Source organism: Talpa occidentalis, unplaced genomic scaffold, assembly GCF_014898055.3.
Source record: "Talpa occidentalis isolate TD23 unplaced genomic scaffold, MPIMG_talOcc4v2.1 talOcc4.13, whole genome shotgun sequence".
Taxonomy (NCBI): Eukaryota; Metazoa; Chordata; class Mammalia; order Eulipotyphla; family Talpidae; genus Talpa; species Talpa occidentalis.
The window spans coordinates 65,779,468-65,923,646 of NW_023601322.1; the positions used below are offsets into that span (position 1 = coordinate 65,779,468).

The 144,179-nt window shown below is 42.2% G+C and overlaps 1 protein-coding gene and 1 non-coding gene across 5 annotated transcripts; both read left to right on the forward strand.

Annotated features, from left to right (window-relative positions):
• Positions 1-1,898: 1,898 nt before the first annotated feature.
• Positions 1,899-97,259, forward strand: FGF1 (fibroblast growth factor 1). Of its 4 annotated transcripts, XM_037509046.2 has the most exons (5): positions 1,899-2,326; positions 11,560-11,718; positions 76,356-76,558; positions 91,521-91,624; positions 96,673-97,259. In XM_037509046.2, exons 3-5 carry the CDS (start codon positions 76,390-76,392, stop codon positions 96,865-96,867), a joined length of 468 nt encoding a protein of 155 aa, XP_037364943.1. In that variant the 5' UTR covers positions 1,899-2,326; positions 11,560-11,718; positions 76,356-76,389; the 3' UTR covers positions 96,868-97,259. The 4 variants fall into 4 exon arrangements, with proteins under 4 accessions (XP_037364943.1, XP_037364942.1, XP_037364947.1 ...); XM_037509045.2 differs by lacking the exon at positions 11,560-11,718; XM_037509047.2 differs by lacking the exons at positions 1,899-2,326; positions 11,560-11,718 and adding an exon at positions 36,434-36,565.
• On the forward strand, positions 64,259-64,376 carry LOC119243857 (small nucleolar RNA SNORA36 family). Its single transcript, XR_005124859.1, has one exon. It is a non-coding gene; the product is annotated as a small nucleolar RNA SNORA36 family (small nucleolar RNA).
• Positions 97,260-144,179: the final 46,920 nt, after the last annotated feature.

Sequence of the window (144,179 nt, forward strand, 5' to 3'; positions counted from 1 at the left end):
CATAAGTGAGTGGGCGGATGGGTGGAGGAGTGGATGGTTGGATGGATGGAGGAATGGATGGGTGGATCAATGGATGACTGCTTGTTGTCTGTCAGCAATAGCCAGCCTTAGGACATAGCAGTCTTCACTCATTTTTGCTCCTGTTCTTTCTAAAATGATTTTTAAAAGCCATTTTAATACACTCACATTTAAAAATAGATGTTAAATATTCTTCATTAAATTTATATGGCATCAAGATAACTGTAACTCCCAGCATATTGTAAGTATTGCAATTTAAAAATGAGACCATGACATCACTTTTTACATGTACCTATAAATCTGTTGATACTTATAAATTATTTCTAATCTGCTCTTGAATTTCCTCACAGTATTATTCCTTAAATTCAAGGAATGGGAAAAAATAAAATCCTTAAATTAAAAAAATCCTTAATTAAGGAAAGCTGAATTTAAAGTATTAAAGGAAACTTCCACTTTGGGATTTTTACATTTGGGGCAATGGGCCTCAGTAAGTCTGGGCTTTCTTGTAAGGGAAAGATTATTATGAACACATACACGGTTTCAGGCAAATCGGTTTCTGGAAAGAGTATCCACAGAAATTAAGAACCTGAAGATTTATTCTCAAGAAATAATCATTAGTGTGCCCTTGGAAAGTTCTGAAGATCACCATTTTGGGGGTAATGCAGCCTAGTAGCCTGCAGAGGGCAGTGTTGGACAATTTGTTAAACTCATGGTCTGTTTCCCTGCAGGGAAGCAGAAAGGCAGATTAGTTTAGACACAGTTGGGAGCCAGCCTGGGCTGCCCAGCCCAGTCGTCTCTGGTGTGTGCTGTTTGCACCAGCTTGTATTATTAAGTAGAAAACTAGCTCCAGGGTGAATGGAGACCAGAGACTCTGCCCTATACCTAGAATTAGACCTGGAACCATAAATAGATAAAAACCTCATTCTTTCTCGCCTTAAAGAACTGAAGTTGGGAAAGAAATCAAGGAATGAGATCACGGGTCTGAATCAACAGTAACGCTTAACTTTACCGCGTATGAAATGAAAACAATTCTGAAATCTCAATAATTTATAGCTTTAGGAGACAGTGAGGAAAGCAGTGGAAAGTTCCTTCTTTGGAGTCAGAGGGACTATACTCTCCTATCCCATCCTCAGCCTCCTGGCGGTCCATCAGAACAAGATCACCTTCCTCCTGGGCTGCTGCGAGGATAAATGAGACAGCACAGGAAAAATACTCAGCACATGAATGACATTTAGCAAGAACTCACTAAGTATCTGTGGTGCTAGTGAATTGGCCATGATGCTGAATTGGCATTTTGTCAGGCATGAGTGTTTGAAAATGCATTCGAAGAGGAAGAATTAGAGGTGAAATACCAAGCTATTGCAGTGTTTTACGTTTTACAAGCCTAAGAGTTAGAAGCAGAAACAGCCAGGAGAGGCAGGCAGAATCAGTGCGATTCAGGGTTAGGGCCTCACTCCGGGACATGGTTCAGGGTGCCTGCCAGGTCTGTTCCTCCCAATGCTGAGAAGAGGGTCTCTGTGCCTAAAATAGTGCATATGTGACAGTCATGTGGATGTCAACTCTATGACACGACCACCAGCCTCAGACATAAAAGCAAAGACTTTCCTCATCACATTTATCTTTTGTGAGACCTCAAAAGGGATGAGGACTGGTTGGAAAAATGTTAGTAATCTGGGTAAATGGCTCCATGTCCTCAAAGTAAGGTTCAGAGCAAGACTCCCAGCCTTCTGCCTTACACGGGGAAAGGTAGCAGGAACTAGTTGAGAAAGAGGAATGGAGTCAACTTGGATGAGATAACTGTCCTTTCACCTGGCAGCTGTCCAGCCCCCAAATAGCTTTTGTGTCCAGTCCAAAAACAAGATCACATGAGAAGGGGAGAAGTAAATACACAAGTGCTTGTCCTTGCACCATCCGTGGGTACACCAGCATCAGACACACTGCTGGGGGCCCCAGGGGGGCTGCACTTCACTGCCTCCCTCCCTGGGTTCCATGAGGCTGAGACCACCTGCATCAGGGCCAGTGCGCTGTGTGGTTTACGTGCAGCCTTTCTCGTAAGGTTCCCTCAACTCCACTCACACCAAAGGGGGAGCAGAAGAGAAAGGTCAAGCAGATCCAGGAGCCTGGACTCCAGGGGAAAAGCGCATCGCCTCCTTTTGCTGAAGGACACTCCCTTCTGATGGAGAATGGGAACTCCCTTCCTCCTGCAGCAGCCTGTCTGCAGCGGTCCTGGTAGGTCAGCGTGGAAGCTGTAGGCTATTGCAGCTGCCGAAACCCCAGAGAGAAAGTGCCTCAGAGCCAAAGCCAAGAGGTGAGTGCTTCCATTTCTTAAAGGGGCTCAGATTGCTGTGGACTTTCTATGTGGCTTCATGCTTGTACCCCTTCCCCCTCCCGCCCCTTCTTCCTTTTCTCCTCCCTGATCTGGTCTGTGGCAGGCTTGAGTGTATGTGATGGATGCTAGAGTAAATACTCCTGTATTCCCTTCTCTCATTCAGAGGCCAATCTGCTTCCAGAAAGAACTAGTTAGCTCTAGTTCTTAGCAGGGAAGCAGAAAGCCATTCCTACCAAGTGAATTAGTCTTTCTTGAGATTCAAGATGACCTTTTCCATGTCTTCATCAGACAAATCCTATTACAGTAGAGTTAATGCTTAGTTTTAAAAAGCACTGCTGCATGAAATAGGAAATAAACAAAAGGATGCCAGCCAATTCTTTGTCATTGGACAAAAGGAAAAAAAACAGAAATGGGCTAAGCAGAGTCTCCTTCCCTCACCCCCTTTTCAATCTTTTCTGGATTTCTTGGAGTCCTGCAAAATATACTCAACAGATTAAAGGACTCCGCTCTTAGGTTGAGAACAAGAGGAGTAAAGGAAAGAGGGATAAAATCAAAGGTTTGGGGAAGGACTGCTCTATCAGCAGAGGGCTAGAGAAGAGAAACACATTTTGCAGAGACTTGTTTGCCCAGAAGTGCACACGCCCAGGCCCTTGGTGTGCACCTGGGCTGATTTAGGGACAGGTGGCCATGTCACCATCATTTGCACACACACACCATTACTCCCTGACATACACTGAGCATAAATTATAGACTGCAAATATCTATGCTAAAAAGAAAATGCTGGTGGGAACAAGATAATAACTTGGTAAGTCAAGATTCTTTTATTGACAATAAACTGAAGCCCAGTTTGAAGAGACTTAGGGAAAAAAATTTATAAAAGGAAATTTGTTTGCTCTTGAAACTGAAAAGGCCAGGGTGGGATCTAGATGCCAGATGATGGCATCCTGACTCTCCCTCTTTCTGTTCCTTGGTTTTGCCCCTCTATGTTGTTCTAGTCCCAGGAAAGGCATCTTCAGGCTGACACCCACTGGCATAATCACCCTGTAAGAACAGGTGCTCCCCTTACCCAATAGTGCTAGCTAAAGCATCAAGGTCACATCTCACTGAACCAATGTGGTCATTGTGTCCATCCCTGCCATGGAGGTGTGACTCACTCCCATTCCCAAATCACAAGGACTGAAAACAATGAAGGGGTAACCCCCCACAGACAAACAAGGTGCAAGTCCTAAGAGAAGGGGACTGCATGAGGGATGGCCAAGGTCAAGGGTTGCCACTCCGTGATGCTATTTCTGCAATGATTTAGATTAGGAGTCAAAACACCTCCAACATCACCTTCCTTTGTCCTCTCTATGTCTCTTCCCTCCACAAAAATTTATTGGTGACAGGCCCCACAGTAAGAGGAACTATTAATAGAATAAGAAACTAAAGACCCCATGGTACGCCCTTCCTAGAGACCCCTGACAATGGGAAAGACACAGGAGGCTTATTTCGGCTGATTCCCCAGAACACCCACCAACCTGGGCCCCCAGCCTGCTGGTGCTCACATGGGTCTCCCCTTCCCCTCACCACCCTTGCCCACTTCTGTCCCCCTCTGCTCTGCTGATGTAAACCCATCTTGCCTTTCATTGGTCAGCCTCAGTGCTGACTACCCACAAGGCCTTCTCTGCCCAGTACAGCCTTTTCCACTACCTCCCTCTCCAAACCTGATGGTCACTCACTCTCAGTATTATAGTTCACTGCTTACCTGTTCCTTGAGAACTTGTTTTTGTTCCTCTCTCGCCCTGATTTTCATTCAAGGCTACTGATAGGAGGGATAAACTTCATCCCAGCCCTCTCGTGGTGAGAGTACATAGTAAGTGACGAGAAAGTAATTTCCATTAATGGACCAACAGAAGGCTAGACTCCTAAGTATCTTAGAAGGGATGGCTAGCTTACTCGAGGTCCTTTATTCTGATTTTGAAATACAGTAACATGGATTGAGCACTAAATATATGCTGAAGCCCATACAGGCATCAGTTCAGGTAATCCTTACAGTGATCCTATATGCCAAATACTGCCATTACCCCATTTATTACATGAGGAAGCTGAGTCTGAGTGCTAAGCCGTTTGTCCTAGATCATAGAGCTAGTAAGAGGGGATATGGGAGTTAGAACTCGGGCAAGGCTGCCATCTCATTTCCCATTATATTCCTCATTTATAAGCTTATGGGGGGTGTTTCCTGCTGCCTTTAAAAAGCAAGGAATACAGGTGATTGGTCAGGGAGCACGAGGAAGCTAAGATATTTTGGACACCTCTTTGGGTTCACCTGAGTTTTCAGTAGGGGCACTTGTTACATTGCACCTAGGAATAAGAGGTGACACCCCTTTCTAAGAGCAAACAGGAAGGTCAGGGCATAGGGGATTCACAAACGAGGTATCCCTGGGGCTCAAAAGAATGAAGTGGTTTTTGATGAAATGAGGGTACAAGGGTCTTTGGAGAAACCCTGGAGTGTGGGCTGTAGAATACAAGCTTGCCCCTCTGACTGCCCATCATGACAGTGACCTTCCTCCTGCCACCTGACCAGGGTGAGCAGGTGACTCAGGTCCTTCCTCAGAGGGTAGCCTGTAGGATTCGGAAAGCAACCAATTTTGAGCTCAAAGGAAACCAAACTCTTGGAAAAAAATGATGAGTATTTTTTATACTGTCCGTGCCCACTGGTTTTCTGCTGATGTGGTCACATGTGGTACAGGTGGCGCTCATGGTCTGGAGCCCCTTTCTCTGCTGCACACTAACCTACACACGCACGTTAGTAGCTTCTCAAGAGCAGATGCTATTTGGTTTTGTCATCTATGCTCACAGTATCCCGTGAGAGGATCAGAGAGCTCGTGTCCTCACAACCACAGCACAGTGAGGTGAGATATGTCTCAGACTGGAGAGCAGAGAAGGGCCCGGAGTGGGGATGGTGGACCTGTGAGGTCTTTGGGATCTAAGCTTACTTGATACTCATGAGGTGACAATTAAAAATACCCAAAAGAATTTTATAGGCTAAGGAAAATTATTTGAGTAAATGTTTAAGAGAAAAACTGCGAGTAGACCTAGAGAAGTGAAAATATACATTTACACAAAAACTTGTAGACAAATGTCCACACCAGCATTATTTGTAACAGCCAAACAGGGGAAACAAGGCAAATGTCTATTAACTGAAGAGTGGATATATAAAAAGAGGCACAGTCATACAATGGACTATTATTCAGAAATAAAAGGGAATGGAATTCTGATGCATGCCACAACACGGATAAAACTCAAAAACATGAAGCTTCTTAAGGGAAAGAAGTCCGTAACTGTGATTCATTTACATGAAATGGCCAGCACAGGCAAAGCTGTAGAGACAGAAAGTAGATTCGTGGTTGCTTGGGCCTGGTGGCAAGGAGGAATGAAAGTAACTGTTGAAGTGTATGGGGTTTCTTTGGAGATGATAAAAATGTTCTAAAATTAGACAGCGGTGATAGTTGCACAACTTTGTGAATATACTAAAACCACTTAATTGTACACTTGAAATGTGAATTACATCTCAATAAAGTTGTTTGAAAACCCAGACCATGGCTAATGAAAGAATTATCCCAGTGACAGGGCTTCACTGAAGGATGTGGTCTCACCCTGTCTGTTGCGATAAGCTTAGGTCTTGACCCACAGAGCTTGGCCACAGGCCACCCAGACAATCCAAGTGGAAAAGAGAGAGATGCAAAAGATAGGAGCCTTAGATTTCTCCCCAGAGTCTAAATCAGATTATTTCCCCACTTTCTTGCATCGATCATTATAAATTTTATGGAATCAATTTCACAATTCTATGTTCATTTCTGAGTTTTAAATCATGCTTTAGAAAGCACTCCCTATTCTAAGATTATAAATCTTGAGATAGATTTTATTTATATTTTTATTGAGATATAATTGACATATAATAGTTTCATGTGTACAACATAAAGACTTGATATTTGGATATTATTATTATAAATCTTATTAACTAATGCTTTCTTCTAAGGTTTGTCTTCTTACATTTAAATGTAATTCATCAGGAATTTAAATAACTGGAGATCCATCCAGCTCATTTTGATTTTATGTTGCCAAATAACAAGTCAACAATTAGATCAGAAATCTTAAATTTGGGGTTGAAATGGACTTGGTTTATTCTGTAACTTCCTGAAATTAAATGTAAAAATGTGTGTGTGTGTGCATGTGTGTGTGCACATTTATTTTTCTAAAGAACAGGACTGTAGATATTATCAGATCCTCAAGGGGGTTTGTGACTCTCTCAGAAAACCTGCCGAACCCTCTACATTTCTTAAAGAGGGATCCAGGCAGACTGATTCCGATGTTTCAACACACTGGGGCTGAACCTGAGTGACAGGGCAGTTATTAAACAACTCCAGGAGAGGTGAGAGATGACTCCCAGGGGAAAGTTCTCTGTCACATGTCAGTGAGAATTGCACCACCTTTTGGTTTGATATTTTGCTGACATGATTCTCACTGGCTCCCCTTGGGTCCATAAAACTTCAGGTTTTGAATCATCTGTTGACAAATCAATGGAGCTGATAAGTCATTTTAGCTGACACAACTTGTGGTCCTCCTGTCGCAAAGAATCTGAGAAGGCTTATAGTTCAACAAATATAAATAAGTAAGTAAAACAATCAAGTGAAAATAGAACTGCCATTATATGGAAGGCAGCAAACCCTTCTGTGCAGATTAATGGAATAAATATACATGCAACTCCCACCATGTGCCGGACACTGTCTAGACGCCTGTTTCTCAAAGTGTGGTTCCTGGACCAATACCATCAGCATCATCTGGGAACTTGTTACACATGAAACTGCCGAGGTTAGACATACTGAGTTAGGGTCCAGAAAATCAGGAATCCGGCAATCTGTGCTTTAACAAACCCTCCACGAGTTAGATGCTAGAAGTATAATAATAATAAAAAGACACATTAAATACCTGCTCTCCTCATGGAATTTACCTTCCAGTGTGTGTCTCAGGGTGACAGAAAACAAGAAAGTAAAAAGTAACAGAAAATGTAAATTTTCAGATACAATAAGATGTATGAGGAGAGACAAGCAGGGGGTGTAAAGGGTAGTGATGCAGAAGAGGTGTCAGGAAGGAGTTGGTCTGATATGAGACCAGCATGATAAGAAAGAGCAACTGTGCAAAGAATTGAAAGACAGAGAGGAGGCAGCCATGCAAAGGCTCTTCAGTCTACCCACACTGTCCTGTAGGAGAAGCAGTGGGATGCGTGCACAGTGATTAAGGAGGAATATGTGGGGGATGGACTTGGGAAGACAGGTGGTAGTAGCAAGTTTGGCCTTCGTTCTTAGTGCAAGGACAGTTTTGAGCAAATAGAGACATGATCTGTTTTACTTTGTGGCAGCATCCCTCTGGAATGAACTTCCGGTGGAAGCAGGGAAGGTGGAAGCAGGGAAGTCAGAAAGATTTTGCATTATCTAGACAAGGAATATTGGTGCTTAGATGAACTAGACCGATGTGCAAAGATCTATTACTATGTGGAAAATAAGCAACAATGTAGGACGTGGCACACAGGAGACTGTTTTGAAGCACACACACATCCAGGTGTACGGAGGCATTTTCCCCTGAATGGCTCCACATGAAAAAGTTAAGAGTGGTTAACTTCAAGGAGAAGGGGATCAGGGAGGGTCATTTTTTACATTTCTTCATATTGTGCATTTTTCACATACACAAAGCATTACTTTTATTTATATAATATTTTAAAACAGAAGATAAATGATCGGTTATCAACATCACAGAGAGGAAGCACACCTCTCACAACCTTTTCTAAACATCCTCCCCTGAAGTTACTGGAGAGCCAGGCTAACAAAGTGGGGTGAGCTCCCATGCTTGGGAGACAGTGAGGTCAGGGAAAGACACCTTCCCAACTGGGAACAACTGCCCCCATTTCTGTCCCGCAGCTATGGTGACATTTGTGGTTGTCAGGTCTCCCTGGGCAACTAATACAATTTCCCCTGAACATCTACTGCATCTCCCTAAGCTCAGCTTGTCCAATAGTCCCCTCTGTCATCTTGGCAGCTGGTCCAGCATGAGACTAGCAGGCCCATCATTTAACTGCATGATTGAGCACAAACAGAAACAAATAGTTTTCTGGGGAGAGAGAGTAACATGCAGCTTCTGATTTCTCCTGTCAGCTGATTAGGATTTGTTGTGTCCAAACAAGGTCAAATGAGATTAGAAAGAAAATGCAGTGTGCCTGGTGTGTGTTTCACATAACTGCATCACTTAAGTAAACAGGATGAAGGAAGGGGAAATTTTCAAGCAAATATTGAATGTCAGCCTTAAGATTCAAGGACAAGAAGCCAGGGCTTCTATGTTATGCTGGGAGAGAAAAATTGTCCTAATTGGGGACATTCTGAATGAACCCTGCTGATGCAATCATCCTCGGGTTCTTCTTTCATGCTGGTGTAGTTAAAAAGTAATAGTTTTATGTGTGAGCACAGAATAAGTAAAACCTTGAGATACCACTTTCAACCTTTATCGCCTTTCTAAAACTCTAAGAGGCTGAGAGCCATTTTCTGCAGGAGCAACCACAAAGTGCCAAGGAGTGAGTCCAGCTCCTAGGTCTCAGAAGGAAAAATCTTCCTCCAGGAGCAGCTACATTTTAGCTACATTTAGTCACATCAGTAACTCTGGCCCTGGCTTCACCTCTGTGGATAAGCTGACCAGGTATCTACTAGGATTTCTGTCCTCCAAATCTGCCATTTTCTTCCTTTCTCAGATCCACCCCTCTGCAGTGCTAGTAAGCCACACAGATGGTTTTTACACCACAAGAATGGCTTTCAAAATGGTCTAAGGGCTCTGAGGGAAGTTAGGGTTTCTGTTACATCCTCTAGATGGGGTCCAGTGTATTGTGGATGCTTAATAAGAGGCTTCGACAGCTATTATTTCCACGGACTACTTCCTGGCCCAGTGCTGAAGGGCTATTCTAAGGGCAGACTTTTAGACGAGGCAACGTCTACGTCGCCTCCCACGCTAAATGACGGTGGGGTCAAAAGGCATGAACATTATCATGCCTCATGACTCAAAACATTTGTATGGATATAATTTAAAAGACAAATCTAAATACCTACACGGAAGTTGAAATAAATAGGGAATTTGAGGGCTGTTAAGGTGAAATCTAAAAACATTTCAAGGTGGGGTGGGGAGTTGTATTACAAAAAATATCTTGAGAAACTGAGGATTCATTATTTCCCAGTACTTGAACAGTACATTACCAAACACCCGAATAAGTACTAAAGAAATCAGTTTATATCAGCAGCTAGGGATTGTATTTGTTAAGAGCTGTGTATGTGCTTGTGTTTTTTAAAACAGCATTTCACAACTAGTTATAATGGAGAAATAAAAATAATGACCTGCATTTGCACTGACAGTTTTCAAGGTGCCTTCACACACTTTGACATATTTGATGATGATGATAACCCCAACAGCTTGCAAGGAAGATGTGGTTAGGAAAGCCTCATTTAGCTCCTTCAGGAGAGGGGGATCAGGAGCCAGAGGAGCTGACTTGCCCAGGAATGCCTGACAACACAGTGGGCAGGTTAAAGTGTGCTCACCTGAGGCAGGAGACCTGTCTTGAGTCACAAGTAGGTACTTTAACTAGGGGTGCAACCTGGGTGGGGCTTTGAGCCACATCACTGTCCTGAGGAGTTAGGATGTTTCCTAACTTTAAAAACTATCATTTCGTGTGGTTAAAATGAATAATATGCATACTCTATGTAGCACAATTATTTTCCAAGATTTAGAAGTAAGCTGTTCATAATATTTTTATCTTTTTGTGATAGAAGGCCCTTTGGATACTCAGGAAGATGATTAGTTTTTAAAGCAAATTATCGCTATCTTTTGAATACTTAGAAGTGGTAGTTCATGGAGATTCCAATTAATATAATTAGGAGAAATCAACTTTTTTGAATTTTGGAGCGCCTTTTAGGAGAACTGCCACTCTGAGACCTTCAGAAGGCTCCCTGAGGGACCCTGGGTGTGGGGGGCGGGGGTCACTGGGGAGAATGGCTCCCCTGGGGGCTCCATGATGACTTTGGAGAACAAGCTCCACCTCTACCTTCCCAAGGGAGGGAGAGACCAGAAAACATTTCTAGTTCTGACAGGTCATTCTCTACTCTATCTGAATCATGAGGTGGGTGGGCCTGTGCACGCACACACACACTCACTCACTCACACTCCCAGGCACAAATGCCTGCCTAAGGAGGAGGGACGATTCATCAATTATAGGAAACTATTAATCATGTTTCTATTTGCTCTTCTCAGAGACACCTCCTGATCTGCATCCTTTCAGTCCAGCTTCATTTCCCACCTTCTAGCCAAAGAGTTATTTGTACAGGCAGCTTCCTCCCTTCCTTAACCCATCCTGGCAATGGCATCAAGATGCAGCCATTAAAAAGAACCCCTTCCCTGAAACTGTACTCACCTGAGGGGTTACCTAATTCCACAGGGACAGGTTTGACCACTGGTGAGAAACCGCAGAAATATTCTCTCAGCAGCCCCTCCCCAGACCGAACCTGGAGGGCTGTTGCCTTGACCGGCTTTGCAAAATGCCCTTTGCAAGGCTTGGCTCTGGGAATGGCACAGACAGACACATACACACACTCTGCCACACACAGACACCCTGTACAAGTATGCCAGATGACAGAACAGAAAAGGACTCCCTTTCATCCAGCAGCCTTCTGATTCCAGAGGAGCCACAACCTGCTGTTTCCCCGGTGACTGAGGTCTCAAAATAAACAGGATTCCACTCAGACGGGCCAGTAGTCCATTCGACTCAGCCATTTGCCCCAAGACAAACCACGCTAAAATAACACCCAGGATAGTTGCCACTGCTGTCTGCTGTCTCTGCCTCCTTCCCTACCGGCCAATAGCTGTGTTCCTGGACCTAACGCTGGCTATGCAGAGCTGGGGGTACTTAGAGCCCTGTGTACATCCCAGTCGGTAGGGTCTGTACGGGTAGCTGTTAAAGGGCAGGTGCCTTCTGCTGACAAACAAGGCCAGTGCAAGACTAAGAGGCTGACATTCTCAGCCCCCAGCCTGCCTCCCTGCTTCCCACACAGCCCTGAGGGACTGGTAGCCGGCTCAGTGGCACAGAGTCTGGAGGCGGACCAGCAACCTGATGTGCATGCCACGGCCCGTCCCCTCTCCCCACACAGAGCTGCAGGACTTGTGAGGTTCAGAGCCAGCTTGGGGCTGCTGGGAAAGCAGCTGCAGTGTGGTGACAGTGACAAACGCACAGCAGAGCACTCCGAGTGGATACCCTTTCCCCTCACACAACCAGAAAGACGCAGCCCTCAGCCTACAAGCTTCTTCAGGTAAGAATCAGGGAGTCTGTCCTAGGGAACAGAAAGCATGTTATATTCAGTACTGGGGGAGTGGAGTAGTAATGGTGGGGGTGGGGGTGGTGATATGTGTCTATCCAAGTGCAAGTATAAGGCTACTTAGAGAGGAAAACAATTGGGGAAAGTTAAGGCAGTAAAATGTTTTAAGCAGATAATAATGGAACCTGCTCTCTTGCAAGTGAGCAACAGAAGCTCACCCCTGCCTGAGCTAAAGCTGCGCGGCCACAGACTGCCCTGGGGGGAGGGTTTGTTAGTGACACAGGCATGTAAAAGTCACACCTGGGCCTTAGAGATTGTACAAATAATCATGCACTACTACCCCTTATCTTCACTGCCCCATTGCCAGGCTGCTGAGAACTGGAGGGGGCGGGACATTCTCATTCCCAATGTACAAGTATGCAGACTTTGCAGTTTGACAGAAGCCAAAAGCTATGGCCTTGGTGACCCTGGCAGGCAGTATCCTGCTGTGTCACACTCACCCACCTGGGTAGCCAGGAAATCCAGCAGCCTCCAAAGACCTGTTTGCTGGGTGGGCACTTTAGATTTATCAACCATTGATGGAGGACTTTTGGAGTGGGATCAATAAGGTGGTATTCCTACAGCCCCATTGATTGCCAGCATGATCTATCTTGCCTTCTGGTCTTTGAAAATTACATCATCATTCCAGGACCCCTCCAGGTAAGTACCAGCAGAGGATTAGTGGGAATGGCTAGCCACTGGGCACATTCTCTGGCACTTCTGCTAGCCACACCCACATCACCATTCCATGCCTAAAGTATGCCAGGCTTCTAGAAGGAGCATTTGAAAAACTCAGGCCTCCAGATGCTGGAGTGAAAATTCCAGGCATTTAATCAAGTACCCATTTTTCAGAGACCCAAGAGAAAGCCACCTTATCTCACCTCTCAGGTTCAGCAGAACACAAACACGGTATTTTCTCCAACTATTTAAATCCACCCCCATTTTCTGCCTTCTTTCTGCTCTGGTGACCAGCACTTTCCCTTTCATTCAGTACAGGGATGCAATTGTTTGTGATTTTGCTCTGCAAACACCAGTGGGAGGACGCTCACGAGCATCCTGGCACAGTGCGAGCCAAGGGCTACAAAGAAATAGGCTTGGTTTTTGCAAAGTGCTGCCCTGCGAAGTGCCGGCCAGCTGTTTACTGGGCCTGTTTACTGGGCTGTGAATGAGTGCAGATTTTGGTGAGGTCTGTGATTCACAGTCACAAATTCCCTCTTCCTTTGTTTTTTTTTTTCTGTGTTGGTTCCTGAGGGTTTCTGAGGAAATTCCCTGGGCAAAGTTGTATATCTGAGGGCAAGATGACCAAATCTGCTGCTGAGAGCAGCTGGCAGATGCAGACACTCTCCTACTGACCCTGCCTTTTTAAGGATGAATCCATGGCTTTGCACATGGAGTGCTTAGTCAAAAGCAAAGCTAATTCACCTAACACTCAGTTTCTTACAAAGCTCTCCACCACCATGCCCAAGTTGGGAGTGCCCATATATATGGCTTCCATAAGCAGCTTTCTGTTTCCAAGAAGGCTATAAGGAAGCAGTGACAAGTTCACTAAGTGATTTGGCTTTATAGGCCATAGCACCAACAATGCTGTTTCCATGGTGACAGTAAATGGACATCCATGTGCTCCACCAGCACCTGGCAAAGGAATGTCTGATACCAGGACAGAGTGGATTTGCTCACTCTGTTGACAGGCACTCTGGGGACCTTGACTAAACTGTTAAGGATTGTGGAGCTACTGGTCCTGCTGTTGTTAGTTCCCATGAACCAAGATCACACTGAGTGAAAGGCACAACTCCCATCACACCAAAGAGGTGTTGCTTGGCAAATGCAACACACCTTGACTAAGACTACTGGAAAAATGATCTGTAGTGATCTGTGCCACAGACATACCATTGACAAGTACTAGGGAAATCCTTATGCAGGACACATAAGTTGTAGGTGAGTATTTTTCCTTTCGTATAGATTCATTAATTAACACATGTTCATGCAGTACTGACAAGGTGTCCTTTCTTGGGATGTGACTGGATCCAGCCAGCTCAACCACAGAGAAGGGAGGGGACCAGCCTGGGTGGGGAGGTCACAGAGAATGGGCCTAGGCTTGCAAGGATGTCCAACTCAACATAGAGAAAGGCACCCAAGGTATAGGAACAAGCATCTGGGCCAAAGAGAGGAAAGGGAAGGGATAGGCATTATTTTGATTCCTAAAATTCACTACTTAAGTGAATTTAAGACAGTATAACATACTGGCTAAGTGCACAGATTCTGCAGTCAGGCAGAATCTGGGGTTTGAATTTAGACTCTGCTACTCATTAGTCCTGTGACCTTGTGCCTCAGTGTCCTCATCTATAAAATGAGGCAACCAACCTTGTTACTGAAAGGATCAAAGGAGTAACACTTTTAGCACAGTGCCTGGTGTTTAGTGAATACTATGTAAAATTTACTGCTATTATTACTATTATTATTATTGAAAGGTGAGTTCTGAAAAGGCTATCTGAGTCCATTTCTCCAAAGTTTAGAGGCACTCTAAGAGTGACCCTCAGTGCCACCCTTTGGGCAGCATGGAGGTTCTTTTGCACTGGCATTGGGTTCTGCTTGTATCTGAGTCTTCAGAAATAGAAGAGCTTCGATGTCAGTCCCCAGTGTTTCTTGAGCCCTTATGTATGCCAGGTACTTGTTTGACTTTACATGTATGACCTTGCTGAACTCTCATAATCACCCTGTGAAATGGGGGCTACCCTAGTTGTACTAATTGAGGTTCGGGTGGGTCAGGTGGTTTGTGAAGGTCACATAGTTGCCAAGTGGCAGAGCCAAGCTTCACAGTCAGACTGTGCTCCTAACTAATATGCTGAATATTGGGGGATGGGGGGGAATTGTGACACTGGGGGTGTCCTAAGGGGCAGGTAGAATTTGGTGACAGGAATTCAGCAATAAGTGGTATCTGAAGACCCTAAAAGCTAGGCTGTGGTATGAAAACACTTTTTGGACCCATGGCCTTTGGGAACAAGTACAGGCACTGGGGACAAGGTGAGTCCCAGGTTTTCCTGAGCCAAGAAAAGAGGAAATGGCCCTTACAATAAGGACAGAGGCACAGGGAGGGTATTGGGCCTGAATCCTTATATCCCTTAGGCCTTAAGCTTAAGGTCAGAGCATCTTGAGCTGAGCCAAGATGCGTCAAGACTGGTGCCTCCAATCATGGATAGGAGGAATGACGATGCAAAATTTAGTGTCTGGGTATAGTGATGTTTACAATGATGTAAAACTTATTTGCCAAATGCAATATCTCTAAATGGCATATTTAAAACTTAGAGAGATTTGTTTTATGCAAATCTTTGGGACTTTGTCCCAGAATTGCTGGTGATAGGAACAGGTGTGGAGAAGAGAGGGAGAAGGGGGGTTACTGTGCACCAGGGCTGTGCAGATGTGGGGGTTACTGATGGACAAGTCATCTCTCTGCCCCTCCAGCACCTGGGGTCTTGTCCGGGGATATTCAAACTTTAAATAATGTACATAAGAACCACAGAACTTGTTAAAAAATCAAGTTCCTTGATCCTACCCACAGTGGTCCTACTTTAGTAGGGTTTCAGGGACCCAGGAATCTCCATTTCCTGAGTGGGGCCTAGGTGATTCTGCTGCCTCTGACCGCCCCCCCTCCCCCACAGTGAAGAAGCCTCCAGAACTGTGAGACACAGCATTTCTGTTGTTCAAACCTTCCTATCCGTGCTACTTCTAATGGCAGTGCTAGAAAACTATTAGAGCAGGCACCAGATTCCTAGTGCCCCTCGAGGCTCTGTGTGTGATCTTGCTGAAGGTCAACACATTACACCAAGTATGGCAACTTTTCCTTTTCTTTAATTCTGAGAGATTTCCTGTTGGCTCAAACAGTGTTCATGATAGTTCATAGGGAGGCCTAAGGCCCAGAAAATAAAAAGGAATGAATGAAAGGATGAAGAGGGAAGAAAGAAAACTAGGGAAAGAAAAAGAAGAGAGTGGGGACCAGGAGGGGTATGCGTGAGGGTGATGTCTGACCACTTCAGACTTAATTAGTTCATCCCTGGGTGCCAAGGAGCACGCCAAACACAGAAGCCACAACAGAACCTGGAGCTAGCAGACCCTACACTCATAAAAGCTAGGAGGCTCATGGCAAAGGGACCAACCCAGTAGGGGTTTGAAAAGCTCAGGGGAAGGCTGGCACTTGGGTTATGACCTGGAGGATCTTCAGGCATCAACTTGGTGAGGGTTGAGCATATATGATGGAGGAAGGAACATGTCACACAGTGTGAGGAATCACGGTGTCACCAACAGCAGAGGGAAGGCCAATGTGGCTGGATACAGGGGAAAAGGAAGGGGGACACATAAGACCGAAGAGCAGGCAGGGGCCAAACATGAGGGCCATGTTGAGGATTTAGGTCCTTAAACTGAGAGCTATAGAGAACAAGAGAAGAAGGTGAGTCTATAAAGGGCAAACTCTCATAGCAACAAAGGAAATCTGGGACAGAGAGGGTGAAGGCACTGTTCAGCAAAGGCTTATCCCTGAAGCAAGACCTCAGGTTTCTTGAGCTCACAAATCTCGAATTGGCTGCATTACTTTAAGGGAGTGAAGGTCCAGGCCACTCCCCAAATAGTGTCCTTGCTATGATCCTCTAAACAGAGCATGCTCTAGGTGGTTGTCATGGTCCCATTGGGAAGGGTGTGAATAGGGACAGCTCTGGGCCTCCCCTGGTGCCACAGCGGTTGAGCGCTGGGTTGCGAGGCTGCCCGCAGCCTCTGCAGCACCAGTTCGATCCCCAGCCACCGGCGAGGGTCCCACAAAAAAAAAAAAAAAAAATAGGGTCAGCCTTGTTCCGTTGGTGAGGCTAATTAATTAGCAAGCTTGTCAGCCAGGCCAAACTCAGACTAGGATGATCAGGCAGCCTTCTTTGGCATCATTTGAAGGAAACAGGCCTGGTGAATAACCTCTCCTTTGCCTGTTACACTTTGCCTGAAGCTGCAGGAGGCTATTTGGTTGGGCTGTGGTACAGGTGGAGATTCAAGTTGTGAAGGGGAAAGAGGTGGGCGCAGAAAGTCCAGGTCAACCCCCTTAGGGTGCCAGGGGTGAAAGTAGGCAGAGACAAGTCTGAAAGAGGGCAGAGAGTAATGAAAGGGGAAGCAAAAAGAATCTGAAGTCAAACGTTGCCTTATTTGTAATTTTATGCAAGAAGCAACAAGATGGGCACACAGCCCGGGGGGAATTCCAGCTTGGTGTCTGCAGCCCTCCCAAGGAGACTGGATGTTTTGGCTACAGAGACACAGGCACACACTCAGAGATACAGACAGATACAGCCACACACACACACACACGCACACGCACACACACACACACACCATTCCCATCACTGAACTCCATATAATGCCTTTGACATACACCCCACCTGCCACAAAGAGAATTCCATTTGAGCAGAGGTGCTAGAGTTGACTAAGCAATGATAAGTTTTTAGGGCAAGTAGCACATGCTTTGGAGAAGCAAGGTGATTTTTTGAAAGGTGAAAAACAGCCAAGAGGACTTTGCAGAGCAAGCTACCCCTTCCAAATACACCTCTCAGGTCTCCCGACCCACTCAAGCCCCACTGGCCCCTTTTCTATTCAGTACCCTTTCCTGCCTCTCAGACATTGCAATAGTTGCTCCATCTGCCTGGACTGCTTCACCCAGTTCTCCACAAAGCAGACCTCTTTTCAACCTTCAGGCCTCATCTCTCTGGTCAACTTAAAGAAGTTTTCTTTCCTGTTACTCCTTATCTTACCTCTCTTTGCTTCATGGCACTTCACACAGTCTGTAGTCAACTTTTCAAGCTTTTAGAACTTGCTATTGCCCATATTCCCCACTAGAACATGAGACACATGAGGGCAGATGTCATCTGTCTTGTTCTCCACTGTATCCGCAGTGCCTAGGACAGCCTGGTCATGCAGAAGATGCTCAGTAAATATTGATCCAAAGACAAATGAGTGAATCATTCAATCTTAGGAGTGGGAAAGTTAAGGCCAAGGACAGTGGGACAGCACCCCCTGATGCTCCTCAGAGCTCTGGAAAGGCCTCTGAACCTGACTTGGGAGATCAGGGGTCAGGTTCTCATAGTTCCCAAGACCCCATGTTTCCAGTCAACTACTCAGGTTTAGCTCGCTTGACTTCATCTCTTCAGAGAACTCATGTTGGAAGCTTGGAAAAATCTAGCCTAGTTGTATTATTCATGCTTAGAGATGAATAATTTCTTTTGGTTGATGGGCATCAAAGGCAAACAAGTGGATGTCAGGGCCCCAGAAGGGAGACATCCATCTGGTGTGTTCCAACCCTTGCACCCATAGAGAGAAAGGAGCAACTCAGCTCCCCCTTTGCTGGTGGTCTGATGGGAGCAGTAAAAGCAGCTACATTGATTAATCAATGTGTACAAAGTGCTGCACCAATACCTGTGGGGACATAAAGAGCTTCTAAAAGATGAGACTCTCCTCATCCTTCCTCAGATTCCTTGTCAGAATTTAGAAACAGCAAGTAGGGGAAAGTTGAGAATAGATGCTCCAAAGTCTCTCCCAAGAAGTCAACACAGCAAGTCCACAGAGAACACTTCCCTGGTTCAGAGTCGGGGCAGGGCTGGCTAGGGCTTCCTGGCCTTTAGTGATCAGTGATGTTTAAGTTATAGGAGCACAATCCTCCTTTAGCCTCCATCAGTTTTTCAAGCTAGGAGTGATAATGAAGATGTTTGTAGAAGCAGAGATGCAGGCCAGTTTCAGAAAGATTTCCTCCAAAGGATAAAATATCCATTTGGTCACACAAAACTTATTACACTCTCCAAGTCTTTGCTGAGGGCTTGGGAAGTAGAGTCTGAAGTTTCTGAGAAAAACCACTGACATGGGAGACCAGGAATTCTGATGGTTGCAATTCTGACCCATCTCTCTCACTATCCTTTCATTGCTTCAGGGTTGCAATCTGAAGCAGAACAGCTGTGGGGGGACTGGGGATGGAGGTCGACAGCACGAACTCTGGGGTAAGACTGAGTATGAATTCTAGCTCTGACACTCCCCAGTTACATGCCCTGGCCAAATTTCATAATCTCTCCATTTCTGTAAGGTAGAGATAATAATGGGACATATCGCCTAGGATTGTTGACAGGAATATGTGAATTAATAGTCCATAGTGCATTCAAGTGTTACGTGATTAGCATTAGTTGTTGCTATTTAATAGGGTTGGTTTAAGAATTAAGACAGTGCATGTAAAGCCCTCAAAATGTTTAAGTACATAATGCATACATAGCACATGGTATTTGCTCAATAAAATATTATCACTGCCACTCACAAGCTTTGCAGTTTGGCTATGGTGTTTTATTGTTTGTTTTTTTAAAAAACTTTCATTAGAATCTATTTCAACTAAAAAAACTATCTGTGTTCATGAAGGTCACCCTGATGTTCAACAGTCTTCCTTGTTCCAAGGGACGACTGTTACCCTTTGCTTTTTCAGCACTTAAAATCCTCATGTTAGGAATCTAGAGCTAGCCAAGAAAGTCCCTTAAAGATTGTAAGTGTGGAACAGGCAAAGGCTACTCCATCAGCAGTTTTCAGCTACAGGCACTTCCAACCAACAAAGAAGAGATGACAAAAGCAGGTTTCTTCTGCTCAAATTACAAAAAGGTTTTAGGATTCCCTCCCATCCAGAGGCATGTAGTTCCTCCATGGCATGGACAGACCCCCTGAAAATTCTGTTCCATGTTTCCTGAATCTAGGATTTGAGTTTAAATCGTCTCAAAGTTGACTGCACAGATGAAAGGGACAGCCTGCTGTCAGCTGTAAACCAAATGGCCACATTGCTATTAGGCTGCCCAATGCTCGCCCTCCCTCCCTGGGTAACCTTGGGAATAGACCTAGTCCTTATACTTTGTTTTCTTTCTCTGCAGGAGGATGGTTGTAGAGTTATTAAGGGTGGTGTGGAAAGTTCCAGCTGTCTCTTTCCACACTTGCTAATTCCCTTCCCTCCTTCTGGCCATCCTGACCATCACCTAGCTGTAGCTATGGAAAACCTGCTCATGATCCTCATGGTTCAGTGGTTTGCAGGTAGTCCCTGCACTGTTAGCATAAAGGCAGTCTTCTGAAAGCAGCCCTGAAAGATGGATAGTGGTAGGGGTCCCGGTCATGGTCTAGAGTTGGGGATGCCAGTAGTCCCCACTCTCACTGAAGTCCCTCCTTGCACTGTGGGGGCCAGACCCAGAATATGGATTTTTGAGCCTGCTTCTTTATTGGGTTGTCAGACCTCCCTACTGAGGCCTGATGACTGATGGTCTCTCATTAAGGAGGCAGAACCCTTCCTGTCCCACTTTGACCCAGATGCCTCCACCTCTCATACAGCTGGTTCAGGGTGGATACAAATCTAGGCAGTGCAAGTTGGGGTAGAGTGTTTCCAAGGTGATGTCCGAATTGTTTCTAGTGACCCATTGACCTGACCCTCCCTGCCTCTTGCTGCCCCAGAACTGAGCCAAGATTTGGGAGGGCGGCTACACCTCGGGATGTCTGGCTGGGGCCCTCCTATGGTGGGAGGCTCAGATCCCACGCTGGGATGGGCCCTGGGGAAGGTCAGGGGAGGATGAGCCAAAGCAATCCTCATCGCCTCTGTTACCTCCCTGCCTTTCCCTCTTCTCCTGACAGCATGGCAGGCAGATGTGGGGTGTGGAGGCTCCTGTTTTAGGAATTCTTAAGAACATCTTTTTTTTAAATGCTAAGCATATCTTGCTATAAGATGGATGCATATCTTGAATTGACTACTTTAAATTCTTTCCATATGCTTTAGATCAAGAGAAAGAGCTCTGGTGACTAAGTAGGAACCCCAAAGAGCTCCTAAGTCAGTGTTTTCTTAGAGTCAAGGTCCCTTTCTCTTTCTGGCCAGTCCCACATCCTGCTGGGCCTGCGCTGGTCTACTCATGTTTCTCATTATCTCTCCCCCATCCTCTTTAAAGCCTCACTCCACCCAGGGGTTTTATTTTTAAACTTGCACACTAATGCTAGGGCTGAGTAGGACATACTGCCCACATTCGTGGGAAACTGGGCTGCCTGGAAAAGTATCCCCCTTTTCAGAGACTTCCTTTCTCTCCCCCTCCCTCCTTTTGATATCTAGTGGGCACCTTCTCCATGAGGGTCCCGCCCCAAGAATACAGCAAAAAAGGGAGAGATAGAGTGCCTGCAATTGAGGAAGGGAGCCAGGGAGTTGAGGACAGACAGACAGACAGAGAGACAGACACACACACACACACACACACACACAGGAAGCCACAAATAAAGAAAAAAGCAGAAAAATGGTAGTGATAAGATATACTTTATAAAGGGAACAAGTAAGATCATGAAATAAGAGAAGTTGTGACAAATTAGGTAGAGAAGGAAAGTTTCTCTAAGGAGGTGACATAGAAGTAAGGCCAGGAGAAGGAGGAGCACAAGGGGTGAAGACTATTCTTAGTGGAGGGAGGAACATGGTATAAGACCCTGAAGAGGGCAAGATCTTAATATGATGTAAAACCTAACAGAAGCCCAGTCCACCTCAAGTAGAACAGGCAAGGTGACAAAGTGGTCAAAACGAGTCTGGGGAGGCATGCAGAGGCCAGAACAGGAGAGCCTAGAGTCTTGAGTGGAAAACTTGACTACAGGGGCAGGAAGAAAGGCAGGTTCATGAGGCAGGAGGCAGCAATGTCGTGCAAAAAGGAGAGAATGGTGGCAGAGGCTGGAGTGAGGCAGCACCACAGCCAGAAACATAGTAGTAGTGGTGGTCAGACAAACGGAAATGGTGGGTAGACAAAAATATACATGTGAAATAAACTCAGTTATTTAATAAAGTAAAAAAAAAAAAATAGGCTGGCTCTTCCAGGAGTTTCCTTCCAAGGAGCTCATATAACATGATCCCACACTCATAAGACAGAAAAAAACACCAAGGCCCAAGGTCATAGAGTTGGTGAGTAAAAGCAACAGAGTGTGGCTATCAATCACCTGTAACTGGCTAAGTTAATTAGGTCTCCGAACACAATTAAGTAAGATCTTTCTCCAACCCTGGCTCGCAAGATTTTCTGAAATGTGTATAAATACTCCAGTCTTTCTTTCAACCATGGCAGTTCTCTCCTTTGGTTGGGATAGGAGGCCAAATGGCTTTGACTGAGTGATCTCATCTATGTACAAAATTCAAAGGCGACTTTATGTGCCTGTGTGACCTCTCCCAGAGAAACACAACTGTGTTATTGCTCTTCAGAAGAAAGTAGATGGAAAATGAAACAGAGCAGCCATTCTACACAGAGTAAAAATAACAATAATCACTATTACTTGCGTACCTCAAAACACCTTACTTGCAGTAACTCATTTAATTCTCACAAAAGGCTGTGTAGGTACCACACAATCCTTTCTACTGGAGATGGAGCTGGAGCTGAGAGGAAAGAGAAGGGAAATGATGTTGGGGTGGGAGTGGCAGAGCAGGACCCAGAGGCGTGTGGACTCCTGACAACATGCCCGGTCCAGCTGCTGTTTGCTTTGGTCGCTACTGTGTTTGCAAAACTGCACAGAAAAAGCATCCAAAATGTTAGTAGCACAGGGATATGGGTATATTTGTTTTTAATTTTTTTAAATATTTTGACTACATAGTGTCTGGTACATAGAGAATAGTCTAAAAGAGTTTAATGACATTGTTGCGTTAATGAGTATATGTTACTTAAAAATTATTTTTATATAGTTCACTAATATATTTCAGTATATGAAACATAAGTAATAAATAATACCAGATAAAAAAAACTTTAAAAAAGATATAAGAAACTTTAAGAAAATAAAAATTTTCTTATGTACCTATGGGGTACAGGCCATAGGTGCAGGAGGGTAAGAGAATTCACCAGAGACAGAGTGGGGAGCAGAACAGGTGGATCTACTGAAATACACTGCTGAGGGGAGCAGCGGGTGAGACAGGAGAGGTCTGCTGCGCCATGTGGATAGCTTCCTGGGTGGCGGGGAATCAAACCCATGCTGCAGAGGCTACGAACAGCTTCACAGTGCTGCGCTCAACCTGCTGCGCCACTGGGGAGGCCCTCTCTACCTTTCTTTCCATCTATGCATATATGTATGTTTAAAAAAGGAATCAGATTGTATTTATAGACTTAACTTTTTCATTCTCCATTCCTATTCTTCTAAAATAGAACTTTTAATGGTTGTGGAGCATTCCTCTATAATTTATTTAATGAGTCCTCTATTATTGGATATTCAGTTTGTAGCTACTATTATTAACAATGCTATGTTGAACATCCTCCTACAAAAACATTTATGCCTATTCTATTACTATTAACAAGGAAAGGGCATCACATATTGAAATACAATAGTGAGAGACTTATTTTTAGGGCTCTTTTGGCTAGGTCAAATAACATGTTCCTTGCATTTGTCCTTCAAAATCATTTGATGCTGAAGAAACGTCATCTAGAATACTCTCCATTTTCCCAATCCTGGTCATTACTCACTTCTCAAGTATGTTTTTGGGGTAATTATTTGACAGGGGAGGGGGAGGAAGAAATACCCCAGTTGTGGATAAAATGTGGGTCATGAAGTTAGACAACTGAGTTTGAATTCTGAACCTAACCCTAACCAGCTCTGTGACCCCAGGCGAGTTCATTGTTCTGAGCCTCAGTTTCCCCATGTATAAAAGGCCCTTATTTCAGAGGATATAATGAAGTAAAACAGTAAAGTTCTTCTAGCATTTGCCTGGCATGGAACAAAAATAGAAAATAGTGGTTATCATTATTATAAAGATGGAAGAGTTTCTTCCCAAGTTCAGTGCTTTGGAAAACTCTCTCCTATCTTACACTGTATGACCAAAAGAAAAATGGATTTAAAAATCACTCAACATACCCACTGGCCATGTTACCCTTTTGCCATTTTGTGTGTGTGTTAAAGTCTAAAGTACTCAAAACCAACTAGCTCTTTTTTCTTTCCTCACCAAAAACCAGGTTTGCTAGATTATAGATATATTTAAATTTCGTTGTTCACAGCTGCATCAGGAATGTAGCCTTCCTTCCCATTTGGCCAGCTGTGTTTTATAACTGTCTATTCTAAAATAAAAACAAAGAGGGGGAAAAAAAAAAGGACTGCCTACATCAATCCTAAATTGCTCTGTTTTCTGTAACAAAAGAGAAAATTTCTAACTCCTAAACCAGACCACAGAAAGAACTAATCTGACTCATATCCTATATCAATTGTTAACACAGACACGCTACTGGCACGTAGTAGATGCTCAGTAATCCATGTTGCATATATGTTTCCTGTACAAGCAGCAAGCTGTTGAGAAATCTATTGATATATTCATTTCATCTAAATAATGTCAGTGACCGCTCAGAGGGTCAGACGATGATGACAGATGATTACATAAACAGATGGTTTTTTAATTTATAAGTTGAGTCTTGGGGAACTTTTTCCTCCTAATTCATGACTCTTGAAATATGTTTACAATGCTGGTAGAACTGTGTAGGGACTTCTCTATACTGCCATCAGTGGGAGCCCATGTGATAAAGTACTTCAATGGTCAGTCCAAGATTTTCCTATTTTGTCTAGCTATGGGAAATGTTCAGAAAAATCACATCATATGTGTAATAGTGTATCCTCAATAGTCTATGGCTCTAGAGATCCAGAGAACACCTTTGATTGTGATGCAACCCAAAGTTGGGCCAAGAAATTAATTTCAGGGCAAACCTCTGAGTCAAAGAACTATAAGGCACCCCATCACTATCAAATAAAAGGCTGGTAGTGGTAGAGCTGCCAGCAGCTACTACTCTTAGGTGTTTCTTCTTCATACAATTTGGTGGTTTTGGTTGACTGCCTTCTGTGCATAAGAGATCATGATGCAGAATATTCAAAGATGAAATGTGTTTCTGCTCTTATGTTGTCATAAGCCAGAGGAAGGAGAGATAAACCAACAACTCAGAAGTTTCTTAGGGGGAATGAAGCCCTTGCTGGGCAAAGCGCAGAACAGTGAGTCATTAAAGGAAGGACCCTTTTTACTGCAAAGATGAGGGGAGGTTTTGCAGTGGGGGTAGCATTTGATGTGGACCTTGAAGAAGTTTTTTAATTAGAAGAAATTAGAAGGAAAGGGTCTTCTGGGCTGAGGGAAAAGCATGAACCAATTCATGAAGACCTGGAAGCACCTAGGGTGCAACACAGAGAGGGAGCACCCCGATGCCTGAGATGGGGAGGATTTTGTCAGAAGCAAGGCTATTTAGATCGGAATGGGGACACTGACGATTCACCGAGGACTTTAGGGCTAATGCCTGGCATGTGGGAAGCAATAGAAGGTGTGGTATGTGCAATTCTTCCTTTTGAAGCAACTCAATGGCAGTGAGAAGAAGTGAAAAGAATAGGAAAGCGGGGAGGTAGGAGACCCTTCCTGAAGCTCTGGATTCCATTTTCTGCCTGTTTCACCTCTTTGTAGCTTTGCACAATGTTGCCAGAACTGACATCCCCTTTGAACACGATGATCCTGAACCTTTTGGCCTCTAGGGTCCTGTGGTTTCTCCTCTGGGATAACAGGTAGCATTGGGCATTTCTGGGAACAGGATTATCCCCAGGGTGGCTGCCTGTCTGTCTGCTTTCTTCAGGCTCCAGTTTGTTCTCCCTTCACAAATCATCTCTCCCCTCTGCTCCCCCCCCCCCCCCCCCCCCCGCTGTAGCTACATACATTTCTGGCTTCCCTCCAGATCTCTGCTTTCACTGCCTGCTTGACACTCACTCTGGACTGATGGGCGACTCTCATCCCAGAGGTGGCACACTCCAAAGTGAGCTCAGCATCCACCCTGCTGAATGGACTTCTCCAGGTTTTGTCCACTCCACCCATTCCTCTATCCTCACTGCCCACACTCCTGAGTTATCTCTGATGATTTCTTTACAGAGTTCCTGTTACTTCCCAAATGTTCCTCTTTCTCTTCCCAAGTGACTTTAGAGCCAACCCTCTCCCTTCAACTCACAGACCTCTAGTTCAGACTCTTCTGCCTTTCAATTCAACAGCTATTTCCTGAGCACCAGTGACAGCAGTGTGGCAGATGCACATAGCCCCTGCCCAGGACTAGCTTGCAGTCTAGTAAAGAAGATGAACAGTAACATGGACTTGAAGATTGATGAACTTTTCAGAGGTGAAAACAGCAATGCAATGTGCCCCTCAGCCTCTGCTCAATCTAAGCCCCACCAAGAGCTCCCCAAAAAATGTTACCAGAGCATCCTCCAAATTTCCTTAAAAATCTCCACTGGCTGCCCAGATAAAAGTGTAAACTCCTCTGAATGGCATCATCCAAGGTGTTCTGTGACCTGACCCCAAACTAGCTGTGGGCTGCCCCATGTGTCCCGCATGCCCTCCACTCATGCTGAGAAGACCCCACTCCTTGCTATGCTAGGCCTTTGCTCAAGCTTTCCCTTCATTCTATGTCCACATGTTTAAGCTCTGTTTGTCCTTGTGGCCAAGCTGCCACAGCTCCCACAAATCTTCCTGGTCCCCTGTCCCCTTATCCTTGGCATCTCCATCACAGCACTTATCCCAGTCTGTCTTATTTAAGATTTTTCTTCTTCCCCTCTGTCAAAGACAGGAAGCTTGCCCTATTCATGCTGAAATATCATCACAATAAAAATAACAACTCAAATCTTGAGACACTTTCTAGGTGCCAGGCATCATGGTAAGTGCTTTACTTGCCTTACCTCTTTGCATCCTTATAGCAAAGGGGGGGAAAGGAGTTGGAGGATGCATGATCCCTGCCATCATTTTACAGATGAAGTGACTGATGCTCACAAAGGTGAGTTAGTTGACTTTCTGAATTTAAATCCAGGAAGTCTGACTTCAGAGTTCACATCTTAGACCACAACCTCACCTTTATTTCCAAACTCAGCCTTGTCAAATCCCTTTTACTAATTATGTCCTTAACAGGGGGTTGTTCAGTGAAGTAAATGGGGACAGTGAAGCCCAAAGCATTTTCACTAAGCTCCTACTACAAGTCATTATTGATGAGATGATGAATGCAGAAGGTTCACAGGCCACATCTACTCTTTTAAGTATTAACTACAAAGTAGAGCCAGTTTTCCAAAGAAAGGGGAAGAGTTTTCAGTGACACATGATTAGATCTGAGTGGGACATGCCCTATCATACAGCCTATTGGGCCAGACAAAACACTTTTCTTTTTTCACACAGTTGCCACTGCTTCTCTGTCTGAGCCTGCAAGGCGATGTTCAACAAGGAGACTGCCCCCTCCATCCCCCCAGCGCTTGTCATTGGACTGGACCTATCCATTTCCTTAAGGGGAATGGTGTGGAGCACCAGGGGCCTGCCCTGCTTAGTTCCAGACATGCTTTCCCTTGTGTGACAGGCGGGCAATGGGCGGGCAGGACCTCTGTGGCATCCCGAGTTGATGGGACTAGGGCCAGAGGGGAGAGCTAGGGCAGCAAAATTGGGAAAGAGAAAGGGCTGCTTGCCCAGAGAGCTGCACATAGGCAGCCACCACCAGGCTGGTCAGGGCACTTCCTCCATCCCTCTTTGGGCATGAAAGAGTCGGAAACTGGCCCCAGAGAATCTGAGGGAAGGGAACCAAGGTTCCAAAGCTTGACAGTATCAGGCACTGTGATTTTCCAGAGGCCCCAAAAGAAAAATAAATGGTATGGTCTAGACATTTGGCAGTGGGAGAATACCCACCCCTGCCTTGCTCTTGCCTTTCCCCATTAGCCCTGGAGGGACGACAAGGTAAGTAGCCTTTGCTCGCTGAGTTTGGCTTGTCCTGCTACAGTGTAGACATCTTTATATGCCACTTTGATCTCTGGGTCCTGGGTTAAATGGCCAGGTTATTCTCTATGTGAGAGGATATACAGACAGGCAGAAATACTGACTAGTAAATACTGAGAGTGCCATCTAATGCACAGCTCTCTAGGCTTGATTCAGTGATGCCATACTGCTGCCGCTGCACTTTGGGGACTCTTATCCCCTACCCCACCCAGCATTTTGCACCATGTCCCTATGGCTAAGTGTCCTTATGGCTAAGTGAACAGAAACAAGTTTCAAGACACTGGACTTTTCTGACAGACTCCTTAAACCATGTGTGTCACTCTGTGAGCTTAAAAACCCAGTGAAAAACCTCAATTCCCCAGTCTCCCTGAGGGCCAGGACCCAGAGGCTGCTCCAGATCCAACCCAATGATAACCAGACCTTGACGGGGAGCCAGTGACTGTCCCATTGACAAAATCTGAGACAAACATCATGCTGGAGGGGCTCACATTACATCAGCAGGGCAAGACAGGGTTTTCCTGAACCTGGAGGCAGCTCATTTTTAGAACAAGGCAGATCGCAGGAAGGGGGCTCATGTCGAAAGAGAAAGAAATAACCTGAGGAAAAGTCATCAGCTCCATCTTCACTGCTCAAAAATAAGGAGAAAAATTAGGGCTCAAGAAAGGAACTGCCAAACCCCGTGAGCTCTCAGCCTCCCCAGAAGAAAAGCTTGTGTGCAGCACTTGAAGAAGAGGCTGTGCAAGTTCTCAGGCCACTTTGGACGGGAGAGACCAAGGGGATGGGCAGGCTCTGGGTGTGTGAGTTATTAATGTTATAAACATAAATATAGATTGTTTTTGATAAACCAGACTTATTGGGCAAAGGCTTGGAGTAAAACATGTCATTTCCATCTAAACGGACATTTTAGTGATACTGCATGTTTATTTAGGGAATTCCACCAAGGACAGTAACAGATGGCAGGATGAAGTGAGCAAGGGCACAGAGGAGACAGGAAGAGGGGGCAGATATGAGCCTTGTTGGGGGGAGTTTTGGGTCATTTATTGCCTGTGAGAGTCCAGTCAGGGTTTGTGGTGACCTTTTCCAAGGGGGAGTGATCTAGCCCTCGCTCCAAGGTAAACAGTAGCTGAAGTTCTGTGTCCGGAGAAGACAAAGTCCTAAGGAGGGGAGCTCTGGCTCAGAGTGGGAGTGGGGTGGGCAGGAGGCGTGAGGTGCTCATGGAGGTAGATGATAGGAGATTACAGTACTGGACACCCCACAAAGGTGGGGGCTGATGTGGGGGCTGAGATCCCATCCTATTCATAGTCTGAGGTGGACGTTTTGTGATGCAGCTCTCAACGTATCTCAGGAACAATAATATTAACACTTTTTAGAAAATGTAATCTTGCTCTAAAAGACAGTGTTATTTATTTGTATTGTAACCACCGTTATTTAACGTTTATACAATAAATCACTGTGCTAAGTAAGCACTTTACTTAACCATCTCTCGACTTACATCTACAACAATCAGACGGCTGTAGATAATATTGTAATCCCCATTATCGAAGGGAAACTGAGGTCAGAGAGGAGACTTTGGCCAGCCCAGGTCTCCAGTAGCAGCCGAGTCAAGAGCTGCCCTCAGCAGGGCTGGCTCCAGAACCCCGGGCTTCCATCCCCCAGGGAAAAGGCACCACCAGCCTAGAGAAAAGAAAACCTCTTCATGTGGACGGAGCTAGGGGTCCAGCACAGGTAGAACAGCTACAAAACACCCAACTGCTACTGACTGAATGCCTGCTCTCCTATTCTATTGCATCTAAAATACCATAAATTGTAAGATACGCATCATTTTATGTACCACTAAGGAAAAAAAAAAGTTATACGATCTGATTTCTGAGATGTTGAAATTGCAAAAGGAAACTGCTTCTGAGGCTCAGTGAAGTATTTTAAATGCCATACTGTGCTAGGAGCTTTCGTCTCTACTTTCTCATTTCACCCCAACTGTAACCCTTTCTTGTCACCCCTGCTTTCACAGAGGAGGGCTTAATGCAGGGAATCTGTGTCACACACAGAGAGAGAGTCATGGAGTCTGGGTCTGTCCTGGGTAACTTCCCATGCTTGAATCCCTGCCCCAGACCAAGAGGCAACACTGCCTCCAAAGGAGCCGGCCATGGCTGTCATTTGTTCCTTGCCTTTTTCCTTTTCACAAAAGGCTTATCCTCACCTAGTGTGGCACTGAGTCAAGTCTCAAGCTCACCCTGAACTCTGGGATATGTCCTGTGGTTGCAAGGTCTGGCAACCCCTTTCGGATCATCTCTGTAGCTCTGCCCATTTATTTTCTAGTTCACAGGCCTCCTGAATCCAGTGTCTTTCTCTGACCCATCTCTTCCTTTTTCCAAACTGCACTTGGTGATTTGTGCCAGATTTTGTAGCATCATCTTTGACCCCGAACTTTATTCTTCCCACATCTTTGTTGCCTCCTCCCATTTCTCCAAGGTCTTAACTCTTTGACCTCCCCTGCCTTGTCAAGAACCTTATTCATGTCTTCATCACTTCCGAGTCCTAATTCACATCTCCTAATCATGAACAGTTTTCAAGAATTCCTGTGCGTTAAAATGAAGAATGTGGACAAAAGAAATGTTAAAGAAAAGGCTGTATGTGTGGAAAAAGTCAACTTCACAAGTTTTTTTCCTTAAATTTTTGACCTTAAGACCTCCATCACCCACTGTGGGCTATGAAGACACAAGCCAACTTCTTTGCTTCCCAACTTGTGTCATCATTGTATATCTTCTTGCTCTCTGTCTTGACCTCTTGGCTTCCCTTCCATAACTTTCCAGCCTGAAGAAGGCAATTGTACTTTAATGAAATCTTCCACAATGCTTTGAAACACCCTTGTTCCCTCCCCTCCCAGTCACTGAGTCATTCTTTCCTTTAACATCTCTTCTCAAAGACTTCCCGACACTGGAGATGAAGGATGGTACTTGGCACTTTCCCCTATCCCAATATACTCCCCATTTCAACAAGAAATTAAAAATTACAATTTGGAAATGCCTCCCAACTGGTAAAATCATCCTACTGGAGGACATCCATTTTCTTTTCTTTCCCTTGATTGACCTTCTCATTCATCCTCCATCCTTCAGAAGTTCTCTCATTTTCTTCGCTTAATTTTTTCTTCATTTTTCACAAAGTCCTAAGAAGGGGACTTTAGCACATTTTCCACTTTCAATATCCACATAAGCCTCTACCAATTGTTAGATATGATTGGTTTTTAGTGTTTGCTCAAAGTGTCAACTCTATCGTTACAGGTTCCCCAGGACAGAGACAGGGTTGCCTCATTCCTTCATGCCACACACCTTGAGGCCACAGTAAATATGTGCAGCCAGTAGTCAGCCCTAGGCCTCCCTGTCCACTTAGGGTGTGCACTCCATGAGAGCACCTACTCATTCAGCAAATACATATTTTCTTTTTATTGAAGAAACATTAGTGTACAACACTGGGTAGGTTTTCAGGTGGACCGTTTTTCACCTCAGCCACTGCATGCATCACACCACCCATGACCTAATACCCAGTCACCACCTACCACCAAGTTATTGCCTATCCCTGCCCCTCTGGTAATCACCATTTGTTGTCAGAGTCTAAGTGTTTGTTGTTGTTTTGTTGTATTTGTTTAAGTGATTTTGCTTTTCTTGGTATGACACAATGAGTGACATCATCTGGTATATGTCTTTTTCCTTTTGACTTATTTCACTTAGTATAATTCCCTCAAGGTCTAAATATTTATTGACCCCCCCCACTATGTACCAGATCCGTATTAAGCATGGTGGCTATGATGGCAAATGAAACAAAACCCCTGGCCCTGTTAGAGCTTAACTCCTAATGGAAAATGACGATTTAAAAATCATTAAATTAGTGTCTAGTCATCTAATATGGCACTCAAATAAGTGTGTCTTGAAATTATCAAAAGTTGAATTCATATTCACAATCACTCTAGGAAAGCTAAGATACAATGTAATAAAATCCACTGTTTTTCATTAGATGTTGGAAAGTGAAATGAGAACATTATTTAACAGCTTCATTGAGGTATAATTTATATGCCATACAATTCACTCATTTAAAGTCAACAATTTGAAAGTTTTTCCTATAATCACATAGTTATATAACTATTGCCACTATCTACTATGTAATTTCAGGACGTTTTCACCATACTTAAAAAAAATCCACACTGTTAAGCTGTCACTCCCCATTCCCTTCTCTCCCAGTCCTTAGCAGCCACTAATCTAATTTCCATGCCTGGATTTGCCTATTGGCCTACTCTGGATATTGCCCAAATAGAATCATACAAAATGTGGTATCTTTTGATTGGTTGCTTTCACTTAGCATATTTTCAAGGTAGTACTTTATTTCTTTGCATTGTTGAATAATATTCCACTGTACAGATAGACCACATTATTTATTTATTCATCCTTTGATAGACATTTAGGCTGTTGTTATGATTTGGCTATTATAAATAATGCTGCTATCACCATTAGCATACATGTTTTATATGAACAAACCCTTTCATTGCTCCTGGGTATATCCTTAGATGCCACAATTATCAGGTCATATGATAACTCCATGGATTACCATTTAAGGAACTGCCAAACTGTTTTCCAAAGTGACCAATTGTACATTCCCCCCAGCAATGTATAAGGGTTCCTATTTTCCACATTCTTGCTAACAGGGTGGCTTTTGATTATAGTTGTCCTAGCAGATATGAAATGGTTTTTCATTGTGGGTTTAATCTGCATTTTCCTGATGGCTAGTGTTGAGTTTCTTTACATGTGGAGATGAGAACATTTTATTATGCCTCTAAAGCAACTTATTAACTTAGTTCTCAGCACAGTACCTGCATGTTGTAAGTACTCAAAAACATTTGCTGAGTGAATATATCTAAAAGTGGAGCAAGCAAAGTACCTTGAAGGACAATGCTTCCATTAGCTAAGAATGACGGTTGTATGAGGGACAGTATTTTGCAAATATGAAGCAATGTATTTTCATCCCTTTCACCCCATCCTGCTGTCTTTAACCATGTTCCATTTGGAGCCTCCCTTCCCAGAGGCTGGGTCAGGAGGCCTGTTGCCCAGAGCCTCACAGAATAAAGGGAGGAAAGAGGAACATAAAAGAGGACAGCCAGCCCAATTGCCAAGATTTGTGGAGAGGTTTATGAAATTGAGTTTCCATTAATATGGCAAGAGACAGGATTGGCAGACAGACTGTGGAGCTTCTATCACTGTGCAGGGGGATGCTCATCTGCTGCCAGGGAATGGCTGTGAGGATGCACTAGAAAAGAAAATGGGATGTGTGCATGTTTTGGGGGTAGGGTGGTCTTAGAAACATCCCAGTGAGTTGAGGGGAACCCCCGGGAAAGGGCAGCTGGCCCTGCAATATGGGGAGACCCAGAGAATTGAGAAGGTGTAGCTGATGCAATCAGAATACAAAGAGGTATGGTTTGCACTCTGGATTTCCTGCTGTTTCTGTATGAGGGAGATGCTGAGATGAGAGCCAGAGGTCATTAGGGGTGACCCTAGTATGGAGCTAGCAGCCCAACTATCTGGGCAGGGAGGTGGAGACCAAGAGGGGCCAGTGACCAGCAAGAGCAGGTCAGCCAAGGAATCACCCTCAACCCCGACCAAGTCAAGAGAGACCAGAACCTCAATATGAACTGTAAAGGCTATGGGGTGGCAGTAACAAGGTAGACAAAGGTTTCTACACTGAGACCTCAGGCCCCAGAAGACCTGGAGGGGATCTCATCTCTTCCCTTCCAGTGAGAGGTGGTAACTGCCACTTATTTTAGAAGTAGCTGATACTTTCCTAGAGGAGCAGGGATGGGGCCTAAGAGGGAGTAATCTGGGGGGCTGAGGAGCTACCTAACAGGACAGTTCAAAGCTGGCACTACATTAGACTGAAGCTGCTTTTTAGCTACCTAATAGGCAAGGTCTTGAGAGAAAGCCTAAAGCATAGACAAACTAAGATAAATAACACACATGCTGTGTGAGGAAACTGATGCCCTTGCCCCCAGGTCTGTTTATGACTGGCTAGCTTAACAGTGAATGGACACAGGGCAGGGAGACCAGGACACAGAACAAATCTGACCTAAGTCTGAAAGTGTGACTGAGTCTGTGGCTGTTTCCATGGGCCAGCGTGGGAGTCATGGGGAATCTAGTCAGAGAAGTTCCCCCCTCAACCAGAAAAACAGTTCAAAGTGCATGTCGTCTGTCATCTTTGGCTGTGAGTCTTTCAGAAGGTTTTGGAGGACTAATAGTGGTTCCTCCTGGTTTTTGAGCCCTTACTTTGTTTCCGGTGCTGGGCTAACTCTTACATATGTCACTGAATCCTCCCAGCAGCCCAAGTATTAGTCACATTTTATAAAGAAACCAAGGGCTTGATGACAGACTTCTTAGGGTCTACTGTGGGTAAAGGATTGGACCAATATTTGAACACAGTGATCTAATTACAGAGCCTGGGCACTTAAGCACAGTGCACACTGCTTCTCATTTATCTGCCTAAAAAGTCCCCTTAGAGTTGAAGCAAGATCTGATCAAGAGATGTTTATTGAAGAAAAATACAAATATTTCATTTTTGTTTTTTTTTTTAAAAAAAACTTGCCTATTTCACAATAATAAGGATAGTCAAATGGAAAAATGGCATGTAGCCAAAGTAGTGGAGAACTTAAGTGAGAACTCTTTTCAGATACTCTTCCCTCAATATAAGCTAACTCTGACAAGCTCAAGATCTCAGTTTTGTTGGTTACATAAGTGTCCTCAAAGGCATCATACCCAGTTGAGCTCAAAGGACATATATTTCCACCCATCCACTCACTTATCTATTTACCAACCAGCCATCACATTCATCCACTATCCACCCATCTAGCCATCTACCCATCACGCTCTATGCATCCAGACAACCACTCATCTACCCATTCATCCACCCACCCATCACCCATCCATCTACCATCTACTACCCATTTATCCATTCACCCACCAACCATTCCCCCTTCCAGATTTTCATTTCACAATTATTGAACCTACTATATGCCAGGCACTAGCAGCCCAAATGAACAAGACAGTCCCTTCCTTTAAGAAGTTCACAGTTGGGGGCCTCCCCGGTGGCGTAGCTGTTGAGCACTGGGTTGTGAAGCTGCCCGAAGCCTCTGCAGCTCCGGTTAGATCCCCAGCTGCTCCCCAGCCACCGGAGGAGGGTCCCACATGGTGCGCAGACCTCTCCTGCCGCCCGCTGCTCCCCTCAGCAGTGTATTTCGGTCCTTCTGCCTGCTCTGCTCCCCACTCTGGCTCTGGTGAATTCTCTCACCCTCCCGAGCTTCTGACTGTACCCAGTGCTTGTATAAATAAATAAAAATAAATCTTTTAAAAAAATTTTCTTTAAAAAAAAAAAGAAGTTCACAGTTGGGGCAGAAGCCTCTCCACAGCACAATGTAAATGGGTACTTAAAAACAGTTTAGCATGTATGGAGTGCAAAGTAGATAGGGAAAGGGAGTATAAGAGATGGGCAAGAGGAGGGATTTTTCTTGGAATGAACTACCTCAGATCATTACAACCTCTCTTCATTAAGGTCTCAGTTTAAATGTCATCTCCTCAAGGCATCTTGGGTACTCATTTAAAGTTGATCTTATTCTATTTCTTGGTTTCTTCATATTGAATTTTTCTTTCTTTGTCCTTTAATTTATGTGTGTGTGTGCATGCATGCATGCATGTGTGTTGTCTGTAAAGCCCCAAGTATGATGTGGTCCCATAAAGACTGAGGCCACACTTGTTTCTCTGCACAAAAGTATCTCTAAGGCCTAATATATGGTAGGTGCTCAGTTTGTTGCCTAAATGAATAAATATTGGAACCAGATCACAAAAAGCCAAAGAAGTTTGGACTTTGGCGTGTGGACAGTGAAGAATAATGGAGGATGTTTGAGGAAGGATGAGGCATGACCAGATCTCTGATTTGGGAGGACAAGGCTAGAGATACTAGGAGCAAGGTTAAGAGGAGTACACTACAAAGGAGAACAGAAGCAACTGCCTTGGATAAAAGTCAAGATTTCACTGGCCTGACCCAAGACATGGATGGTTAGGAAGGAAAGAAATAAAGATGTAAAAAATTCTTAGGTAGAATCACTAGGACATGCCTGTGGGGAGTGAGGGAAAGGGCATCTGACTAAGCTCTGTAGTTTGGGTCACTCTGTAACCACTGTTCTGTCATCCATGCAGGCAGGGTGGGTTTGGGAGACAGGAGTGGGACTTGAGGCATACACAAGACATGGAGACAGGGAGAACACTAATGTTGTTAAGAGAGAAGACCTTGGGAGATGCTGGACTCCAAAAGGAGGCTGATTACAGGACAAGAAGCAGAACAGGATGCCCAGCAAGTTAAAGAGAACCCAGAAACCAGAGCCATTGTTGAAAACATATGAAAAAGAAGAGTCTAGGGTCTCCCCTGGTGGCGCAGGAGGTTGAGAGCAGAGCTGTAAAGCTGTCCGCAGCCTCTGCAGCGCTGGTTCGATCCCAGCTGGCTGGCAAGGGTCCCACATGGCGCAGCAGACCTCTCCTGTCTTGCCCGCTGCTCCCCTCAGCAGTGTATTTCGTCAGTCTGCCTGTTCTGTTCCCCACTCTGTCTCCGGTGAACCCTTTCACCCTCCCGCGTGTCTGGCCTGTACCCAGTTCTTGTATACATAAAAATAAATAAATCTTTAAAAAAAAAAAAAAAAGAACAGTCTAGAATGAGACTAGAGGTTCTACTGTACAGGGGGAGAGGGAACTCCACAGAGGAGAGCAGCAGAGATCCTGGGTCAGGCTGACCCTCAACTCCAGCCGCACAGAAAGACGGGTGCACTGGACCAGATCTTCCAGTGGTTAAAGAGAAGCCAGAGACAGGCATGCTAGGTAAACTCCCCCAATCAGTAAATGCTGAATCAATTAGGAACAATTGCAACTGATAAGCAACTTCAACAGCCATACAGCCTCAGGCCACATCTGCTCCTGGCTCACAAGTCTGCAACCCTGGCATTGGAGATCATGGGTGAGATTTTCCAAGAGCAGTTTCTGTGGGAAGATGGTTGGGAGGTGGACTCTAGCAGCAGGAAGAGGTGCTGGGGTACTGGTTTTCTTTGGGGGCAGTAAGGTGGCAGCAAGAGAGCCCCATATGGGAAAGATTCCCCAGGTGAGAGGGATTTAGCAAGTTTTGGGACTGAAAGGAGAGAGAGAGTGGATAGCATGCCCATCCTCTTCTCAGAGGGCTTTATGAGCGTTGTTTTTGTTGTTTTTTTTTTTTTTTCCCTTTAAATTAGAAAAATACCTGGGCAATAAAATAAAATGTGAATTCCTCCTCACTCATGCCACTTGAGCCCCTCTTGGTCTCTGTTTCTGTGTGAGGAAGAGGTCATTGGGGGGTGACCCTATAATGGAGCTTGGGGCCCACAAACTGTTTTCAGGTTTTTCTCTATGTATCAAAACATACACATAGACTTAAAAAAAAAATCAGCTATGGGATATTTCCACACATATTACTCGAGGGTTTCCTCTTTTCCCACTAACTCTACACATTTACAGCTAGCCTATTTATTATGACTGCCTGGTAACTGCTTGGCTGTATAATTTATCATTCCTTTGTTGATGCAACATTGGGTCAAAAATTCTTCCTATTGCAAACTTGCTGCCTGAACCTCATACCTTGATTTCTGGGCAGTGGGGTGAGTCCTTCCATAGGACAAAGTTTAGTCCTGGGCTTTCCAGTCTCAGACTCTGGACGTAGTGTACTATTTCCTCAAAGGACTTGGTGAGTCTTTCTGCTCTTTCCACAGGGTCTGGGATGAAAACAGGAAAGAAGGTATATTCCCAAGGAAGCCTATAGATTAAAAACAAAGCTTTAAGGTAGCCCAATTTGATGAAAATACACCTTTTTCCTCAAATTGTTGTAGGTAGGACCTTTGTATTTATGGATAGGTTACTTATTCACAAAGCTGATGAATATGGAACAAATGTCAATAACTCTTACAGGGACGAAATAACAACATATTCTTCTTGGTTGATCATTTATCTTTGAAGTGTAGAGTTAATATTTAAAAAACATACTGATTCCTGAGGGCCCATTTAAACATGTTAACAGAGCCACAGCATGGAAAATTTGTTCCCAGATTTCAGAGAGACCAAAGGTTGAAGACCATTTAAAAAAAAAAATTTTAACATGATCATACTCCTGGGATTTGGTTTAATCTGTGAAATCATCAGTTTAATTATATTTTCAGAAAATCACCCTTTGGCAAAGAGGAGGGAAAACCCTCTCTCATTCCTACTGAGAACACAAAAACATTCAGGAAAAACAAAGATGAAGCATAAACAGCCTCTTCACAGGGGTCCTTCATTCTGATGCCCTTAGCTCAGAGCGCCCTCTTCTGGACTCAAGCTCCATGGACCAACAGGGCCCAGCCCACCAAGCAGAACAAATCTGATTTCAGCCTGGAAAGCTGCTCCTGCGCTCCAATTTTAACTTCAGCACATCTTTGAATTTCCACTGCCTCAGTCACTGAAACCCTAAGATGGTCTTTCTTAATACTTCTGCTATATTTTCAGGCTACACGGCACTTTGTCTCTTCTTTAAGAATGGTTCTACTGTTTTTTATTTTATTTTTTTAGATTTACTTATTTATGCATACGAGAACTAGGTCTTGGGCCTCCCCAGTGGTGCAGCGGGTTGAGCCCTGCGCTGTGAAGCTGTCCGCAGCCTCTGCAGTGTGGGTTCCATCCCGGCTGGCCAGCAAGGGTCCCACATGGCGCAGCAGACCTCTCCTGTCGTGCCCGCTGATCCCCTCAGTGGTGTATTTCTTTCATCTGCCTGTTCTGCTCCCTGCTCTGTCTCTGGTGAATCCTCTCACCCTCCTGCGCCTCTGGCCTGTACCTCAGCTCTTGTATAAAAAAATAAATAAATAAATCTTTAAAAAAAATCTAGGTCTTAAGAACTAGGGTATAAGCCAGAGGTGCAGGGGGTGACAGGATTCACCAGAGAGAGTGGGGAGCCAAACAGAACTGGTAGATCTACTGAAATATACTGCTAAGGGAGCAGCAGGTGTGGCAGATATACTGCGCCATGTGGGTTAGCTCCCTGGCCAGTCAGGTATCGAACTTGTGCCGCAGTGGCTGGCGATGGCTCCATAGCGTTGTCTTTATTTTTTTTTATTTTTTTTTTTTTATAGAGGCATGTTTTATTTATTTATTTGTTTGTTTGTTTGTTTTTGTTTATACATGCACTGGGTACAGTCAGAAGCGCGGGAGGGTGAGAGAATTCACCAGAGCCAGAGCGGGGAGCAGAGCAGGCAGAAGGACCAAAGTACACTGCTGAGGGGAGCAGCGGGCGGCAGGAGAGGTCTGCTCGCCATGTGGGACCCTCCTCCAGTGGCCGGGGAGCAACCGGGGATCGAACCCGCGCTGCAGAGGCCGCGGGCAGCTTCGCAACCCAGCGCTCAACTGCTGCGCCACCGGGGAGGCCCCATAGCGTTGTCTTTAACCCCTGAACCACCAGAGAGGCCCTTGGTTACCAATTTTTATTTATTTATTTATTTTTTTTATTGTTTTTTTTTTTTTGTTTTTTTTTTTTTTTTTTTTTTAATTTTCTAGAGGCATGTCTTATTTATTTATTTATTATTTGTTTGTTTGGTTTATACATGCACTGGGTACAGTCAGAAGCGCGGGAGGGTGAGAGAATTCACCAGAGCCAGAGCGGGGAGCAGAGCAGGCAGAAGGACCGAAGGACACTGCTGAGGGGAGCAGCGGCAGCGGGCGGCAGGAGAGGTCTGCGCGCCATGTGGGACCCTCCTCTGGTGGCCGGGGAGCAGCCGGGGATCGAACCGGCGCCGCAGAGGCCGCGGGTAGCTTCGCAACCCAGCGCGCAACCGCTGCGCCACCGGGGAGGCCCACCAATTTTTAAAAATAACTTGAGATCTGAGTTAAGTCCACTTAATCATGTTTGCTGTAGGGAATGCATTCATAATTTTGGATAAGTGGAACTAAGTCTAGAAGCCAAAGGAGAACAACAAACAGTTCTATGTGTCATTGCCTGTGCATTTGATAAAGTATGTTTAAGGTTAAGGTTTTCTGTCCCACCCCACAATGCTGTCAGAACCTTAAGTGAGCATTATAATCCCTGTACTCATTTAATAAATATTTGCCAAGCACCTATATTATGTGTCAGGGAGTGTGCTAGGAGTAGATCACCATGAGGGAGAAGATGAGGATACTGTCATTTTAATCAATCATGTGTGATAACCAGGTGGTGTTTTTATTGCAAAGTGCTTGGAAATCAAAGCGTATCATAATGAGTTACTGGAGCCTCAATAATGTTAATCCATCATGTGCTGGTACTATTAAGGCTAACTAGGTTAAACCTCTCTACTTAGAAATGACTTCTTTTTAATTTCTTAAATTACTGAAGCCTACAAGGAACATGCTTATAACCTGTTATGATAGGTCAGTGAAAGGAGGATGAAAGAAAAAGTCTTTTTCAAGTAACTGTCTGTTTTCCTTGGAGCTGGGTTGGGCAGAGCCTAATACAGGCACTGTTTGGATGTGGGCTCTATCGTCACAAAACTGCTGGGTGGGCACTGGACCAAAAACCCACTGCTAAGTCCTCAGCCTGCTCATCTCTGGACAGAAGAAAAGCTCCCTTCTCATTCTATCTCATTCAGGAGTGGGTACTATTTGCCAGACAGAGGGGCATCGGGCCCAGGAAAGGGCCAGTCCTAAAAAAGAGATGCTTCCTTGCTACCAGACCACAACATTAAAGGAATCAAAGACAGCAATGGCAGCCATATGGAATGAGCCAGGCAAAGTCATCCAAGAGAGATAAGGGAATGAGGCAAGGTCGAGGCCTACAAGGAACCAAATCCCAGCACAGCTTCCAGTGACTCCACCTGCTATTTATGCTCCAATTTTTATTAACCTTCAGGCAAACCTCAAAGAGGCATATGTCCTTTCTCCCTCACTCCTCCTGGATTTATAACCATAATATGATAATCTTTGGGAAAGTCATGGATCCTTCTATTCTGCTATCCAAATTAAAAGTGAAGAAAAAGCTAACATTCTCATTAAAATCACTCCTAATTTCCAAGGGGTAATTCAGAATGATTGATGGTTCAGTCCATCATAAGTTCTGAATTTTCAAGTGCCCTTTCCTAAGTCACACTGTTCAATTAAATCCAGTTCATTCAGTTCAGCTCACCAAATATTTACTGAACTGAGTACTGTGCCCTCAGGAAATTCACAGACCTAGGGATGAGACAGACAAATAAACAAATCATTTCAGTCGAGCATGCTAAGTGTAAAGACAGAATTATGTATAAGGCAGGACTTTCAAGCTTCTGCTGTCATGGAGCTATCATCTGGAGGCAGAGGTAGACATTAATCGGAAAAGTGCACAAGTAAAAATAGAACTTAAACTTTGGCCAGCGCCATGGAGAAGCAGGCAGCACAAAAATAGTTTTAATGGGGCGTCTGGCTACACTGGGGTGTCTAGTAGGACATCCTTGAATAAGCTGCAGTTGAGACCTCAAAGATGGGTCAGCATGAGTTAGTTATACAGTGGAGGGAATAGTGGTCCTGGCAGAGGGAAGGGGAGAAGATGTGCAAAGGAACTGTGGAAGGAGAGCATACAGTGCTTCAAAGGGACCAAACCAAAGCTTGTGTGACTAGAACCCAGGCTGGAGGGCAATGGTGGAGTGGATAGGCCAGACAAGTCCCACACAGGGGATCCCATACAGGGCCTGCTCAGCCATGGCCTTTACTTCTGTGTGCTCATCGGATCAGAGCAGCAACTGCATGTATGAACAAATGAATCTCTTTCAGTGCTCAGAGGGGTATGCTGTATTTATCAGCTGCTATTACTATTGGAACTAACCTCCTCCTCATCTCACCAAGATGAGCCTGCAGACGGCCCCGGTCAGCCATCTCTTCAACAATTCACACTGGCTGTAGATCCATAAAGGTCCCAGAGGCCACATAAATTAGCATAAGCTCCTGTATGGCAACCGCTGGCTTTCTGGAGACATTCTGAATGAATGACCGGCTGGGCTGCTGACCACAGGGCTCAAAAACAACCACCAAGAGTTTATCCCCAAATACCCAGAAAAAAAAAAAAAATGAGACAGAGGAAGGAGAACAGTGCCTCCCGAGAGAAGGCTGACTATAAATGGAAAATTACACTGAAAGAAAACAAATCTTATTTGATGTGAACCCATTTTTGACTCTGTCTGGAAATCCAGAGCTGAAGGAAGTGGAGGGGACAGGGAGTGAGCAGGTGTGCCCAGGCCGAGACTGGCTGCCCCGGGGGGCACTGTGTGCTACCGCCCGGATGTCAAGGAAGGGCTGCCAGCTGCCCAGGCTCGCACAGCTTAGACACTGGACAGACCCAGGTACTTCTGGGCTGTGACGCAGGCCCTGGCTGCAAATGTTGACCCAAGGCTGAGATGGGGAGCAGGGAGACAGGCAACATGGTGGCAAGAGAATCTTGGGAAGATGGGAGCACTACTGGACTCCTAGGATACTGCTGCACCCTGAAATGGAGGTCTTAAGAAAACTTCCATCATAGGGCTGTCATAGGATAGCATACTTATCTGGTAGCATGAAAATCAGTCAGTACTCTCTCCAGAGCAACCCAGAGCCCCCAATACCCACAACTTTTAGTTCTAGATGCACAACCATTCGCTATGTGCCACTAAGTCATTTCTGATCACCTTGGTGCCTCATATTTCTCATTAGAAAAGAACTGACACCTTAGGGTTAAAATGGCTCTACTTCAAAAACAGTAAAAAGAGATCAGATTTGATGGGAGGTTTTCACTATGTACCAAACCCTGTTAAGAACCTTTCTGGGAGGTTAGAGCCCCAAAACTAAGACCTGGAGTGAGAATGTTTGGTGTCACATCCCAGACCTAGCCTTTGCAGGATATATGGTCTTGATAATGACATAACCTCCCTGGACTTCAGTTTCTCGATCTGTAGAATGGGGGTGCTCGTAATACCTACATTCCAGTGTTCAGGAAGGACTGGCTAGATGACATCATAGAGAAAGAGGCATTCAGTGGAGTGTCAGGTACCAAGCACTTAATAAACATTCAAGCTTATCCTTATTACAAATTCTCTGTCCATGCCACCCATACCCTGTATTACCATAGTATTACTTATTATTATTCAGTAATAAGAAAAAATGAGCTGTCTATCCAAGAAAAGATAAGGAGAAAACTTAAATGCATATTACTGAGTGAAAGAGGTCAATCTGAAAAGGCTACTCACTGTGTGATTACATGAGATTCTGGAAAAGCCAAAACCATGGAGATAATACACAGATCAGGGGTTAGTGGGAAGGAAGGAATGAATAGACAGAGCACAGAGGAATTAAAGCATTGTATGACCCTACGATGGTAGATATGTCATTATACATTTACCCATAGTATGCACACCACCAGGAGTGAATTGTAATGTACCCTGGTTTTGGGTGATGATGCTGTGTCACTGTAAGTTCATCAGTTGTAATTGTGGTGGTGTGGACATTCACAATGGGGAGCTTATTACATTTGTGGGATGGAGTATAGATGGGAAATCTTTGTACTGTCCTCTTAATTTTACTGTGACCCTTAAACTTCTCTTTAAAAAAAGTTTTTTAACTTAAAAAGAAAAAAAAGATTCAGTGACACAGTTCCTAAAATGTAGAGTTCTTGCTGTGGTTGAACCCACAGCCAGGGATCTTGTCCATTTTCTTCAGTCTCAGGGGTTGGTCTGGGCTCCTGTGGGCTGAAGCAGGGCACAGTAGAAAAGTGGGTTAAGACTCAGGGAGGAGAGACACTGAGTAACTCTGGGTGAACTCTATGTGTTCCTTAATCTACAGACAGTCCCCTAATCCTTGAAGAAGAGCAAGGGCTCTTCTACCTGTGGCCCCCTCATCTTTCTGAGCCATTGGTCCTGCTTGAAAGGCATTATGGGTGGTGTGGACACTGTATCACCACCATCCTTCTCATTAACACACACTCAGTCCCCAGTCGGAGTAATGTGGTTGTATATATACCAGGTATGTGCATGTATGTCAAGCTGTGTATTTTTGCTTATAGTTCAAAATGTTTACTCTCTGACTCATCCCTTCCCCCACAAGACATGAACTCCCCATTTTCCACTTACATGCACTTGTAGGACCTGTGTTTCAGAGATGATTGACTATATTGTCCCATGAGAATAACAGAGTGATTGAGGGCTATGTATTTAAGATCTCTATCAATAATGTGATATTAAAGCAATATCCAGTTACGATAAACCTGTGTTAGAGTTCTAAATAATGAGACTATGAGCCAAACCAAAAAGTAAATGTATTGATTATAAAAGGAGTAGAACAGTAACAGTTGTAAGCATCATTCTCACCACTATAGTCAGCACTTAGTGATTACATAAGTTTCAAGTTCTGGATTAATCAGGTATTATTCCTGTCATCATTTTGCAGATAAGGAAACTAAGGCTCAGAGACATTATGTGATTTCCCAAGGTCACAGTCACTAAAGAGACAACTTAACCTTTTATTTTTAACTGCCATGTTCATCTTCAATGGCCTTTGGAACCTTTGGCACATATCATCTTGATAATTTCCCATGGATTTCCTCTGCCTTCTACTTTAAAAGGCAGAAAACAAATGCCATGCCCTAGCACAGGACCTGGCACAGGGAGTGGTCAGTTACCCACCTAGAGCACAGATGCAAATCAATGTAGGCTATTTAGAAGATCAGAACTAACTTACTGAACTTTTACTTTCTAGTACACAGCAAGTACTGCAGCTAATGAATCAAAATAGACAGATATCACATATAATGTTCAGAGAATAAAAGCTAACCACACACACAATTCCTAATAGTGGTTGCCTTGGAGGAAGTGGGATAGCAGCGTTATTTTAAAAAATGGTAACAGGGGGCCTCCCCAGTGGCGCAGTGGTTGAACGCTGGGTTGCGAAGCTGCCCGCAGCCTCTGCAGCGTTGGTTCGATCCCCGGCTGCCGGGTGAGGGTCCCACATGGCGGGCAGACCTCTCCTGCCGCCCGCTGCTCCCCTCAGCAGTGTACTTCATCAGTCTGCCTGTTCTGTTCCCTGCTCTGGCTCTGGTGAGTTCTCTCACCCTCCTGCACTTCTGACTGTACCCACTGCTTGTATAAATAAATAAATAAATCTTCAAAAAAAAAAAAAAAAAAAAAAAGGTAACAGGGCCTCCCTGGTGGGGCAAGGGGTTAAGAAGCAGCCTATGAAACAAACTATCTGCAGCTAATGCAGCACAAGTTCAATCCCCTGCCAGGGAGCCACCCACATGGCTCAGCAGACCTCTCCTGTCTCACCTGCTGTTCCCCTCAGCAGTGTATTTCAGTAGATCTGCCTGTTCTGCTCCCCACTCTGTCTCTGGTGAATCCTCTCACTCCCTGCACCTCTGGCCTGTACCCCAGTTCTCGTATGCATAAATAAATAAATCTTTTAAAAAAATGAAAACAATAAGGGAAATTTCAGCATTCTCTCGAATGTGTTATTTCTTTTACATAAAGAAGACTGGAATTCTGGAAAAAATGTTAACAATTGTTCAAGCTGGGTAGTATGCACCCAGGTGTTTCTTATTATTTTTTTTATTTTTTTAAATAAAAAAGCAAGCTGCTCCTACCTCCCTTGGTCACCCAGTTTTCTTCCCTGAAGGCAGTCTGTTATTTTCTTTGTCCCATCTAGAGCACTGTATGCATTAATGAGCATATAAATCTAATCTGATTTTCTCTGATACCCCAAGGACCTGGTCTTATCAACTCTTTTGATCTTAAATCTAGTCAGTCAATTTCCCTGTAGATTTCTTATTGACATTCTCAGAACTCTCCTTTGAGAAGAGTTGCTCTTCAGTCTTACTCCCTCAAGACAGTCCTTTTCTCCTGCAGTGATAACCTCATTTCTTTGAGGGTAGTATGGACTTGCCACCTCCAGCTCCTCATACTCCATGAAGCCTCTCCCCTCTGCTGCTTCTAACCCACCCATCTTGGGTGGACTCTATGGCCATTTTCTTTACTTCTCTACAGACTGTCACTTTCCTCTCTCCTTTCTTGACCTTGTCTTCTGCCCTGATTTCTGCCTGCATTCTCTATCAGTCTCTCTCTTTTCTTACTTTGTCATATCAGCTCCCCTTCTCTCACACCCACAGGGGCTCCCCTACAGTCCAGAGACTCTTTTCGTCTCTTTTGGAGCCCCTGCCTCCAGCCCTCAAGGAACATTTTGGTGAAGATGCTTACTTCCTCCGAGTTCCCTTTCTGTGGCTTCAGAACCACATTGCCAACTGTCTGAGGAACAGGCCCACCACAGTGTCCTGCAGACATAGCAAAGTCAATCTGCCAAATTCAAAGCATTTATTCCTCAGGGATTCTGCATTTCTGCCAGATCAGTGTGGCTCCAATTTAATATGCATATGAGTCACCTGGGGTACATTGCTAAACTGCAACTTCTCGTTCTCTGGCCTGGGGTGGGGCCCGAGAGTCTCCATTTTGAACAGGTACCTGGGTGATGCTCATGTTTCTGATCTTAGGACTCCACTTTGAGTAGCAACATGCTGAGAGCCTTTCATTCTCAAGGTCAAGGGTTCTTAACTCTCTGTGAAAATCAGAACCACCTGGGCATGGTACTAGGTAAAACATGGTTAAAATTTTTAAATAATTTCTCTTTTGCCTGGCTCCAACCCAGACAAATGAATCAGAATTTCTAGATGTGTGGCCCAGGCATCTGCCTTCCATACCTAACTATTGAATAGTGCCTGTTTGGATTATGATTGTGCTAAGAACTGTTGAGAAAGTGATAAGACAAAGCCCTTATGGAACAGACATGTTAGTGGACACGGCGGTGGTAAAACAGAAATATAAACACAACTACTGGTGAATATTCAGATAAATGCTATAAAGAGAACACTGGAGCTCTGAGATAGAGAAAAACTGACAAGGGTTACATTAGTATGGTCCCCTTCCGCAAAAGTTGACATGTGAGCTGTGAGCCATGAGGAGGTAGATAAGCAAAAATCTAAGGTATAGGAGCATTTCAGGCCCAAGGACAGTGTTTCCGTAGAGGGAACTGCAAATACAAAGATGCTGTGGCAAGTCCATGCTTGGTGAGTTCAAGTAAAAAAAGGAAAGTCAGCTGAGGTGAAACATGATGAACAAGGACAGAGAAGAAAGGGACAAGGAGGGGAGAGGCAGAAGCATGATCACACACCAGCAGGACACATCTCACCATAGACATAGCAACAGGAAGACACTAGAAGTTTTTTTTTTTTTTTTAAAGATTTATTTAATTTATTTATTTATACAAGCACTGGGTACAGTCAGAAGCGTGGGAAGGTGAGAGAATTCACCAGAGCCAGAGCGGGGAGCAGAACAGGCAGAAGGACCGAAGTACACTGCTGAGGGGAGCAGCGGGCAGCAGGAGAGGTCTGAGTGCCATGTGGGACCCTCCTCTGGTGGCCGGGGAGCAGCCGGGGAATCGAACCGGCACTGCAGAGGCTGCGGGCAGCTTCGCAACCCAGCGCTCAACCGCTGCGCCACAGGGGAGGCCCGACACTAGAAGGTTTTACGTAATAAGGCAGCATGATCTTAAGCAAGCTGCTAGAAGAGAACAAGAGCTGAAACAAGAAGGCAGGAAAGAAAGGGTGGGGCTTGGAAGTTAAGTTTAAGATAACTTGAGCTTGGAACAGAATGGAGCTCACAGAGAAGGTAGAAGAGGTCCACTTGAGGACAGATTTCGGAAATGAAACTAACAGAACTTGTTGATGAATTGAATGGGGGCTAAGTAAAGGAGAGGGGGAGAGAAAGAATTACATCTCTGTTTGGGGGTTGCAGAACTGAGGATATTTACTACGATTTTAAATACTTGAGGAAAATATTCAAAGATTTGATAGGAAGAATCAAAGTTCTGCTTGGACCATCTCAAGTTTAAGATAATTGCTGGACACTCAAGAGGAAATGTTCAGCAGGGAGTGGGGTAAGATCTGGCTATAAATTATTTTTCCAGCATTCCCCTCTCCCCTGTGAACTTACTAAGGGTGACCCATCCATAATTCAGAGTATACTGTTCTCTCTTCTCACCTTGCATTTTCCCAGCTCTGTTCTTGCCTATACCATAACCTCTGTCCAATGTACTTGCCAATCTGGACCTGCAGTGATAACTTTACACAAACCATCTCAAGCAGCCCCTCCTCCCTAGTATCTGTCATAAGTGATCTGTGTCTCCTAGGGACTCCCATCAAATTTTGATGCCTTGTTTGTGACAGTCATCACAGCCTCCCCATCCCCCATGGGTTACTCATGTGTATTTACTTCCTCTGCTGGGTTGTAAGCTCTGAAGGGCAGTGCTTGCACCCGATTCTTTTATCATATCTTCCATGACATCCAGAAATGTGCCCTGCACACAGAAGGCTACTCATTAAATGCTTGAATAAATGAGTGATCAGGACATGTCCTGAGATGACAGCATGAGGTTAATCTAGTCAGCAGTGATCAAGGTGGAAGGTTTTCTTAACCCTGGAGCAACAGATGATTGCTCTGTCCCTGGATCACTAAGATAGAACCACTTGGTGTAATGCTAACAGCCTCAATCCATGTCTGTCATCGTTGATCTCTAAATGGTAATGCAGCTAGCCTGCTTTAGGTCAAGGGTACATTGCTTCCCAATGCTTCCCACAACCAGCTTTTCTAAGACTGGCCATTGGTCCACATTGTTTAATGTGGGTATGCGTACATGTCATGGGGACACTGGGATCTGATGCATGCTGAGTCCCGATCATTTTCTGAACTTATGCCCAATCTGTCCATGAGGTTTCATGGAAATTAGGTTGATTTATCTTTGCATCAGTGTGCCAGGTCATGGATTCTGATATGGGGAAGAGACAATGACAGGTCAGATCATATTTGGGACAGTGAGGTGTTGATACATAAGCTGACGGACAGTGGAAAAGTGAAAAGAAATAGAGAGAAATAGAGGACAGTGACCATGCGGGAGCCTGGGGTGTGACCTGAGCTCTGAGGGTATAGGAGGTAAAGCCTGACTCCTGGAAACAGTAAGAGTGGGAAGGCTAAAATTAAAAAAGAGGGCTTCCCCGGTGGCGCAGCGGTTGAGCGCTGGGTTGCGAAGCTGCCAGCGGCCTCTGCGGCGCCAGTTCGATTCCCGGCTGCTCCCCGGCCACCGGAGGAGGGTCCCACATGGCGCGTAGACCTCTCCTGCCGCCCGCTGCTCCCCTCAGCAGTGTGCTTCGGTCCTTCTGCCTGCTCTGCCCCCCGCTCTGGCTGTGGTGGATTCTCTCACCCTCCCATGCTTCTGACTGTACCCAGTGCTTGTTTAGACAAACAAACAAACAAACAAATAAACATGCCTCTATTAAAAAAAAATAAATAAATAAAATTAAAAAAGAAATAAAAACATAAAGGATGAAGCAACCAGGAAGGCCAATGAAGGGAGATGGTAAAAGAACATTATGAATATGAGCAGCTACTATCTATTGATGACAGTGTTGGTTAATTGCCAGCATTACAGTAAGGGCTTTATATAGATGGATTTATCTTCCTCATGACCTTGTAGTAAGTACTATTATTAAATTCATTTTAGAGATGAGGAACATGAGGATCAGAGAGGTCAAATAACTTACTCGGGGTCAAGGAGCCAGTAACTTAAAGAGCTTGGATTCAGACCCATGGTTTTGGATGCCAAAGCCTAAGCAAGAAGTCAGTATCATCTTCTGATGCTAATTCCAGGTCATTTCATTCTACCATGCTTGCTATAGATAGAGGAATGCAATGCCTTTCAACACCCAAAGTGCAAGATGCTGGTGATGAGCTAATTCGGAGGTGTCATTCAGAAGCCCTGCTATGACTGAACTGTCTGTGGGGCTGCAATGCTCAGAGCACAGATGCTGTCATCAGTCATTAGGGAATACTCACTTCATTGTGTCGGGCTCCACCTAAATGTTTTTTTATTGTCTGCTCTTCACCATGAGTAATGCCACTTTCCATTTTAAGCTGAGAGCTGCAGGAGATGACCACGTTATAAGCCAGGGTTTAGGGCTAAGTGCTGCCTGGGGGATTACTCACCCACTTCAAGACACGGCCAACATCACACCCTCCCACTCAGGATACAGCTAGGATATCCTCTTCCTTGCCAGAGCCTGAAGGAAATCTGGTTTCCTCTAGAATCAGACCAGAAAGGGCTCCTGATGATCAGAAAGCAGGCGAGTTAACTGTTTGACCAAGTAGAACTATTGTGATAGTTCCAGTCCCACCCTATGTACTATGCTTTTGATGGTTTTCATTCATGTGGCACTTGATGAGGGCCCACTACGTGCCAGAAACTCTGTTCCATGATAGTAATATTAGAGTGGTCTTGATAACTTAGTCCTGCCCTCAGGGAGCTAATAGGCTAAGGGAGGATGAGCAGACAGTTACTATAAAACATCCCTACCAGCGTAATAAATTATATGACATGGATGCTCAGAGAGCTTGGGGAACCAACAGTTGAAAAATTTATGCCAAGGCAGGGATGTAGGGCAAGTAGGAGCTGGCTAGGTTTCTTAATTATAAGCAAACCAAACTGACTTTGACTGATGTAAACAGAAACAGAACTTAGAGGAACTGGAGTTGTCTGCAGAATCACTGGGGAGGTGTGGTGGCCCAAAATTATACTGCAGGAAGGATCCAGTTAGACCAAGACCTGTGTGTGTGGGGGCGGTGAGGGTGGGGGAGAGGAATGGGAGGAGGGTAGCTCTCAAGTATGAAATGGGGATTCAGATGCTGGGCAGTCAAAAAGGATGACCAATGTCCAGGATAACAGGTAGAGGTGAGGAAGGTGGGGAGGAGAGGGCTGTCTCAGAATGACCTAAGATAGTCTGAGTCAGAGAAACCAAAAGGAACAGCTTAAAGGGAGTGCTGACTTATTGAGGCAGCCAGGCACTAAGGGGTTTCTTCAGTGAGTGAAGTTTGCTGATCAACCAAAGACTTAGACGCCTCTGTGGAGAACCAAGCTGTGTGCCAGCAGGTAAGCAGGAACTATGTCTTAAGCCTCTCCTTTTATATAATGTTCCTGGGACCATTCTGAGAGCCCACGGTTCTCAATGTATGCATTGAAATTACAGGGTCCAGCTAAATCAGAAAAATGTTCTCTTGCATGAGAGTTAGAAATTATGATTGGGGCAAGCCAATAGGATAATGAAAACAGCCAACCTTTCCTGCTTGTGTTAATGTGAGCTCACATGCATTAATTCATCAAATCCTCATAATAAGCCTATTAGTTGACAGACAATAGTCAGAGGTACAAAAATGGTAAATGACTCAGTCAAGATCCTATGGTTATTAGTTTGTGGCACTAAGACACAAATATAGATCTACTTTACTGTAACTAAGAGTTCATTGATAGAAGACATGAAGAAGTGAGGGGCAGATGAGGAAAAACAGTCATCTTGGAAGGAAAAAACACTTTTTTCTATGCCAAGTGCATAATAAGCATAATCCCTAAGCTGTTACCCTTCTCATGGGTACCAATCTGAATCTTAAGGTCAGTTTTTGCTCCCTACTGGGAAACTATCACATTTCATCCAAGAGGAAAAACCCTGTTTTCTCAGAGGAAGGCCTGAATGTGGAACTTTCAGCAATAACTCAGGATATTGACCACAAAACTCTACTGAGAGGTGTATAGTTTTTTCCCAATGGATTAAAAAATTCTCTGACTATACAAACAACACATGTGGCCAGTAAAAAGAAAATTAGGGAAATATGGAAAAATATAAAGGAGAAAACAAAAATATTCTGTAACCATACCACCCAGTGATGGCTGCTGACGTATTTTGAGGGCTATGCGTGTTTTTATCTGTGTGTGTACATGCACATGCATATCTGTAGTCTCTTTCCAATGTATGTATGTTTGTGTGGATAGATACACACATGTATTATCTGTTGAAATCAAAGTTTGTAATGTCTTAATTGTTATTGTCTAGATTTCGTCTTTTTCCTGAAGGAAGAATTGTTATCACAGTATTCAATTTTGCATATAGACTAAAGAACATCAGTTAACAGAGTAAGCATTATATATAATGTGTGGGCAAAAGGCATAAGGTGTGCTGGGGTATACTGGACATGGTGTAGAAATAAGTGCCTGGTTCATTGAAGACTTGGTTACTATTACTATCTCTAGCTGGTTAGCATGATGTTTGACAAATGTATGTATGAAAGATGTTTAATATAATGATGAACCTAATCAGGTAGAGACTTATTTATTAGGAGAGATTTATTCCACAAATTTCCACATGCATGACATTCAACGTTATTATTAGACAAAAAGCAGACGAGCAGTTTCTAGGACTGAGCTTCAAGTGGAATCTTGGTTCTGATCCCACTTCCCCTTCTCTGGCCTAAAGGACCTCATCCTTTTCCACATCCCAGCCAAAGGCAGTTCAAAGCCCCACAATCCAAAGCACACAGTAATTTGTCTTTCTCAAGCCAGAATGCAGTTTGGCCCTTACAGTGCTCTCTGAACATCAACTCTGGTGGCCATATGGCTCAAGCCAGCACAATGCCAGGCCTATTTGGTTGCTGCTGCTGTCAACTCTTGAGCCACCCAGTGCCACCCATCTCCTTTCCTGTTCCCAACTCATCAAGACAAAATCCTGCCAGTTCAGGGGCCCTGTGTGTTCCCTTTGTGAAACCCAGACATCTGTTTTGTGTTGGGAGTCAGTGGCCGGTCAACTGCTTGCAGGACACAGCTGGATCTGCTGATGTAAACAAAGTTGTGTGCATGTGAGTTTTCTGACCCTGAGAAGGCCCCACAGAACTATCCCCTCAGGCTTCCACCAGGACTTTACTCCCAGTCTAAGGGGACGGAGGAAAATGAACTTGAGCTTAGTTAATAAGTTACAGCCAAGAGGGAAGTAAAACATCTGGTTCCTCTCTTTCCTTCTCTGTCTCCATGTAACCCTTTTCTTACTGGCCATGCCTACTCTAGAACGGAGGTGATGCCACTGCTAGGCATTATGGTGTGGTGACCCAGGTTGCCCAGAGTCCGCTGGCTCCTCTGATGACACTGAGCGCTCTGCCTCACACCCCATACAGAGCTCTTTAATACTCATGCTGCCTTGCTTGCTTTTTTCCTATGCTTCACTGCACGTGATCTTTACTTACAAAAGTAAACAGTTAAACAATACATACATTAGATTTTGAAATGAATAATCTCCAGCCCCACCTTCTCTTCTACTTTTAGTTCCATGAAATTCTTGAGCTCCTCTTTATATATTCCAGTTGCAAACAAAAAACTAAAACATAATTCAAATGAAAACACCTCATAACTCTGGGAATTAGTTTCTCAAGGCACACACTCATACGTGGATTCAGTGATTTTTGTCTGTGAGAAAGGGAATAACAGCATCGATGCTCAAGAGCTACTACATGAGAACACAAACCTGTAAAATATTTAATTAGACCAAACTAATTTAACCACTTACGTACCTTTAATTTTCCAATCTCATAACATGGCCTTATTTTTATCACTTTCACAATAACTTCCTACGGCAAGTAATACCAGTTTTACATTTTTGTAGAGATAACAAGTTTCCAATTGATATGAATTCTAATGTAAACATTGATTCAACTTTTAAAATACTAATAACAAAAAGACACTGTACTTGTATACATCCAGATTATTCAGGTCAAAACAGCATGTATGGGGCCTCCCCAGTGGCGCAGCGGTTGAGCGCTGGGTTGCAAAGCTGCCCGCGGCCTCCGCAGCGCCGGTTCGATCCCCGGCTGCTCCCCGGCCACCCGAGGAGGGTCCCACATGGCGCGCAGACCTCTCCTGCCGCCCGCTGCTCCCCTCAGCAGTGTACTTTGGTCCTTCTGCCTGTTCTGCTCCCCACTCTGGCTCTGGTGAATTCTCTCACCCTCCCGTGCTTCTGACTGTACCCAGTGCATGTATAAACAAACAAACAAACAAACAAACAAACAAATAAATAAATAAACATGCCTCTATAAAAAAAAATTAAAATTAAAAAAAAAAAACAGCATGTATGCATAAAACCTAGATCCCCTCAAAGAAAGAAATGAGTAAGAAAACACAAGAAGAGGAGAAACCTCCAATCAACCAACTAGATAGCAAAAACCTCACAGCAAACAAGAACACACATGATACAGCATTGATGGGAGCATGTGAGATGATTTTCAGTATCTATTTACCACCACTAAGACAAAAATAATAGCAGAATGACAGTACGTCTTCATTGCCCTGTCCCCTTTTTTTTGTGAATCCCAAATTTCCTTTTCTAATCCTGGCCTCCCCACTAGAAAGTCAAAAATCATCCACTGTTTTGTGGGGCAGGATTAATGGCTTAGAAAAATAAACAGGACTCATTTCAGATTGATTTAATCAGCTAGAAACTCATATGTGGATTCAGTGTGGCAACTGACAACTCATATAGTTTCTCAGATTTTAGTTCATGAGGGGACTTCGAGATACAGAGCATGTTTTTTTTAGCAAATTGACACAATACATAGCACAGACTCCATTCCCCCACCACCCTCCTTTCTTTCAACAAATATTTATTAAGCACATATTTTGTGCCAGGCCCATGTAAGATACTAGAGATAAAAAGCTAAGTGACATAAACAAGGACCCTTCTCTAATGAAGCAAAGTCAAGGGGTAGGAAGAGTCCAGAGAACAGCTCCAGTGAAATCTAGAAGGGGAGGGGCCCAGGCAGGGCCTGGGCCAGGGGCAGTGGTCAAGCAGGTTTGTCTGAGTAACATCAGAGGGGAAGTCTGAGGAGAAGCAGGAATATCCTGGGGCTTGGTAGACAGTGGATAGCAATGTTGGCAGAAAGAGGTATTGGCCAAGGGAAAAACAAGTTTAAAGGCCCAGAGATGAGAGGAGTTTGGCATACTTTTGAAATGGAAGAAGCTCACTCTTGGTAGAGACCACTGACATATTTGATGCCAGGGAACTCTTGGGCCTTCCTGACTCACTAGGACCAAGGGAGTTTGGAAGCAGTGAGGGTCACCAGTTCCACCTCAGAAAATGACTAGAATGTAAGCTCCATGGGGGCAGGACTCCACCAGTTTTCTCATTGTCTGAGAATGGGGCCAGGAACATAAATATTCTAAAATAACCATTTGCTGAAGCACCCTGATGATGACCTTAGTCCTCTCCTCTGATGTCACCAAGCCCCACCAAGTCCCATAGAATCATAAGATCAAGAGACATCTTGAGATCCAGCAGGCCCACTCCATCCCCTCCAACTGTCCTGCCCTCAACCTCCCAGTGATGACACTGTCTTATAGATTTTGTAGAATACAGTAGCATAACTAAGAGGTTCACTTCAGGAGGTCACACACGAGTACCTGAGCGACAATCTGTCCAGTCATCTGGTAAGTGAGGGCTGGAGAGGGAAGAGGCAAGGCCAAGAGTCCTCAATGTCAGCCTGGAAGCTGGTTAGACAGCAAGGGAACTCCAGCTCTCCAGCACTATCATCTATTAGGATGACATGGGGCCTCACTTCACCACCCTGCTACTGAAGATCACTGAGCTCACATTCCCAAAGCAGCACCATCTCATGTGGAAATTATATATCCTGATTTATTTGGAAGTGAGATTTTTTAAATCCAAGTTCAGCTAGTCTCCTGGCACCATGGACTGGCTAAATGGTACTGCCTTTCTCAGAGAAGGTTGCTGAGTCAGTGTGGTCAAGATAGCCTGGTCAGAAATCTGTGAATAGTGGACAGCACAATGGGTCTATATCCACACCTACCACCATGAGGTTCTGCTACCTCTTACTTGGGTTACTGCATCTAGTTTCCCTGCCCACCCTCCAATAATCCACTCAGCAGCCAGAGTGACATTTTAAAAATGCAAGTCTGGTGGTGTCACACACCAGTCCTCACTGTTCAGTGGTTGTCCATAATTCTTTAGAAAAAGGCCTGCAGGACTCTGCATGATAGCCCTGCTAATTTCTCTAGCTTCAGACCCCTTTGTGCTCTTTCTGGAAATAGGACTTTTGCACATGCTCTTTCTGCTCCTTTCTTCTCCCTATTATTACAAAGATAAATGCCCCTTTCTCCAGGAAGTCTTCCCACTTCCCAGGTTCTGTAGGTAACCAATTACTTGGCTCCTACAGTGCCCTGGATTTCACTGCTGTAATCCCTTTTATAACAGGTCTTCCCCACCAGAATGCAAATTTTAAAAGAACCTCATCGTTTTTTGACCTGTTCTCCACTCTATTCCTCATGCCTGGCGCATTATAATAGGTGCTCAGCAGATGTGTGTGAGGTGAATGAGTAAGTACTCAGATCTTTGATCCACTGGGAACAACTTTACCTTATAAAATAGGAAGCAGAGAAAACAGGAACCTAACAGAACCTTATTGCAATCCTGAGTCCCGGGACCTTCCTCACCCCAGGTTTTATCTTACTATGGGCTGTATGTTGTGATTAGGCCTGCAGTTCATTCTTCAGAACTGGTTTTTGGCCAGTTGAGAGACTTTAGGCCTTTCTACCAAGCACAACCTGACTTGCTAACCAGAGCCTGGAAGCCATCCTAATCAGGTCAAGACAGGGTATGCTTGCTGTGGCCTATACCTATCACTGCAGAGACAGAAAGGCCTCCTGCCCCAGCCTCACACAGTGAAACAGGGGGAGAAGGAGCTGGGTCCTTCATTCATTCTGCCTCACCCTCTTTTATTTCTTTCCCCCCAACAGGGACAAACAACAATTCAGTAGAGGAAATATGAGTAATGGAAAGAAAGAGAAAAAAAATAAACATATCAAAATTGGCAGTGTCCCCTGGGCTACTGCTTTTAAAGAAAACAGGGAGAGTAGATGTAGAGATATTTTAGTGACTTTGCTAAAAGGGGAAAAATAATCAAGCTGGTCACTCCCTTCGAAGCTGAATTCTTTTCCTCTATTTTGATGTAGAGAGAAACGTTATCCAGACCCAGGTTCTCATATCCTGGCCCCCAGTGAGTCAGAACCCCAGGGAGAGGGAATCCTCATGTGATTCCCATGTGGGTATATCCCACGTGGAGAAAGCAAGCTTGGGATGTGAGGGCAGTGTTATGCCCAGTGCTGAGTAACAAAAGGTACAGCTAAGGTACAAAACTCACGTCTGCTCTGGGAATCCCAAAGTCAGGTATTGAGAACCTTGTACAAAGTAAAATCCCACAAACTATTGTTAGAAATACAGAATAAGGAAGATTGTGGATTGCATCTTCTGGAAGAAGTGGGGTACATAGGCACATGTCCTATTCCCTTCAAACACTAACTGAGCTGACCACATCTTATATGCATTATATCATTTACTTTCCCAACTACACTGGGAGGTATAATTATCTCCACTAATGGAACAGTAGAATAACATGCCCAAGGTAACCCAGCAAGTAAGTGCAGACTCAGATGAGTACCCCTCTGCAGACACCCATCTAAACTAAGGTTACAATGCAAACCTCCCTTAGGATTGCCTAAGCTTGCCTTTCTGAGGCTTACGTTTACTGGAAAAAGCATAAGAAAACCTCAAAAATGAGTGCAATTTATACAGCTTTATGAAACAAAGAGCAACCAACCTGGGGACCCCTGATGAGACTTATAACGTTCTCTTTAATAATTTGGTAAAGATTTGTTTCCTGGGACATCAAGAGACATGAAAGGAGAAATGATGGAGCCAAAGTAACCATTTCCCCTCTCCCCTGAAAGAGGGGAGTCTGCTAGCATGTCAGAGAAAGCCAAGCAGCTTTTACGATCCAATCCCCTTGGAGGATTGGATCCTCCAAGGAAGACTGGAAACCCAGGAGAGTAGCTTTGTTGTTTTGTGAAATCCCAAAACACGAAAGACATTAATAATACCATCTGTGGTGAGCTTGCTGGCTACTGTGCTACTCACTTACCATGTTCTTATCAAATTTGATCTTTACGCCAATTCCGTGAATAGATAAGATTCAGATGAAGAAAGACACTCAGAGAGGTGGAGCGACTTGCCTGTTGTCACATATCTATAAAGTTGTAAGGCAGGGATGATACTCCATTGTCTGAATCACAGTAAGTTCTTATCCAACGCCTTGCCTGTCTCTTAAATACAAAAACGGACACCATTTGGAATGTTCAACAAGCAATAATTCCTCATTGCCAGTCATCTTTTATTTGGCAGTGCCATCTTTCATCTCAGGCTGGAGACTAAGTGGGCTCTTATTTCAGCAAGAATTTACTGTCTTCAACACATTACAGTTTATGCCAGGCACAAAAGCCCTACATTTACTAAGTTGGAGAATTTACTGTAAATTTACAAACTTACAGTGCATCAAAGGGATGCACTTGAAACACTTAGAGGTGATTTTATGAGAGGTCTGGGGTTGCTGGATCTGTGGAGGAGTTATCTGTGAAGAATCGTGGAGGAATTGGCCTTTGAAAGGAAGTCAGCAGTGGCTAGTCAGAGCAGATATCTTTTCAAGTTAGTGTTTTCATGTTCTTTGGGTTAAACATCAGAAGTGGGATTAGTGAATCATATGGTAGCTCCATTTTTAATTTTCTGAGGGTCCTTCATGTTTTTCCACAGCGGCTGCACCAATTTACGTTATGGGTGCCCCTTTGAAGTTTCCTTCCATCTGCTGGATTATTCAAGGAGAAAGCCTTTGTTTGGTACAATTTTGTTTTCAACTGCTCTAGAAGAGCAGCAGTTCTCCCTTTGTAACCAAAAGAGCAGAGCAGGCAGGAAGCAGATCAGGGTGAACAACATGCTGCCCCTTCACTGTGTTTATATTCAGGACTGCTTTCGGTTGATGGGAAGTTTTTGCAATTTTACTAGAGATAGGACTTCCTTCCAATAAGGAAATTAAATTTAAGTAAAACTGCTTGTCAGTAATTTAAATAATATTTAAAAGTAAGGAATTTGGTTAGGGGATAATGATCAAAAGAATGAAGGCTGCGCACCTGTAATGAAGTCCCAGGGAAGTGGTGTTAACCTCTAGTGAGGGTCAAACTACCCCTAATGGAATATCAGTGTGCATTAGAACAACCCAATGGCTCCCCCAGGCCTTGAATTCTGTCTATTTTGTCATTTTAATATAAAACAATAGCACAGAAATAATAAATGAGCGATCTGCTCAGGTGATGACCCAGGCAAGGGAGGACAATTTTGAGCAGGATTCTGAGCAAGTCCAGATAAATCCTGCTGGGAGGATGATTGAAATGGGAGGTTCCTAAGAGCAGATAAAATTTCCTTGAAACGTTTGCCCTGAGGAAAGAGGTCTTCCACAGGAAGAAGGTCAGGTCTGGTCTATTTTTATAACAGCATTTCAAGTGGTTAGTGGACTTATTTCCTGTGGTTCCCAGGAATTCTGCAACAGACTCTCGGAAGGATGTTGGGGATAGGGAGCAGGGACTTGATGAGTAAGAATCAATAATTATCTCTATATTTGCTTCACTTTTTTCTATAAAAATAATCTAGAATCTTTAGAAGAGCAAAGTTCATGATGACTGAGAGCAGAATGGGACATGAAAATCCCTTGGTGTGTGGCTAATTCTTTAGGTCAAGATTTTGCAGACTGAAGATTGACTTATTCACTCTCTCCCTCCTTTATTCATTCAACAAATATCTGAACCAGGCATTGTCAAGGGACTTGGGAGGAGATGGTGAATCAACATGGTCTGTCCTCCAGGAGCTCACAGTATGGTGGAGAAGAAAGACAGCCAAGTGGGTGGATATATAATTAATTACAAATGATGGGACGTGTCAGGAAGGAAAATAACAAGGCAACAAAGGAGAATTATAGAGAAAGAAAAGGGACAGAACTTAGATGGCGAGAAGGGAAGACCCCTGAGGAGAGGCACTTCAGCTCCCATTTGAAAGGTGCATAAGAACCAGCCAGTATTGGGGAAGAGCACTACTTGAAAAGGAATAATTTGCATGAAGGTAGTTATCTGGAAAAGACCACCTGTAAAACAAAGAAGTCGCCATATAACCCTTGACTCTGAAGTAGTTATCAGGGAAGTCAAACTAATGACATAAGCCATCACATGGCCCCTGTGTGGGTAGTAAAGGAGACACGTAGGGGAATACTGAGTTGTTCTAACTCAGTTTATTTACTTTTTACTGGGTTTACCCTTGTTACTCTCTATACCCTTGTTACTCTCACCCCTAGTCAAATACCAGTCTTTTTTCCCTCGGATCTTTGGTGATGGTCCCTTGTTCCATCTTCTTCCCGTAAAGTATAGATGGTATACTTCCTCTTTAATCTGAAGACTGAGACAAAAGGTATCTAAGAGCTGTTCCGTAAGTATTTCTAATGATAAGTGAATGGCTAACATTTATCAGGTTTTACTATTTAGGGTACTTTGCCAAAAAGTTGTTAAACACAATGGTCTCATTTAATCGTTACAACTATCCTGTGGCTAAGCATAGCATTACCCCTATTTACCAGGCCTGTCATTCCCTGACTGGTATTTATTAATATAGGAAAAAGAAAAGAGAAAGAAGGAAAAATGAGAGAAGAAAAATTATCAGGCCTTGATTTAGTCCTTAGAGATCTTATATAGAAAATCAATGATTCCAGCTCCTTGGCAAATACTATTCTCTGATAAATGCTATTCACCACACTCCAAAGGATCAGCAGAAAAGGGATACTAACCTTAAACATCACTTTCCACATCAATTATTTTTTGAAAAGTTGAGTTTTTTAAAACCCAACAGCTCTTTTGAGAAGATATTTATTGAATTCATTCATCCTCAAATATTTATTGAGCAATTAGTATGTGTCAGGAATTGATCTAGGTGCTGACAATATCATGTGAGCAAAACAAACCTGATCTGGCCCCGCAGGAGGCTTACGTGTGTGTACACACACACCCGCCCCCATTCATAAGTGTGCACTCTGCGGTAAAACAGTAACAAGTAAGTAAATTGAGTTAGTACAACTCAGTATTCCCCCACATGTCTCCTTTACTACCTACACAGAATACTTCTGACATTACTGGTTACCAAATGCGTGGATTTTTTCCCCACACACAAAGATGAAATTCTGTGGCACCACCTCAGTATCCTACAATTTAACTCAATTCTGATCTGTCCTATCCAGAGATAGTGGTTAAGGGTTGAGACCCACAAGCTGCCCTCCCCCAGATACTGATCAGCTATAAACCAGACCCCTCCTCAGGCTCAATAAATATGCTAGAGCTGATCACAGAACTCAGGAAAGCAGTTTATTATAAAAAGAATGTAAGATATAGAGTATGAAAGGTTACTACAGAGGGTATGGATGGAAGAGATGCCTACTGTAAGGTCTGTGAGAAGGGGCGCGAAGGTTCCAGTTCTCTCCAGGTGTGCCACCATCCCCACACCTCTATGAGTTCATCAGCTCAGAAGTTCTCTGAACCCAGTACTTTTGGGATTTTTATGGAGGCTTCATTATGGTAGGCATGATTGACCATTAACTCCATTTCAATCACTATCCCTTCTCAAGAAAATGGGGGGGGGGCGCTAAAAATTCCTAATCATGGCTTGTTCTTTCCATGACCAGCCCTCATCAAGTGTCTTTCAGAGTCATTTCATTAGCACAAAAAACACTCCTACCACTCAGAAAATTACAAGGAACTAGGGCAGAGACCAATATTTTCTATTATCTGATAGAAACACATACAATAATAAATGATCATAAAAGTTGTGCAGAAAACACATTTGGGTCTGAGATAGAGGACAGAGAAGTATGGGGCGCTCTCCTAGAGAGGGTGGAGATAATGGGAGTAGATGCCTTTCTTGGCGTAATAGTCATGCTGCTGAAAATGCTGTGTTGATAAGAATTTTGGCAAATCAAACTCTCCAGAGACTTAAGAATTTTACAACTTAATGACCACTTAATGACCACTTAATGAGGACAGTTTTGAAAAGCAACACCTCTTTACTTTTCTATATGAATAGATCTATGGAAAAGCTATTCACACCATCAAAGGTTTAAGAATATAGTATCATGAAAATGTTCTGTCTTCTGTCTGCTCCACCCCAAGGGCCCATCTCAATGACCAGCTTTATGAAATTCCAGAAGAGCCCCTTGAACCTGACAATGCCAGGGAGGAGCCAAGGAATGCAGGATCTGTGAAAGTTGAGAGGAATTATGTGCAAAAATATGGCAGGCCAGAGAAATTGCTCTGACGTCTCTCCTACCTCATGTTGCCTAATCTGCTTTCATGGGCCAATAACATAGACAGTCTCTATTTTTCAAACCCCACCCAACAGAGTAGTGCTTTGATCACCAAAACATGAGAGAGAAGCAGTGGACAGCAGTTGATATAAATGGCTTTGAAAGGTCAGTTAGAAAAAAAGAAATAAGCAAGGAGAAAATATGAAAGGAGTTGAAAGGATGAAAACAAGCCATACTTTGAGCTACCTGCCAAAATTAAAGAAAACTCCCACAAGAGGCCACGTTTGACAGATGTGAGAACTGTCATGATTACCAGTACCTACCAGCCTTGTGATTTTCCTGATAAATGGCATCTCAACTGCAATGTGCACCTTTTTGGAGATGCTGGATACCAGGGGCAGGCTTATCTCTTAGCTTAGTTTCTTAGATACAAAACTTCAACTCACTTCCAAACTCTCACCCCTTGTCAAACACCAATATTTTTCCCCAGGGTCGTTAGTGATGATCTCCTGTTTCATCTTCATCCCATAAAACCTACCTGCATCCTGCAAAGTGCTAGGTTGTATGGGGGCCTGTGTGTGGAAAATCAATAATATGGTCACAGGACTCAGGGCCTGCAGACATACAGTGCAAATGGGACATTTCATGCGGGATCAAAGCAAGTTGGCAAGTAAATAGGACCTCTAAAAATAGCCAAAGTCCTTAAAAAGAAGTAATGCAAAAGGAAACAAATTTTATACTCTCTTAATGTAGGCTCTGCAAACACTACATCTTAGAAGGCTGGCACTAGGCAGGTGATTATTTTCTTCCTGCCCTTTGGCCACAACACCCACTGGGTCCCTTTACAAGTCCCAGGTCCTGCTCTCCCCAACCCCCCACCAGCTTCCTGCATGGTGCTGGATGCCTCGGCAAGAATGTAGCTGTTGGGGCATAGCTGGGGCCTCCGTGGCCCACTTTCAAGATCCAGAATAGACTATGACATGTGAAACAGGCTCGTGGGGTTTACATTCCTCCTTCGTATCCAAGCACCTTAAAACACAAAACCGCACGCCGGATTGCTAACGATTCTTCCAGAGACGCCTGAATATCATCTGTCTGGCAGAAATGTGAGTTTTGTTCTTTTTATTTTTTAATGTTTTCAGTGAGCAAGGGGCCCTTGGAAATGAGATTCCAACAGAGGGGCAGCATAATGAACTGAGGTCTTGGGGCTGAAGGTTTTATTCCTGGCGAAGCCACAAATTTGCTCTACTAATAAGCTGTACAGCTTCCGTATCACCATTATCTTGGCTACAGAAAAAGGGAGAAGTACTTGTCTACCCCATATAATAGAAGGGAGAGCAAATATAAAATGCTTCTAAAGTGCCTCGTGTAGTCTTGGACACCCAGCGATGCTGGTTTACTCACATAAAAAGCTTTGTGAAACCCCGAGTGCTGTGAAAATATGATCAGCACATAAAACTTCAGTCTTATTAGCAATGATAATACCTCCTGTTTCCTAGGCACTCACTACATGAAAGGCCTCTCCCAGGCCTTGCCTATCTCTCCTCAGGACCCAACAAAAGTAGTACTTTTATCAGTTTCATTTTACAAAGGAGGCAGCTGAGGTTCAGAAAGGTTAAATGACTTGCTTGGTCATGGAGTAGTTAATGACAATGCAGAAACCAAAACTGAGGGGTTTGACTTTGGGGTTGGGAGAACTTCTTTTCATGGTGTTTCCAAGCCAGGCTGAAACAGGACCATCCACATGGTTAGTCTGTGGCCTCGTCCTGGCCCTTGATAAGCAACAGCAAATGACCCTACTGACAAAGGCCAAGGTGGGCTTGACTGACACGGGTCAACTTGGGGGAATGTATCAGAATGACAATCAGGAAGGCGCTGTGGGGGCTGTTGGTACCTCAGGGACAGTTCTGAGTCAAGAGGGGAAAGACTCCATTCCATGGAAACCAATACCTCTTTTAGAACACCGTCAATGGAGGCAGCATGTTATGGCAACTGCTAGGATCAAAAGAAGAGAAGCTAGAGCTCACTCAGTCCAGAGAGTATTTTATTCTATTTCCCACATCTTATTAGCAATTAAAATCATGGACCCTTGGAGTCAAAAAACCTTACCTTCAGATCTTGGCACTAACATTTATTTAGCTGTGTGGCCTTACACAAATTATTTACACTCTCTGAGACTTCTTAGCTGCAAAATGGGGATAAGAAACCCAAGTTTTGGGTCCCCCTAGTGGCGCAAGGGGTTAATACGCAACCTATGAAGCTATCCACAGCCACAGCAGCATGAGTTTGATCCCAGGCCAGGGAGCTACCCACATGGTGCAGCAGACCTCTCCTGTCTCGCCTGCTGCTCCCCTCAGCAGTGTATTTCAGTCACTCTGCCTGTTCTGTTCCCCACTCTGTCTCTGGTGAATCACTTATCCCCACACCTCTGGCCTGTACCCCAGTTCTTGTATGCATAAATAAATAAATCTTTTAAAAAAAGAAAGGAAGGAAGGAAGGAAGGAAGCAAGAAAGCAAGCAAGCAAGCAAGCAAGCAAGCAGGCAAGCAAGCCAAGTTTTGAGTGCCATCAGGGCAACTTCCCTGTTCTGTTAATTCAACTTTAGGACATAGAGTAGACGATTGCACAGAAAATATTACTCTATTCATTTACTTCCCAGTCTATAAAAAAAAAAAGAAGAAGAAGAAGAAGAAGAAAGAAAGCAATCCCTAGATTTTTTGGCATATTAGTTACTATATGTAAAGCTTATGCCTGTACCTGGTACCTAGTAAATGTTCAGGAAGAGGTCACTATTTTCTTATTTATGCACATATTTTATTATTTGTACGTATGTCCAAGCAAGCTATTGGGAAACATGGTAGGGCAAGCTTTTCAGCATTTCCAAAGAGATAACAAATTCATACTTCAAAAGACTGAGTTTGGAGAAGCCAAAATTTCTAGGTCAGGAGAGAAGAAAAAAAGAAACCCAGCAAACAGACCATCTTCCTATGATTGTGAAAGGTCTGCTGACTTTGGGAAAGGAATGTCCTTGCTGAGCTACTTCTGGAGATTGTAACTTGCATAACAGATGCAAAAGATTTTTGGAGACACATCAGTAAGAGGAGGTTAGAGGAAGTAGGCAAGGGCGGCCAGAGCTCCTGCAGAACCACTTTGCATTTGGCTTGAAGCCCCAGGCTTTAAAGCATCAGTGTGCAGGAAAGAGATTTCCGCTTAAGATGTGTGCAGGTCTTCAGGATGGCCAAGAGCCTGCAGGATGCTCTGGACCGAGGTGTACCATTAAAGTTCAGACAGAACTGGGACCCACCAAGCACAGGGAATGCTCTGGTTTTCCTCTTGGAGTAGAGGCTGTTTTTGTTAAATACTTTAAAGAATTCCTGACCTGCAATTGAATGATGCTCTTTGCAGGGCAGAGTTTTGGGGGTGGAAAAGCCAGACTGCAAAGAATTAAAGATCCAGACTCAAGGGAAGAAATAAAGAATATTGGAGGAGATCCGTGGAGATGTGTGTGTCTGCTTATATTTTCTACTCTTCTACAAGGAGTGTGAGAGCAAGGGCTGGATTAGATTAGACGTCCCTCTTGCTGCCAGCTACACTATGTCCCTTGTATCTGAAACATGACTTGATGAGTCATGGCCAGATTGCAACCTCTTTAAAGGCAGATACTGTGATTTCTACTACAGGTCCATAATCCCTTAACTGAAAAGTCTTGGAGCTAGAAACATTCCAGAATTCAGAAATTTTAGCAGTTTTTGAAAGGTAATATGGTGCCTATGTTGTATAGTATGGAATGAATTCACTGTGATCTGGCATAACATCCTATAATCAAGCACATTGCTAATTCTGCACCAGATTATATAAATGTTAACATAAAGTAGTAAAAAAAATAGTTACAATAGTCTCAGGATACTCTGGGTCAAATTTTTTCACAATTTGAGTTATGAAGAACTTCTAGTTATTAGTCTCTTTTGCATTTCATAAGGCAGATCAAGGATTTCAGGTCTCCCCACCCCTTTCATTTTTCTTTCTTTAAGTTTTCAGTATAACTGCAACATTATGCCAATGGCAGGTGCTGAGCAGAAGTGGTTGACATCTAGAATATATGACATTTTAATCTCTGCCAAATAATATTTGATTGTGAAAGTCAGAGGGCAGTTTATTCTCAGTGACTTGTAGATTCTTTAGAAGTCTCTTAAATTAAAGAATGGGAGAGGAGAATGATGAGACCCAGAGGTTCTCTGTCACTGGGACAGGAACATACACAAACTCTGTGCTGCACTGAGGACTACTCGCTAGGACATTCATCACCTTCAGCACCTGAGCAAACAAGAAGAGGGCTTCATTGCTGGTAAAGAAAAATTCTAGCCTGTCACTTAGAAAATGTTTTTTAAAATGTTGCTAAAATACTAATAAATGTTTAAAATCAAGTTTTTTCAATCCTAAATCAATAGTACAGATATTTGGTAAAACTAAACAAGACACATGGACCATGATAATCCAGCTAACATCTACTGAATGCTTGCAAATGTTCAATTGCCAGGCTCAGCACTTTGTATGTATCATGTCACACTTACAATTAGACTGTGCAACAGCTACATTATGGAGTCCCATGCCACAAATGAGGAAACTGAGGCCCTGTAAGAAGGGATAATTGGCTAGTGTCAGTCAGGATTCAAATTCACATCTAGTAGTGTACTGGTAAAGTAATTGTTAGGAAGGAAGGAGAAAAGAGAAAAAAAAAGCCTGAACTTAAAGCATTTGCCAATTTCTGTTGTGTAAATATTCTAACCAGGGTTGACTGCAAGCTACTAATGGCGTAACAACTGGCTTGCAAAATTCTTCACTATTTAATAATTGCTTTCGAAACCTTGTAGGAGCTGTCTTCTGCACACCCACCCCATAGACACATCCACAGTTTATTGCCAATATTGGAAGATGGTATTTCAGCTCATGGATGAGACTGGCTGGGGAGCAGTATGCTGACATGCCAACCCTGGACAATCAGCCATGTTACAATCCTACCTCAGGCCTGGTACAGATCACTGAGGGTGGAGAAGAGGAAAAGAGAGAGAGAACACACTGTCTCCCTTTCTTCAGGCAAACTTTCCTTCACCAGAGGATGTGAGATGGGTCTCTGCCAATCTGACACTCCCTGGCAGAAATAACAAAACCTAGAATTTTTTTTCCAGGCCCTACAAACTTTATCTTGGCCAGATAAGGAAGTCAGACTTTAGCCCAAAATGTATGATCCCTTTCTTTGAGATCCTTAATTTTTATAATATTGCTTTTGAAGAAGTAAGGCTCTTCTACAACATGAGAATGAGGTTTAGGTCTGCTTTTAATCAAGGGTAGGAGGTTCTGGCCTAATTTGAACCCAATTAAAATACATTTAGGCTCCTGGCTTAGCTTCTCTGTTAATACCTCTAGGGCACCGCCTTCTAATTAGGGTTCCTGATAACATGTTTCTACCAGAGGCTCCTGAGAACTGACAAGCCTGGTATTCAATCAACAAACATGTACAGGACAGTGATTATCTACAGGCATTTGCTAAGTTTGGGCCTTGAAAGAAAACACATAGTTTCAGTCCCAGGGCCTCAGAGGCTAATGAAGGAGACAGTCAAGTAAACATAGCTAAATTATATTCATTCACTCATTCAACAAATATTTATCAAGTGCCCATTAGGTGCCAGGCATTCTGCCAGGCACTAGGATACCATGGTGACCGAGATATATTAGAGTTTGTACTATCATCAAGCTGACAGCCCAATCATGAAGAGACATTAATTTAATAATCACAAGAATGAATGTGCAATTAAAAACTGAAGTAGGAGCTCTGAAGAAATGTGAAATGGACCCACAAAAACTGGGGAACCTGGCCCGGTTAAAGGAGGTCAGGAAAGGCTTCCTTGAGGAATTGATTATTGCACTAAAAATTGAAGGAAAAGTAGAAGTTAACCAGGTGAATGGGGTAAAGGGATAGGGCTGCAAAAGCAACCGGCATAAGCAAAGGTCCTAGGTTGGCGGGGAGCGCAGAGCATGTTTTCAGTGAGCACAGGGCCCTTGGGAATGAGACTCCAATGGAGGGACTACATAATGAACGGAGGTCAATGTAAGAGAAAATGGAAGACCAGTATGGACAGAAAGTGTGGTGGGAGACAATGCAAGGAGGAAGCCAGCACTGGCCCTCAGAGAGAGCTACAGGACATGGAAAGGTCTTGTCTTTACCCCAGAGGAATGGGTTTAATCAGGGAACAGACAAGGCAATTACACCCAGCACTGGAATGAAGTAGATGAACTGCTGCTATGGGAGTCCTTGGGATTCAGCTAATCTAAAAAGATGTGCGTGGTGTGGAAGAAAAGTAGGGAGGTTGGGTTGGGGATGTATCCAAATAGGTTTTCTGGAAGAGGAACTATCTGAGATGAATATCTGAAGGCATGACTTAGCCAGGTCTCAGTGGAAGGGTGGAGAAAGGGAGAGGGAGAGAAAGCTGCTAGGTGAGTGGGAGTGTGGGGGGGACTACAAGAAAAAAGACCAATAAGAAAAAAAAGGTAACAAGGTTACAAGGCAACTAGATGATGAAAGCCTTATAGGCCATGGTAGAGTCTGGGTTTTATCCTGACATCAGGGAACTACTGACCCAGTCAGAGATCTTCAGCAGGAGAGTGATGAGAAGATTCACGTGTTAGAAAGATCACTAGCAGCAGGGTCAACCAAGGGAGCTGTGCTTGAGGAGAGAGACCCCTGCACCTGCTTCAGCAGCCCAGGTGAGAGAAACTGTTGAGTCTGCATTAAGGCAACAACAGTGGGAATGGAAAATGAGAGGATTTTGGAAGACTAATTAGAAAGGCAAAGTTGAAAGGCTCTGTTATCAACTGGATGGGTGGAAATGATTTCTACCTACCCAAAGACTAGTCTAAACAAAATAGATTCTTCTGTTTGTGTTGAGTCTTGTTATATATAATCAGCTACATGGTCAATTTTTCGAAATGCTCATGTATCCTTGAGAAGAAAGCTGTTCACTAATTGTTGGGTATAGACTTCTACTCTATGGTCCTTAATTATTTGTGTATTTCTATATGCTTATTCATATTTTGTCCCATCACTTATAACAGAAAGGTATTAAAAATCTCTCCCATAATTGTGGATCTGTCAACTTTATATATTTGTGAATCTTTGTTTTATATATTTTGAGGTTGTTATTAGAGACATGCCAGCTTAAACTTTTTATATATTCCTGTTGAATTGTTCCATGTATTATACTTTTGTAGGGGCAGGAAGGACACAGTGCAGGTTTTCTGATCCAGCAGACCAGATAAAGGAGGAGTCCGAGCCCTCAGTGGTTTTTTGCAGGTCTTTTATTGGGATTTAGTGGGTACATGGCAGGCAGGGGTGCTGGGGGCCGGGAGGTTGGCAGTCCTCCCAGCCCCCAGCAAATCTTTACTCTATCTGGGCTCTCTGGCGTTCTCTCTGCTTCTCTTCTTCGGCTTCTACTGGCGTCCTCATGACGCTGCCCTTAAAGGCCCAGCCTTAACCAATGAATCCTAGCTACATCTGCCCACACTCTATTCCAGGTGTCTGCCATCAGGCATGCATTCAGGACCTCAAGGATCCATCATCTATCCTGATGGCGGGAGGGCAGAAAAGCCTGACATTTTTTCCTTATCCTACAGTCCACCCACTCAGGGTTTTCTGCCATATAATCTACACATATACAACTTTGTTTCTGAGCAAACAAACAATGCAGCCATGGCCCACAAAAGCAAATACATCACGATATAACAACAAAATACAACAGAACACAAATAAGTCCAGGCAGGGCCCCAACCTAGTAGCAAAAGACAATTATTGGCACCAGCAGATGAGCCACCAAATCTGCTGCCGAAGGCACTGCTCATACGAGGGAGGGGAACCACTCACGGCATCTACTGTAACACACCAGGAGCCGTCAGGCTTCCTGGCCTTTTCTGGCTGTAGTCTTGGCCAGAAAGCCACACACAGCATCCACCCCCAGGATGCACTCACTCCTGGATTGGGGATAATTGCCCAACCTTCAGGGTTTCTGACTGCGGTCGCTCCAACATTCGGCTTTCATAGCCACCAATGTGACTCGTAGACCCCTGCACTCAGGCCAACCCACTACACAAGCACATGGGTCGGGGATCCAAACTCTACATGCGGCCTCTCTCGGGTGCCCTCTTCAGCTTGGGCTCCACCCCAAGCCACATTCCCTACCAGTCCCCCAAGGATGGGTTCCTCAGCTCCTTATGCTCACTCGACAATGAGCAGGGCATCACCCACAGGTGATTTTAAGAGACTCACTGGCCTTCCTCAGCTTACTTAGTGCTTAGCAGCCACTCAGGGCTTCCCAAACTTAGCATCAGTACCAGCTTTTGCCTTCTCAGTTGGCTTTTCTCCTCTGCCTGGCAGCTGGGCATACACAGGCTGCTTTTGGCCATCAAGGCCCACTGGCCACCCCCAGATTCTCATCTCCTGGGATATACAAACAATAGCATTCTCCCCCAGGGTCCCAAAAACTTAACTTGCCAAAGTTCCTCCACCTTCAGGCGGGACTGTCAGTCCAAGTCCATCAGTCCAAGTCCATTGGCCTCTCCCTGCATCAGCACTGGTGAGCTCCAAATCGTGGTCCTCTCTTCCCCGAAGACTCTTGCTGTCTCACAGGTCATTGGCTGGTCCTCTCAGGCGTCTCCTCCACGCGAGGTTTCGTCCCACAGCTCCCGGACCTTGTCCATCTCCTGTGCCGCCATGACGCCTCCAGCATTGTCCCAGGCAAACACAGTTTGTTACTCCTTAGTCCCTCCAGGTCTTTGGAGGGCTCCATACCCATCTGCATGGCCGACTTATGCCTATTGTTAAGGGCATGACTGGACACTGAGTAGGTTTTCTGATCCAGCAGACCGGGTAAAGGAGGAGTCAGAGTCCTCAGTGGCTTTTTGTAGGTCTTTTATTGGGATTTAGCAGGTACATGGCAGGCAGTGGTGCTGGGGGCCGGGAGGTTGGCAGTCCTCCCAGCCCCCAGCAAATCTTCATTCTATCTGGGCTCTCTGGCATTCTCTCTGCTTCTCTTCTTTGGCTTCTACTGGGGTCTTCATGACGCCGCCCTTAAAGGCCTAGTCTTAGCCCAGGTGAATCCTAGCTACATCTGCCCACACCCTATTCCAGGTGTCTGCCATCAGGCATGCATTCAGGACCTCAAGGATCCATCATCTATCCTGATGGCAGGAGGGCAGAAAAACCTGCCATTTTTTTCTTACCCTACACTTTTCATCCTTGACCTTTGTTTTTGCTTTAGACCTACCTTATCTGATATTAATATAGTCACAGCAACTTTAAATTTTTAAAATTTGTCTTTATATATTTTTCATCCTTTTGCTTTTAATCTTTCTGTGTGCTTATGTTTTTAGTGTTTCTCTTGTGATCAAAATACAAATGTTTTTTTCTGAAAATCCAGTAGCTTATAAATTTAGCCATTTACATTTATTGTGATTATAAACACATTGGAATTTACTTTTGCCATCAAATTTTGAGCAATTTTGGAATTTTCTATTCCTTTTCTGGATTGTTTTGGATAAACACATCTTTTAAATTTATTTTACTTCATTTCTCTTATCCCTACCAGCTGCTGGATGGGATTACAACATTTTATTTCTTTTCTTTCAATAATTATCCTTCCCATTTAACATCCACATTTAACAAAAAATCTAAAGGAAATTAACATATCTAAATAAAAGTTAAGTTTTTTGGATGATATCATTTCATAAAGACAGGGAGCAAGGATTTAGGGCTTAGTTTTAGCCAAATGTAGACTTCTTACATATGCTGGGCTTGAGGATACATACTCAATTATCATCTTAAATAAGGTCTACACAGCTAACTTCTACACTCTGAAAAATATCTTACTTTTTGGGTATTCTGCATTGTTTATGCAGTGACAGGAGTTGAAAACAAATTTTAAAAAAAATAAGCATCAGTATTTGCCTTCCCTTGTTACTTACAACCCTGAGACTTTCCTTCTAGCTTCATCTCAGGGCCAATCTGAGCATAAATGTCTCCTGGAAATAGCGCACTTCACAAATGTTACTTCAATAACCATTAATAAACTGAGACATAGTCTGAAATAGCAACCTGGATTCTCTACCTTTGCCTAACTTTGGCTCCTTCATCTTCTCTGCTGTTTGTGGTTTAAAGGACAGGGAAAATGGCTTAGCTACTTTCTGCCAAATTGAGAGGAAGTGAAAAACTCTGTTTTCACACCAATTGAAAATTTTATTTTAAATTAAGCATTGAATTGCAGTTGATCAAGACCATGCCAGGTGTAGGGAGCAGGAATGGCCACTGAGCAGGTTTTCTAGGATCCCATGCAGACGGGGTAAAGGAGGAGTTCTGGAGACCTCAGGGGTTTTGCAGGTCTTTTATTGGGGTTCACCAGGCATATGGCAGGCAGGGGTGCTGGGGGGCCGGGAGGCTGGCAGGCCTTCACTCTGGGCTCTCCGGCCTTCTCTCAGCTTCTGCTTCTCTTGCTTCTCTCTCGGCTTCTCTTTTGGCTTCTACTGGCGTCCCCATGATACCACCCTTAAAAAGCACAGTCTTAGCCCAGGTGAATCCCATCTACCTATGCCCACACCCTATTCCAGGTGCCTGCCATCAGGCATGCATTCAGGACCGCAAGGATCCATCATCTATCCTGATGGTGGGAGGGCAGAAAAGCCTGACATTTTTCCTTGCCAACACCAGGTTTCGATTAGTTTAACATAACCACTTAATGATTGCTCCAATAGGTCACATCCCATTTTTGTACTTTCTAGGTGCTATTATGAAATACTGTGCCCTTCAACCATTCAGGCAACTCTGTGGGGTAGGCAGGGTGGGGGCTGTTGAAGGAAACATTTCAAAAGTAGTAAGTGATTCATCCCAGAGTGGATCTGTCCATACCTGGAGCTATACAGTGTTACTCACCATCCACATTGAAAACTGACTACCGTATTCCTGGGCTAGATTATACACTTAACATCCCGTTCATATGTTACAAATTCTCTTCCAGAGGCTACAGCTGACAGATATGTTGGCCTAAACATGGATGTTCTAATAGGCTTGGTGTTCCTCACCTAGTATCACTGGTATATCAAGAAAATTTTCTGACTTTCCCAAAATCTCACAAGTACCCCGAATCTCAAAGGGCTGGACTTAGCACGCATAGATGACATGGAGTCCATTGTGCTTGATTGTTCCATCCCCAGCACACACACAGATAAACCCTACCCAACAGCAAAAAAGAAGGTAAAATAATGAGGACCAGAGCTTATAAATTTCCATTCTGCTTAATACCTGATTTCATGTAGTTAATGAATTCATTTATTAGAGCAATTTCTGTAAATCCCTAAGGCCTGCTAAGTCTGCTGCCTAATGGTGTTATCATGTCACAGACTTCCTTTATCCCTTTCCTTTAACAAATAGTAAAATAAATGGGCAAGGAACTCTGGAACTGCTTGAACTATAGGTAAATAGTAAATAAAGCAAGGTAGGGCCAAGCTTTTCATACTTCTGAGGAACTGTGGACCTCTGGCTGAGGTCATTTCACCAAGAAGAGCCCCCACTGATGAAGTTCCAGCAGCACAGGGAATGCAAGCATAAGGCTAATCTCTGGCCAGAGCTGGGGCCTCCAACCTCAGCCAGTCTTTTGATGCATCTGTTCCTATTCACCTCAATGAGATGAAAGCAAGAATGCAAACGGATAGAGCCAAATTCATATCCAACACTTGGAAAAACACTTAATGGAGACACCCTGCTGCTAATGCTGGGTCTAGAACATTCAATTGCTTAACATTCAATTGCTGCCCAATCAGGGACACACAAGGACTTCCATCTGAGAAAACACAGTAACAAACAAACAAAAAAAAAAAATTCTCCCCCCACAAAAGATTGATAATACAAATGGTAATGTGTACAGTTAAATGTCTTCTGTACCAGATTAAGTATGTCACTCAGTAAATAATTAGGAAAAAAATATTAATTATGTCTTACTTGTTAAGGAAAGGTACCTGGTCATTGCAGTGTGCTTGGGGAGAGGTAAGGATAAAGATGCCCTTGTTTCAAATTGCTGAACTGCTTAACAGCAGAAGGGCTCCACAGCTGGTGGAGTGAGGAAATGGAGTGAAAGGGAGATGGAGAGGCTGAGTGCGAAAGGGCTGAGTAGAGAGACAGGAGAAAGTAAGAAAAACAGGGGTGGACACAGAGAGATTAAGAGGCTTGTGAGTGAAGGGAAAGAGTTTGAAAGATTTTGGGTTTGAGGATTTTGGAAGGAAATACAATGTGCTATAAGGTAAACTCTGCAGTCTTCCCTAGGAACTGACATAAACAAATTTAATTTCCTGTTGCTGTATTATGTGAAAATAGCTGTATGATATTACTTTAAATATGGTTTATATGGTATATACAACATTCTCGTGGTGGGTCCTTGGAGGGACTTGAAACCACAGCTGAAACTGGGGACAGAGGCTGGCCCACATGGCTGAAGATTGGGAGAGATGTATTGTACAAAAATATTAAAATGCCCAAACCAAAGGAAACAGAGGCTTCCAACATGAACCCCAATTCTGAAGTCACCAGGAAATTATCCAAATGTATCACAGATTTGCTTTCTACATGAGCCACTCCACAAGGCTCTGGTGAGGGAGGAAGATGGAGGGAAGGAAGGAATAAGGAAAGGGGGGGAGAGGGGAGGAGGGATGGATGGTTAGGGTGGGGAATGCATGAAGTAAGCTCGCCTTCTGTGGGGCTCACAGTGCTCCTTAACACCTGGGGATGTGGGTTTCTTGGGGAATGAGGACATGACTGGAAGGTCAGCCAGGGGCTAAGACTGCTGGTGGTGATACCCAGTATCTGGGTCACAAAGGAAAACACATTGAATTATTAGTTCATGGGGACAGATGTATGAATCAGGCAATGTATTAAAAAAAAAAAAAAACACTTCCAGTAATAATAGTGCAATATCAGTGCAGTCACTTAACTTTTTTTGGTGATTAAAGGAAGGTTGCGACTTTGTTACCATGGACCCCATTAGAGGCTCAGTTACACCACTTACTAGTTATTCACCTTGGACAGGCCCATTAAACCTAAGCTGTGGTTTCATTTTATAAAAACATGGGGATAACATTGGTGCCTGCCTCAAAGAGTTAGGGTGAGAATTCCGTAAGTTAACCTATAGCCCAGAATATGTTCATGATGATGATCATCAGTTACTATAACGACACTTGATAATCAGTGTGTCTAGCTAGCCCCTACTCATGTTTATAAGATAATGTTTCCAAGTTCGTTTCCCGGTCTCTTTTTTCCCTCTTTTTTTTATGGTCCATATAGTCATCAGCACTTCATTCACCTATATGGTGGGTAGATGTAAGTAGGTGCTTTAAAATTCAGTTTGTCGACTTTGCTTTTTACTCATTAGAGGTGTGATTAATGTATTTTTAAACCAGTGATATAAATTTCCACACAGTGGGTACATACAACATTGGAGGATAAACAAATGAAATATGGTGATTTCGGTATCATAAGAAGTATGTCTCATTAGAAAATAATAGCATGAAATTGGCCTTTCTACCAGTGACAGAGCACTGAAGGTGTCTCTATGTGTGAGGTGGCGTGGAAGCAACCAGTCACTGGCACATCCTTCGTGACCATGTGCCCCATGACATTTCCTCTTACACAGTGTTTGCCCTTTAAAAGCCCCAGTTCAGGGCCTCCCTGGTGGCACAGGGGGTTAAGACGCAACCTATGAAACTGTCCACAGCCTCTGCAGTACGAGTTCGATCCCCTGCTGGCCAGGGAGCTACCCACATGGCGCAGCAGACCTCTCCTGTCTCGCCCGCTGTTCCTCTCAGCAGTGTATTTCCAGTCAGTCTGCCTGTTCTATTCCCCACTCTTTCTCTGGTGAATCCTCTCATGCCCCACACCTCTGGCCTGTACCCAGTTCTTGTATGCATAAATAAATTCTTTTATAAATAAATAAATAAATAAATGCCCCAGTTTACACTGCTACCTGCCCTGTTCCCACCAGCAAGGCCAAGATTTCCTTTGCACATAGCCACCAGCCGTCTCTATTGCAGGAAGCTAGAAAGGCCTCCTGTGCCTCCTTCTTACAGGTCCAGGATGCCCAGGCTACCTGAGCAATCCGCTGCCCACGCACTGAGTCCCTGGTAATGGCAGTGGGCGAAAGAGGGCAAAACCTCAGTGCCGGCCTCACAGCCTTTGTGGGTTTCAGCCAGATCCTGAGTGTTATTTTAGAGCAACTTCACTGTTTAATTTGAGGATATGTGTGGATTCAAAGGATGGGCCAAAACATTTCTCCCCTTTGGCCAAATGATTACATTTGAAGTTCTAAAAAAAATGTACAGCTTGCTTCAAAGCTGTGCCCAATGGGGAAGATAGAAATACCCTGAAAACCCTCCCCTCAGGAACCAGCTTCCCTTAACCACTGGCCACCACAAGGCCCATTTGCCGTGGCCATCACTTGGGCAGTCTGTGGTTACCAATCAACCAGGAGCCCTGTGACCTGAACCTTTCCTTCCCTCCTTGAAAGTATATGCTGCACCTTTGCCGGGAGAACATTCTACAGGTTTGTTTAATTTCTTACAGTCTCGGAAGCACCATAACCAGTAGCAGCTAAGCCATGGCTGAAGGGGAAATCACAACCTTCACCGCCCTGACTGAGAAGTTTAATCTGCCGCTGGGGAATTACAAGAAGCCCAAGCTTCTCTACTGCAGCAACGGGGGCCACTTCCTGAGAATCCTTCCAGACGGCACAGTGGACGGGACAAGGGACAGGAGCGACCAGCACAGTAAGCACAGTCCTTCTTGCATCCTCTCACCTTTCTGGAGTCTTCCTTAGTTAAGGGCAGAGAAGGGAGAACATCAAGTACTGGCACCCCCCTCCTCCAAGATTCTATTCAGACACACTCAGAGGAAGGGGTAACATAAACGTGTAAAGGGTCTGGGTGTGGCAAACAAGGAGCTGTAAGGCTCCAGCCCACCAGAAGGGGTCCAATTTCAAGATTATAAAAGGACCCTCTGTTGACCTAACACAACTGCTTTGAGATTCGACGTAGCTGCCAGTATTCAATGGCTGTGCATCTGCCTAGGTTTCTGTAACTAGAGAGAGGTCTGGCCCCCAAGTCTGGCCAAGGTCCTGCTTGCTCCATGAACCACATGGGGCAGGGGCAGTAAAACCTGCACAAAGATGGGGCCTCAGTTTCAAGTTAACTGACTCTGCGGGTTATGTTTCTACTGAGTTTGATTTGCGAAATTCTCATTCATAATCACAGTCTTGCACGTCATAAATTATGCAGCTTGCTTGCTCTCTTTGCGTATCATGCAGATGTGGTTGTGGTAACCAGGAGGGGTAAAGTCATTCTCCAGACCTTACAGAAACTGGAGAGCCAGAGTAATTCAAGCCAAAAGCTGACTCCTCTTCCAGGAGCTCCTGCCAGCCCTGCTCTCACATGGTGCTGATAAATGGAGATATGACTTTAAAGAAAAGAAAGAACAGAAATGTCTTCCTTCTGCTGGAGCACTTTTGGCACTGGTGTGCATGTTGAATGTTAGTGTCTGGGTCTACTGCTATGCTAGCGGGGATGACCTGAGCAATGAGGTTTTAAATGTTAGAGAGAAGACAAAAATCAACGCTATTCCCTGCTAAGGGGTTCAGTGATCTAAAAGGGCCAACATGACATGCCATGAATCAAGAGATGGAAATTGGGGATGAAATGAGGAAACATCGAACAGCACAGGTAGGAAGTAAGGTTCTGTAGATAGTCCCTAAAACAGAATGCAAAACACTGATCTTGGTTTATTTATCAGATAATAGTAATTATTTGTGGAATCTGCACCAAAGGTTGCAGACTCTAAGCAGGAATGACACCTCGTGGTGCTCATGCTGTACCCTCTGGTTCATGGGTAATGTGGGGAGGGGAAAACCTGGTTTTGATGGGCCAGGTGACATGATCCCTTCTGTCCCTCTCCCCATGCAGACCACTGAGATGAGGAGCAGGAAGGCTGATGTTGGGCTGCCGGGGTAGGTTGGGTGGAGGGACTTCCCAAACAATACAAGGGAAGAATGCTTTTGTTATCTGGGGTTTTAATAAGTTTGCCAATTTTCTCAATCAATGGGAATGCTCTCAGGGAATGAGACTCTCAAGGGAAAGATAATCCTGGTAATGTGTTCCTCAGGGTTAAGCTGTTTTTTCTGGGAAACTTTGAATTCTAGGGTAGCAGGAGGCTACAATGATAATTTCCAAGTGCTAGAATTTCAGTAAGAGTGGCTATCACTTCATTGTTGGCATACCCTCATTAACACTGAATTGTGCTGGGACCCAGCTGCCGAAGGTGTCAGGAGCTCCTGGAGAGTGACGCCAGGCAGCCATAGGAGTGAGCAAGAAGAGGTCTATGTCCATGTAATGCTGGAGTGACTCTTTGCCAAGTGAACTTGGACCAATTACTTAACCTTTCTGGTTTCATAATAACCATCACTTGCCGCAGTTTTCTTGGGAACATTAAATGAGATAATGTAGTGAAAGTTCCTGGCTCACTGCCTGCCTCAGTAACAGCTCTCAGCACATCTTGGTTAATATAGGTGCCTCTGTCACAAGATTTCCATCCATTCAACCCTGCAAATATCAATAGAAATACACTCTCATACTTATGAACCATCCCAGACTCAGCTCTTCTATTAAACTGCCCTCCAGGAAGGCCAAGGGCCTAGATTTAGATTTTGATTCAATGCCTCTCTGCCAATATTCAGAATTGTTATATTGGCCTATTTATTTACTCTGGACTAAGAATGAAGGTGAAGGAGGACAGAAATCAAAGTGGGGTGGTTAGTAAGCAGAAATCTACCTCTATACCTATCACTGCCAAGAGAACTGGGTAATTCATATACCCTCTGCAGTGTCAGGGTCCCTAGAGTCAGAAAGCTTGAGTTCATATTCCTACTCTGCCCCTTTCTAACTGGGGCAGCACTGGACAATTACCAGCCTCTCTACATAAAGAGCTCTGCAAAAGCCCTATTAGCCTTCGCTCCATACCCTCCCAATCCAAGAAATCCTCCATCTCCCGTCTAGAAATGTAAATGTCTGCAGAGTCCCCAGCTGTCTTATCTTGAGAAAAATAATGAAGGTTGGTTTCCTCACCTGTGGGATGGGAGTAACAACACTGCCTGTGTGCCTGACAATGCTGAAAACTTCTAAAATGCTTCAGGAGAGGGGAGCCGCTGGCAGGGATGCAGCACTGAATGTGGCTTCTGCCGCCCTCTTCTGCCCAACAGTGGTACTGCCACAGCCCTTCTGCATTTCAAGGGTTATTCAGAAACAGATCAACCTAGACAGGTATGGGGAGGATGATTCCTGACTGATCAGCACGTCTGGCCAAGGGGATGGTTTTATCCCTTGGTCATTTGTTTGAATATGACTAGAGAGTGGTGACAGGTAGAGAGCCATCCTCTTAAGACTTCCTTCAAGAAGAATATTTGAGTCAATCTACTATATAATATTTAAATAAATCTACGTAAAGATAGAACTGTATGCCTTCCAGTTTTATGAGGCCAAAAATGACTCCCCTCATAGCTTTCTGTCCCCAACTAAATGATCTGTCCTGGTAAAATTGCAAAGTTTTCAAAACTTGTCTATTCTCTACCTCCGGGAGAATAAATTTCCAAGCGCCTATCACTAGGCCTTTCTGTGATGGATATCTGCATACCAGCCACGGTAAAGTGGGCTTCACTAGGCCTTTCTGTGATGGATATCTGCATACCAGCCACGGTAAAGTGGGCTTGAGTAAAATGTCTCTACTGGTGGGAATTTCTGGCCTGCAGAGAAAGTATTTTTAGTTTGTCCTCTGACAGCTCCTTCAACCGCGGCTATCAGTGATTATCAATACAGGCTGTGTGCATCTGTCACGCTGCCTTACCCGAGTGTCAGGCAAAAGCAGACAGTGAGAGCTGTGGACGGCCAGAGGGAGCAACGGGTGTGGGCTGTGCAGAGATGCATGCTGACTCCTGGGCCTTTACTTTGGGAAACAGATAAATGGGGGAGTCATCATGAGAGGGTGCATCCTGAAAGAGGACTAGATGGTTCTACTTCAGACATAGTGTTTGAAGAGCACCTCATGTACTGGGAAGCTCTCCTTGGAGTGACATTTGTGTGATGATTTAATGATTTTCTCACTCACCCAGTTCCCTGAGGATGGGAAATTTTTTTTTTTTTTTTTTTTTAATAGAGGCATGTTTTATTTATTTGTTTGTTTGTTTATACAAGCACTGGGTACAGTCAGAAGCGCGGGAGGGTGAGAGAATTCACCAGAGCCAGAGCAGGGAGCAGGCAGAAGGACCGAAGTACACTGCTGAGGGGAGCAGCGGGCGGCAGGAGAGGTCTGCGCGCCATGTGGGACCCTCCTCTGGTGACCGGGGAGCAGCCGGGGATCGAACCGGCGCGGCAGAGGCCGCGGGCAGCTTCGCAACCCAGCGCTCAACCGCTGCGCCACCGGGGAAGCCCTGAGGATGGGAAATTTATCTCTTATAGCTGAACACTGCAAATTTTGTGCCCAGCACACTGCCTGGCACTTAGTCTAATGCCTAATAAACATTAATTTGATGAGTGAATGAACTGTATTGACGGTGGATAAATTCAAGCTCAACAATATAGTCAGTAAATATCTACCATGCACCTGAGGTGTGCCAGGCATCGTGTTAGACTCTCATTTCCGTCTAGCCACAACCCCCTGAGGTTATTAATTATCATCACTCTAAGAACACTGAGTTAAGAGGGCCTGGGACCAGCTAGTAATAGGGAAGATTGGCACAGACCCATAGCATCTTCTTCCAAGACTTAAGCTCTTTCCAAATCCCAGTAATGCCCATGGGAGCAACACCCCAAACTGATTAAATAAACGCTGGATTCACACATCTGTCATGTGGATCTGGGGGTGTCAACACAAGTCCCGTCACTGCTGTTTACTAGTCCCATGTCACCACAGAAAAGTTGCTTCTCCTCCACATGCCTCAAGGAGCTCATTTTAAAATCAAAGATGACAACAGTAGCCACCTCAGAGGAAAGCAGGAATGTTAAGTGCAGTGTTTGTAAAAGCGTTTAACATTCTGCCTGGCATATAAATGCTCAGAAAATGGTATTTAGCACGTCATCAGCAGTAGCAGCAGCACCCCTAGGCTTATGTGGCCTTCCTCCTCCAACCATCTGATCTCTGGGGTCTGTTAAGTTAAATGAAAGCTATGCTTGCTCACTGACTGAAGGTGACTCTTCAGCTCAGGTCTCTGGGGCTGCCCAGGCTTGGCGCTCTCAGGCTGGCATGGAGTATAGTGTACCTGGGCATGGGCCCAGCAAATCCTGCCTGTCCAACCTCTCTGCAAAGCAAGTTGTCTTGGGCAAGGCACAGAGATCCATGTTTAATTCCATTCTTTCTGCCGGAGCTTCCTATCTGGTGAAAGGAGTCTGACTTATTCCTCAACTGTATTAATAAATGAACAATAATTGGAAAATAATAAGCTCACCAGCATTCCAAACCTGCAGCCCCTCCTAAACCCACATCCCCTTACCTCCCCAGTCTCGTAAGCGGCTGCGCAGGGAGCAGGATTACTGGCACCGCTCGCCACACAAATGGAAATGTTCCTGAGCAATCAAATATTTATAAATCAAACCACATCCTAAAGGCACTAGGGAGTGCACTGGTCAAAGAATCTTACTTTGCTGCCTTTTATACAGAGCAAGCTCCTCTTCAGTGAAATCCCTCGTTCCCTTGATTTTGGGCAGTTCAAACTTCTATTCTCTGGTTTGATGTGACTCAACATCTAATGGTAAAGGCACTTTGCTTGCCGCCAACTTGGACTGAAGTCAAAACAGCTTTTCAAATGGCCTGCTTGGGCAGAGCTGGATCTGCAGCCAGAAGTCAGAGAGAGGGACAGGCCTTCAGGAATGCTCTCCCCTGCAGGGTGTTCTCACCACACAGGATGTGATGCCAAAGAACCCCTGCCCCGCCTCCCCACACTGGTTATCTGATTACATAAAAGGGAGTTTTCTAAATAAACTATTTTTTTTTAACTATTACAGAGTCCATGGACTATACAAAAAATTTTCCAGGCACTTTTTTCAGGCCCTACAGAAGAAAGAAACAGCTTTACACATTCTAAGAAAGTTCTTTTCATATAGGTATGTTTCCCCAAGCCACTGGAGATTTTTCCCCACAAACTAAAATTTTTTCTTCTCTATCCTTCTTGAATGTTTTAAGGAGCCCAGCTTGTGAATACGTTATAATTATAAATGCCACTGACATAAAACCACCTCACCGAGTTCTGAATGAGGCTGACCTCACATTAGGTAAACAGGCTGAAGACGGGAAGTCTCCAACCCAGAATAAACCGGGCACGTAATCTCTTTTGGCCTCTCTTTGGAGCAGAGATGGAAAGCTTAAAGGCCATGGACAAGACACAGAAGCAGAATCTCCACCGAATGTTCCAGCTGAAATCTTATCTTTAAAACTTCCTGGGGTCGGACAGGCTAGGAAGATGCTAGGTGGCTGAGACTCTGAAATGCAACGTGTGCCTCAAAGCTCACTCCCACTGGCACTAACAGGCTTCTAACTCCTTTCCCTTCTTTCTATCCTTGGAAAGTGGAGGTCACCTGCCTTACAGTGAATATACTACCAAGAGCTAATGGAAGGCTTTAGGGAGCAGAAGAAAAACCAGAGATACAGACCTACAGCAACACAGTAAAACAAAAACAGACCATCTAATTGGGGGTGGCATATCCACCCAAAAGCTCTGGGTTCCCGTCTAGGTAGGTTCCTCTAAGGAAAGACCCAAGGGAGTCCAATCCCCAAAGGTGATTTTGTACATTTCACTTATTTGATATTTATTTTTGAGAAATAGATCATTCCAAACCTGCACACCTTAATGTCTCCTAGTAAAGGAGACAGGCTTTGGCTATTGGGGGTTCCCGTGGTCCAAACCCATCAAAAAAAATCCTTCTTGCAGCACATTTTTTACAATGTTTTGTAAATCTCAATGTCTCTAGGGAAAGTCAGTATTTTGTTAGAGCACCTTTTAAAGAGTTGCTTTCCACTTCTGCTGATTCAAGAGCTGCTACCCCCATTTCAGAACTAGGAGAAATAACTACCCTATGGACCAAATGACTTGTCTCATTCCTCAAAAAGACTCACCCCCTTCATCCTGGGAATGCTTTAGAGCCACTGACCTTCCCGCTCACCGACAGCAAATCCCAAATTTCCAATATGGGGTAAAGAGGAGTTATTCCTTCTGATTTGTTGTGGAAGGCTCTGGAAAGGGAAATTGAACAAAGAAGGTGTGGCTTTTAGGGGCCCCTTGCCCTGTCCTGCCTCAGCAGTTTTCCTGGTTCCCTCTCTACCCCAGGAAGGCTCATCTTTTACAGGCACCTATGTTCAGAGCCAGATGGCACCTGGGTCACACCTGAGCTGTGACAGAGAGCACCTAAGGGGCCGTGGGGAATGACAAACATGCACCTTGGCCTACTCTCAGCATTTGCCTATTGACTAAGAATGGGGTTTTGGACATCCACTACCACCCCCAAAAAGTACAAAGGAGAATTCCACAAAACCAGCAGCCCATCACCAGAGATAACCAGTATGGCCAGCTGGCTGTTTATTTCTCCCCTCCCCTCCCTTCCTCAGGCTTCGTCATTCTTATCCTCCACAGAGAAGCTCCTTGTAAGAACAGCTAGTGCATATTTTGTATTTTACTCCCTACAGAATCATAAGCTATGCACAGTTTTGTACTTTTTACAAAATCAAGGATTTACTATAAATACTCTTGTAATTTGCTTTTTTCGATGTGCATTATTTTCTGCTCCCCCCTCAGTTTTTCGATGTGCATTATTTTCCTCCCCCCAAGGAAAATATATGTGAATTATATAAATATCTAACAGGGGAGATAATTTTCATTGTAGTTTTTGCACTCTTGTTTGTTTTAGCTCAAAAATAAGTTGGTTTTTTGCTCTTGTGCTGCTTTATTATTCATAGGTACCCCTAATTGGGTGTAAGTCCCTGAGGACAAGGACCTTGTCTGGCATGGCGCACAGCTGCCACACCCAGCAGAGTCAATGAATCTGAGTTGAGTGGCTTTCTGAGGGCTTTGCCCCTTGCTAACAGGGAACTGCTGCTTCCCAAGGCTGGGTGGCCACCCTCCCTTTCTGCCTGAGGCCCCTTTCTCAGGCTCTCTGCTTCCCACTCCTCCTCAGCAGCAGCTGCAGGAGGATGTAGGTTTGGAAAACTGGAAAGAAGTCACACTAGGGAGTTGGACACCTCGTCGGTTACACGAGCAGCTCGGGCTGGGTGTTACTCCTTCCTGCCAACCCTGCTTGCAGAAGGATATATGTTTAGGAAACTCGGCCAGAAAGAAATCCAGTGAAAATGAGCTATGAAACTTGGACATCCTGGAGAAATAATATTTACAGAGGAAACTCTTGAGACGAACTCTCACCAGTGCTACAACCCTGGGGTTGGGGCTCAGAGCCGAGGACAGAATCATGTGCCAAATGCTCTGGCTCATGTTTACCTCCACAAGGCTTTACATGGCCGAGACAGGACTCCACGTATGTTGAAGTCAATTCCACTGACCCCATGGAAAGACAAATGAGAATATGGGGGCACAATGCAGGGATGAATGAGGACATTAAAGGTCTTTTTAAAAAAATTCTTCCTGGGTGGTAATGATATATCGATATAGTTTCAGCAATTAAAACAAATGTGCCATTCTGGTGGGAAATGTTGATAATGACAGAGGCTATCTACGTGCAGGGTTAGGGAGATGTGGAAAATCTCCATGCCTGCCCCTCAATTCTGCTGTGAACCTAAAACTGCTTAAATTCTATTTCTTAAAACGTCCTTAATTACCTAAAAAGATCTACCCTTTGGGGTTTCTGTAGCATCTTTAATGCATCTGACAAAAGTCCTACCTACAAACATACACTTTATTGTACTTTTTACAAACTGAAGGTCTGATGCAATCTTGCCCTGACAAGTCTCTCGGTGCCACTTTTCCCAACAGCACATGCTCACTTCATTTCTCTGTCACATTTTACAAATTCTCACAATATTATAATATTTTTCATTATCATTGTACGAGCAGCGATCTTTGATGTTACTATTGTAATTGGAGATGCCACTAACTGCTCCCATGTAAGACAGCAAATGTAATCCATTAATGGTGTGTGTTCTGGCTACTCCATGGACTGGCCATTCCCTCATCCCTCTTCCTCTCCTCCTGCCTCCCTATTCCCTGAGACACAACAATATTGAAATTAGGCCAATTAATAACTCAGAATGTCCTCTAAGTGCTCAAGTGAAAGAAAGAATTGCACGTCCCTCCTTTAAATCACAACCTAGGAATGATTAAGTTTAGTGAGGAAGGCATGTCGAAAACTGAGACAGGCAAAAAAGGTGGGCCTCTTGTGCCAAACATTTAGCCAAGTTGTGAATGAAAAGGAAAAGTTCTTGAAAGAAATTAAAAGTGCCATGCCACTGAATACACAAACAATAAGTAAAACAGCCTGTTGCTGATAAGGAAAAAGCTTTAGTGGTCTGGATAGAAGATCAAAACAACCCCAACATTCCCCTAAGTAAAAGCCTAATTCAGACCAAGGCCCTAACTCTCTTCAATTCTAGGAAGCATGAGAGAGGTGAGGAAGGTATAGAAGAAATGTCTGAGGCTAGCTGAGGCTGGCTTATAAGGTTTAAGAACTCATCTCCGTAACAGCAAAGTATAAGGTGAAGCAAGTGCTGATGTAGAAACTGCAGTAAATTATCCAGAAGACCTAACTAAGATCAGTGAAGAAAGTGGCTACACTAAAAAAATCTTCAATGTAGAAGAAACAGCTTTATATTGGAAGAAGATGCCATCTAGGACTTTCATAGCTAGAAAGAAGTCAATGCCTGGCTTCAAAGGACAGTCTGGCTCTCTTCTAAGGGATTAATGCAGCTGATGACTTTAAATGGAAGTCAATTCTCATTTATTATTCTGAAAACTTAGGACTTTTAACAATGCAACTAAATCTATTTTCCTATGCTCTATAAATGGAACAACAAAGTTTAAATAACAACACATCTGTTTACAGCATGGTTTACTAAATATTTTAAGCCCAATAGTTTGAAAAATCATTTCAAAATATTATTGCTAATTGACAACGCACCTGGTCACCCAAGAGCTCTGATGGAAACATACAAGGAGATACTGTTGCCTTCATGCCAGTTAACACAGCATCAATTCTGCAGCCCATGGATCATAGACAGTGATTCCTCTGATGGATCTGACCAAGTCAATTGAAAACCCTCTGGAAAGGATTTACCACTCTAGATGCATTAAGAACAGTCAAGACGGCCTCCCCGGTGGTACAGCGGGTTAAGCGCAGCACTGTGAAGCTGTCTGCAGCCTCTGCAGCATGGGTTCAATTCCCGGCTGGCCATGGCGTGGCAGACCTCTCCTGTCGTGCCCGCTGCTCCCCTCAGCAGTGTATTTTGGTCATCTGCCTGTTCTGCTCCCTGCTCTGTCTCTGGTGGATCCTCTCACCCTCTGAGAGTATATTTTTCATTATCATTGTATGAGCAGCGATCTTTGATGTTACTATTGTAATTGGGGATGCCACTAACTGCTCCCTGGCCTGTACCCCAGTTCTTGTATAAAAATAAATAAATCTTAAAAAAAAGAACAGTCATGACTCAGGGGAGAAGATCAAAAAAAAATCAACTATAACAGCAGTTTGGATGAAGTTGATTCCAACCCTCACGGATGACTTTGAGGGGTTCAGACGTTACTGCAAGAAGTAACTACACATGTGGTGAAGTACTAAGAAAACTGGAATGAGAAGCAGATCCTAAAGATGCAAATGAATTGCTGCAATCTCATGACAAATCTTCAATGGACAAGAAGTTGCAAAGAAAGTGGTTTCTTTCTTTTTTAAAAAAAAAAAGAAGATTTATTTATTTATGCATACAAGAGCTGGGATGTAGGCCAGAGGTGTAGGGGTGAGGGGGGTGATGGAACTCTGCTGCAGGGGCTGCTGATAGCTTCACAGTGCTGACACTTAACCCTTTGCGCCACCAGGGAGGCCCCAGAAAGTGGTTTCTTGAAATGGAATCTGCTCCTGGTGAAGATACTGTAAACACTGTTGGGATTACAACAAAGGATTTACAATGCTATATAAACTTAGTTGATAAAGCAACAGCAGGGTTTGAGAGGAATGAATCCAATTTTGAGAGAAATTCTACTGAGGATAAAATGTTATAAAACAGCATCACAAGCTACAGAGAAATCTTTGTGAAAAGATGAGTCAATTGATGTCGCAAAGTTCACTGCTGTCTTAAGACCAGTCACCTCAGCTTTCAGCCACTACCACCCTGCTCTATCAGTTGCCATCGACTTCAAGACAAGACCTTCCACCAGCATAAAGATAACTCAGTGAAGGCGTAGATGTTGGGTATTATTTTTTAGCAATGCAGTATCTTTTAATTAAGGTTTGTGTATTTTTTTATGTAATACTACCAGTACATTTCATAAACTACAGTAGAATGTAAACATAACTCATATGCAGTAGGAAAAAAAAAATTGTGTCTCACCTTATTGCAGTATTTATTTCATTGCAGTGGTCTGGAACCAAACCTGCAATATCTCCACAGTATATCTATATAAGGGTGGTAGATGGGAAAAAGCTTCAGACAATTATCATTTAATTCCATGGCCACAAGTAAGATCCTGGATGACCATCTGCCATACTGTACATGTCTGTGCTTAATTAAACACATCTAAAAAGGGGAGTATGCTTAATTTGGACCAGTTTTCCCAAAATTAGAGCCCAAGGTTCCATATGAAAGAGAGGGAAAAAGCAAGATATTTGCAATACTCAAAACTGGTTCTAGCCATTTTTGCCCACCTGCTAGTGTAACATTGGGTAAAGCATGCTCTCATCCTGCTTCAGGCTTCTCAGTTATGGGACAGAGCCAGTGCCACCTTCCTCCAGGGAATGTGTGAGAAGCTGTGAAGGCCCCTAAGTGCTATGAAAATGATAGTGATAATACTGGCACCTTCTGTATGTTACATTATTAATCTCACAATTCCATGAAGTAGGTACTGCCATTACAGATTAGGAAACAGATAATTTGTTCAGTGATTACATAGCTAATAGTCAAGCCAGAATTTGATTTCATGAAGTTTTGTTCTAGAGCCCACCCCTTAATTCTACATGATTTATACCAAGATAGAAGTTAGCATGATGCCTGGTACACAGGAGGTGATCAGTAAACGGTTATCCCCTTCCTTTGGTCTCTTAAACATACAATATTATGCTTAGAAATTGATAGAAAAATGTTTGTGAAAGTTCTCTGATAACCAATGAAAAATACAGCATTTTTAAAAAAAAAACTACATTGAGCTAAATTTGTGTATCATACAATTCACCCATCTAAAGTGTTCAATTCAGTGTTTAACCATCTCCAAAAGCAATTTCAGAGTATTCTCCTCACCCTAAAAAAGAAACACCTATACCTCTTTGGCATGATTTCCCCTCCCCTTTTCCCTAAATCCCTCCTTAGTCCTTGGCTACCATTAATCTACTTCCTGCTTTTTTTGGTTTTCCTTTTCTAAACATTTCATTTCAATGCGATCATAAAATATGTGGTTCTATGTGACTGGTTTATTTTGATAGCATGCTTACGCAGTCCATCCACATCGAAACAGATATCAGGACTTTATTTTTATTGCCAAATAACACTATTATTTACAACATTGACTGTAAATATATTCAATTGCTTCACATACTGCTATAGCTGGAAAAACTTTTTAGACTGAATTCCAAACCCCTCCATTTTCCTGACCTAGAGCTTAAGTAGGTGAGCAGGGGGCCTGCTGATTAGTGACAGAGCACAGCCTTGGTTTTTCTCAATGTGGTCCCATCTTCACCCCATGAAGAAACAATGCAAAGTACACAGCCCATTAATGATGGCCCAGCAGGATTATCTCTGCATGTATTAACTGAACATCATTCACTCATACAAGGTTATTATTGTTGATCTTTTGGGTTCCTCCCATGAATCATGAATGCTCTTAACGGCATCTAGAATGTGAATCCTCTTCAGAAGGATTTCAATGGACTCTGGCCAGATCCATCAGAGGAATCATTATCTATGGCAGTTACAGCCTTACAAAATTTGTTGGCTACCCTGTAGGGTAGAGCAATGTGAGGAGCAAGGGACATAGAAGGGCAAAGGATAGACAAGATCGCTTCCCTTTCTCCCAAGCACACATTCTTCTAGGAGGCATAAATAAGTCAATCCCTGAATTATAAAAAATAATTGTAGTTTGTATAAAGGGGACATGAAGAAAACAAACAAGAGGCCAAGAAAGAAGAGGATGTAGAGAGGCTAGGGTGGCACTGGTGGTAGGGCGAGGGCGAAAGGACCTGCTGCAGAGAGTGTTGTGGGATCCTCTGATGGGAAAGGCTTTTCTGAGGAGGGAGTATTTAGGATGAGGCCTAGAGGAAGATGAGGGCCAGTTCTGTGAATATCTAGAGGAAGAAGGTACCAGATTTAGGGGAGACATGCACATGCAAAGATGCTGAGGTAGGTTGTTGAGGGAGTCTAAGGGGTGAACCAGAGTGACTAGTGAGCAAGTGATATGACTTGAGGCCAGAAAAGAAAAGGCCTCAAGGTCAGAATGGGGACCTGTTCTCTTATGACTCCACTCTTGTAGCTAATCGAGGTTAGGAGGACATGGGAAAGCAGATCAGGGGCTTCCAGTTTCCTTCCTGTGAAATAAACAAACTCCAAGTACCACAGAAAGCTCGAGGAGACCCTGAATCTCTGTAGCAAAGATTTCCAAGGATGAGAGGATTATATCTTTAATAAGGGTGATACAACTATGTTATCACTATTGGGATAAAACAGAAAATAGAGAAAACAAAGGGAAATGCGAAACCACAGGCATATTAACAGGGTAGAGGTTAAATGACTATGGTATAGCCACATAATTATGCCAATAGTTTAACTGGCAGAAAGAAAGAGGTTAACTCCTTTGTAACTGATGCGGGACAATCTTTAGTTAGTTGTTAAGCATAAAACTAAACAAGACGCGGAACTGTGTGTATAGTATCTAACCATTTGTGTTAAAAAAAAAAAAAAGGCACGTTTGCTCATAGATGCATAAAATCTCTATGAGGATACACACATTTACATCTAGGAAGGGGCTACTTGCTTGTCTCTGTCCTCCCAGGAGGATATACCTGGGAAGAAGAGCAACTATTGGGTCTGACGAGTTTATGGCTATATCTCCATCAGCTGTGGCAGGGGGCTGGGCATGGTAGGAGAGGGACTTTTCATGATCTCCTCTTATATTGTTTCTAAGTTTAAAACATGTGCATGTATTTTCTATTTTTAAAAAATTAAATGAAAACAAAGGAGGAGTAATGAGGGGTTGAGATCTGCAGACCAAAGCCTGGGGCTCCTTCGAGCTCCACTGCGCTGGCTCTCAGACAAAGCCAACTCAGAGAGGCCGCCGGGAGAACCACCAGGCACTCACTGGTCCCTGCTCTAGGTTTCATTTCTACTCCTAACAATGTCTGTGACAGTGAGGTGATCAGAGAAATAGTCCAGGAGAGTCCAGAATTCATTTCGACTCCCAAAGGAAAACCATCAAAACACTTGATGTCCTTTGATGAGTCACCTAGAGTCACTTAGAGGAGAATAAACAAATGGATAATATGAAATGGGTATCAGACCCCTACCCAGCAGTGATACCTGGGAAGCTCAAACAGCATGAGTGGGGAGAGGGTGACCCAGGTAACTCATGTCCTTGTGTCCAACCTTGATGTTTCTCAACCTCAGCACCATGACTTTTTGAGTAGAAAATTCCTTGTTGTGAGCGGTGCCCTGTGCTTTGGAGGATAGTTAGCAGCACTGTGGCCTCTACCTACTAGAAGCCAGGGGCACCACCCTACTACAGTAGAGACAAAACACATAAACATGTCCGGACATGGTAACTGTGCCCTGAAGAATAAAATTGCCCTCCCTCCCTCCCTGTGAGAACCACAGCTCTCATCCCTTCATTTCTAGGTTCTTCGTCCTAGTCAGAAGCTGGAGATTTCCCCTCTGGCTGTACCCCAGTTTGGTTGTCATAGAGCTTAGGAGTTGACTCATGTGCCAACCAATCCTAACTTCCTAGAAACCTCTTCTGTCTGGGAAAATAACACTATCATTTTTTTTTTTTTTAAATAACCATCTGTTGCTGAAAATCTCCCATGCCTAGAAGGTCCAGGCCATTAAAGGCAATTTCCCCCACCCCCAAAGCAGGTTGGTAACTGTGGCAAATAGGCTCAGGCTGCCCACCTGACGGCACCCCAAGGTTGCCGGTATGACGGAGCCTAGGGAAGTGAATGCTGGTTCTTCCTGTGGTTATTTTCGCCCAAGTGACAGAGACAGGAGTGAGGCTCTGGGAAAGTGCATGCGGGGTCATTTATAGCAAACATGGTGGAGGGGGTAGGGGGGTAGGCAAACCCGCCATCATCTCTCCTCTCAAGAACATAATTCTCAACAGACAGCTTTCTTTGGAGGGCAAAGAAAAAGAAACTGTATTTCTTGTTTTGATTAATTTGAGGCTCATCCTTGAGGGCTCTGTGAAATGAATGAGCAGAATTTTCCGTGGCTAACTGTCCTGGCCGCCAGGCCCTATCGGCAAAAGTTTAGTGTTTATTTACTTTGCCCATGTTATTTTTATTTCAGTTCAGCTGCAGCTCAGTGCGGAAAGTGTGGGGGAGGTGTATATAAAGAGTACGGAGACTGGCCAGTACTTGGCCATGGACACCGACGGGCTTTTATACGGCTCAGTAAGTATGAGGCTGACATGCTTCCAGACGCGGCCAAGGTTTGAGGTTTCCAGAAATCTTGTTACTTTGAATGATGCAAACTATAAAGCAACAATTAGTCTCTGTTTGTTATTTTTTCCAGTAGGATTCCCACTCTCTATCCTACCTTATTTTAAGCACAAGCATAAGAGAGTCTCTTGCAGTGTTTTCTCAAAATACTCAAACATATTATCCCATAGAGGAGACATTGATTGAAATTTGGTAACTCATCAGTTAGTTACTCCTTTCAGAATGCCTACTTCCACTTTCTTCATTCACTCTAAAAATGTTTCTTGAGCATCTACCACATGCTCTAGATCCTCTACTTTTCATAAAAGTTACAGAGCCCGGAATCCAGCAATTTATGTCACATGGAAAACATTTCAGTCACGGACCTTTAATATTGCAAGAGCCATCTTGTTATAGGATAAAAAGTTAGTAATTTAGTCAACAAACACTTATCAAATATTCCTGTGTCTAGGTACTATTAAGTGCTGAAGGTATGCAAACATGAATGAGCCACATCCCTGTTCAAGAAGCACAGTCCAAGAATTTATTCAGTAACCGAAATCCTCCACCACTCCCTTTCCACTCCTTCGCTTTCCAAGTCAATACTTTATATAGTTTGACACAGTATATAATCATCTTTGTGAGAAAAGAACAGAAATAGAGGCAATCTGATTTGCCCCATTAGTATCTCTAGTAAAAGATTTGACTGGAAAGAGAGTTGAAGTCAGGTCCAGGTTTTGAAATTATTTCTGGATTTCAGTGATCCTTTCTGTTTATCCTAATAACTGATAATTAAGGTTTGGCTGTAATTCACAGTCCAGGCCAAATCCCTTTCTTCCCTTTTATGAAGATGTCTACTAAAAGGCAATAAGTAGGAGGATTTTACTCTGGGGCGCCTTTAACTTTTGTCCTACTGCCAAGTTGCAGTGCACAAGCCCTCTCTTCAAGCTATGGAGTCTCAGTCAAGGTTCAGGATGTGAATGAAGTTCAGTTTTTTCATGGTACTAACTAGGGGTCAAAAGACAGACCCTCAGAGTAATAGGCAGCCTTTAGATAGGGGTCAACCAGAACAACCGGAAGGGGTTTGGAGTTAGGCAATGACAACACTTAGGGAGTAGGTCTTATTTTTTTTGTTAAAGATGATTCTTTCAATTGGTGATAAAATCAACTGACTAACCAGTCATTCAATCTCATAACTGAATCTTATGCCTCTACCACGTTGGCAAATTACTGGCTTACTCAGTCTTGTCTAAAATGAGCATAGAAATTGAAAGGAACTACTGCATTCAGGCTGAAGAGTGCTCAGAGAGACAGCACAGGCAGCCCATCCACCAGTGCACCAGAGGGGCTCCACCAATGGTAATTACAGACAAATAATCAGCATATGAGTCCTTACTCTCATTATTTCTTAGGTTATATATTATAGTTATATGGCTTTCCCCCTTGAAATAAGTTTTGATGTTTTATAACCTGCTTTTACTTGTATAAAAATGAGGGAGAGGGGCCTCCCCTGGTGGTGAAGTTGTTGAGTGCTGGCCTGCAAAGCTGCCCGCAGCCTCTGCAGCGCCGGTTCCATCCCCGGCCACTGGCGAGGATCCCATATGGCGCAGCAGACCTCTCCTGCCACTCCCGCTGCTCTCCTCAGCAGTGTACTTCGTAGGTCTGCCTGTTCTGTTCCCTGCTCTGGCTCTGGTGAATTCTCTCACCCTCCCGCGCTTCTGACTGTACCCAGTGCTTGTATAAAATATATAAATAAATCTTTAAAAAAAAATGAGGGAGAACACCCCCAAATCCAATTTCCTTTAGGTTCCACATAACCCCTTCTCGCACCCTAATCCTGACTATTACTGTAATTTATTTCAAATACTCAGAATGATCTGAATGTACTATGCTGAATAATTTTTCTATTTCTCCATTGATAAAGAGAAGTTCCAGAATGTGAACGCAGTTCTGTCTCATGGTCTTAACCAATTCCAGGCATTAAAACCCTCTGATTCAAATTTGTGTATATGCAGAAAAGAGATAGATAGATAGATAGATAGATAGATAGATAGATAGATAGATAGATAGATAGATAGATAGATATTTAAAAAAATAAGTTTGAAAGGCTATTTACCACGACACTAATATAAAGATCTCTGGGGAATGGCAAATGGCTAATTTTATGTGAATGCCATCCTGTACCTTCCAATTTTTCTATAGTGGATATATGTCACCTATGTAGTTAGTGGGAAAGCATGCTAAATATAAAAATGAAAATAACAGGTATGAATCAACTGTTAATCCCCATGCCCTTGGCACTGCACCAAGTGCATAACAAGTGCTGACAAATCCTGGTGTCAGGACGGATGGAGCACCTCCGATTTGGCCTGCTGACTCAGCCTGTGACTCAGTCATTTTGTGTGTCAACTGCTAGAGAGTAATAGAGACATCAGCTGAGGCACGTGGCCATCTTTAGCTTCATCACAGAGCACAAGCCTAATGCCCACTGAGGGGTGTCATAGGGATAGCTCTCCCTGCTGGGGAGTGGGCAACCCACACAGGTTCAAAACTCCCTGCTTCCCCAGTCCCAACAATATACATCATTATCTGGACTAAGTCCCTCTAGGGATCCAGATACACAATTAAATACTGCATCTGTGTCCCATTCTGTTCTAAAATGATCCAAAGTATCTCACCCAGTTGTCACTGCACTAGACTACAAATGAATAAGCAGCAGGATATTTCCTATTACATGGTTCCTTGCTGATCAAAAATAACTTTACTGAGTGCTTTATATGATCTCAAGAATCAAATTAAATTCATCACCTGTTATTTGCAAGTCTGTGTGTCTGGGAGGTAAAAACAAGGCTGACAAGACTCCATCTCTTCCCTTGGTAGAGTTTATTGTTTTATGAAGGAAACATGCCCACAAAGAGAGAATAAGGAACCATATAACTGTAAACACCAAAAAGAATCACCAACTACTGTGGATAAAGAGATGACAGAGAAGTCACAACTTGGAGTGGATGCAAAGTTGATATACAGCATAACTTTTTTAATACACCTAACTTATATGCAAATATAAAAGTGTATTTTAAAATCTTGACAAATAGAAAGTTCAAATAACCAGGGTTCCTCCCATTTTCTAAAGAGATGAATTACAAGTGAAAAAGTAGTGGCTGGGGGACCTCCCTGGTGGTGCAAGGGGTTAAGACACAGCACTGTGAAGCTATCCACAGACACTGCAGCACGAGTGTGATTCCCCAGCCACTTGGCGCTGCAGACCTCTCCTGTCTCTCCCGCTGCTCCCCTCAGCAGTGTATTTCAGTCAGTCTGCCTGGTCTGCTCCCCACTCTGTCTCTGGTGAATCCTCTCACCCTCCCCACACATCTGGCCTGTACCCTAGTTCTTGTATGCATAAATAAATAAATATTTTTTTAAAAAAAAGAAAATATAGTGGCTGGTAAATATCTTTTTTTTAAATTTAAATTTTTTTTAAAGATTTATTTATTTATTTATACAAGCACTGGGTATAGTCAGAAGCACGGGAGGGTGAGAGAATTCACCAGAGCCAGAGCAGGGAACAGAACAGGCAGATCAACGAAATACACTGCTGAGGGGAGCAGCTCGCGCCATGTGGGACCCTCGCCAGTAGCCAGGGATCTAACTGGCACTGCAGAAGGCTGCGGGCAGCTTCGCAGCCCAGCGCTCAACCGCTGCACCACCAGGGGAGGCCCTGGCTGGTAAATACCGGCACTATTTAATATATGTTAGCGTTCTTTCCATCTTAACACATTTGCAGCTGCATTAGATCCACCTGTAGAGATGTACTATAGCCTACCTAGTCAATCACCTTTCCATGGACATCTAGGTGGCTTCCAATTTGTTGCCATTATACCCAGTACTTCAAAAACTACCCTTAAAAGTAGTTTTACACTTGCACAGTATCTCCTAAGTTACATTCCTAGAAATTAAATTGCTAGGTCAAGGTAATACATATTTTAAATGTTGACATATTGAATATATTGCCAAACTATGCCCAGAAAGTTTTCACCAATTCATCTCACTGGCAAGGCATGAAAGTGCTCATTGCCCACATTCTCACCAATATTAAGACCTATAAATCTTATTTCTCTTTGCAGATAATGTAACCAACATATGTTAAATCATTTTCAGTTTGCATTTTCTTGATAGAGAGAGTACATGTTTTCCCAGGTTTATTGCCCATTTTTAAAAACAGCAGGTATGGCATACCATTTTGATAATACCCACATAGCTTTATCTACATCTCTCTATATGTGCAAACAAAGATGGAGGGAAAGATGTTCATTTACTGTTAACAGTGCCTATGTCTGCGTTGGTGGGCTTTGGGGTGTTCTTTTTTCTTATTGTGATTTTTTTTAAAGTGCAATTATTTTATAAGTAGCATCTTTTTTAAAGTCACAAAAAATAAAGCTATTTTCATTTCTTAAAAAACTCACTTAAGTTCCAGAATATTTTTATGACTTGGATACAATGCATATGAGCAGGTATATTCAGAATGATACTAAGGTAAAATCTTGATATTGTTAGTGAAAATCACCAGGATGAAAAGTAGTATTTTATTTTTGTTTATTCTTCTAATCCAAATTTGAAAAATTCCCCACTGCACCTCAGTCTGGTTTTACCTATTTTGGAAGTTTTTCATGTCCCTGTATCAGGCCTTTTCAGAAACAAAAGGTCTTACCATATCATTAAGGTGCTTATAATCATTCAGAATTCCTCCAAGGAGAAACTCTTGATTCCTGAGAACAGAATATGGAGGGGGAGCTTACAATAACAGCAGATGCATAATAAAGGCTCCTACTGTGCTTGGTCCTATTCTGTATTCATTCCTACTCTCAGAGATATGTTCTATTATTATCCCAATTTTCCTCAAGAAGAAACTGAGGCACAGAGAACCTCAGTAACTTGCCAAGGTCACACTGCTAGTAAACAGAGGAACTCCATTCAAAACCTCTCACTAATAGTTCTGTTCTCTTTTGGTTTTATCTATGTAGCAAACACCAAATGAGGAATGTCTTTTCCTGGAAAGACTGGAGGAAAACCATTACAACACCTACACTTCCAAGAAGCATGCCGAGAAGAATTGGTTCGTTGGTCTCAAGAAGAATGGAAGTTGCAAACGTGGTCCTCGAACTCACTATGGCCAGAAAGCAATCTTGTTTCTCCCCCTGCCAGTCTCCTCTGATTAAAAAAATCTGTTCTGGGTACCCATCACTCCAGAGGAGGCTGAAGGTGTCCTCACCCAGTTGACCCCAGATTGTTCCCTTGACCATTGGCTGCGCTAACCCCTGGACTACAGAGTCTGAATTTGTAAACAATGCGCTTCTTAATGCCCAGTTCACTTTTTTGCAGAGCCCTTTACCCCAGCACAGTTTGGAAAAGAGGGAACAAATGGCTCCTAGGGGCCAAGTGGCTGGCCAGTCTGGGTCTCCTTTGGATGTCCAGTTACCCCTGGACACCTGCAGGCTGAGCCTCTCAATGCAAAGACAGGGCCAAATGAAGTGTGGTTAAGGGGTCTGCCAAGTGGGTCATGAGTAACTGCATACAGTTCCCTCTACTGAGTAAACTCTGTGATCTCCCCTAAATAGCTGGTATGACTCCCTTTTGTCCTATCTATAACCAACAAATAGCAGAGAAGCTCATAGCTAGACAAGAGGAAAGCAGCATTCCATGAGTAGAAATAAGGTCAAAGAAATACCCCAAGAATAGAAGAGATTAAAATGGCAAAGGGAGATGGGATTTTGGTGGACAGCTTAGAAGGTTGGGATCGCAACTCAGAATAAAAGAAGGATGGGGAGTTTGGCCATAGGAAAGCAGAATAAATTCAAAGACTTGGGTCATTACTTGTAGTCAGTAATGGCTACAAGGCCTTGACTTCCCAAGGTTATTGGGCAGCATGCAGCCCCTGGATGATGTCAGGTGAGGAGCATGAGAAGTGGGTTCTTGATAATGTCATTGTCCTTGGATGCTGGATCCCAGGATGGCAAGAGGGAATGTTGTTCTCTAGAGAGGATTTTAGACATGAGAAGGAAAAAAAAAGGGACACCATGACTTGTACTTGGTCATAGGAGAGCAGAGGCTCTGGGGCCCTAGGGCAGAATTCACTGTCATATGGGATCTCATATTAATGTAGATTCTGGGTTACTGAATCTGGGTGAAGTTTTTACATGTCTAACAAGTTTCCAGGTGTTGTAAACGCTGCCACCTTTCCCAACCATACTTTAAATCTCAAGGTCCTGAAGACATTATTCAAAGAAAGGTGATTCAAATCCCCCCTCCCCAATTCTCTTTAGCTTCACCTTTAAAATGCATATCCCATGAGTCTTCTGAGCCTTCAGGCAGCATGGACAGCAGTTCTGCTTGTGTTAAAGAAGCGTGGATTTAAGGCGCTTTGGCCCAATGCCTATAAAATGCCTATTTAGAAGAGACACAAAAGCATACTGCAAAAATGCTACACCCTCACAAACAGACCTCCCAAGAGACCATTTGTGTACCGATTACTTGTATAAATGTGCTTTCTGCTTAAAGTAAAGTTGACCCAAGTGGCTAGCAAATTAGAAACACTATTCATCTCTGACATATGATACTGTTGCCATGTAAAGACCTTTAATAAGCCATTTAAATTTACTGTGAGACTTTATGTTCTAATCACATTAAAAAATACATAGCTCAAAGGCAGTTAAACTGATTAACATTCAGCCATTGAGAGTGATAATAGGATAATATAAGCTACTCAACTATCTACTATTTACACTACACTTATCTATAAAAAGATTCTTCTTTGTTTTCCACTACACTGTTACAAATTTTCCTTTGAAAATGGGGACTGTTAAGCAATGATAATTGTGGGTAAAAACTGATGAGGTTAGCTCATGTTTTATAAGGAACTGAAATGATTGTTAATTAAAAAACAATTCCAAAGTAATTAAACCGCCATATTTAGAAAATGACAATTTGTGAAAGTTCAAAACAACACTACAATTTAGGAACTGAACTAAGTTAAAGTTATGGTTAATAATTCTATTCCACATTCATATAGCAAAAATGATTTCATGACTTTGCTTGTTTTTGTAACTTGGATAAGACGACTGCATTTTATTTTAGTAAATCTTTGTAGGCAAGTTGGGAATAGCACAGTGTGGCTTAACATCACTTTACTAGGAAAATTTGGCCAGACAAAGGTACCCAGAAAGGAAATCCAAGATATTGATAATAGTCCATAGTTTTCAGTGTCTGAATCAAATTCAAGTATAACATTGGCCAAGAAAAATTAAATGCCATTGCTAGTAGATGAGAAGGAAGTCTGTGGTTTCTGAGACTCAAGGCATTATGGAAGAACACTATTGTGACCTCAACAACCTCATCCCAGTCATCATTGGTGTATTCGTTCAATTAATATGTAAGAAGCTACTATGTTCCAGGCACTGTACTGAGTACTGGGGCCCCTGGGAACCTGTCTGTCTGGTTTGCTGCTGTATTCTCTCCCAGGGCATTATATATATGATGAAAGATGCTGTGGATTTTTTTTTTTTTTCAGTCAAGTAAAAACACATTTCTTTGGTTCCTTCTGAATAAATAGCAAGTCCCAGAAACCCAGGTTTGGGAAGAATTAGCAAGCTTGAACACAGATAAACTCCTACTCAAATGTCAGAGGACATGACAAGGCAAACTTAGCAGTAGAACTGGGTCTGTCTCAGGGGAACAACTTTCAATTCAGAAAGAAAGCCAGTCAGATCTCATAAGAAGGAAGGGGTTAACAGTACCCGACCTCGTTTTCAACATGCTCTAGTTCCTCAAACATGGAACATCCTGTTGTACTTTGTCTTCTTGAGTAAATCTTGTAGCCAACTACCTGTCATATGCCTTTTGCATGGATTCATTTTCAGGATAACTGTTATGAACTGCTGGATATTCTATATAAATCAAGACCGTGCATGGTTTTGAATGTTTCCAATGTGGTGGTGGAGTTAGAGGTGATGTTTCCTTGGAAGGCAAGATAATTAAAGCCTTCCATGGCCAACAGTGTGTATTAACAAAAAACTGACTGAGCATCATGTATTTTGGAAATTCAAGATCCTTGCTCTGGGTAGGTGAAGGAACCCAAGTCCTCAGCCTTGTAGAACATATTAGCCTAAACCAGTCCAGGTCACAAGCCACAAGCAGACATCTGATGAAGAAGATGCCTGTCATTTTACATCACTGTCTCTTTTTTTTTTTTTTTTGCACCTTATATGTATCAATAAATATTCTACTACTAGATGATATGTCTCTTATTTTTCACCATCACGGTGTCTCATCTTCTGAAGGAACGACTTCCCATGAAATACCTGAGGTGCGATTGTTTTGTTTCCTATTTAACTTACCACCAAATATGGGTTTTTTTTAATAGATTTATTTATTAATGCATACAAGAGCTGGGGTGTAAGCCAGAGGTGCAGCGGGGGAAGTGGAGGGGGGGTAAGAGGATTCATCAGAGACAGAGTGGGGAGCAGAACAGGCAGAGTGACAGAAATCCACTGCTGAGGGGAGCAGTGGGCGAGTCAGGAGAGGTCTGCTGTGCCATGTGGGTCAGCTCCCTGGCTAGGGATCAAACTCGTGCTGCAATGGCTGCAGATAGCTTCATAGTGCTGAGAATTTACCCCTTGTGCCACCAGGGAGGCCCCAGATATGGTATCTTAAAGGGTAATCTTCAATGGAAAAGCTAGGGAGCAAGCATTTTCTATTTTTCTTGGAAACCTAGGGCAACACTGCTACTTTTCTAGGAATCTATTAGGGAAATATATTTAGAAAATATGCCCCCTGAAGTGTCAAGCATCAAAAAAACTCAGTTGAAACTTTTTCTTCACAGTATAAATCAAACAAATTTAGACTACCATTAGAGCATTAACCAGCTTGTACTTGGGCAAAGATATTTTGAAAAACATATGAAAAAAATTTAAGGTCTCATTTATAATCTTAACTCAACAGCAACTGATCTATCTCCTGCATCACAGAAGTCCTGATGGGGAGCTACAGAATCTACCTATCAGATTTTTAGAAATTATTATCAGATTACATAATGTCTCTTTAAACAAAATTCTGAATCTTACTTATGCCTTATTATTCTTAAGAAAAATACACTACTGCCTAGACATCATGGCAGAGTCAGTACACAAACACACACATGCTCACACTTGTATGCACCACCTAAAAAATAGTCAGGCAGGGCCTTCCTGGTGGTGCAGGCAGTTGAGTGCCGCACTGTGAAGCTGTCCGCAGCCTCTGCAGCGTGGGTTCAATCCTGGCCGGCTGGCAACAATCCCACATGGCACAGCAGACCTCTCCTGTCTTGCCCGCTGCTCCCCTCAGCAGTGTATTTCGTCAGTCTGCCTGTCCTGTTCCTGCTCTGTCTCTGGTGAATCCTCTCTCCCTCCCACACATCTGGCCTGTACTCCGGTTCTTGTATAAAAATAAATAAATCTTTAAAAAAAAAATAGGCAGTGTTTGTTCACTCTTCATTATACACCACAATCATTCACTTCTGATCCTTTTAAAGATGCCTAAAGCAGTATTTTTCTTTTTTGGAGCCTGATCCACAGTAAGAACTACATTACAATGCAGCATACCTCTGTATATATACATAAACGAAACCAAAAGAAGTAATATAAATATATATATAATATACATGGCTATACACACAAACACACATGCACATATGAGGTGCACTTAGATTTTTCTATCATATTCCACTAAAAATATGCTGGTCAAAGATTAAATTGGGTTATGACATTAATGAATCACAACCACAGTTTGAAAACCAACGGTTAAAGCAACTGCTCTTCTTCTCAAAGACAAGACCCAATCAGGATCCTGTATTATATCTTTAGTGTTTTCAAAGACATGGTTTGCTCATGAACAAACAAGACAAGGAGACATTCTGTTACCCAGGAACCATCTGTTGTGAGGGCTTGGTGAATTCTTGGTTTGCTACTAATCACAAAAAATAAATGCAATGAGGCTGACCCCACAGGTACACACTGCTGTCTCCAGTGCTGGTCATAGCAGATTTCTGCTCTCAGAGCCTGGAGACTTTGACCCCCCTCTCCTGCAGAGTGCCCATCATCCCTTTCTCTTGTGCTAATAAATTCCTCTTTCATAACCATTTCAAAACAAGACATGAAAAGTAGACTGAGGCAAGAAAACCCAGGGCCTCTGAATATTCTCCCAGCACCATCCCTTTCTAGAAATTACCTTCCTACTTACTTAAAAAAAGTTTGCCATCCATGATTCAGTCATAAGATAAATGTCATTGTTACTGAAACAATGGGATTTTAAAATTCTCACCTTTTCTGAACCAACTCAAAAAAAGAACTCTCTATGCCCTTAAAGTTTGAGAGGGCTAGTTGGGTTGGCTAAAAATTGGCATCTTACAGATGAGGTAGACTGAAAAGAGAAAAATATAAATGAATTATCACTTTTCATATTTATCTGAGTGATGATGTTTCTGCCATGGGGAGAAGTGAGAAGGGAAATCCCAATAAGCACTTTTGGGTTGTTGTTAATTAACTGGTATAATGGTGACACATCAAAGATGTGCCTAAAACTGCATTTTTACAAATTAACAAAAACTATTTTTTTAAAGATTTATTTGTTTATGCATACAAGAGCTGGGGCACAGGCCAGAGGTATGGGGGTGGTGGTGAGAGGATTCACCAGAGACAGAGTGGGGAACAGAACAGGCAGACTGAAATACACTGCTGAGAGGAGCAGTGGGTGAGACAGGAGAGGTCTGCCGTGCCACGTGGGTAGCTCCCTGGCCAGCCGGGGATCAAACTCATGCTGCAGAGGCTGCGGATTGCTTCGCAGTGTGGTGCTTAATCCCTTGAACCACCAGGGAGGCCCTAACAAAAACTATTTTCAAAAGTAGTAGTACACTGCAAGAATACTTCAGCCCAGCCAAGCAGTGGGACTTGTGCAGTCACCATTTCAAAATAACTAGGGTTGGTTTGACAACCATGAAAACTGAAATGATGTGGCACATCCCTCTTTCTTATTTCACTTCCTAAACCTTTCCTCCACTCTCAGAAAGAAACTTCCTATTACTGTACATAAAATTTACTCTAAAATGCAGCACTCAAAACTAGGGACCTGACAGTAGGCACTCTGGACCCCATCCCAGTAATTTACCTAACATTCTCTCAGGTTACAAGAGAAGTATACTAAATGAGTGTACTACTGAGATCTTCTATAACATTGGACCTACTTTGCAGTTGACATATTGACTGACACACTACTCCATGAGCTTTGTATCCTAGTTGTGAAGTTAAAAAGAACCAAATCACATACAACCTGAAGTGAGAAGGTGGGTTTGCTTTATAATATGCACATATTATAGCACTTGATTTTGGGTCTTCTGATGAGTCTGAAAACGTTGGTACTGTGGGGAGAAGTATTTCCCAAATTGCTTCCTTCCCTCTTCACTTCCCACAGTCACAAAGGCTAAATTTATATATTCAATAGCTAAACACTGGTGTCTATTTTACTATATAAACAAGCAAAACCTTACTGTGTCCTTAAAGTGCTTTCTCTATCAGCTTTAATGAAGAGTTGGGCACTCCTTGTTTGGAGCCGTGCTTAAGTGCTTAAGATTTGGTTCACCTGGCCACAGTGTTGGAGAAGTAGGTGTAGACAAGTCATTTGTGCAAATCATCATGGAAACAAGCTTCTCAGTGATGGTCATATTTAATGTCTTCCTGTCTTAGGAAAAAAATTTTTCTGCTCCAGAGATATGTAAGAGCAAGATGACAGATTATTTTATTGATATACCTTAGCCCAGACTCTTTTTCTCCACAATAAGTTATAAAAATATTATGTACTGGCTTGTTTTGTGAGTTGGAAAAACAGGGCTGTTCATAGTTTGGGAATGTCAAGTATGTATAAGAGGTAGGTAATTTCCTGTAGAAGTGAACAGTAGAATCTCTGACATTCTCAAAACAGAATACTTACATTCAGGACCTTTCTTCTGCACTTGGGAAATAGTGTAAGTTTTAGGACTGTCAAGATTATTTCTGATAATACAGGACAAAATGCAGATCCAGGGTGGTTGTGCAGAAGACAAATGAGAAAAATGCTCTTTCTAGATCCTTAGTGCTAAGGGCATCTGTCCTATAATATTCAACTCAAGTGAAGAAGAAAGACAAGTTTTAAAAGAATGCTTGAAAGTGGGTAACTCCCAAGCAACTGAACAGTTGGAAAGAGTTTGATAGGGCAGAGAGTTGCCCCGTATGGCCTAGTTGTCAAGAATATGCATCAGCAAAAAAGGGGGAAATGAAGCATCTTTGCTCAGATCCCTCACTAACTCATCCAGTCATTAATCCTGTATCGAGCATCTAGCATTATGTTAGTCAGGGTCTGATCTGGAGACAGGAATCACACCTATATTTGAATGGGGAAATTTAAATGGAAGGAATTATTAACTAGTGAAAAGGGTTTAACAAATGAGAGAGATAAAGAGATTTCTAAAGACTATTGGGACCACAGAGCAGCTCCTATTCCCAAGGCTGAGGCAGGTACCCAAGAAGGAACAAACTTGAAGGAAGGAAGAAACTCATATCAAGGATGAGTTTCAGACTTCGCTGGGGGTGTGGCTGTGGCCCACAAGATTTGAGGATCTCACTGAGGTGTTTCCCGGAGCTCCCCAGTGAAGTACAGATGAGACGCTGGAAGCAACAGGCTGAGGTGCTAGCAAAACTCACTGGGTGCTATGCAGCACAAGGACTCCCAGAGAATGCTCCCACTGGGCCAACGGAGCAAGAAGAAAAGCACAAAACCCCAGAGAAAAGCCCCTACCTCTTCCAGTGTCCCTCCAGTGCCCTCTACTGACAAACCTTAACTTGAAACATTTGGCAAAGGAGAAATGTTTACAGGTTCAAGCCCAGCATCACAAAACAAAGAAGAATGGATTCAGAGGAGACAGGCAATACATTGATAATGGGAGCAACCATGATTTAGACACTCTGTGAGAGACAGTATAAAAAAATGAATAAATGTGGTCCTTTCCCTTAATAGGCTTATCAAAATGCAAAAATTTCCTAGATAAAAGCATCGAATTTTTTGTAGGCTTTTTTTTTTTTGCTCCTTTCTAAGCTTCCTAAAGCTTTCCAAGCTTCTCTGATCACCATCATGTATGTTTGAAGTACTCTCTTTACATATTGTTAAGTCATTCACTACTTTAAATCAACCCAAATGCACCATATATGTAAAAAAGAAGATAGTGCTGGGGCTAGACTGGCAGAGTTGGGATCCTGACTGCTCCATTTACTGATTCTGAAACTTTGGGCAAGGTACCAAACCCACCTGTGCTCTCGACATCTCCTCTATAAAATGAGGATACAAACAGTATCAACCTCACAGGGCTGTTGGAAGGATTAAGATAGGAGCATTCAAATATTTTTAACACACTATCTGGCACATTACAAGAACTGAATACACATTTGCTATTATTTTATAATAAACAGAATTAGGGCTAAAAATGACCATTTAGATTTTCTGTTTATGTTCCCAATGATCAATGTGCAGAATCCACATTTAGAGAGATCTTGCTTCACCACACTTCTTTTGAAAATGATTTAAAAATCCAGGTCAACTCCAAGCTTTCTTCTATAAGGCACAGATTATGGGATTTTATTGCCCTATTCAAGCTGGAACTGATCAGGCCACATATGAGCAACTGTATCTCATCCTAGATGCTGCTCACTAAATGACATTTCACTAATAAAATATATTATATGGAGGGTAACCAATGACTAGCAAGGGACCAGAAAAACAGATGAAGAAAGTAGGTATGTTAAGAGAAATTTGAAATGAGATATTAGAGCCCTTTTCAGAGAGTTCAAGGGTTATTTTATTTTTTCTACTCAGCAGTTGAGTTTTTTCTACTCAGTAGTTAATGAGATATTTGAAACTTGACAAGGAAGTGGGTTTTGGTGCAATAAGAAGAAAAAAACCTTTCTAAAGCCATTCCAACCACAGTTGAAGCATCTCCACAAGCAATGTTGGATAGTTGCCACCCCTGGAGATTTTCAAACAGAGACTGGATAGACTCCTGGGGTAGAATCTGTGAAGTGTCACCTATGTTTCTTCCAAAAATGACTCACCAGAGGCTGAGAACCCCTTACCTTACACAGGGCTTAGCACCCTTCAGAGATGGCCTTGGTGAGGAGAGTGGCCTTGCCCTAGACCACCCCTCCAAGTTGGTCTGTGTAGGTACAGAATTGCCAGGGATCATTCCCGCTTCAAAGCTTCTCACTGGGTCAGCAAGGCCTCTGTTGAAACTGCCTCTCTGCCCTGTCTGTTTCTTTCCCTCTACATGTATTGACCCCAAGAACCCTTATTAACATCCTGCATGCCAACCTCCATCTCAGAGGCAGCTTCCTAGGAAACTTCGGTCATGACAACACCTGTCCACAACAGTAGAGGCACTGCTCTCAGCAGAATAAATGAAATGTCCCCTACAGCCCTGTGATTCTACAGTCTTTGGTCATTTAAAGCTGAATGTTCTAAGTCTACATATTTCTAACCTGTTTCCACCATGTACAGTTCATATGGACAATAATCAAGGGAAATCTCAACCTTTTCCTAAGTCATCTGACCTATGGCTGGCTTGAGGTTACTTGGGAGGGGCACTCATTGAGTCATTAGATTCTCCATTCACTCACTTGTTCAGTCTTTCAAAATATTTATTAAGGCCAAATACACACCAAGTCTAGTGGGCACAATGTGTACAAAAATAGCTCTTTCCTGGAGCTTACCCTCTAGTGAGGGGAAACCTCAGAGCATACTACTTCCCGAATTTCAGTCACTTGCATAATGCTTCCAAAATCTGTGCACATATGCCTACTGCTAGTTCATGGTACTTCTAATTCATATGACTCCTGAAAAGTGGATTTACAGTTTCATCTCCTTTAGGCCCAATGTAATCAAAAATGATCATAAAAGGATAAGCTATAATAATAGATCAGTTATATAGTATTTTTCCTAATATATATTAAAATAAACATATAACTTTAAAACTAAAAATTGAACACCTACATATCATCTCTCCCACACACATATACACAATTTACACAAAAGATCACATAGAGCAATGTAAAATTGCAAGTGCAACCAGGTCCTCACAACAGAGAAGTATTCAGAGTACTCGGAATATATAATAGGGGAGGAGTTTAGCTTACTCAAGACCTTCCCTGAGGCCAGTATCTGAAGAAAGACTCTATGTAGAAAGACACAGAACCTGAGTTATAAAAAACACTCCAGAGAAAGGCAGCAGCATGTAAGTAAATCCACTGTTCCTAAGCTATATGAATTGGAAGTACCATGATCTAAGGTCCTGTGGCATGAGGGAGCACAACACAGTGAATTCAAATAAGGAGAGCAAGGAGCAAGTGGCATGGTATATGAACTGAGGCCAGCCAGCAAGGTAGAAGTCAGAGACAGAAGAGGGAAGTTAGGGAGACTCTATTCCCCCACATTTGTAGATAATCAAGTGGAAGCAGTATAAACATAATCATTCTTTCTCTTTCCACACAACTGAATTACAACACTTCTCCAGACACTCAGCCAAAGGACACAAATAATCAGAATCAACATGCATGTTTCTGGCCTGGGTTCAAATTTGAGATTCTGTGAAATATATTCCAGACTTGAAACTTCGGGGGCTGCGGTTATATTTGCTAAATATTTTGATTTTGCCCTAAGGTTTTTAGTCATTCCATCCAGCAGGTGGAGTATAGACAAATATTTTTTGTTCCCAACAAATTCCCTTACATCCAAAAGGAAAAGTAAGTTTGCCAGCATCGTCAAGGGTAAGAGATAGAACAAGGAAGCAGTGATTGTGTATTTGAGTCTCATTCATATGGAAAACATGAACAAATTAGCTTCTTATTGCTGTGCTTCCAGAGATTCTGAATTTGACATTTCTGTCCAAGTTTGGGAAGCTATGCTATTAATCAGTCCAAAAACAAATGAAGCGGCTTAAAAAGAATCGCACAACCAAAAACCACATCCTTCACAAGACAGAAAAACAGAAAGGCAACTTGCAAACTCTTCAGAAACGGTGCCAGTTTTAGGGTTTGGGGGATTTGACTGGCTGGCGATATCTTAATCTGGGTATGAAAATAGGTAACATAAACATGTTTACACATATCTAATGAGGAAAACTCAACTGACCACATTATCACTCAGATACTGGCTTCTTAAGGACTTATGATCAAATAGTGACCCCATAGAGAGAACAAAGCAATCAAAGAGAGAGAACTTGAATAGAGAAGGATTATTTTCAGTACCCCCAGAGTCTGGAGAAAACTTCACTGCTTCTGTATAATAACCACTCTGAATTTATCTCATTCCATTTTCTTGAAAGCACAGAGAACTACCTTCCTGACAACCAGATAAAGAAGATAGTTCCTGAATCCCTGCTATGGAGAACCACGTAGAATGAAGAAAGAAAAGGGCTCTAGGGCGTCCCTGGTGGCACAAGGGGTTAAGAAGCAACCTATGCTAGTTTTTTTAATACATGCCATTCTCACTGGTGTAAGATGGTATCTCATTGTAGTTTTGATTTGAATTTCCCTGATTACAAGTGATGTTGAACATTTTTTCATATGCCTGTTGGCCATTTGCATTTCCTCTTTGGAGAAGTTTCTTTTTAGCTCTTCTGCCCATTTTTTTTTTTTAAAGATTTATTTTTATTTCTTTATACAAGCACTGGGTACAGTCAGAAGCGCGGGAGGGTGAGAGAATTCACCAGAGCCAGAGCAGAAAGCAGAGCAGGCAGAAGGACCAAAGTACACTGCTGAGGGGAGCAGCGGACAGCAGGAGAGGTCTGCGCGCCATGTGGGACCCTCCTCGGGTGGCCAGGGAGCAGCTGGGGATCGAACCGGAGCTGCAGAGGCTGCGGGCAGCTTCACAACCCAGCGCTCAACTGCTGCGCCACCCGGGAGGCCCTCTTCTGCCCATTTTTTGACTGGATTATTTTCTTTGTTTTTGTTGAGTCTCATCAGTTCTTTAGATTTTTGTGATGAGTCCTTTAGCATTAGTGTTGTGTGCAAAAATGTTCTCCCAGTTGGTGGGGTTTCTCTTTGTTTTGGTTATTGTCCCTTTTGCTGTGCAGAAGCTCTTTAATTTGATGTAGTCCCAGCTGTTTATCTTTGCCTTCACTATCACTGCTTTGGGTGATGTGTCTGTAAAGATGTCTTTGAGGTGCATGTCATGTAGTGTTTCGCCTTTACTTTCTTTTATGTATTTTATGGTTTCAGGTCTTATGTCTAGTTCTTTAATCCAGTTTGAGTTGGCTTTTGTGCATGGTGTGAGGTAGAAGTCAAGCTTCATTCTTTTGCATGTAGCAACCCAGTTTTCCCAGCACCATTCATTGAACAAACTTTCTTTGCTCCAGTGCATATTCTCTGCTCCTTTGTCAAAGATTAGTTGACCATAAATCTGTGGGTTTATTTCTGGGTTTTCTGTTCGGCTCCATTGGGCCATGTGTCTGTTCTTGTTCCAATACCATGCAGTTTTGATGGCGAGGCTGTGGAGAAAAAGGAACTCTCCTGCATTGCTGGTGGGAGTACAAACTGGTCCAACAACTATGGAGAGCTGTGTAGAGATTTCTTGACCTACTAAAGATAGAGCTTCCATATGATCCAGCAATTCCACTCCTAGGTATTTACCCAAAGGACACAGAAACATTAATTCCAAAGGGTACCTGCATCCCTATGTTTATAGCAGCATGACTGATAATAGCTAAGGTATGGAAACAACCCAAATGCCCAAAAACAGATGACTGGATCAAGAAGATGTGGTACATATACACCATGGAATATTACTCAGCAATCCAAAAAGATAAACACATGCAGTTTGCAGCAACATGGATGGAGCTAGAAGGGATCATGCTCAGTGATAGTCAGTGGGGTCTCTCTTTGTTTTGGTTATTGTCTCTTTTGCTGTGCAGAAGCTCTTTAATTTGATGTAGTCAGAAAGAAAAAGAAGAAAAAGAAAAATAACGGATGGTCTCACTCGTAGCAGGAATTTAGAAAACCTAAATAAGGGACCAGGAAAAAGACTAATTAATACAAAGTAAAAATCAAAATCAACAAGCAACTATAAACCAGAAATACACTACCGAGGGGGGCAGGCGGGGAGAAGAAGGACTAGGGTCAAAATAAGGGGGGGTGCAATTGTACGAGGAATATAACCAAAATGAACATGCATACATTGTGCAAAAATGAAAAATGATTTAAGAATTGTATAAAATAAAATATTAAAAAAAAAAAGAAGAAACCTATGAAACTATCTGCAGCCTCTGCAGCACAAGTTCGATCCCTCGGCTGGCCAGGGAACAACCCACATTGCACAGCAGACCTCTCCTGACTTGCCTGCTGCTCCCCTCAGCACTCAGTACTTCAGTCAATCTGCCTGTTCTGTTCTGTTCCCCACTCAGTCTCTGGTGAATCCTCTCACCCCCTGCACCTCTGGCCTGTACCCCTGCCCTTGTATGCATAAATAAATCTAAAAAAAAAAAAAGGAAAAGGGCTCTAGTGAGGCTTCCACAATTTAGCAGGGAACTGTGGCACATAAATCATTCTAAATGCAGCACAGGAGAGTGCTAACAGAAAGACAGAAAGGGTGCTCTAGGAGCAAAGATGGAAGGATAAGTTCCTCTCAGAGGTTAGGACCTGTGTCAGAATTGATGAGCAGGTGTCTACCAGGTGGAAAACTGGGGAGGGGGGCAGCAAATCACGATGTCTGTGTCTCACCCCTCTCCTGGATTAGGTACTCCAGAGTCAGTTTGTAAAGGGGACTCACACACGGTCAAAGTCAGCCCTGAAAATCTGTGTGGAGATGGACATAATCATCTCTAAGCAAGTGACTGGCATGCGCTTGGGGGACTCTGTCACATGAACATTGTGAACAGGGCACTATAATCATACTCAGCCAGTGAAATGCTCCCAGGTAAGATTAGACCAGAAAACTGGGGTAACAGTAGACCCCTGCCTCCCCTTCATTTCCCTGGGAACAAATATGCACAGAATAGACTGACCGGCAATTATTTTCTCTGCTACCTTCTACCCCTTGATTTCCTGAGCAAGTCAAGTTGATTTCTTTTAAGTTAACTAGATGAGTATGCATCATTTTCCTGCCAAGTACAGAGCACAAGCTTAGAGATACCCAGCTAAACAATTTAGTATGTGACTTCCCAAAGTTTTGGTGTCCACTTCTCTAATACAGGGAGAACAGTAAGACTTTCTTCATAAGGTTATTGCAAAGGTTAAATAAACTAATTAATGCAGAGTGAACTGACCTGTGAAGAACATTTCTTGGCACAGGGTAAGCAGTCAATAAATATTAACTTACTGTTACCATTATTACTTCAATCAGAGGAGAAAGCTTGTGTTAGTCCCCCAAGCACATGTGTTAGGAGCATGTGTATAGAACTGCAAATGAGAATGGCATGTTTAGAGGATGTGGGCAGCATAATTAGACAGAGTTTGTGAAGCTGATCAGGTAGAGTCTGGTAAATTTGTAAGGTTATTTATTGAAAAACCAAACTTAAACTGTACCTGTGGGTAAAGAGGAACCAATGGAGATTTTAAGCAGATAAGCAGTAACTCCACATTGATATTAAACTGAGATAACTCCCCTGTGGTGTGAAAAAAGATAAGAAAAACATTCAAGAGACTACCATAAGTTTGATCTTAAGATAAGGGATAACCTGAATTGATGAAAGAGGAGAGAGGTGATAGTGGTGACCTTAGATCAAAACAGAGTCTGAAACCATGACGTGGGTGTTGGCTGGAAGGAGATCCCAAGAAACTCAAGTGAGGGGGAAAATGAAACAAGGATGGGAAAAGAGCCTATAAAGGATACATGACTGAACAATTCCACCATGGGGGTACTCTGAAGATTTATGGAAAAGATACCTCAGAACCTCCCAACAAGGAAAGTGTCATCGTTCTCCAGTTGAGGGCTTCCACTGGTCATATAAATCCCAGCTCTTGTGGGTTGCTCTGGCCAAAAAGTAAACATACTCCTGTAACACCCAAGGAAGTACTAGGGGAAGGAAATAGAGAGGCAGGCCTTGAGGTGGGAACTGTCCCTCAGGGCTGTGTGTGTGTCAGAAAGGATATGCAGAGGGGCATGATGACTATGATAATGACACTAGTTGCAGCAGGTAACCTTTAGTGAATGATTACCAAGGGCCAAGTATGGCGATAATGATTAAATGCACTATCACAGTTTTTCCTTACAATTTCTAGGAGGTAATGATGCTATTATTATCCTCCCTATTTTACAGATGGGGAAAATGAAGCACCACAAGGGTAAATAAATTTCCCAAAGTCACATAGCTAGTGGGTGATGAAAACCACACTTGCGCTCATATACACTTGACACCAGAGCCAATAACTTCAATCACTACTCTGCACTGTCTCAGAGAAAAGGGTAAAAAGCTGTAAAGAAGGGATGAATCTGAGAATTATTTTGGATAGTGCTATCCAATACAGTAGCCACTAGCCACATGCAGCTATTGCACACTTGGAAATGTGACTAGTAACTGAAGAATTAAAATTTGAACTTTATATAATTTTTACTAATTTCAATAGTCATGTATGGCTAGTTGGTACTGCATTGGACAGTAAAAATTTAGCAGGTGGAATACCCTGCATCGTGATATATATCAAAGTTAATCTAGTTACAGACAATATTTAAATTTCTGAAATTAATGAATTTTTAATTTTATTTAATTTTTTATCAAACTAATGTAAGTACACAGTTTTAAAAGTTATAACAATATTACATTGTTTATACACAAAAAAGCAGTCCCCTTCCCTTCAAATTCCTGGTTCTTACTCTCCAGAGGCAACCACTTCCATCTCCTCTAGACATTTCTCTTAATACTTAACTTTGAAACCTCCCCTGGTGGCGCAGCAGTTGAGCACTGGGCTGCAAAGCTGCCTGCAGCCTCTGCAGCACCGGTTTGATCCCCGGCCAGTGGTGAGGGTCCCACATGGCACACAGACCTCTCCTGCCATGCCCGCTGCTCCCCTCAGCAGTGTATTTCGTCCGTCTGCCTATTCTGTTCCCCGCTCTGGCTCTGGTGAATTCTCTCACCCTCCCAAGCTTCTGACTGTACCCAGTGCTTGTATAAATGAATGAATGAATGAATGAATGAATGAATCTTTTAAAAAAAAACAAATCTTAACTTTGTATTTCTCAACAACAGCTTGATATTTTGCTTCTTGACTTTTCTTCAGCAGTAAACAGTACTATCTATTTGAGCAGATGGTTTCATTCTGTGGAAGATAAAGATTTAGCTTGTTATCCTATCTACCAATCAGTTACATACTTGAACTCCACCTCTCCCAGGGCCCCTTCCCATACTCCCGGTAGTCATAGTACATCACTGGATATTTCAACTTTCAATGTTCACATTAGTAAAACTAGGTAATTATGAGTTACATATAAGCCACACAAATGACTACATGCATTTTCTTCTGCAATTATCTGGTTTTTATTTCCTCTATTTTCAACTTACTCATCACTAGTTCAGCGCCAAACATTCTGACAAACTTTAAAAAGTCTCTCAACCACATCATGTATCAATTTAGTTTTTCATTAGATGTCCCTCCTGGACCTCTCTAATCTGTGAGGCTTCTCTTAGGGCTCTCTGCAGAGTGATAATCTGTGGCTTACCTCTACTATTTTCCTGAGGATTCATTATGCCTCTCTTCTACTTGAGATATATTTTTCCAGGATGATATGCAATTTTTTTTCTTTATTTAGCCCCCCAATTTGAAAAAAGCTACCTTCTCCAGCAGCTTTTTTATAAGTGGTATATGGAAAGTTACTTTTTAAAAGGTCATCATGCCTTCATTCATGCTAATCTTACACTTCATTGACAATTAGCTGGGTATGGAAGTCTCAGTTGGAAACTACACTCCCTTAGGAACATGAAGGTGTTGCTCTTTTATCCTCTGAGCTTGCAGTGTTGATGTGAAGAAGTATGACACAATTCTGATTCCTGATTAATTGAATGTTACCTCTTTTCCTGTCTGGAACTTTTCAATATCTGCCTCCAATGATTGAAATTTTATAATAATGTGCCTTTGTACGGATCTTTTCATTGATTGTGTTGGTTTGTGGTGGGCACCATTCAATCTAATAATGCATGACATTGGTTCTAGGGAAGTTTTTAATAAAATTCCTCAAATAATTTTCTCCTTTCCTTTTATTCAGTTCTTTTTATTTACAATGCCCTATTTTGCATCTCTTCTATTTCTCTGGAGAAGCCTAACTAACACAATTTGTTAGGTATGAGAATAGTAATTTTGTATCAGAAAGTTTATTTATTTTTTTAGATGAGTGCTAAACTATTTAGTGTTAAAATGTAATGATATATATATATAATTTACTTTATAGTGATTATACATGCAAATAAAGCAAATATGACAAAATATTAGTAAGTATAAGTAAATAATAAAATGCTGACAACTAATAAACAACTAACGATATGGGTGTTTATTGTATTCTTCTTTTTACTTTTTATTCAAAGTTTCCCATAGTAGAAAGTCTAGTAAAAGAAGAAAGTGAAACATCAAAACAGTAAATGGGAACTGGCAGCATTAGTTTCCATCTCACCTCACACAGTAATCAAGCAAATAAGATCCTTAAAAGTCTGAGAGGGAAGGGGCATAGGAGACTAGCTCTTGAGCTGAATCTAGGGGGAAAAAGCTACCATTAAGAGTTCTGCTAGGCCTCCCTGGTGGTGCAGCGGTTGAGTGCTGGGTTGCGAAGCTGCCCGCAGCCTCTGCAGCAGCGGTTCAATCATCGGCTGCTGGGTGGGGATCCCACAAGGCACGCAGACCTCTCCTGCTGCCCGCTGCTCCCCTCAGCAGTGTACTTCATCAGTCTGCCTGCTCTGCTCTCCCCTCTGGCTCTGGTGAATTCTCTCACCCTCCCGCGCTTCTGACTGTACCCACTGATTGTATAAATAAATACATACATACATACATAAATACATACATACATACATACATAAATCTTTTTTAAAAAAAGAGTTCTGCTAATCAGGAGTTTTGAAGAGCTGTACTGTCAGTGAAGGGATGAATCAAGGAAAGAAAAGAAAAAAGTCTATCTACTGACCCAAGGATGTGACTGCCTTTAGCTCTGTAACACGAGGAATAAAGTTCTCCCTCTAAGAATTTATAATTATATGCCTATCCTCAGGTAGATTTGGGTTACAAATTTATACTATCTGCCTGGCCTAAGAACTCCTAGTCTTAGAAATAAATAGAAAACAACATCCCATATTAGTCTTTGGACACCAGGTAAAAGGAAACAAAAGTCTCTGCAGATGCAAACCCCCAAATCAGGATGCAGTTTTTCCATGCTTAATGCATTACCAATCACGACTCATAATCCAAAAATAACTTATAAAAAGTTGAATGGGAGTGTCAGCAGAAACAAAAGGCATTTGCTGAATACCCAAGAAATTCAGATACTAGGATTATTGATATGAACTGGATATAGACTACAAAATAAGTATATTTAAGGTGATCACATAGATTTTTTCAAAAGAGACTTATAATGTGAGAAATAAAAAGACTATCATGAACATTAGGCAGATTTAATTCCAAAAGGAATCCAATAGAACTTCAAACAAAAAATGAAGATATTAAAATGAAAAACCTAATGGGTGAACTACTTTTATGAAATGGTCATGAAACCCTGCATAAATAATGATGATAAAAACAAGATTAATTCCAAAGAACACCTGCACCCCTATGTTTATAGCAGCACTGTTTACAATAGCTAAGCTTTGGAAACAACCCAAATGCCCAAAAATAGATGACTGGATCAAGAAGATGTGGTACATATATACCATGGAATATTACTCAGCATTCAAAAAAGATAAACACATGCAATTTGCAGCAACATGGATGGCGCTGGAAGGGATCATGCTCAGCGAAATAAGCCAAAAAGAAAAAGAAAAATACCGGATGGTCTCACTCATAGCAGGAATCTAGAAAACTTAAATAAGGGACCAGGAAAATGAATAACTATAAGAAAGTGAAAATCAAAATCAACAAAAAACTATGAACCAGAGACACTTTTAGGGGGGCGGGGGTGGGAGGGGAGGGATTGGGGTCAGAATGGGGGGGCTGCAATTGTATGGGGAATATAACAATAAAATTTATTAAAAAAAAAAAACAAGATTAAAAAACCTTTTAAAGAACAACTATTTAAAGACCCTGGAGAGAGTTCAAAAACAGACAGAGGCAGAGGAGAGTATAAAATGAAAAAAGAACTGCTAAAGGAAAGGGATAAGAATTGAGAGTTTATGTCTTCTTGGTCTGAGGGGCATTTCCAACCTTTACAGTTATCATTGTTAAAAAAAAAAAAAAAAAAAAAAAGGCAGTGGAAAACCACAGCCTTACCAGCAAAGGTGCCAGAGATCATTGTTCAAGGCTGAAAACATAGTTAGAAATCTACAGGAAAAGTACTGGCAGCAGAAAAACCACAGAAGGAGTATAAAACTCTGAGCATAAACTCTACTCAAATCCCTGCCAAAAACTAAACTATGCATGTATGTAAGGGGCCTGCTGAAAAGTAGACAGAAACCAGAAAGAAATCTGCTCTTGAATAATAGAGCTATATGTAACCCTATCTGTAAATTTGCTGTCTTTTTTTCCAACTAAATGAACTTCCCACTCGTGTACAAGTCAGGTGCCAGAAAGTTGATTCTTAAAGGCTTGAAATGTTAGACAAAGCCCACGACCAGCCAAATAGTGAGAAATTAGGGAGAATGGAACATCTAGAAACAAGAAAATCAAAAGAATGACCCTCATCTCTGTTGAAATACTTACCTAACCACCATTTACAAAGAAACAAGGAAGAACAAAGGATCAAGTAAAAAAAATGTAGCCCTGGGAAGTCATAAGATGAGAAACAGTAGTTGCTACATATCATAGGGTGATATAATTTGCATTTGGAGTCCAGACAAGTTAATTACCTAACAGAGCAAAAATAAACAAAAACTCAGAATAAAAAAAAAATCTATAGTTGCCATAATTCATTATCTACAAAACCCAATTTTCAACCAGAAATTATTAAATAGAAAGGAACATTAAAGTGTGCTCTATACTTAGTAGAAAGGGAGCCAACAGAAGCTGACTCTGAGTGGCTCCAGATGTTGAATTTAGGAGATAAAAACTTTAAAACAGTTATAAAAATGTTCAAAGAATTAAAGGGAAATATGGTATCCCAATAGAGAAATAGAGACATTAAAAATATATATACACATGGAAATTCTAGAGCTAAAAGTACAAAACTGAAAATTTAAAAGGTCACTAGATAAACTCAGCCACATACTGGTGATGGCAGAAGAAAGAATCAGTGAGCTTAAAGGTAGAGCGTTGGAAGTACCTAAACCAAACAACAGAAAGAGAAAAGATTATAACTGAAATTCCAAAGGGGGCCTCCCTGGTGGCACAAGGGGTTAAGACGCAACCTATGAAGCTATCTGCAGCCACTGCAGCACAAGTTCGATCCCCAGCCAGGGAGCTACCCACATGGTGCAGCAGACCTCTCCTGACTCTCCCAATGCTCCCCTCAGCAGTATATTTCAGTCAGTCTGCCTGTTCTGTTCCCCACTCTGTTTCTGGTGAATCCTCTCACCCCCCACACATCTGGACTGTGCCCCAGCTCTTGTATGCATGAATAATCTTTGGGGGGGGGGGAAGAAAAAGAAATTCCAAGGGAAGAGGAGAGAGGACCAGGGAAAATTTTTTGAAAAAATTGTTGTTTAAAACTTCCATAAACATTAAGGGCATGTGGAACGTTCTGTATTTTAACTGTGAAAGTTGTTTCATGGTGTATACATACATGAAAACTCATCTAAATGCATAATTTAAATGGGTGTGCCTTATTATACATAAACTCTCAATAAAGTTGTTTAAATGTAAATGATGAACTATACCTCTCCCTTTCATTAAAAAATCCTAATGGATGGGTTAAAGTTTATGTTAAACATATCTGAATAGAGAATATGAATAAACAGAAAACGAAATTAAAAAAAAAAAAACCATCTTATACCATGAGATACCATCTTACACCAGTGAGAATGGCACATATTAAAAAAACTAGCAACAACAAATGTTGGCGAGGTTGTGGAGAAAAAGGAACTCTTCTGCACTGTTGGTGGGAGTGCAAACTGGTCCAACCACTATGGAGAGCTGTGTGGAGATTTCTGGACCTACTAAACATAGAGCTTCCACAGGATCCAGCAATTCCACTCCTAGGTATTTACCCAAAGAACACAGAAACATCAATTCCAAAGAACACCTGCACCCCTATGTTTATAGCAGCACTGTTTACAATAGCTAAGCTTTGGAAACAGCCCAAATGCCCAAAAATAGATGACTGGATCAAGAAGATGTGGTACATATATACCATGGAATATTACTCAGCATTCAAAAAAGATAAACACATGCAATTTGCAGCAACATGGATGACGCTGGAAGGGATCATGCTCAGTGAAATAAGCCAAAAAGAAAAAGAAAAATACCGGATGGTCTCACTCATAGCAGGGATCTAGAAAACTTAAATAAGGGACCAGGAAAATGAATAACTATAAGAAAGTGAAAATCAAAATCAACAAAAACTATGAACCAGAGACACTTTTTGGGGGGTGGGGGGCGGGAGGGAGGGATTGGGGTCAGAATGGGGGGATTGCAATTGTATGGGGAATATAAAAATAAAATTTATTAATTAAAAAAAAAAAACAGAATGTGACAGAGTGAGGTAATAAGCAATCAAGAGGCACAGAAAATAGAAAAAGAGGAGGAGATATTGTGAAAGAAAAGAGTGGAAATGTTGACAGATGTTATATGGACAGATTTTTACTGAGAATTTTCCAGTTTTGATGAAAGACATGAATCCATATGGGATATGGAATCCTATGCAGTATAAATAAAACTATATCCACATCTTAACAGACAATTGTGAGATTGCAGAATGCCAAAGACTATCATATAAACACAACTGGAAGGAACAATGCTTAAAAAGTAGCATTTACCTTCATAGTAGATTTTTCAACACAAGAGATGAAGAGAAAAGAGGATGTGGTCTTTAAAGCACTGAAAGAAAAATCAATGTCAATCCCATCCATTGTACCTTGTAACATACTGCAGTCATTTCTAAACAGCCCCTTCTGTTTTGAACCTCCTTATTACCTCTTCATTCCTATTCCATCAAAATATGTCCAGTCTCTGAAACTCTTAAGGGATTTTATTTAAAGTAAACAGTGTTAATGTGTTAAGGGTGTTAATGACTTAATAGTGTGTACTGCCAGTGTTGACCTAAGACATTTTTATTATATTACTTAAATACACACAAATAAATAAAACTAGATAAAAATGCTTATGCTTACAGTCTTACATAACTATTTAGGTTATTTATATATATATATATATACACACACACACACATATACATACACACATCATATGTGTCATATATATTCCATATATAAGAAATGCTTATAAAGAAATTAAAAACAGGGCGCAGGTGTTTGAGCGCCACGCTGTGAAGCTGTCCACAGCCTCTGCAGCGCCGGTTTGATGGCTGGCCGGCGAGGGTCCCACATGGCGAGCAGACCTCGCCTGTCTTGCCCTCTGCTCCCCTCAGCAGTGTTTCATCAGTCTGCCTGTTCTGTTTCCTGCTCTGTCTCTGGTGAATCCTCTCACCCTCCCGCACATCTGGCCTGTACCCCATTTTTGTATAAATAAATAAATAAGGGCCTCCCCGGTGGCGCAGCGGTTGAGCGCTGGGTTGCGAAGCTGCCCACAGCCTCTGCAGCGCAGGTTCAATCCCCGGCTGCTCCCCGGCCACAGGAGGAGGGTCCCACAAGGCACGCAGACCTCCTCTGCCACCCGCTGCTCCCCTTGGCAGTGTACTTTGGTACTTCTGCCTGTTCTGCTCCCCACTCTGGCTCTGGTGAATTCTCTCACCCTCCCGCGCTTCTGACTGTACCCAGTGCCTGTGTAAATAATAAATAAATAATTAATTGAAAAAATAAAAATAAATAAATCTTTTTTAAAAAAGGAAATTGAAAACAAAATTAAAAAGCAAATAATATCCTAAATATTGATGTAAATGTGACAGATGACGCTATTTTGCTGAGATTCCATGACTATAATTATGCTAAAAAGCAGAAAGATGTAGTTGTGTGTTTCTTGTTTCACCAAGGGAGGTCCAGAGTGATTGATCTAGAGTCATACTGCCTTGGTTAAAATGCCACTGTCATCTGAGCAAGTGAAATTAACTTCTTTAAGCCTTTACCCCTCCTTTGTTAAATGAAAATAAATACTTGCTCAAAAAGAGACGTTATGAAGACAAAATGCAACAAAAGAAATGTACTTATCTCAATGCCCAACATATAAATAGGACTCTATAACTTATTATTGTCATGATTTGTCTTTTTTGATCCTAAACTTTATACTTCTATTCCACTATTTTTTAATAGTGAGGTAACAATGATTTAGGACACTGAAATTATGCAAAGGAATAGGATCAAACGTTTTCAGATGTACGTTATCACACCAACCACCAAGGCACTCTTAGTCCTCAACTTCATTCATTAGGCCCTCTCCACACTTTACTCTCTATTTTCCCCTTAACCCTTAACCCTCTGGTAGCCTCAATCCTACACTGAGGGTAGTGTAATACACTGAGGTATTTTCAGGGTATGTTTTTGTCTGACCCTTTGTTTTGTTTCTCTATATTCCACACATAATTTTATTTATTACATAGTATTTGTCTTTCTTCTTCTGACATTTCACTTGGTATTACCCCCTCTAGTTCCACCCATGTTTCCACAAATGGCAAGAGTTCATTTTTTATAGCTGTGTGGTTTTCCTTTGTGTATATATATGTACCATCTTAATCCTCTCATATGTCCTTGGGTTACTTGGGTGGTTTCCATAACTTGACTATGGTAAATAGTCCTGCAATGAACACAGGTATGCATATGTCCCTTCAAATAAGTGTTTTGCATTCTTTGGGTAGACACCTATGAGTGGAATTGCTGGATAAAATGGTATATCTATTTTTAATATTTTCAGTAACCTCTATACTGTCTTCCATAGGTGTGAGAGGAGTCTGCATTCTCATCAACAGGTTATGAGAGCTCCTTTTTTCTCCACATCCTCACCAATACTTGTTGTTTCTAGTCTTTTCATTATAGGCCATTCTCACAGGTATAAGATGGTATCTCACCATGGTTTTGATTTGCATTTCTCTGATGATCAGTAGTGATGAACATTTTTCCATAGACCTGTTGGTGATCGGTACTTTTTAAATGTCCACCATGAATGAAAACACACACACACACCACTCTAGAATTAACAGTTTCATGGAAATGAATGGGTTTAAGCCAAAAAGGTCACTCCACTGGCGAAAATCTGAAATGTGGAGTCAAGCTGTTAAGGGGGCCCGTTAAAGGGAGAGTTCGTCAAGCTTTAGGTGCAAGAGTGTTTACAATACTGTTTCAAAAAACCCAAAGCACTATATATTCAGTCTACCAAGAGAGCAAACCCAGATGTACAGAACAAAACCTTGTTATTTTAGCTTTTATGGGATGGTAATTTATGATAAGAAAGGCTGAGATGAACAATCTCTTTGATGTTTATCAAGGGAAATTTAACAAGCTAGAAACTTTGAAAGTGAAAACTTTTTACAGCTTAAAAATACTTTTTTTAGTCTATTTTTTGTTATTGAATTAACATTTACAACACTGTATATGAGTTAGAAGTGCAGATTCACACCTCTTCAGATGGATGTTATCATACCCAACCCACCATCAAAGCGCCAATAATCCTCCACCATAGTCGATTGGTTCCCCTCCCCCTTTTGCTTCCCATATTCCACCTCCCCCTTTGGTAGCCTCAATTCTACAATAAAATTTCTTAGGGTTTGTTTTGGTTTTGAACAGACAGAACATAACTATTTTTCCCTATCAGCATCTCCTGTATTCCCGTGTCCCTTTCCCTCCCTGCCCCCTCTCTTAATCTCAGAGCCTACAGGATATTTAATGATGTCCACTAGTCTGTAAAGTGTTTAAAAAACAACTATTTTAAAATCACTTTAGCCCCTACTATCTACAAATGCAGTTACTTAAAAATAAATTATAGATATCTCTTAATTAAGAAAAATCTATTAAGATCTTGGTTCCAAAGGCACATTCTTGAAGATAATCATAATCTATTCCCTACATTTCTTATAGTTACCCTATTGCCACTTACTCTAGATGGAGAATTAGCTGAGTTATCTGAATCTAATTAGGTTAAGATATACCCCACAAATAAAAGCAGATCACTCAGAGTAAGACAGTTATTTCTCATTTGGAACTTTTTGCCCCAATCCATAGGTCCTTTCCTAACTGTGGTAAAACATGGCAAAGGTCAGATAAAGTAGATCATGTGAAATACTTATCAAAGACCTCTTAGATTCAAACAAGTTATTCTTCTATGTCCTAAGAAAGGTGCACACACACAGGACAGCTACACTGATGGGGTCAAATATTAAGTACAAAGAACAATGACTAGCTTCAGACAAAACATCATATTCTGAGAAACTAGAAATCCCATAAACACCCCTGTCCCCAAGCATTTTGAATTAAAAAGTGGGGTGGCAAAAGTATCAAAAGCAGAGAATCAAACAGATACTTGTATACCCGCGTACATGGCAGTGTTATTCATAATAGCCAAAAGGCAGAAGCAAACAAGTTTTGATCAACAGATGAATGGATAAACAAAATGTGGGTGCTGGAGTATAATTCAGCCATAAAAAGGAACAAACTATTCACACTGTAATACAAAAGACTATGATACAACATTGATGAACCTTGAAAACATTACACTAACTGAAATCAGCCAGCTACAAAACAACAAGTATTGCACAATTCTATTTGTGTGTGCTATGCATAATAGGTAAATTCAGGGAGACAGAAAGTACAATGCAGGTTATCAGAGGCTAGAGGGAATGCAAAGTCGTTACTTAATGGGAAATGGTCTCTGTGTAGAGTGACAAAAATGTTTTGGAAACTGATAGTTGTCCTTGCAAAACTTATAAATGTAATTAATACAATAGAAGTGTACACTTAAAATTGTTGAACTGACAAAATTTTTGTTATATATTTCTGTAACAATTTTTTCAAATGATGGTCTCAAATCACTGGAAACAACCCAAATATCCTTACATGTGTACATGGCTAAAAAAAACTGTGGTATACAACCATAAGTATAATAAAATGGAACAAACTCTTGATACACATAACTTGGATTAATCCCAAGGACATTGTGTTAAGTGAAAAAAAGTCATTCTCCAAAAATGACATGTATGAATCCATTTATATTATATTCTCAAAAAGACAAAACTACAGAGATAGAGAACACATCTGTAGTTGGCAGGGATAGGAGGTGCAGGGAAGAATGTGCTTATAAAGAGACAGATAAGGGAGCTTTGGGGGGTGATGAAACTTCTTTTTTTTTTTTTTCTTTTTTTTTTATATTTTTTTTCTTTTTATTTTATTTATTTATTTATTTTTTAATTAATAAATTTTATTTTTATATTCCCCATACAATTGCAATCCCCCCATTCTGACCCCAATCCCTCCCCTCCCGCCCCCCACCCCCCAAAAGTGTCTCTGGTTCATAGTTTTTGTTGATTTTGATTTTCACTTTCTTATAGTTATTCATTTTCCTGGTCCCTTATTTAAGTTTTCTAGATCCCTGCTATGAGTGAGACCATCCGGTATTTTTCTTTTTCTTTTTGGCTTATTTCACTGAGCATGATCCCTTCCAGCATCATCCATGTTGCTGCAAATTGCATGTGTTTATCTTTTTTGAATGCTGAGTAATATTCCATGGTATATATGTACCACATCTTCTTGATCCAGTCATCTATTTTTGGGCATTTGGGCTGTTTCCAAAGCTTAGCTATTGTAAACAGTGCTGCTATAAACATAGGGGTGCAGGTGTTCTTTGGAATTGATGTTTCTGTGTTCTTTGGGTAAATACCTAGGAGTGGAATTGCTGGATCCTGTGGAAGCTCTATGTTTAGTAGGTCCAGAAATCTCCACACAGCTCTCCATAGTGGTTGGACCAGTTTGCACTCCCACCAACAGTGCAGAAGAGTTCCTTTTTCTCCACAACCTCGCCAACATTTGTTGTTGCTAGTTTTTTTAATATGTGCCATTCTCACTGGTGTGAGATGGTATCTCATGGTAGTTTTGATTTGCATTTCCCTGATTGCAAGTGATGTTGAACATTTTTTCATATGCCTGTTGGCCATTCGCATTTCCTCTTCAGAGAAGTTTCTTTTTAGTTCCTCTGTCCATTTTTTGACTGGATTATTTTCTTTGTTGTTGTTGAGTCTCATCAGCTCTTTGCAGATTTTTGTGATCAGTCCTTTATCATTAGTGTTGGGTGCAAAAATTTTCTCCCAGTTGGTGGGGTTTCTCTTTGTTTTTGTTATTGTCTCTTTTGCTGTGCAGAAGCTCTTTAATTTGATGTAGTCCCAGCTGTTGATCTTTGCCTTCACTATCACTGCTTTGGGTGATGTGTCTGTAAAGATGTCTTTGATATGCAAATCACGTAGTGTTTCGCCTATATTTCCTTCTATGTATTTTATGGTTTCAGGTCTTATGTCTAGTTCTTTAATCCATTTTGAGTTGATTTTTGTATATGGTGTGAGGTAGTGGTCAAGCTTCATTCCTTTGCATGTAGCGACCCAGTTTTCCCAGCACCATTTATTGAACAAACTTTCTTTGCTCCAATGCATAGTCTTTGCTCCTTTGTCAAAGATTAGTTGACCATAAATCTGTGGGTTTATTTCAGGATTTTCTATTCGATTCCATTGGTCTGTATGTCTGTTCTTGTTCCAATACCATGCAGTTTTGATGATTATGGCTTTGTAGTAGAGTTTGAAGTCTGGGAGTGTGATGCCTCCATTCCCTTCTTTTTTTTTCAGGAGAGCTTTGGCTATTCGGGGTTTTTTGTGATTCCATATGAATTTCATCAATAATTGTTCTATTTCTTTGAAGAATGACATTGAAATTTTGATTGGAATAGCATTGAATCTGTATATTGCTTTTGGTAGGATGGCCATTTTAATAATGTTTATTCTCCCAATCCATGAGCAGGGGATGTCTTTCCATTTCTTTGTGTCTTCTTCTATTTCTTTTAACAGTGTTTTATAGTTTTCTTTGTATAGGTCCTTTACCTCTTTTGTTAGATTTATTCCCAAATATTTGATTTTTTTGTTTCAATAATAAAAGGGATGGTTTTTTTGATTTCTTCTTCTTCAGATTTATTGTTTGTATATAGGAAGGCTACTGACTTTTGCGTGTTGATTTTGTATCCTGCCACTTTACTGAACTGATTGATGAGTTGAATTAGTTTTTCTGTGGAGTTTTTGGGGTTCTCTATGTATATTAGGGTGATGAAACTTCTAACTGTGGCAATGGTGACATGAATCTGGACATATGTTAAAAAATCAGAACTACTCACCAAAGTTTTTAAAAGCCAAGTGAACTAGAAGAGGCAACTGCACTAGCTGCTATCACTGTTCTTATAACACTGATAACTTCTTCCTCTCTCGAGCCCCTCTATACTTCCCAGGGATTTCTCTACCTTTTAAATTATGCAAAGATCACAGTCTAGAAACTGTTTGTTTTTTTTTTAATTAAAATGAAGCATCCATATTTTTATTCCTAGAGGGAATTCTTTTCCCTGTACTCCATCCATCTACACATAATTACACAGATAAATTAATTTATCTTCCCAGCCTTGAAGGCTTTACTGGACAAAACTTTATTCACTTGGGGAAAAGGAATGTGACTGTGTCCCAGGGATAACGTCCACAGGATCCTGGAAATTATTAGAACACACATCACAACACAGTGAGGTAAACACTCAGAGTGCTTCTCTAAGGGACAAACTTGGCAAAATTTGTGTTCTCGCAATGAGAGTCTCCCAGGTTGCTTGATAACAAGCACCAGAAAACCTTATGGGTTCATGCCTGGAGTACCTGGAAGTAACCAGTCTCACAAGAGCCTAAATTGAAGGCTCCATCTAATAAACATGCAAAAAAAAAAGACTGTGGGAAACTCTGGATCCAAACCAATTGTCTACTGGGAGAAAAAAATGTTAAGCTATTCTCATGTTTCCGTGGTAATTCATGCTGCACTGGCAGCTCTGGCCTTGCAAGGCTCTGGAAGCCCCTGGGACATTATGGTAACGACAGGCAGCTACAGGCCCTGGATGTGAGCCGGACAAACTTGGGAGAAAGCAGCATGAGACAGACTGCCCTGCTCTATCTCATCATGTACTTCCTCACCTCTCCTTGTGGGCAGGGGTGTCACCCAGTGAAAGAATATTTTACAGGCAAGCCATTCATCAGTACTCCTAATTAAAAAGTTGGAAAGCATAACACTGGAGCTGGTTTTGCCATCTTCCGACACCTCATTAACCTCGTCACTATTGTTCTGTCGAGGGCAGCAGTCTCGGGAATTACTACATAGGTTCTGACCTGAAACATCATGCAGAAAAAGAAACAGCAACCATGTGCCTGTAAAACAGCCCCCCATATGATCACGAGAGTCATGCCAGATAACAAACAAAACAAAAAGGACATGACAAGAACAGGAAGACCTGCTTAGAGCTACTAAATTCAGGGATATTCACCTTTCCCCAGAGGAAAATAGAGTAGGAGTAATGAGTACTGTATTTTTCACAAGACTTTCTAATAAAGAGGAAGATGTTCCCTGACTTGTCTCTGAGGGAGACGCTAAGGATAAATAGCTTGAGATTGAAAGCACACTGTTCTGCAAAATCTCCTCATTTTACAAATTTTGAACTGGGCCCAACTATTGCTTTTTTTTTAATTGAATGGCAAAACTAAATTTATGTTTTAAATAGTAAAGCTTAAGGATATTGTTCATACTGGAACCATGTCTTTTTATTTTTAGTGACTGATGAAACGGAAACACAAAAATATTCACCCAAGCAAAACAACATTTTTGTATGTTTGAGTCCAGCTCTGGTATCAGGGAACTGGGAGGAAGGTGTGAAACTCTTCAGGAGCATCGAATCTAACTCTATCCTTAGTCTTGGTGAGCTTTCAAGAGGGAGATGGTTGCAAGTGGTCTCATGAAGTCCAAGGGCTAGAACCAAAATGCTAGGTCTTCTCTGAACAAATGACATTCTCATTTGCTCACAAGAATTACTTCTTTTATTGGTCCCTGCATGAGGAAAGTTACAGAGGGCCTTTTTTTTTTTCCCAATCACAAATTTGTAATCAAGAAACCAAGAAGTAGGTTCCAATATTTACCTATTTCTTTTGGTCCAGAGTAACTTCCAGGCCTATGACATTGTTGTCCAATCACTCAGGTCCCTTCCAAAAGGTTTCATGGGTAACTTCAACAATCTCAACAGAATGGAAGGGATGTTAAATGAGGCAAACAGAAAGGCCAGATATTTTATCTCTCCCAGTTAGGAATTAATGGGGCATATGGACAGAGCACTAGACAATCCAAAACACAAATGCATCCTGGAAATGTTGACATCATAGACAAAAAATAACGAAAACTGGTGATTTGCAGAACAGAGGGCAGATGAATGAGCCACAGGCTGTCTCCTGAGAGTAAAGGGCAGTGGCACAAGTCTGGCTGACAAGCCTGATCATCTTTTATAATCTTTTGGTGACTTTTCCTCTTCCTCTTTCACGTAAGGGTCTATTCCTGGACTCCTCCATTCTCCTTGGGTGACTATAGCTGTCCTACACCTTCGGGGAGAGCCTGCTCCCTGATGACTACCAATCTCCATCTGCACTTCTTTGGGAAGCTGCAGGTCAGCATGTTCAAGTGCCCATGGGACAATATGAACAAACACCCCGAAAGCCATCAGCTCTCTCTTTCTCAATCTTAAGTCTACTCCTCCTCCTAAGGCACTCAAGAAAATTCTGAGCTCTGAAGCAAAAAGTGCTCCAAAATGATTCCTGTGATGCTTTCTTAGTTTCAAGAGATTTCCAGCCAGGAGAAGGCAGCTGGGGGAGGGTGGTGAGCATATTGTACAGGGATGCCTGCTCACCTGCAACCAGAGAGATGTGGTGTGTGGAGAGGCAAGTTCAGACTGTGATAGGGAGTAGCTCCCAGGAGACAGGAGAGGTTCCTTAAAAGTTGGGAGGCTGATCAAACAAACCACTGTGAACTCCAAGGATTTCCAATATTTATGCTCAATATAACTACTTACAGGACCTACCTTACTGGTTGTAAAATTTAAAAAAAAATCCTAAGATTTATGTAGCACTTGCTTAAGTCTGGGAATGTTAGGGCTCTTATAGTTTCCTTTAACAAAATCACCACATGCTTAAGTAAAATACTAAATCTTCTAAAGAGAGAGAATATTTGTCTGGAAGGGATGAATATTGTTTTTTGCCTCCTTTCTGAGGTTCTGCTGTGCCTGACCACTGCTAATTGAAGCACAGACAATATTCACTTTGTTTCTACTTATAGTATCTCAAACCAGCTGTTAACATTATAAAGAACATTAAAAAAATAATAAGCAAACAAAAAATAAAGAACAGTATATCCTCACATGCATTTTTAGGGCCTGAAAGCTAGACAACCTCTCTTTCTTTTTATAAATAAATAGGAGACTAAAGCTGAGAGGGTAATGAAAGGGCCCGAGGCAACTAAACTATGGTGTGGCAGAAGCAAGGGACCCAAACTAAGTGATTTACCTCTGTATCTTATGTCCTTTTTATTCACTCAAACTACCACTCTTATAAACATTGTCTTGATTCTTCTCTCTGTCCTGAAGTTCAAGTTTCCTGGTTCTCTATTACATGGCTTCCTAACATCATCATATGTCCTTGAGTCTTGGGAACTGGTTTATTCAAATATCCAGCTATCTTCAAGGTCAAAGTCCAACTCTGCTAACAAACCAACTCTTATTTTCCTGCAAACTCAGTCCTGCTTCCCATCTAATTACAATAGTTGGCTGGTTTGCAGTGGAGTTCCTGGCAGGAGACTGATATCCCTGAGTCTCTGAATGACCATGGTTTGGGCATCTTGTTCCAGTTCCTTTAGGAATCTATAGTGAGTTTCCCAAATAACACAGGGAAACAGACTCTCAAAATTGTGTATGCTATACTCTACTAGTGCCTTAATATGACTAACTACTATAATTGCACACAGATAGCATTTATACCCACACAAACTCACTCATGCAAAAAAGATTAGAAAATACATATTGAGGATGATTATTCTTGAAATAATATTTAGCCAAAAATATCAACAAAAAAGACACTTGAAGACTATGGAAGTTTATATAGCATGATGCAGCAAACTTAATCCTGTCTGAAAGTCAACATAATGTGTTCCTTGTCCTGATTTTGCTAGCCAGAACTCGAACATCTAATCTGCTTGCCAACTCAGGATTTCTGAAGAATCAGCCTAGGTCAACAGGAATTTTATTTGCCTGGGGCTCTCAAAAATCTCCTAAGATAGTAGTTTTCAAACACTGTTAGCTATCTCTGAGGAATGAAGATGAGGGGCAGCCTCCACATTTATAAAAGATAAAAGGCTGAGAAGGGACATTATATGATGTGTAAGATTCCCTTCCTAGAAGTGTATGAAGCTAAATTTTCCTTGGTTTGCCTTACAGAGAAGGTTTAAGGAGAACACTAAATTTCTTCTTGAAACTTTGTTTCTGGGAACTTACATGGGGCATTTAGAGTGCCTGCTTTCTCACTGCTTTCTCAGGCAAGGCCTGGATCTGCTTTTTCAAAGGTTTGTGCATCCTACCTTTCTGTTTCTTCTTTCCTTCTTTCCTCTCCCTCTCTCCAACTTTTAGAAATAAACTGCATTGTTGGTTTAGGATAACACTGGGTCATCCCAGAGAATGAGCAGTACACTGCTTTATGCTAAGGAAGAGAAGTGGCCAGACTCAAGAGGGTGGTTCGAATTCTCTGGAAGTTCAGGGTTTGGGAGATTCTGTGTCCTACTGATGTGTCATACCCTGAACATGAACAAGGAATTGCTGCTGAGCCACAAACCCTGAGAACAGTGCTAGGGGTTTATGCATCTTCCCAGGACCTTTTAAAAAACTCTCTAAAGGGCATCTCTGGGTCTCATGGGGAAGTACTGCCCAACAGGTGGTCAACAAATAGCAATAAATACCCCCAAATACTTCCTACTCAATTTTTGTGGCCTGTTTTACCCCAATACCAAAACCAGATGATGGTACTACATTAAAAAAAAAAAAAAAACCTAGGGACCAATACCCCTTGTGAACATAAACACAAAAATCCTTAACAAAATATCAGTACATTTAATCTAGAGATACTAATCTAGAGATCAGTACATTTAATCTAGAAAAAGGATAACTGTAATAAAGTCCATACAAGATAAAATTACTCAACAAAATAAAGGAATGAACCGCTTACATACATGACAACATGAATGAATCTCTAAAACATTACACCAAGTAAAAGAAGAGAAAGGCAGGTGTGTAGAAACAGATAAATGTAATATTATGTGTATGAACCTCAAGAAGAGATAAATCAATTGTTAAGTGATAAAAAGCAAGCTCAGTGGTTGCCTGAGTTAAGGAGGAGAGGGAAGACTGACTGGGATGGGGTCCAAGGAAATTTGGGGGGTAATGGGAATGCCTATCTTGATAGCAGTGGTTGTTACATGGATATAAAACTTTTTCAAAACTTCTAAATAAAAATGTACACTGACCACGGGTGCATTTTACCATATGTAAACCGTAAGTCAATAAAATTGGTTTTTAAAGAAAATTTTGAGAATGCAATCTTACCTAATGGGGAACTTAATGTTAAAAGGCCACAACATTTGGTGGGGCTAGTCAAAAGAACTATATTTATCAGATTGAAAATTCACATACAATTCTCAAGATTCCCTGGAAGAGGTGACAGGGTAGTTTGTGGAAAGTGGTAGCAGTGGGAAGAGTATATAATAATCAGTGCAAACTGGGAGAACCCTTGGATACTCACAGAAAAAAATATTGTGTTGAAGAACATTTCTATTGGTGCTGTAACAAATTACCACAAATTTAAGGCTTTAAACAATACCAATTTATTATTTCACAGTTTTGTAGGTCACAAATCTCGGTAGCTTAGTCATCTATTCTTGGTCTCACAGACCAAAATTAAAGTGTGGCAGGGCTGGGTTCCTTTCCAGATGCTGAGAGATTAACCTGCAATTAAGCTCATTACAGTTGCTGGCAGAATTAAATTCCTTGTGGTTGCAAGACTAAGGTCCCTGATACCCTGCTGGCTGTCATCTGGGCACACCCTTAATTCCCAGAGGCCTCTCATGAGAAAGTCTAACAAAAAAAATATTTTAGGGCCTCCCCTGGTGGTGCAGCAGTTGAGTGCTGGGCTGCCGGGCTGCCCGCAGCCTCTGCAGTGCTGGTTTATTCCCCGGCCACCGGAAAGGGTCCAACAAAAAAAAAAAATTAAAGACTTTAAGGATTTTTTTAACTTTTTTTTTTTAAAGATTTATTTATTTATACAAGCACTGGGTACAGTCAGAAGCGCAGGAGGTGAGAGAATTCACCAGAGCCAGAGTGGGGAGCGGAACAGGCAGACTGATGAAATACACTGCTTAGGGGAGCAGTGGGCACAGCAGGAGAGGTCTGTCGCACCATGTGGGACCCTCGCCAGTGGTGGGGGATCGACAGGCGCTGGAGGCTGCAGGCAGCTTTGCAGCCCAGCGCTCAACCGCTGCGCCACTGGGGAGGCCTGACTTTCAGGATTTAAAGGAAGGGCCTTAACACTTGCAAGCCTTGAGGTCTGAGCTCTCATGTCGAGACACATACAGCACCAATAGAAAGCAAACCCATGTTAAAAAAAAAAAAAAAAAAAAAGAAAGCAAACCCATGTTATAATAGTAACCATACACAGGAACTCTACAGACTACTAAAACAAAGCAAAGACAGAATCACTCTCACTGTTGTAATATATCTTTCTTTTCTTTTACATTTCATGACAGAAAGAATTAAAAATATGTATATCTATTGGTCCAAATCCCTAATCCCCAATTTCCCCTTTGGTTTTACTTAAATAATTAAGGAAGAACAGATCTTCCCTTATGAAATATCATATAAGAGATGACATCTTTGCAGTATTCCTTCCATTTGGGTTCAAAGATTTGAGGTTTTCTTGATTACAGTAAGGAGCCGTATTTTGCTAAGAGACTTTGTTTTAATTTCTAAATGAAAGTGTATTTAACATTTTACTCTACACACTCTACATTTAACATTGACTTCAATACTATTCTTATTTAAAGCACAGACATAGGACTTTCAGCACATCAACCTTAAATAAATACAACAGTCTTCAGGTTTAAGCAAGGTTTGAATTTTTAAAGATGGGATTTTCCAGGTATCAAAATGGTTTCTTAGTGTTATGTAAACTATCTCCCTTGATTCTTCATAATGCAATGGCAGCTTATGAACACCTTTTCTTCCCTTAAAAGTTTTCAATAAGTATTTTTTTTAGAAATCTGATTTTAGAGAAACAGGCAGCGGTGAAACTGACACATGGCTCACTAGCCTAAAGTTATCTTTAAAACCATTTGAGTTATAAACCAATATCTCATGAATTATACAGATGTCATAATACATTTTCCCAAAGGATTATGTTTGGTTTTTTACATCCAACTTTTAGAACTGATGGAATGTTGCTTGAATATCCTACTAATCACTGTCAGGAGTTTGCTTGGACCAGGGCTTTATTTCTAGTCTGTACTCTAAGAAATATCTTTTTCAAAAGGTGAAAGACTGGGAAGATCCCATTCTTCTCTCATTACAGAGGAAATTTAACAATATGAAAAAAAGTACCTTTTTATTTCTTAGATCTTCACTCACTCCTCTTTCCTAGGGTTACGTCCAAAGCTCCCAGATATTTAAAAATTTTTAAAGGATTCTCACACTAAATTATTCATAAGCTAATCATCTACTGAATTCTAAGTCTTCGGTGTTGTTTTCTCTCTCTTTCTAGTTGCCACATCTAATTGCAATTATCAGACATAGTTTATTAAAAAGACAAGCTGTCTCTTGGAAACCTGCCCTTAGGTCACTACTGAGAAAGCCAGTTTTAGCTACTAAAGGATGAGATACCTCCTGGAGGACAAAGGAAATGTCTAAGCCAAGAGCCCTCATCAACTGTGAGACATGTGAGTGAGGCCATCTTGGATCTCCCAGTTTATATGCAAGCAGCCAAGCAGCCACATGAATGAACCTACGTGAAATCAGCAGAGGAACTTCCTAACTAGTTCAAAGAGGATAAGAAATAATAGGCCATTATTTTAAACCACTGTGTTTTGGGGTGGCTTGACCCAGAAATAGCTAACTGAAATATACTGATAAAATATTGAAGATTTTCTGCCTAAGAGATGGAGTAAGATGAAGATATCTGCTTTTGACATTGCATTTGAAGTTCTACTTAGAACAAGAGGGACAAATACAAATAAAAAAGGACTACAGATAGGAAAGAAAAAAACTGTCAATATTTGGAGATGTAAGATTATATATATATATATATATATATATATGGATAATACAGAAAAGTCTATTAGTTTTAACAAGCATATTTAGCAAGGTTAGTGGTCTAAGGTTGGTATCAAATTTTTTCTATATACAAGCAATAAACACATAAGGAAATTAAAGTGATGCCATTTACAAGAGGATCAAAAAGCATGAAATACCTAGGAATAAGTTAAAGATATGTAAGAACTCTAAATTAAAAAAAAAACATAAAACATTAAGGAGAAAAATGAGACATGTGGATGAAGCCATGAAAAGATATGTTACTAGACAAGGAAGTTCAATGTTGTAAGATATCAAGTCACCACACATTGATCTGCAGACATAATCAAGTACAAACAAAATCTCCATATAGTTGCTCCTTCTTTTTCCTTAAGAAAGTGTCTCCTAACTCTAAAATTCACTACAAAAAGAGCTACAAATAAAATAATCTTGAATAAGAGCAAAATTAGGGGACTTAAACTACCAAATATCAAGACTCATGATAAAGCTACATGAATTAAGGTATTAACTGGTTTTACTAATTTATACAAGGATAGACAAACTGACCAGTGAAATATACCCACATATGAGATCACACTGCTAGGGGAAAGACAGTATATTCAATAAACTGGATATTCAAGTGGAAAAATCAGTCTTGATCCCTACTTCTAACCATATCAACAAATAATTTCAAATAGACTGAAGATACAAATGTGAAAGGTGTTGATTTGAGAAAAAAGCAAAATAGATCTTCATTATCTCGAGGAAGGCAAAGATTTTTACATGAGAAGCACCCCATTTGGGGAAAAACTAACCAACTGGACTGTGTTGAACTGTAAAATTAATACTTTATTATAAATACAAAGTCAGTTCTGTTTATCTAGTCACTATTAGTAATATGAAAAGGTAATTTTTGATACTTTGCTCATCAAAATTTTTTTTAATTATGGTAAAATATACATGACATAAAATTAACCTTTTAAATCATGTTTAAAGGTTCAATTCAGTGACATTAATTATAGTCACACTGTTTTGCACCAAAACTCTGTACCCATTAAACAAAGTTGACAGAGGAGGCTTCTGATTTTCCTTCCTCCCATGGATGCACTGAATATACAATTCACATGGATCAATTCCCTCTGAGAACAATCCAGAAATTAGCTGGGTGACTGCTACACTTCAGATGACTAAGAAAATAACAACATCTGTGGCATATATACACAATGGAATACTACTTAGCAATCAAAAAGATAAATTCATGCCATTAGCAGGAACATGGAAGGAGCTAGACAGGATTTTGCTCAGTGAAATAAGTAAGAAGGAAAAAGAAAACTATCAGATGGTTTCACTTACAGGAGGAAACCGAACAAAGGGTCAGAGGGGAAAAAAAGATGAAACTAGATAGATCTGAGACATACAGTGGGAGAGGAGGAGGGAGAGGGTCAAAACAGAGGAGGGAAGAGTACAAGGGACCATGGTGATGGTTCACAGGTGAGGTGATGATGGGAGATTTAGGGGTATTACATCTGAGGGGAGAAATCAAACACTGTACAAAAATCAACGATGATATAAGAAAATAAAAAATAAACAAAAGAAATTTACTAAAGTTGGAAAAATAAACACATCAAAATGGAAGAAAGGGCTGAGGAAAACTCTCACCGCAAATCCCACTGCTGGCATGGCACCTGACAGCTGAGAGGGAATCCAGAACTCCCGGCTTTCTCCTGAAGAACTAAGGGTTTGGTTCACACATCTAATGCTCCAACTTTGAAGGCTGCCTACTGAGAGATGGGTCCCCAAATCACTCAGCTCTAGTGAACCCCACAGGACTGTAACAAGGAAACAGTTATTGAATACGTACACAAATACTTGCAATGGCTACCCACCCTCATTCCACCAAGCATAGAGGGAGCAGACAAAAATGTCCATCTCCAAGTTCCTCCCTGGAAGGAAACTGCAAGCTTCCCCAGCCTCTAATTGAGGCTCTAGCTTCTCATCGGCCTGATGTTGGAGCTCACTGTCATTCTCCCAGAAGCCTGAAAGAACTGAAGGGCACATCCCTCACTGTTTCCCCATGGGTCATTCCTTAGTAAAACCAAGTTTCAGGCTTCTACCTGGAAGAAGCATGTTTACACATCTAGCACTCCAACTGCCATAAATGCCAAACAAGGAACTGGCTCTCAAATCACCCAACTTTGGGAACTGATGGGCTCAGCATTTATAGGTTCCCTGGGAACACATAAAACAAAGAGGGGTTCTAACGTGGTTTAAAAACAAAAACAAAAACTCTCATAGCAACTATTCTTTCTGGCTCAGCAGAGTATAAACAAAAACACCCAGATCAGGCTTTCTTCCTGATACTGGGTTAGACTATATATCTGAAGTCCTGACTTTCCCAGCCAGAGCCTCAATTCAGGCTTCCAACAGGCCTGTTCTTAATGATCTTGTCTTGCTGCCTCAAATTCTCAATTCCAATCTTTGGACTCTTACCAACTTTTCTACATAGCCTCTCCTGACTAGCCACCTAAAGATAAGCAGGTCCCACATCTGAAAACTAGGGTAATAACATGTAGAAGAATTTGGAGTTTAAGGAAGGGCATTAGCCCTTTCAAAATAACAGCTTTGGTATCCTCAGTTTCTGTCAGGAGAAAGCCACATCTTCTAAAGTAGAGAAAATGACTGACATTGGTCTTTTGGTGGAGTTTTCTTCATTCCTTCAAGCTCACTTGACATTTAAGCAGATGTAAGAGCATTCATATGAAATCTGTTTGATAGATCACATTTAAAATAATAATTGTTGTTATTGCTTCATTGTTATAATTGCATTCAATTCTTAGATTTGCAAACCAATGGCTCTGCAAATTACTGTGCCTCCTTCAATTGTTTAGTTTCTTACCAGACAGTGCCTTAGGCACCAAGAAATGTAAAGACTGTAAATTTTGACCTGTGAATTATTACTGCATGAAAGCTTTCCCAGGTTTTCAGCATAAGTTGTTCTAATATGTTACAACCTGAGAAGAAACAGCCTGGTCACCATGATTTAAAAAAGAAAGATTGCCCATCAAAACAGTGCAAAGTAGACAAGTTTTCATTTATTTTCTTTGGAACATTCCTGTTGGCAGCTGCACCCATTTGGTTGATGGAATATTCTTGACTCATTAAACAGGCTCATTTAGAAAAAGGAGCCACTAGGACTGGTGTGGGATGGGGAACCACCCTTGCTCTGTCTTGAAACATTCTCCCAAAGTGATGCCTTCTCAACTCCTCTCAAAAATAGCATACTGAGACAAGAAGGATGTTAGAATCATGATGATGACATCAGAGAAAGCGGTATGTAAACCAGATGATGGGTCTCAAAGGGGAAGGATGTTAAAGCTGGGGTCTTTTCTCTGTGCTTGTCTGTATGGGGACTTGGGCACTTAGGGAAAATGGACAATGCCAAGTCCCCCTGAGAGGCTGACCACTTCTACATAAACCAACCCTAACTCTGCATACCTAACGTGCCCCAAGATCATATATTCCACGAGCAATCACAGCTCATCCTGCAGGACCCTTAGGTCCTCTGTTCCATTCCTAGTGCCATTTATAAACTACAGCAAGCTCCATAGCAGGAAAGAGCTTAGAATACGGATTCCCAAAGTCCACTAAAAGGCCTGTGGCCAGAAATTGTGCCTGTTCACAATTTGCAATATTACTTGATACTAACTAACTAAGCCTCTCAGGCTGTGTTACCTCTAAAATGAGAACTAGTCAATTTTTTTGTATTTCAAAATAATAACTATAAGTGATAGTTAAAATTTCTGATAGATTTATGAATTTTGCAAAGCTACTGGCAGGAACTTTTAGTTCCAGTAGACCAAATCCTATTACAGTGAATTATAATTGCAGTAAAAAATAAACCCAAACTCTTCCCAGGCCCCACTTATTTCTAGCAATATTTAATACCATGGATCTCCAGTACAACCCAAGAGTCTGATAATCCCATGACATCTTTTCATGTTGAATTTGACCAATTAATATGCTAAGGATAAAAACTCTATAGTCAAATATTGACCAACTTTTACTACAAACTAATACCATCAAAGACTGTTAATGTATAGCACTTTAAGACTTTTAATATCAAAACCTACTACTCTCTTAAATATTCTGAGATCATTTGTTATTTACATGTCATATCTCTGGTCCTCTGATTCCAATCTGCCCACCCCTTCCCACACCATTCCCTCTAAAGTTATGCCTACTTCACCCCAACATGAGATTTCTTAGCTCAGATTCTAGAAGATCTCTGAAATTCACTTCGGGAAGGATTGTCTAACTCCAGCTGATATCTCCTTACTCTGGGTTCAGTTAGCTTAAAAAATCCTGCCTGGTCCAATCAACCCTGCAGGCTGTGACAGAGCCCTAAAGAAGACAAATCAGATATGTGGACCTGTGTGTACACATACATGCGCATTTACACACATATGAGTGTGTACATATGTGTGTGCACGTGGGTGAGCACACAGAATGAAGTTAATTGCTCAACCTCAAGCAGAAAGAACAAAGTTAACTTAAAGGTGATAAGGAAGGACTTAGGTTTTCCAAAACTAATCAGCTTCCAGAAATAAAAACAAACAAACAATTCTGCTTGAGAGAAAACAATCTTCTTTCTCTCATCCTACATAGAAGTTTCACTCCATGGTATTATAAACAAGAAAAGACTAGCCATCCACAAGGAGGGAGGAAAACCCCTATAGAGTTTGCCATTTCCCTGTTTTGTTTATTCTACCCCAGAAAGAAGGGCATGAAGTCACATAAACTCCTGTACTCTAGGGGCTAAAACTTTTTTAAAATTGTACTTTATGTTAAATAAACAAACTTTCTGAAGTACTGCCATTTGTTGGAAAAGAATGTAAATCTGGACTTAATGGGCCTCAGATGTCCTCTGGGGCTGTCTGAACATGACCATGAATGGAAAAGTACTAAGCCCCAAAAGGTATTAGTGTGCACGGCTGTAGATCTGTTCAACTTTCCTCCCTGTAGAGATGTATCCTTTATACTGAACACCTAGAACTTGAAGGGGTAGCCGGAAGGCTGAGGGAAAAGGTTTGGAATGAAGGCTGACTGGGAGAGCTTCAGATGTCTCCCAATACTCAACAGAAATGAGAAGTAAAAATTACCAGTTACCAAACTTACCACAAATACATCTTAATACCTTTTCACCTAGGATATGCTACTCTGCCCACATATGTCCATCCTGCCCTCCACCTCCATCAACATATAGTAAGCAAGACTATATATATATAGTTTAGTGATCGGGATACATTCTGAGAAATGTGTCATTAGGGGACTTCATGTGCATGAATGACTGCACTGCTTTAGAGCATTCAAGTTTGGGGGTCGTAGGGTACGCCTCAACCTGTAAGCTAACAATATCTTATACTATTACATCATCTCATCCCCATCCATGATGGGGAAGCATTTCCTTGAATGGCAACTCACAAAGAGAAAATAGCATCTGTGGGAGTGTAAGGGAAATCATCACCTGGGTTTTTCTAGGCTGACAAATAAACATAGGATAGATTGTAAAGAGAAAAGGCCAAAAAGAAGTTTAATAATAACATGTGTATGTTCTATATACATGGGAGAGATCTGGCATGACCAAGTAACTCATCCATGTGACTTCAGATGTCATCTTACATATAGGTTAGCTAAGACAAGAGACTTTGGACAGAGAGGAAGAGAGAGTGAGATCCTAGGGAAGTTACAGTCAACAAAGGTATGCAAATCTAAGGTCTGTCTTCTCCACTGAAAAGAGATAAGGTCTTCCTGGGAGAGGCCCTTACATAGAGAGATTTACATATAAATATCAAAAGCCTCCTTGGTGGCACAGAGGTTAAGATACAACCTATGAAGCTGTCCACAGCCACTGCAGCACAAGTTTCAATCCTTGGCTGGCCAGAGAGCAAACCACATGGCACAGTAGACCTCTCCTGTCTTACCCACTGCTCCCCTCTGCAGTGTATTTCAGTCTGCCTGTTCTGTTCCCCACTCTGTCTCTGATGAATCTGCTCATGCCCCACCCCACCCCCACCCCCGCAACCTCTGGCCTGTACCCCAGTTCTTGTACGCATAAATAATCTTTAAAAAAAAAAAAAGCAACTTCCACCCAGCCTTCAGTGTTCCGCCCATGAAATCAGCATTTGGCCAAAAAGTCATATTGGGGTGCCAGATTTTTGCTCCTCTAACATCTAATAAATGCAAAAATGCTCTTTTTTATAGAAAGAGTAAGACTGAGAGATGGGCTCTGCTCTCCCTCATTACAAGTTGTCACAATTTTTATTCATGTTTTAAATTATGAAAGTAATTTTTCAACATGGTAAAACTATAAAAGGGATCTGAAATGAAAATAAAAACCATCCCCATATATCCAATCTCTAGTTCTAATGATCAGAGTAAGGAGGAGTATGTTTAAGGTCCATAAAAATCAGAGTTCTTGCATAGAAAGATTATTATACATTTTTAAATCACCGTCGAATATAAGATCCTGATCTTAGACCTTTTTAGAAAGACACAAAACCCATATTCTACTTAGTAGGAAGTGAAGCCCTAATGTTACAGGGCAGGGAGTCGGGGGAGGGGGGCACCCCAGACTCCTCAAAACTGCCTCCTCTAAATAAGTTCTGCTATCCACCGCATCAACACAAAGCATATGAGACTTTAATGAAAAGGAACTTTAACACAATTAGTAAACAATACAGGAAAGGCAAAGAATATAGTTTCTAAATCAAGCACCCAAAGTTACCCATCCCCTCATGGGTAAAAGTCCACCAAGCAGGACTGGCCCAGAACAAGGCCTCAAAGCCTGCCACAAGCCTAAAACATCTTCCAGTGGGGACCCACAGAAAAGGATCAGAAACAACCAGACAAGTCTGGGAGGAAAAGAGCAAAATCAAAACCAATATAAAAGCTGCCATTGTCTCCTCCCCACAGGTCTCTCACCCACATCTGTGTCAACCAGTCCACAACCAAAAGGCAAGTGCAGTTTCTTCACATGTCTCTCGGCTCCATGTGCCTCCTCCAGGTCTCCTTCTGGCTCTCCATCTTGCTTCCTTCCTTCTCAGTCGCCTCTGCAGCTTCTTCTCTCCCTGCTCAGCTCCATCCTCCCTTGGGTTGGGCAGGAAACCTGGAACCTCCCCCTTTTCTGGGGACCACCCTGTTACACAAATGTCAGAGGAACAGTGAGGGGCAAACTCTGAGCCCCTGAATGACATCCTGAAGGGATTCAGGTGCCAAGGACAACAATTCCCGGTATGCCATGAACCAGACTTCCTGAAGGGGGGGCGGGGTTCAATTGAGAAAGAGGAGTGGGTAAATATATATATTTGAGTGGAACAAGGAGGAAGGAGAGACGTGTAAAGAGGCTGCTCCTGGGACTTTAGTATTTCAACAGGCAGGCAGGATGATGGCATCCATTATCTTGACCTGATGGTGGATTATGTAGCACACTGTGTATTTTGGCTCTCCTTTTGTTCTCGTCTAATCCCTTTCTTGTGGTTCCTTTCTGGGACACCTGGCAAGCTGTTGAGTTTCAGTCACCCTGCTCCATGTCCACCATTTTTGACTGGGCACTTGCCCATGAGAGAGTGGGTGATTTTTTGGAGTTTGATCAGGAGTCTGTTATTTGAAATCCTTTATTTCTCTCTCTATGCCCCTTGAACTTCAGACCAATAAAAGATCCTTGAGCACACTAAGAACATGCTTTCTTTGCCTTTATGTGTGTGGATAGCCAACACCTTATAATGGATAAAATGAGTTTTTGGGATTCCTGCATACCCTTCAGTTTTGCCTGGTTTCAATTAAACTCTCTGGGGAAGTTGGCATCAACAGAAAAGGTAAAAGCACTCAGGAAGGTTTACAGTGAAATCTTGCCTGATGAGCTCTAACAAGTAATTGAAGGAAGCTAGAAAGTTAAACCAGCAGCATCCCAATGTTTTAAAATCAAGATGAGACAGATCAATAGGCCTTTTCTGGAATTCAGTATAGTTCAGTGAAGAAATAATGAAGTTCCTTATTAGCCAGAAATGTTTTCAGCTAGAAAAAAAAAAAAAAAAAAACTCAGAAAACCTAACAAAGACAGAAATGCCATAAGGGCATTTAATCTGTACTTAACAAGAAGTCTGGAAGTGGGTGATCTCAGGATTCATTCAGCAGCTCAACAATTTTGTCAAAGTTGCAGGTCTTTCCAGCCTTCTGTTCAATCATGTCCAGCATAGATGCTTTCTGTGCTTATATTTTTTACTTTATGATCACAAATAGCTGCCATAGCACCAATCATCAGCATCCTGGGCTAAAAGTCAAACAGAGGAATAAAAGCTTTCTTTAGAGGATTCTATTGATCTCGGAAGAAAATCCATCCTAGAGGGACCCAGATTAGATCTCAACAGCCGAACCAGGTCTGGTCTCTGTTATGGATTGAATGGCTTCTCCCCACCCCAAAATTCATATATTGAAACCTGAACTCCAATATCTCAGATTGTGATTATATATGGAGACACTGCTTAAAGAGGTGCTTAAAACAAAATGGAGCCTTTAGGGTATATCCTGATCCAATCTCCAATCTGACAGGCAACCATAAAGAAGAAAAACTTGGACACACAGACTACTACAGTGATACATGCACACAGAGGAAAGACCATATAGGATACAGCAAGAAGGTGACCACCTACAAGGCAAGGAGAGAGACCCGAAGAGAAAACAACCCTGCCAAAAATTTATCATTAGACTTCTAACTACCAGGCTGTGAGGAGTAAATCTGTTGTTTAAGGCACCTGGCCTATAGTATTTTGGTATGGCAGTCCTAATAAACTAAAATGGTCCTCTAGCTGCAAAAAAAAAAGTCTCTATGGGAAGACCTGACTGTCTTCAGAACCCCATACAAACCTATAGCTCCTCATCCATGAAAGATAGGGGGCAGGGGACAGTTACTGGATAGGCACCCAACAATATCCTCCACAACTCTTGAGTGGAAAGAATTAGATCACAATTCTACCTCTGCTCCTTATTATTGACCATGAGTGAGACATTATACTAAAGTTCAGTTAAATGGAATAGTTAATAATTATTATTCTTCCTATCTTCAAACTCAGAAATTCTAAATCTAAGTGGGTTCTCCTCAGATGGGATGTTGATCCTGAAGACAAAGAAGAGAAACATAGATAAAGTATATATCCTAAAATGCTGGCAACTTATAATGTTTTTTGAATACTCTGTTCCAACTTTCAATTTTCAATATAGTTTATTTCCTAAAAGAATCAAATACATTCGAATCTCCTTTTCTTGCATTTTCAAGGCCCCACTAGTGAGTTCTAAATGCACACACACAAGTACACGTACTCCACAAAGTGAAAGACTTGACATTTCCCTTTTGGTTATCAACTTCCTGAGGGCAAGTATTATTTATAATCATTTCTGTGATGTAGGTCACCATACATAATGGCATAGAGCATTTCTTAACTGACCAAATGGCAAACACAGCCCCTAGGAATTCATCTTAGAAGCCATTCATTTTACAAAGACTTGTCAATAGGAGCAATTAATTTGGGCTTCTTTCTGCAAGATGGGACTCACTATCTTTAAAGTTAGTCAAGGATCAAATTATTTTCTTCTTTAAAAAGCTTCACATATTGAAAAAGTTGTCATTATAAAATAAGCATTTTCCTAATATTAGACATTTTATTTTTATAAGTGCCAAGAAAAGGTATGTTAGTTAATGGAGAAGGACCGATTAGAGAGCTGGGAAATAAAGTTTGACCTCTGTTATGTGATTTACTCCTCCCCCCCAATTTTAGATTAAAGACTTAAATTTAAACAATAGAAAACATGGGTCACCCCTGGTGGCACAGGCAGCTGAGCGCAACACTGTGGAGGCTGTCTGCAGCCTCTGCAGCGGTGGTTTGATACTGGCTGGCCCGGCCAGCGAGAATCCCACATGGAGTGGCAGACCTCTCTGTCTCACCCACTGCTCCCTCAGCAGTGTATTTCAGTCAGTCTGCCTGTTTTGTTCCCCGCTCTGTCTCTGGTGAATCCTCTCACGCTCCCATGCATCTGGCCTGTGCCCCGGTACTTGTATACATGAATAAATGAATCTTTAAAAAAAAAATAGAAAACATGATTCTTTTTAAAAAATCTTAGTTTCTGGAAGTTTCTAGGCATGTGCAGAAAGCAAAAAGGGAAAGATTTGATAAAACAGTCATTAAAATCATTTTTCAAGTGCTATGTAGAAAAAAATATCAGAAATAAAGCCAAATGATGATGAAGTGGGGAACTACTGAAAATACTATGACAGAAAAAGGTATTTTTAGCCTTTATATCTAAAGAGAGCTTTCAATCAGTAAGATATCGATAATATAACAGGAAAACAGTCAAAGCTACATAATCAGGAAATTCACAGGGAAAAAGGTCATTCTTTGGGAATAAAGTTGGCAGTTAATTTTGAAGGCTATATTAAACAGAATACATTCATTTTAAGGTTGGTAAAGTTAAGAAGTACATATATATGGGGTGGGGTGAGCAACCTGGCGTTCTCTTATTCGTTCTGGAGTTGAAATGGCATAACCTTTATGAAGGATAATTTGCAATGTCTGTCAAAAGTTTAACTTCCCAGATCCTGATAAAAAAAAAAAAAAAAAAAAAACCCTGTAAGTGGTAGTTATTCAAAAAATATACTATATGGATACAGATTTAGCACTTAGTGTAGCATTGCTTGTAATAAAAAATTACCTATTCACTAGTAGAAAGCTTGTTTAATATATTCAGACAATACTATGCAGCCATTTTTTAAATGAGCAAATCTGAATTTATTAAAGTAG

Excerpts from the sequence above, each read along its gene's own strand:
- FGF1 (XM_037509046.2), top strand. The coding sequence starts at position 76,390 with ATGGCTGAAGGGGAAATCACAACCTTCACCGCCCTGACTGAGAAGTTT. Across the intron at positions 76,559-91,520 it reads GGACAGGAGCGACCAGCACA|TTCAGCTGCAGCTCAGTGCG; the intron begins GTAAGCACAGTC and ends TTTTTATTTCAG. Across the intron at positions 91,625-96,672 it reads ACGGGCTTTTATACGGCTCA|CAAACACCAAATGAGGAATG; the intron begins GTAAGTATGAGG and ends TTATCTATGTAG.